Source organism: Leopardus geoffroyi, chromosome A2, assembly GCF_018350155.1.
Source record: "Leopardus geoffroyi isolate Oge1 chromosome A2, O.geoffroyi_Oge1_pat1.0, whole genome shotgun sequence".
Classification (NCBI taxonomy): domain Eukaryota; kingdom Metazoa; phylum Chordata; class Mammalia; order Carnivora; family Felidae; genus Leopardus; species Leopardus geoffroyi.
In genome coordinates this window covers 113,066,133-113,210,311 of record NC_059331.1, presented here as the reverse complement: position 1 = coordinate 113,210,311, position 144,179 = coordinate 113,066,133, and the positions used below count along the sequence as shown (strand labels likewise).

General features: G+C 36.2%; 1 protein-coding gene across 1 annotated transcript; it reads right to left on the bottom strand.

Annotated features, from left to right (window-relative positions):
• Positions 1-45,175: 45,175 nt before the first annotated feature.
• Positions 45,176-131,077, bottom strand: ITGB8 (integrin subunit beta 8). The gene is made up of 14 exons (XM_045495044.1): positions 129,839-131,077; positions 103,585-103,670; positions 97,410-97,581; positions 82,210-82,456; positions 80,713-80,878; positions 79,958-80,116; positions 69,629-69,724; positions 66,280-66,369; positions 61,813-61,947; positions 58,646-59,051; positions 55,952-56,177; positions 53,182-53,288; positions 50,067-50,230; positions 45,176-49,970 (listed from the first exon to the last, which is right to left on the bottom strand). Exons 1-14 carry the CDS (start codon positions 129,963-129,965, stop codon positions 49,848-49,850), a joined length of 2,304 nt encoding a protein of 767 aa, XP_045351000.1. The 5' UTR covers positions 129,966-131,077; the 3' UTR covers positions 45,176-49,847.
• Between the last annotated feature and the right edge of the window lie 13,102 nt (positions 131,078-144,179).

The window sequence follows — 144,179 nt, the reverse complement described above, 5'->3', positions numbered from 1 at the left end:
TATAAAACTTGAATAATGCAAGAATACAACCTTCTGTTACAAGCATGTTAATCATTTCTTAATTTATAACAGGATTATTTAGTTAAAGAAAAGGATTATGATATGTGATATGTATGAAACTAATCCCCTATCTGCTTTAATACCTAGGGACTAAATCATGTAACATAAAATATAAACATTAGATAACCTAGAAGACATTCAGTACTGCAGAAAACCTTCTGTTTAGTGCTATTTCACTTTTTCAACTCTCTAGCCATAAATAATTTTGCTTTTACTCTCAAAATCTGTGAGGGAATTTGTGTATTTCTTATAAAAATCAGATTCTGTATGAAAGTAGACAAGTCCTACAAGGTATAAAATATTTCTTTAACATAAAAATTCTGAAAAGTCTGGTCTAAAGTGGAGCCCATTAATATGAGTATCAAAAAGCATCTCTTTCTAAAACATTTGTATGCCATGTGATGATCATAATTAAGAAGGAAGTTTCCATGTCTTTTGAAAAGATGAAGAATTCCACTGTGGCAAATTGAGGACAGTATTTGCTTAAGCTGCATAAATTTCTTCTTTAACATAAAGGTATAAGCTCATATCAAAATTGTAATTAAATTTAGATAGCCTGAATTTTAGACATACAGATAGCCAAAAGACACATGGAAAGATGCTCAATATCGCTCATCATCTGGGAAATGTAATGAAAACCACAATGAGGTATCACCTTACACTTGTCTGAATGACTAGTATCAAAAAGAAATAACAAGTATTGGCTAGGAATTGGAGAAAAGGGAACCTTCATGCACTATTGGTGGGAATGAAAATTCGTGCAGCCACTGTGGAAAAGTGTGGTGGTTCCACAAAAAATTAAAAATAGAAGTACTTTATTATCCAATAATTCCACTACTTGATATTTACCCAAAGAAAACAAAAACATTAATTTGACAAGGTGTATGTACTCTTAGGTTTCTTGCAGCATTACTTACAATAGCCAAGTTATGGAAGCAACCTAAATGTTCATCCATACATGAATGAATAAAGAAGATGTGGTGAACATATACAATTGAATATTACTCAGCCATAAAAAGAATACCTTGCAATTTATCACAACATCAATAAAGCTAGAGAGTATTATGCTGATTGAAATAAATCAGACTGACAAATACCATGTGACATCACTTATTTGTGGAATCTAAAAAACAAAACAAATGAACAAACAACCAAAGTAGAAACAGACCTGCAAGTGCAGAGGACAAACTGGTGGTTGCCAGAGGTAAGGAGGATGGAGGGATGAGATAAATGGGTGAAGGGGAATGGAAGGTACAGGCTTCCCGTTATGGAATGAGTAAGTCATGGGGGTGAAAGGTACAGCATAGGGAATATAGTTAATGGTATTATAATAGCACTGTTTGGTGATAGATGGTAGCTACACTTGGAGTGAGCATGGCATAACACGTACAGATGTCAAATCACTATGCTGTATACCTGAAACTAACATAAAATTGTATGTAAACTATACCTCAGTAAAAATAAATTTAGATATCCTGTGTTAGCAACCAATAGAGAATACAGGGTAAGTCTTTAATCATGTCCTCATCAGAAAGGAGTATCTATGGGGCACCTGGGTGGCTCAGTCGGTTGAGCATCTGACTTCAGCTCAGGTCATCATCTTGCAGTTTGTGAGTTCAAGCCCCACATTGGGCTCTGTGCTGACAGCTCGAAGCCTAAAGCCTGCTTCACGTTCTGTGTCTCCCTCTGTCTCTGTTCCTCCCCTGCTCACACTATGTCTCTCTCTCTCAAAAATAAAGATTAAAAAAAGAAAGGAGTGTCTGTCTAGTGCCCATCAACGTCTGCCTGAGAAAAAGGATATGTATAGATAATCATTCTTGACATATACAGCTCACCTTGAAGGTAAGCTCCATGAGGTCAGGGGCTTTTATGAACTACTCAATGCTCTATCCCCAGAAACTAGAATAGCATCTGTTCACAAAGTATCTGAACATAAAGAAATATTGAATAAATGAATACATTCAAGGGTCCTATATTGATCCCTGGATAGATCTCACTCCTAGGACAACTATGATCTAGTCTTTTCACTTTTAGTTCCTAAGTGACTCCTAAGAGCTCTCCACAGCTCTTCATATTGACAACTGCCAACTCCAATAGCCTGTCTACTTGTTTTTGCCTCTACTCTGCTTCCCACTGTGGTAGCCAGAGACGAAAGATATCCATGTCCTATGCTCTGTAACTTGTGACTATGTTAGGTTATAAGGCAAAGGAGAATTAAGACTTAAGAAGGAATTATGGTTGCTACAGGAAAAAGTTTGGAAAAACTCCAAATGTGTGGCGGTTAAAGAACACCCTAATAAAGAATGAATGGGTCAACCAGGCAATTAGAGAAGAAATTTTAAAAAATATGGAAATAATTGAAAATGAAAACACAACAATCCAAACCCTTTGGGATGCAGCAAAGGCAGTCTTAAAAGGAAAATACATTGCAATCCAGGCCTATCTCAAGAAACAAGAAAAATCCCAAATACAAAATCTAACAGCAAACCTAAAGGAACTGGAAGCAGAACAACAAAGAAACCCCAAGACCAGCAGAAGAATAAAAATAATAAAGATCAGAGCAGAAATAAATAATATAGAATCCAAAAAACCAGTAGAACAGATCAATGAAACTAAGAGCTAGTTTTTTGAAAAAATAAACGAAGTTGATAAACCCCTAGCCAGATTTCTCAAAAAAAAAAAAAGAGAGAGGACCCAGATAGATAAAATCATGAATGAAAATGGATTTATCACAACCAATCCCTCAGAAATACAAGCATCTGTCAGAGGATACTATCAAAATTTATATGCCAAGAAACTGGACAACATGTAACAAATGGACAAATTCCTAGACACCAACACACTACCAAAAGTCAAATGGGAAGAAATAGAAAATTTGAACAGACCCATAACTAGTGGAGAAATTGAATCCATTATAAAAAATCTCCCAACAAATAAGATTCCTGGGCCAGATGGCTTCCAGGGGGAATTCTAGCAGACATTTAAAGCAGAGTTAATACCTATCCTTCTCAAGCTGTTCCAAAAAGAGAAATGGAAGGAAAACTTCTGGACCTATTCTATGAAGCCAGCATTACCTTGATTTCCAAACCAGACAAAGAGGAGAATTACACAAAAAAGGAGAATTATAGGCCAATATCCCTGAGGAACATGCATGCAAAAATTCTCAACAAGACACTAGCAAATCAAATTCAACAGCATATAAAAAGAATTATTCACCATGATCAAGTTGGATTTGTTCCTGGGCTGCAGGTCTGGTTCAGTATTCGCAAATTGATGTGATACATCACATTAATAAAAGAAAGGATAAGAACCATATGATCTTGTCAATAGATGCAGAAAAAGCATTTTGACAAAATACAACATCCTTTCTTAATAAAAACCCTTAAGAAAGTTGGGATAGAAGAAACATACTTAAACATCATAAAAGCCATTTATGAAAAGCCCAAAGCTAATATCATCCTCAATGGGGAAAATCTGTGAGCTTTCCCCTGAGATCAGGAACACGACAGGGGTGTCCACTGTCACCACTGTTGTTTAACATAGTGATGGAATTCCTAGCATCAGCAGTCAGACAACAAAATGAAATAAAAGGGATCAAAATTGGCAAAGAAGAAGTCAAACTTTCAACTTTTTGCAGATGACATGATACTCTACATGGAAAACCCAAAAGACTCCCAACTAAAGACTGCTAGAACTGATACAGGAATTCAGCAAACTTGCAGGGTACAAAATCAGTGTACAGAAATCAGTTGCATTTCTATACACCAATAATGAATCAACAGGAAGAGAAATCAAGAAACTGATCCCACTTACAGTTGCACCAAGAACCATAAAATACCTAGGAATAAACCTAATAAAATATGTAAAAAAATCTGTATGCTGAAAACTATAGAAAACTTAGGAAGGAAATTAGAGGACACAAAGAAATGGAAAAACATGCCATGCTCACGTATTGGAAGAATAAATATTGTTAGAATGTTAATACTACCCAAAGCAATCTACACATTCAATGCAATCCCAATAAAAATTGCACCGGTATTCTCAAAGCTAGAACAAACAGTCCTAAAATTTGTATGGAGCCACAAAAGACCCCGAATAGCCGAAGTAATATTGAAGAAGAAAGCCAAAGCAGGAGGCCTCTACTACAAAGCTGTAATTATCAAGACAGTATGGTATTTGCACAAAAACAGATGAATAGACCAATGGAATAGAATAGAGAACCCAGAATTGGACCCACAAATGTGTGGCCAACTAATCTTTGACAAAGCAGGAGAGAGTATCCAATGGAAAAAAGACAGTCTCTCTAGCAAATAGTGCTGGGAGAACTGGACAGCAACATGCAAAAGAATGAAACTAGACCACTTTCTTACACCATACACAAAAATAAACTCAAAATGGATGAAAGAACTAAAGGTGAGATAAGAAATCATCAAAACCCTAGAGGAGAAAGCAGGCAACAACCTCTTTGACCTCAGCTGCAGCTATTTCTTGCTGGATACATCTCCAAAGGCAAGGGAATTAAAAGCAAAAGTGAACTATTGGGACCTCATCAAAATAAAAAGCTTCTGCACTGAAAAGGAAATAATCAGCAAAACTAAAAGGCAACTGATGGAATGGGAAAAGATATTCTCAAAAGAAATATCGGATACAGGGTTAATATCCAAAATCTATAAAGAACTTACCAAACTCAACACCTAAAAAACAAATAATCCAGTGAAGAAATGGGCAGAAGACATGAACAGACACTTTTCCAAAGAAGACATCCAGATGGCCAATAGACACATGAAAAGATTCTTAACATCACTCATCATCAGGGAAATACAGAGCAAAGCCACACTGAGATACCACTTCACACCAGTCCGAGTGGCTAAAATTAACAACTCAGGAAACAATAGATGCTGGCAAGGATGTGGAGAAACAGGAATCCTCTTGCATTGTTGATGGGAATGCAAACTGGTGCATCCTCTCTGGAAAACAGGGTGGAGGTTCCTCAAAAAATTAAAAACAGAACTATCAGACCCACAAATGTATGGCCAACTAATCTTTAACAAAGAAGGAAAGAATATCCAATGGAATAAAGACAGTCTCTTCAGCAAGTGGTGCTGGGAAACCTAGACAGCGACATGCAGAAGAATGAACCTGGACCACTTTCTTACACCATACACAAAAATAAACTCAAATGGATGAAAGACCTAAATGTAAGACAGGAAGCCATCAGAATCCTCTAGGAGAAAGCAGGCAAAAACCTCTTTGATCTTGCCCGCAGCAATTTCTTACTCAACACATCTCCAGAGGCAAGGGAAACAAAAGCAAAAATGAACTACTGGGACCTCATCAAAATAAAAAGCTTCTGCACAGTGAAGGAAACAGTCAGCAAAACTAAACTGACAGAATGGGAGAAGATATTTGCAAATGACGTATCAGATAAAGGGTTAGTATCCAAAATCTACAAAGAACTTATCAAAGTCAACACCCAAAAAACAAATAATCCAGAGAAGAAATGGGCAAAAGACATGAATAGACACTTTTCCAAAGAAGACATCCAGATGGCCAAATGACACATGAAAAAATGCTCAACATCACTCATCATCAGGGAAATACATATCAAAACCACAATGAGATACCACCTTACACCTGTCAGAATGGCTAAACAGTAACAACTCAGGTGACAACAGATGTTGGTGAAGATGCGGAGAAAGAGGATCTCTTTTGCACTGCTGGTGGGAATGCAAACTGGTGCAGCTACTCTGGAAAACAGTATAGAGGTTCCTCAAAAAATTAAAAATAGAACTACCCTACGACCCAGCAATTGCACTAGTAGGTATTTATCCAGGGGATATAGGTGTACTGTTTCAAAGGGATACATACACCCCAATGTTTATAGCAGCACTATCAACAATAGCCAAAGTATGGAAAGAACCAAATGTCTATCATATCGATGGATGAATGGATAAAGAAGATGTGGTATATATATATATATATGATGGAGTATTACTTGGCAATCAAAAAGAATGAAATCTTGCCATTTGCAACTATGTGGATGGAACTGGAGGGTATTATGCTATGCGAAATTATTCAGTCAGAGAAGGACAAATATCATATGACTTCACTTCTATGAGGACTTGAAGAGACAAAACAGATGAACATAAGGGAAGGGAAACAAAAATAATATAAAAACAGGGAGGGGGACAAAACAGAAGAGACTCATAAATATGGAGAACAGAGGGTTACTGGAGGGGTTTTTGGAGGGGGGATGGGCTAAATGGATAAGGGGCATTAAGGAATCTACTCCTGAAGTCATTGTTGCACTATATGCTAACTAATTTGGATGTAAATTAAAAAAAATAAAATTAAAAAAATAAAAATAAATTAAAAAAGTAAATAACAAAATGAAAAAAAAAAAACCTATCCTACGACCTAGTGATAGCACTACTAGGAATTTATTCAAAGGATACAGGAGTGCTGATTCATAGGGGCACATGTACCCAATGTTTATAGTAGCACTTTCAACAGTAGCCAAATTATGGAAAGAGCCTAAATGTCCATCAACTGATGAATGGATAAATAAGGTGTGGTTTATATATACAATGAAATACTACTTGGCAATGAAAAAGAATGATATCATGCCATTTGCAGCAACATGGGTGGAAGTAGAAGTTATTATGCTGAGTGAAATAAGTTAGTCAGAGAAAGATATATGTTTTCACTCGTATGTGGATCTTGAGAAACTTAACAGAAGACCATGGGGGAAGGGAAGGGGAAAAAATAGTTACAAAGAGGGAGGGAGAAAAAGCATAAGAGAGTCTTAAATACAGAGAACAAACTGAGGGTTGATGGGGGGGGATGGGAGGAGAGGGGAAAATGAGTGATGGGCATTGAGGAGGGCACTTGTTGGGATGAGAACTGGATGTTTCACATAAGTGATGAACCACAGGAATCTACCCCAAAACCAAGAACACACTTTACACACTGTATGTTAGCCAGTTTGACAATAAATTGTATTAAAAAAATAAAATTGCTAGAACTATTAAAACATGCAAATTAAAAAAAATAAATAAATAGAACAAATTGAGGGTTGCTAGAGGGGAGGTTAGTGGGGGGGAGAGATGGACTAAGTTGGTGATTGGCATTAAGGTGGGCACTTATGATGAGCACTGGGTGTTATATGTAAATGATTAATCACTAAATTCTACTCCTGAAACCAATCTACACTATATGTTAACTAACTTGAATTTAAATAAAATCTTGGGGAAAAAGTGCAAAAAAAAAAAAAAAAAAAAAGGAATTATGGTTGCTAATTAGCTGACCTTGAAATAAAGGAGATTATCTTGCATGATCTGGGTGGGCCCACTGTAATCAAAAGATCTTTAAGTGTGAAAGAGGGATGCACAAGAGTCAGCAACATAGGGCTGTGATGTGAGAAAGACTAACTTTGATAGCTTTGAAGATAGAAGGGGGCGGTGAGCCAAGGAGAGTGGGCAGCTATTCTAGAGGCTTCTAGGCTGGAAAAGACGAAGAAACAGATTCTATCCTAGAACCTTCAGAAAGGAATATACCCTCATCAGCAACTTGGTTTTACCCCAGTGAGACCCGTTATAGACTTCAGAACAACAGAACTTTAAGATAATAAATTTGCATGGTTTAAGTCACTAAATTTGTAGTAATTTGTTTTATCAGCCCTAGAGAACTCCTACATCCTCCAAATGAATCTCAACGGCAGCACCTTTTCACTCAGCGTCTTGTGTAAAACACTTGAATTATTTTCCTATTTGTTTTAAGATGAAGACCATGTTCCTTAAAGTAATCTATAAGGCCTTGCCTGGGCTGGCTTTCCCTAACTCTATGGCCTCATCTTCCAAGTTTGCCCTGAGCATCTGTCTGCATCCTAGCCACACTAGCCTTCTTGGCTTGTGGTCCCTTCTAACACCAGTTCTGCTGCCCCTGTCTGCTTCAGTTGGCAAGCTCTTACTCTCCCTTCAACCCTTAGAAAAATAATTGCTTCCTCAAGAAGTGCCTCTTACCTCTATAACCAGGTCAGTTTCCACTATTAGAAGTTTTGTTAACACTGGAGACTGAGCCTCTGGTGTGCAATGATCAAAAGTATGATTTTGCATTTGTTCATGTGATTCTTTGATTAAATATACAATTTCTGTGAGGTCTACCCTGTCATGTCATAATTTTTCCTTTTTTTTTTAAAGTTTATTTATTTTGAGACAGGGAGAATGAGTGGGGGAGGGGAGAGAGAGAGGGAGAGAGAATCCTAAGCAGGCTTCACACTGTTTGCAGGGCTCAAACTCATGAACTGTGAGATCATGACCTGAGCTTAAACCAAGAGTCGTATGCTTAACTGACTGAGCCACTCAGACACCCCTGTCATAATATTTCTTATGCCTAGCATAATGGCTGGCACCCAGTGGGCATTCAGTATGTATTTGTAGAATAAGGGAATGGATGAATGGATGAGGTTGGACTACCAGAAAACCGGATCCCAGGTTATTTGTGATAACCCCTACAGAATCATTCTAATGGAGAGGTATATTAATATTACCTCTTATCAGGAATACCATTGAAAACAGCTCCATGAAATCTGTTAACTTTGTTTCCTATAGGGCTATTTTTGAGGGATTTTTTCCATCATATTACTCACTTTGCTATAAACCAAGTATGAAAATAGTTTATTTTTCATCCTGTTTTGGAATAACTTTGCTTTGCCAGAGAAAGTAATCTGTTTTCTTTCTTTGATAAGTGAACGGTAGGGGTGCAGCTTAAATGCATGACCTTCAGGATTGCAGCACACATAACAAAGCTCCTAGCTGATGACTTCTAGCAAAGGCCTTTCCCACTCATCCTCAAATGCCCTCTGCTAAAGAGAGCCACTTGGCCCAACATTACTCCACTTCTCAGGGGCTGAGAGGTATAAAGACTCTTTTATCCAATAGGTACAACTCTTCAGAGCTGCCCCAGTTTAAGTGCTCCTCAAATGAAAGATTTTGTTTGATGGCTTCATAGTTCAACTCCTCTCTCTTCCCATTGAATTTTCCCTAATCCCAGGTGCTAATCACAAGAGCCCTCCCCAGTAAACTTCCTGCATACAAATCTTCCTAGAAGTCTCCTGTCTAGAAGCCTGACCCATGAACTTTTCTCTCTCTACAAGGAGAACTGAATGATTTTACTTCACCTGGAAACTCAGAAACCCATCTAAAACAGCTGAAGTTCTTACATAATCTACAGATTAACAGATTTGGCCTATGTTGTCTATTTGCATGCTTGTCTGTCCACTGTCTTTTTATTCATATTATATAATCATTTTTATTATATATACTCTGATTTTAAAGTTTTCAACTTTATTTTTTAATGGTTATTTATTTTGAGAGAGAGAGAGAGCAGGAGTGAGTGTGACTGTGCATGTGAGTGGGGGGAAGGGCAGAGAGAGAGAGGGAGAGAGAGAATCCCAAGCTGGCTCTGGACTATCAGTGCAGAGCCTAGCCGGGGCTCAATCCTAAAAACTGAGCCTAAATCAAGAGTAGGATGCTAACCGACTGAAACATCCAGGTGCCCCTAAAGTGTCCCAACTTTAAAGTGATGAATAATGCAGGATTTCAGTGAATAAACAAACCAAATAAATAGGAATAATATTCTGTTGAGGAGATAAAATAAACACTGAGCACAGAGATTTAGGTTTACCTGGGACATGTTGAATTTCTTGCACTAAGTGGAGATAGCTATGCCCAAATATTGTGCATTTTGATTGTTTTCCTGCCAGTGTTCTTCCATTAGGGTACAGCTATGGCCATTTGAAGTAAAAATTAGCTGGACAGAAAAAGGAGGTGTAAGTATACTTGCCTTTTCCTAAAAATTTAGTTTCTGCCTAAGAAGTAAGCTGGGAGAAAAGAAAATGGGGAATTCAGAAGTCAAATGGTTCCTGGTTCAGCCAACCTTCCACAGTTTTCTCCTTTTAGACAGTTGTCCTTAAATAACCTTTATCATGATGTCTTGATTCTGCACAACTTCAAGCCATTTATCTCCTGGGAAATTAAACAACGTGCAATGTTAAATTTCTCCTATAAAGTGGGTATGACTCTGCTTCTCAGTTCCTCATTTTTCAAACCCTTGTAACCAAAGTTACCAAACACAGAAATAGCGTGAGAATTAAATAACAGAAACATTTCCTGATAGAGTCATTCAATTCACTTACTTGAATCTCATAGGTTCATTGTTTTTAGGAAGTAGAAAGCAAAGCTCTTGGCCTTGTGTTTTGGCTTAGGTAAGTGAACTATGGTGCTCTGCTAACATTCCTGAAAGACTATTCCTTGTACCCATATCAAAGACATTGCATTTTCTGATCCTATTTCCTCAGGGTAAGTTTTTCTGATCTTATTTCCTTATTTGAAATTTATCTCAAAAAACAAAATCAGAAACATGAGTTTCCTTGATAACAGTGGGGAAATGCAAGGCTCTCTTTTTTATCTTCAAGGTCTTCCTTGAGAACACTGAGTCCCTTGACAAAGAAACACTTTACATAACCTAAGGAATACTGAATCTAGTGCATTTCCCATTAAGGGCAAATTACTTCATACAGTCAGGAGTCTGTATAGGATGTTTAATGTAGACCTCAGAGACCATTATAACTTGAATACTAACCTTGGTAATATCTGATTGTCCTAGCAGTGGAAAGAGATGGAGTAATTCTCAAGGTTTATTAGACTATTTGCTAACTTGTTTGTTTACGTTGTGAATACCCATTGAGATCTGCTCATAAAAGTAATAGAAAATGCAACTAAAAATATAGTGAAAACTGTCAGGCAGTTAAAGAATAATTCTTCCTTTAAAATAGAACTAATCTAATAAGCTAGCAGAAGAGTGCTAAGTCATAAGAAAAATCTGCTTTTCAAATCAGTTTATTCTGATAATCATCCTAAGAAATGTGGCTTCTCTTAGGAGTCAAGGCTTTATAAAAAAGAAATAAACTTTTGGGAGATTAAGCTAGTTACCTAGCAAAGTTAAGATGATGGTCAGAAACATGGCTTGGGAAAATGAATCCTGATGTAAGAACAAAATTCCACCCCCTAGGAAGATAACAGGAAAACATGACACTAAAAGTTGTGACCTCCTTAACCTAATTATACTTAAAAAAACACTATCTCAGTCTTACAGTTTGGCTATAAAATCACTAAATGGACTCAGTAATAGAGGATGGAAAGCAAAAAAGAAAAGATTAGAAGAACTTAAAAGAATGTCATTAGAATGTGATGTGACTTCAGTTAAAAAAAGGACTGCAGTAGATTCTGACCCCAACTAGTCCCAACTTCACAGATTAGGAGCACAGGCCTCCAGAAGAGTGCCTTCATTTCAGTCATCAACTGCAAGGAGACCGTCAGCTACCCTCTCTTCTGACCAGCTAGCTACCAATTTAGGGAGTCCCACTACCTCATTAGGTGTGATAATTTGCTAGAATGACTCACAGAACTCAGGAAAATGCAATACTTATGAATATAGTTTTAATTTAGCCAAGGATACAAATCACATCCAATCAAAGGGAGAGACCCATGGGCGAGGTTTAGATGGTCCCAAACACAAAGCTTCAGTTGTCCTCTCTCCATAGTGTCAGGATAGGTTGCCTTCCCAGCACATCAGTGTATGACAGTATATGTGTTGTCAGTCTGGGAGTTCATCCCAGTTTCAGTGTTCAGAGTTTTCCATGGAATTTTGTTATGTGGGCATGATTGATGGAATCATTGTCCATGTAATTAAACTCAATCTCCAGTCCTTCTCTCCTCCTCAGAATTTGAGCTGTTACCATCTTGCTCAAGGCTCCAACCCTCCAATCACATTCTTGATCTCTTGGGCATGGCCAGCCACCATTCTGAATTATCTTGTTAGCATAAATCATCAAAGGGCCTGCTGTGTTCATCTTATTTCAGTCACCTAGTTAGTATAAACTCATGTGTGGTTCCAAAGGCCCACCACGAATAACAAAGACACAGTTATAACTCTGGAAATTCCAAGGGTTTAGAGAATACCAGATAAATTCATTATTAAACAAAAGGGAACCAAAATATTGTATAAGAGTAGCATTATAAAGACAAGAAGATAAAAATTAATTTTTGGATTATTTGTGTAATTGCTATTACATCACTTCTACGGCACAAATGCTATTTGTACTTAATGAGTTCAACTACAAGGTGAAGGTATTGCCAGACATTTACTGCACTTACTGGTAGCAACAAGCATTTTTAAGAGCTCTTTAAGTTTTAAGTACCCAGTGTCCATTTTCATTATGCAAAAAGTGACATGAATTACTGGGACAGCAAAAAATATTGAAGGTGTCAGATGATTTTATGTGAAAGAGAATATAGTAATGTTTTGTTAAACTATACAAAGGCTTTCATTTTGATTTAAAATATGCCTTATTTTGTAAGCTAACCTGACTTAAAAAAATTTTTTTAAATATTTATTTATTTTTGAGAGAGAGAGAGAGAGTGTGAGTGGGAGATGGGCAGATAGAGAGGGAGACACAGAATCAGAGAGATAGGGAGGCCCAGCAAGTTCCAGGCTCTGAGCTGTCATCAGAGCTTGATGCGGGGTTCGAACTCATGAGCCATGAGATCAAGACCTCAGCCAAAGTCAGACACTTAACCGACTGAGCCACCCAGGTGCCCCTAATCTGGCTTTCTAAAAGCAAGTCAAGATTAAACTTCTGATTTATTTTGCATTAATTAACATTTTACATAAAAACCAGGGTTCAAGGGGCCTGGCTGACTCAGTCAGAAGAGTATATGACGCTTGATCTCAAGGTTGTGAGTTCGAGCCGCACGTTGGGTGTAGAAATTACTTTAATAAAAAGTTAAAAACAAAATAAAGAACTACAGTTCATAGAAAATTACTCAAAAATGAATATATTCCAACTTATGATTAAGACTTACTGATATTTATTCACTGAATTTTGTATTTAAATATTTATAATTAAATATTTGTGTAATGCTAATTTATTTATTTTTTCTAATAACCCCATCGTATAAAATGTGAGATTTTAAGGTTTTGACGTTGCTGGATAAGAAAATAACAGATGGTGTTCACTTGGTTCTGATGAACAAATATGTGCTTCTAGTTTTATATTTTAGGATTTGACATTTTCTACTTAATGATTTCCAAAACATTGGACTATGTTAATCTTATTCTATTTACCAAAACTATAATAATGGAAGCTATTCCTGAGTAATTTTTTGAAGTCTTAGCTCACTGGATCTAAAAACAAGTTTGAAATTCAGTCGTTTCACAACCAAAGGTTTTATATTTTCTAAAGGTAATTTTCTTAGGCTTTTCTAATTTTCAGAAAGGTACTTCCATCTGGAGAACCCCCAAAATAATATTTCCTCTAAAGTATTCAGGAAGACAGTTTGTAGAAAGGCCTACAAATTACAGAAAAATAAAATACAGAAATGGCAATGAGATCTGATTCTTTCACTGGACAAATTACTTGAATTTCTAGCTGCAAAAAAGTTTCTTCCTCTTGTTTTTCTGCCCTCCTCCCCTGCCTCCTTTCCTTTCTTCCCTAGAATTTTCAGTCATATGGTGCTTGGTGAGAGAGAGATTTAGAATTTGCAGATACTTTCTTCCTTCCTAGCATATTTAAAATGCTTTTAATATTCTACCCAAGGTTGTCTACTTGTAATGTTAAATTATGGTATTTTTTTAAAAAATCATTAATGTCTTAGGATCCTAGAGTAAAAAGTAATAAACCTCTTTATTTTTGTGTGTATAGTAACATACTTCTACAAACTTAGCAAAATATTTCATAATCCAGCTGTGTAATAATCAAATCCAGAATATTCTACTGTTCATATCCCAAGCATGCAGCCCTAGACAATTCAGAAAATGTGTGGGTATTGAGCCAAACTTCTTGTGAAAGCATTTCTCACTCTGTTCTTTGTTGTCATCGAGTAGAGTGGAAGCAGTAGCTAGAATGAGATCTGGAAAAGGGCCAGGTTGATAAGTGGGAAGGCCACTGGAGATCACGGCCTTCTCTAAGCATTATTGCTGAAGACAGAGCAGTCTTCTTTGGTATTTCCCCAGCCAGGATTAATAACTTTGTTCATATCCTGCCTCCCCAGGCCTAGAAACAATCCCCAGCCCTTTCTTTTTACCAGTATGTTCTCTTTTTCTCTGTTAATAACATTATCTCAACTGAGTATAGAGGATCTGATTGGTGAATTCACACTAAGTTAATAATTGCTAAGAGCCACATATGGTTCTTAGTCTCTTAGAAGGATATTGCACCTTACAGACGACGCTTTGGCTCAAAGGAACAAATGTTTAATGGTAGAATTTTATGAAGTCTTAAGAGATGATGACAATTTTTGCAGATAATTTAATTTTTTTCAACGTTTTTTTTTTATTTATTTTTGGGACAGAGAGAGACAGAGCATGAACGGGGGAGGGGCAGAGAGAGAGGGAGACACAGAATCGGAAACAGGCTCCAGGCTCTGAGCCATCAGCCCAGAGCCCGACACGGGGCTCGAACTCACAGACCGCGAGATCGTGACCTGGCTGAAGTCGGACGCTTAACTGACTGCGCCACCCAGGCGCCCCAATTTTTGCAGATAATTTAGTTATAACCTAACCAGCACAAGAAAATTATGAAAAATACTTAGAAGTAAGAAAAACAGATTGTCTATAATAAGAGAAGTTTATAAAAGTCAGTAACTTTCTTATATGAAATTTACATCTATATAAAAGGTCTAATGAAAAAAGGATATGGGATATTCTTTATTGAATAACAAAAGAGAAAGCCTTATAACGTATCAAGGAATAATCCCCCAAAACATTTGTTTGGCTTATGAATAAAACTATAATAATATACTGAAAGGTATGAAAGAAGAGTTGAATTTGTCCTTTTGTATAGGAATAATGTTTTGGTTTCTAAAGAGGTCAAATCTTTTAAAAAAATTTATTTATTTTGAGAGAGAGAGAGTGTATGGGGGAAGGGAAGAGAGAGAGAGAATCCCAAGCAGGCTGTGTGCTGTCAGTGCAGAGCCCAATGTGGGGCTCAAACCCATGAACCGTGAGGTCATGACCTGAGCTGAAATCAAGAGTCAGTTGCTTTAACTGACTGAGCCACACAGGCGCTCCCTTTTTTAAATTTTTAATTGAAGGAGTTGACATATATGATTATATTAGTTTTAGGTATACAGCCTAGTGATTCAATAATTATATACATTATGAAATGTTCACTCTGATAAGTATAGTCACCATTTGTCATCATACAAAGTTATTATAATCCTTTTGACTATATTCCCTGTGCTATGTTTATCGTCCCTGTGACTTATTTACTGTATAACTAGAAGTTTGTGCCTCTTAATGTCCCTCACCTATTTTGCCCATCCTCATGCCCCTCTCCCCTCTGGCAACCACCAGTTTGTTCCTTGTATTTATTAGTCTGTTTCTATTTTTGTTTTGTTTGTTTTATTTGTTTTGTTTTTAGATTTCACTTGTAAGTAAAATCGTGTGGCATTTGCCTTTCTTTGTCTGACTTATTTCACTTAACATAATACCCTCTAGGTCCATCTATGTTCTCCCAAATGTCAAGATTTCATTCTCTTTAATGACTGACTAATATTCCAGTGTGTGTGTGTGTGTGTACCACATCTTCTTTATACAGTGGTCAATTCTTACTAAATTATTTTTTGAAATCATAATATAATTACTATGGATGTGGGCTTGATGCAAAATTCTGAATTTCATGTGGACAAATGAGATTAGCTAAAAATGTTCTGAAGAAAAATATAAAAAGGAGGGATTTGCTTTGAAATGCATAACTATTGTAATTAAAATATTGCAGTAAAAGATCAGAATAGATAGAATAGATGGATAGACATCCTAGTAAGTATTCAGAATCCATTCACAGTGATCACAAAGGAGTCATGACTGAAGATTTCCCATTTTCTTAAATTTTTTAATGTTTATTTTATTTTTTATTATTTTTTAATATAATTTATTGTCAAATTGACTCACACACGGCACCCAGTGCTCATCCCAACAAGTGCCCTCCTCAGTGCCCATCACCCATTTCCCCTCTCCCCAGCCCCCCATCACCCTCAGTTTGTTCTGTGTAATTAAGACTCTCTTATGGTTTGCCTGCCTCCCTCTCTGTTTGTAACTGGTTTTTTTCCCCCTTCCCTTCCCCCATGGTCTTCTGTTAAGTTTCTCAAGATCCACATATGAGTGAAAATATATGGCATCTGTCTTTCTCTTACTGACTTATTTCACTTAGCATACTACCCTCCAGTTCCATCCACATTGCTGAAAATGGCATGATTTTATTCTTTCTCATTGCCAAGTAGTATTCCATTGTATATATAAACCACATCTTCTGTATCCATTCATCAGTTGATGGACATTTAGGCTCTTTCCATAATTTGGCTATTGTTGAAAGCACTGCTATAAACATTGGGGGTACATGTGCCCCTATGCATCAGTACTCCTGTATCCCTTGGACGAATCGCTAGAAGTGCTATTCTGGGTCGTAGGGTAGTTCTATTTTTAATTTTTTGAGGAACCTCCACACTGTTCTCCAGAGGGGCTGCACCACTTTGCATTCCTACCAACAGTGCAAGAGGGTTCCTGTTCTCCACATCCTTGCCAGCATCTATAGTTTCCTGAGTTGTTAATTTTAGCCACTCTGACAGGTGTGAGGTGGTATCTCAGTGTGGCTTTGATATTTATTTCCCTGATGATGAGTGTGTCTGTTGGCCATCTGGATGTCTTGTTTGGAAAAATGTCTGTTCATGTCTTCTGCTTGTTTCTTCACTGGATTATTTGTTTTCCGGGTGTGGAGTTTAGTGAGTTCTTTATAGATTTTGCATATTAGCCCTTTATCCGATATGTCATTTGCAAATATCTTTTCCCATTCTGTTGGTTGCCTTTTAGTTTCGTTGATTGTTTATTTTTGAGAGAGAGAGAGAGAAAGATTCCAAGTGGGATAAGGGCAGAGAGAGAGGGAGGCACAGAAATTGAAAGAGGTTCCAGGTTCTGAGCATAGAGCCTGATTCGAGGCTTGAACCCATGAACTGTGAGATCATGACCTGAGCCAAAATCAGATGCTTAACCAACTGAGCCACCAATGTGCCCCAAGAGTTCCCTTAATTCAGCAACTTACTCAAGGTGAACCCTGACTAATGACATTTGTTTACCAACTGGAGCAGAAGTCATCAGTCCCCATCCTAATCCTCTGGACCTCCCTATTACAGTACACCACCCAAACTTGTGTCCCCTTATCTGGCCGCTGAAGCCAGGTCTGCCTCCAGAGGGTTCTGGAAATCCTGGAAAATTAGGCCCACAGCTGGTAGCTTTCAACCATAGGCTGACTGGAGTTGCTGCCTAAAATCTCCAGTTCCCTCCTTCCTAGTGTGGACACCTTAGAGGAATGAGGTCTACACTGTCTCAGACATAAGTTCCAGTTGCTCACAGTGGTAAAGAGTTTGATAGGACATTCTTTGTTGGTCATTTTCCATGTCTGTTTCTCTTCCCTATTTCCCTATCAGGATCTTTTCAGATCACCTCCCAAATAAATTATATCCACTTGAATCTTTGGGGGTGGAGGAGGCAGCTTTTGCAGGAGTCCAAATTGACCCACCAGCTAAGATTACAGCTGGCTATAAGGTTTCACAAACCAGAGCTGCACAGACCAAGGGTATAATTTTCTAGAATACACAGTGCTATGCTATAGGTGCCACCATCATATTGCACAACACGGGGAAATGGGTGGTTTATTATTTTTATTACTTTTTTTTTTTAGAATTAGTATATTCCTTTTTTTAATGTTTATTTATTTATTTATTTTGGGGGGTGGAGGGGCAGAGAGAGAGGAAGAGAGAAAATCCCAACAAGGCTTTGTGTGGTCATTGCAGAGCCTTATGAAGGGCTTGATCTCTCATACCTCAAGATCATGATTTGAGCCAAAATCAAGAGTCAGATGCTCAACCAACTGAGCTACCCAGGAGCCCCTTGGAATTAACATATTCTTTTTTTTTTTTTTTTTTTTTTTAATTTTTTTTTTTCAACGTTTATCCATTTTTGGGACAGAGAGAGACAGAGCATGAACGGGGGAGGGGCAGAGAGAGAGGGAGACACAGAATCGGAAACAGGCTCCAGGCTCTGAGCCATCAGCCCAGAGCCTGACGCGGGGCTCGAACTCACGGACCGCGAGATCGTGACCTGGCCGAAGTCGGACGCCCAACCGACTGCGCCACCCAGGCACCCCTGGAATTAACATATTCTTGAGAGATTTTTAATTTAGAGTGAAGGTATTAAATTTTCTGCACAAAAATGATGCTTTACTAACATCATAGTAGAGTATGTTTTCAAATTGCCATAATTTAAATTTATAAGCAAAACTACATCTTCAGTTTGTGTGATTATGATGAATTCACATATTACAAAAGAAATGACAATTAGATAATTATATGGGGAGAGAATCAAGTTATCCCTAACCTCATAATAAAAACAAAAATAGTGGCACTGACAGTCCAGGGCTGGCTTGGAATTCTCTCTCACCCTCTCTCTGCTGTTTTTCTGCTTGCATGTGCATTTGTGCATGCACGTGCTCTCTCAAAATAAATTAGTAAACTTAAAACAAAAACAAAAATAAATACCAAATTCATCAATAAGTTAAATATGTAAATAAAGAAAAAATACTCTAAAACAACTAGAAAGTACTGCAGACTATGTTGTCTTGGGAGTGGGGAATGACTTTCTAACCATAAAAACAGTGAAGGAAACTGCAAAACATTGTTAGATATTACTACATAAAATTGAAATATTTCTGTGTTGTGAGTAATGTAAACGAAACTAAGAAGGAAATTATAGAGTGGAGAGGTATTTTAAGAAGTTTTGGCAAAGGTACTAAAACACAATTTTAACATTATGGACTTCAGAGAGATAGAAATGGATCATTTCACTAGTTTAAGGTTTGGCTATATTTGCTAACTGTGTGATCTTGGGCAAACTAATCATGGTAAGTCTCTATTTTCTTATGTACTAAAAGGAGATAATTGTATATCAAATATATCATAATAATATATCCAAACAACTTAAGGTTGTTTTGACCATTAAATGAGATTATCTAGATAAAGTACTTTGCAGAATGCCTGAAATATGGTAAGAGTTCAATAAAGTCTCATTCTAAGTATTATTGTCTTTAAAACTGGTCTACATTTTTTATAAATAGTGAATACTTACAGTGCTATTCTTTATAAGAGATGAATGTGACAGAAAGAATAAAAAACAACTTACAAAATAAGAGATTGAAATGATTAAGTGCTAGTGATTTATTCTAAGCACTTTACGTGAGTTTGTTATTTTAATACTTACAATAACCCTAGAGGATAGGCACATTTGTTATTTTTTATTTTTATGAGATGAGGAAACTGAGGCACAGGGGGGTTGAGGAACTTGTCAGTGGTCACACATCTAGTATTATATTTATTTCTCAAGGAGTGTCAGTGATTATCAAAAAAATATAGTTTGAAAATTCCTTTACCTAATTCAGAGTTCCAAAGAACTTTTAATTATTTTTATAATTATTTTATTATTAATAATATATTAAATATTTTTCAATGGAAATTGGTTATTTCCTTTTGTCCTTACCAGACTTGGGCAGCTGAAAGTATCTGGTGTTTGTGGAGAAGGGAACTGGGTGTAGGGTAGGAATCAGAGGAACACTCTTAATAATAATACAACATTTTCAAGTAATAGTATAGAGTAGAGAAATTATTCATGATAAAACTAATAAAAGAGAAAAATGACAACCTAAAGGTCAGACAAAAATGAGAGTTTATGTAAAGAAAATTAATCTACTCACAGAAGTCTCAAGTATAGGGAGGCACTTGTTTAGGTGTACATGACAGCAAAAGGTTTTAAGTCTGGGGAGCTCAAAAGCGTTGAGGGCCTTCTGGAATCCTTGGATATCTGTCATTGTTCTTACCAGCCAGGACAGTGAAGCTGAGAGCAACCTTGGAGATGGTTGGTAATGGGGTGTCACATGGAAAATTGCCTTGATATAATGGAAGTCTACAAGTATACAATCAGAGAAGCTTCCCCAAAGGTCACAGAACAGAAACACTCAGAGACTAAACTAAAATTATCAAAGCTCACTATTTATAAAGCAAAGAGTAAGAAGCAAGAGAAAAGAGATGGGGTACATTAACACACTTGGGAAAGGGTAAAGGGGTTAGAAGGACCACATGATGTGACTTCTGTGTTATACAGTGCTTCTCTGTCTTATCCTTCTCTCTAAGTTATCAGCCCCCCACTGTTAGTGTGGTTAAAAGGAATAGTATTGAGAATGAACAAGGAACTCAGCCAATGGAAGGTGCTTGAAGTCAATAAATGCCTGTGCTATGGGAGACACGGGGGCAAATATACCTGACCACAACTATAGCTTGCCCATTGGCTTGTCTTAACAGTTGTAGATTTTAATCTGCATGTCTCAGGCAGAAGACACATGAACCAGAATGGGTGTCACCAAGAGATGGAGGGTAATTAAAAATCTTACGGACATTTATAGGACATTAGTAGAATATTAAGATTTGGTATCTCATGTGCCATACTAGTATTTGATGCCTTTGATCTTTCCATCTCCACCTATGTTTATCACTAGTGGTATTTTTACTTTATGTCTAACGTATTTCACATGTTATTAACTTAGTGTCTTTGCTTAACGTATTATGAGTTTTTCTTGTGTCTCACAAGCTACTTTTATACTTATTATGTTTAATGTTTCTCATGAGTTTTACTGATTCCATTTGCTTTTCCTGTCTTCTATAGGAGATCTGAATATTCTCAAATAATACAGCAAACACACCTTGCAAAGGGGAGGGTGTGAAGAAGGATACAAAGAAGGATCAGAGGGAAGATTTCTGTGTGTCTGTGGAGGTAGTTCGTTGGTATGGTCTGCAGGACCTAGCAAAACGTGAACAAGGTATTCTTCTTCCCTCTGGGTATTTCCTGCATTCCCTCTTAGCTCCAATACACTGGACTGTTTATACAGTTGTCCTCCCTTATCTGTGGTTTTGCTTTACATACTTTCAGTTACCCGTGGTCAACCACAGTCTGGAAGCAGATGATCCTCCTTCTGACTTCTCCTCAGAGTATCAGTAGGACCTAATGCTACATCACAATGTTTACATCATTCACTTCACTTCATCTCATCATGTAGGCATTTTATTACCTGGCTTCATCACAAGAAGAGTGAGCACAGTACAATAAGAGATTTTGACAGAGAGAGAGAGAGACAGAGACCACATTCACATAATTTTTATTAAAATATATTGTTCTATTTTATTAATAATTGTGGTTAATCTATTACTGTGCTAGAATTTTCAAATTAAACTTTATTTTATGTATGTACGTATGTATGTATGTATGTATGTATGTATGTATGTATGTATGTATAGGGAAAACAGTGTATGTACAGGGTTCAGTACTATCTCCTGTTACAGGCATCCACTGGGGGGCTTGGTGACCTGTGGGTAAGGAGGGGGCACTACTGCACTTTTTCACGGATGATTATAAAAAGGCACTGAAGAATACTCTTTATATAGCTTTATACATTGAAAACATTCCTTTTTAAACTGTTTTATGCTGTTTATTCTTCTACCATCACATCTTTACTAAAACTAATAAATTGTTTACTTTAGGCTGACAAGGCTTAACTAGAAAAGCATATCAAAAATCAGAATATCAAAGGATAGAAGAAAGGGGGATACACAGACATTCTCAGGCAGATGGCTCCTAAATTATTCAAGGTAGAGTTAACACTTGCGCACAGAATTTGACTGTGGGTAACATAAAACTGGGATTCATCCAGTATTTTACTCTGTAATTCCTATTGCATTCAACTTGTGTTTGTAGTTCAAGGCATACATTGATTTGACCATTGAGTACTGTAAATTCCAGCTGAATTTTAATTAGCTGAGTTCTAATATAAGGGAGAAAAATCCCCACTGTCATTTACAGTATAAGACTATCTTCTTTGTTTTTCATCTTGGAGCATGGAAATCACCAAAGTTTTACTCTTGTCTCTTAAGATTCTGATCTGAGTGGGGGTGATACTAGTCCAATATTTGGCGATTTCTGTTTTCCCAGGCAATTACTCTGTACTATGTCTGCTATACGAAGACAAATACATTTTAAAAAGGAACATTTAACAACTTGAAATTCCTTACCTAGGTAATTTAATAATCATCTGGATACTGTTATTAAGGCCAAAACTGAAAATGTCCAAATGCATAGGTGGCAAAATACTTCCATGAAAACAGGTGCCAGTTTCATCACAAGAAATCCTGACAGTGCCAAAAGTTGCACTGTTCAGAGCTCCCATACGGTTTTAATTCTGAAACCCAGCTTTAACCACGATGCTTTTCATTTTTGACTTTTAATGAAAACCAGTTGGCTACATTTCAAATGGGTTTTCTATTCAGAGATTATGAGAAAATACTCAAAATGATTTTTAAAAATTAAATGTTATATTTCACAATTGTTTGATAATGGAATTAGTTGTGTAAAACTATTCAAAATAGTGTTAACTTTATGTTAATATTTATGTGACCATATATTTTAGTATTTGTGTATTAAATAGCCCTTTTTCCTTGGGTAGAAGGAAGCTGAGTGTGTGTCTGAAGTGGGGAATTACAAAGAAATAGAGATTTCAGTACAAGAAAGTATAAGTAGATTCAGTATTTTACATGTAATTTAAATTTAGATACGTCAAATAGAGTTTGTTTTTATATCTCCAACAAAGCTTAACACAGTGTTTCACACAAGTTACTGCTGAGGATTTAGTGAGTGAATAAATGTAACATTTTATCTTATTCTTTCATATATATTTTTACAAAGGATTTTCAGAGAAACAGGAGGTTCTTTTTATCTTTGCAGTTCCACCATAAATAAAGGACTACAGTCTTCCAGAATTGTTCCAAGAGCAGTAAGGGTGGGAGGAGGATTATCTATGAGCATAACATTACTGGAATCTCCCCATAACTAGAACAAGAAATTCCCTGTATTATTATAATAGGAGAAAAACACCAATTGTAATACTGAAATATTATGCCACCTTGCCTCATCATTACTCTCCTCCACTGACCCTTGTCTCTATCCCCTGATCCCAAGCAGTTTCTTGCTCTTCTGGACATGGCTTTTGCTGATAAAAAATGGATTGGAAGAGTGCTTACATCCAATGATTAGCCCATGGAAAGGGAATTTAGATAACTGGAGAAAGGATTATGGAGGAGGTGAAATTAAACTTGACCTTGAAAGAAAACAGGGATTCAGATAGGTGAAAAGAAAAGGGCATTGTGGGTCAGAGGGTGAGCATCGTTAAGAAGGTAGTGAGGTACCACAGATTAGGTTTTGTGATTGCACCATGTGCAAAATATGGTAGAATATGTGAGGTTATACTGTGTAGGGTGTTTAAAAGCAGCTGGGTTAGTTCAGCATTGAAAAAAAAATAAATGTAAGTGATATCAACAAAGAAAAAAACAAAGAAAAAAATTGATCATGTCAGTAGATGAAGTAAAAACATTTGGAAAAGTTCAACATCCATCATTAAAGAACTCTCAGCAAATGAGGCACAGAAAGAGATTTCCTCACCTTCATAAAGGGCATAAATATAAAAATCTACAGGTAGTAGTTTACTTAATGATGAAAGACTGTGAATGCCTTCACCCAACAATTGGAGACAATGCAAAGTGTCTGCTCTCATCATTCTTATTTAACATTGTACTGGCAGTCCTAGCTGGTACAGTGGAGTAAGATAAAGAAATAAATGCCATACAGGAATGCCTGGGTGACTCGGTTAAGTGTCCAACTTTGGCTCAGGTCACGATCTCATGGCTGGAGTCCCGAGTTGGGTTCTGTGCTGATAGCTCAGAGCCTGGACCCTGCTTCGGATTTTGTGTCTCCCACTCTCTCTGCCCCTCCTCCCACTGGTGCTCTCTGTCTGTCTCAAAATAAATAAACATTGAAAAAATTTTTAATTAAAAAAATAAATAAATGACATACAGATTACAAAAGAAGAAATAATATTATTTTTATTTATAGGTGACATAATTGTCTAAATAGAAAATCCCTAAAAATCTACAACAAAAGCCACTAAAACTTATTTAAAAAATTTTTTTTATGTTTATTTATTTTTGAGAAAGGGAGAGAGACACAGAATCCAAAGCAGGCTCTAGGCTCTGAGCTGTCAGCACAGAACCTGATGTGGGGCTTGAACCCACAAACAGCAAGATCATAACCTGAGCTGAAGTCAGTCGCTTGACCTACTGAGTCACCCAGGCACCCCAAGATACTAAAATTTATAAGTGAGTTTAAGTAAGGTCACAAGATAAAAGGTCAATACATAAAAATCAACTATATTTGTCTATACTGACAATGGAAAATTAAAATTTGAAATTAATAAACACTGCCATAAATATTGAATCAAAATATAAAATGCATAAGAATAAATCTAACAAAATATGTGTAAGATTTTTATGTTGAGAGTTATGAATTGTTAATGAGAGAAATCAAAGAACATTTCAATAAATGGAGAGAATATATCTTGTTCATGCACCAGAGGAATCAAAACTATTAAAATGTCAATTCTCTCTCTAAATTGATTTATATATTCAATAGAGTCCTAATCAAATGATTTGTTTTACCAAGTGCCAAGCTTATTATAGAGAAAGAATGGTCTTTTTAAGAAATGGTGCTGAAACAATTAGGCTTTCAAAAAATGAACTCATCATATTTTTAAATCGAAAATGAATTATATATCTAAAAGTAAAACCTAAATTTATAAAACTTCTGGAAGGAAAAATGGGAAAAAAATCCTTTGACTTTTCATTAGGTCGAGATTTCTTAGATATGAATCTTTCCAAAAGCATGAATCTCTCCCTCTCTGTCTCTCTCTGTCTCATACACACTCAAATTTAACTTATCAGAATATAAAATCTGTTCTCTTGAAAGATTCTATTAAGAAAATAAAAAAAAATAAGCCAAACTCTGGAAGAAAATACTTGAATAACACCTTATAAACAATTTATGCCAAAGTATATGAAGAACTTTTAACTCAGTAACAAGAAGAGAACCCATTTTTAAAAATAGACTAAAGGTTTGGACAGACATTTTACCAAAGAAAACATATGAATGGTGTGTTAATTATTACTGCTTAACAATTTACTAAACAACTTGCTGGCTTAAAATAATAAACATTTATTACATTTATTACAGTGTTTGTAGGTCAGAAAATAAGAAGCAGCTTAGCTAGGGTTGTTTGTTTGAGTGTCATCTGAAGCCTTACCTAAGGGCTAGAAGATCTGCTTTCAATATGGTTGAGTCACATGGCTGACAAGTTGATATTGGCTGTTATCAGGAGACCTGAATTCTTCACTGTGTGGATCTCTCCCTAGGTATTTTTGAATTCCCTCATTACCTGGCAGCTGGCTTACCTCAAAGTGTGAGCCAAGATACATCAAGGAGGAAGCAGCACTAGCTATCATGATGTAGCCTTAGAAGTTACACACCATCAGTTCCAGAGTATACTACTTGTTACACAGCCTTATTAAATTTAGAAGAGTGCAACATAGAGATGTGAATATCAATATCTCTGGATTATTTGGGGGGCGGACATCAGTAGACACTGACTACTACAGATAGCAAAGAAACACATGAAAAGATGCTCCACATCTTTAGGCATTAAGGAAGTACAAATGAAAACCACAAAGATAGAGCAGTGAGCAGTACACACCTATTAGAATGGCTCTTAGAAACCTAACACTACAAAGTCCTAACAAGGATACAGAGCAACTGGAACACTTGTGTATTGCAGCTGGGAATGTAAAATGGTACAACCACTTTGCAGAATAGTTTCGTGGTTTCTGGTAAAGTTAATCACACATTTACCATTTGCCCTAGAAATTCTCTGTCTAGGTATTTAAATGAGAAATAAAAAATGTATCTGTATGATACATTTTTGAGAATGCAGACAGCAGTGTTATTATAATCACTAAAACCTGGAAATAGTCCAAAGACTTGTAAACTAATGAATGAATGGATGATCAAATTGTGGTACATCCATACAGTGGAATTCAGCAATAAAAGGAATTACTTACACAGGTCAACATGGCTGAATCTCAAAAGCATTATGCTAAGTGAAAAAAAAAAACATACACAAAAGGCTATTGTATGGTATAATTCCATTTATATGACATTCTGGAAAAAGGAGAATATAGGGTTAGGAATCATTAGTGGTTGTTGGGACCTGTGGATACGAAGAGAGAATTGACTATTAAGCCGCATTAGAAACTTTTGGGCATGATGGTAATATTCTGTATCTTGTTTGTTGTAGTGGTTATACAATTATATGCATGTATTTATTAAGATCCATCTGAAAAGAGTGAATTTTTCTATAGGGAAATTATACTATAATGGACCTGACTTTTAAAAAAGCAAAAATAATGTATTTAAATATTATGCTAGCTTCCATACTTTAGTATTGCTATGAGAAGATTGTGTTTGGGTAAATGTCTGGAGAGGGGCTATTAATTCAGAGGAAAACTGCAAGTAAGAAAGTTGTTTGGCTATAAGTGAAATCGGTGATTGCATGAAAGGGGTGTACTGGATTTTCCACAGGAACAGAAATAGGATGGAAATACAACTTTCTCTCTCCAATAGGATGAATATATATTTTATGTTTACATGCATTTGTTTGTTTATTGGAATTGGCTCATGTAATTTTGAGGCTTAGTAAGTCCAAAATCTAATGGAGGAGGCCAGCAAGCCTGAGTCTCAGGAAAGAGTTGCATTTGGAGTCTAACGGCAGTCTTCTGGAGAACCAGGAAGTGCTGATTTGCGGATGAAGTCCAAACTGCTGATTTTGCTCCAAAGGCAGCCTGCTGGAGAGTTCCCTCTCGCTTGAGGGAGGCCAGTCCTTTGTTCTATTCAGTGATAGAACAAGCTGATTCAACTTCCACTTCAGCTAATTGAATGAGGCCCAGTCACATTATGGAGGACAATCTGCTTTACTCAAAGCCCACTAATTTAAATGTAAATTTTACCCCCAAGCACCCTCACAGAAATATCCAGAAAAATGCTTGATCGCATATCTGGACACTTTTTCCCAATTAAGTTGACACTTAAAATTAACCGTCACAGGAGGGATTGATTGACTGGAAAGGGGAATGAAGAACTTTCTGAAATGAGAAATGTTCTATATCTTCATTGAGTTGGTGGTTCCATAGATGTATACATTTGTCAAAACTCATCAAGTTGTAAACTTAAGATCCATGCATTATATTATATGTAAATTATACATAGGAGGAAAACCTCCAAAAGGGGCCTTGGGCAGCTGTATTGTGACTGTTAATACTCATACAGAGTTTATGTATATGAGTGTGTGTATGTGTATATGAGAGTGTGTGTTCGTTGGTGAGGGGAGCTGCCAGATAAGTGATAGAAATTGTTCCTGCTGTGACATTTTGTTCTTCATTTCTCTCCTTTATTTTTGAGCCACCCACACCCATCATAAAGACTCAACTGACACCTTCACTCACCATCATTTTTAAGAATGCATTTACTTTATCCCCAGTTCTTTGGAAGTGTGTAGGTTTCTTCTTCTCTTCTGCTCCTGTTTTCAAATCATTGCTGACTAATTAGGCCCTTATCTATCCATTACCAGAATAGAGAGTTAAGATGTATGCTTATTCTTACTGAATGACTAAGGAGCTAGGAAGAAACTTAAATTGCATATTTATCTTTTATTAATAGAAGAAATTTAAAATGATACATATAGTTACCATTCTAGAAATCCAATTGTGATTCAAAGACATATATATATATATATATATATATATATACACATATATATACACACATACACACACGTACACATATATATTACTTATACACACACACACACACACATATATATATATATATACATATATATATATATGTATATATATATATATATATATATACATGACATATACTTACCCAAATAGACTCCATGTAATCAGGAGACAAGGCAGTGAAATCTTGAAGTTTAATAATTGGTCTTTTCACAATTTATCCAAGGATAAAGGGGAGAACCATGTCGTCGAATACCAGGAAGCTAGGAAATTGCCTAGTGAAAAGTAACCAATACTTGCAAAATCAATCTGCAGATTAAAGTTAATATTTTTTATGCAAATCTCATATATTTTAAATGCATTGAAATATAAACTTTAATTAGTTTATTGAGGTACAGTTGACATGCAATATTATATTAGTTTCAAATGCACAACATCATTATTTGACATTTGTATACATTATGAAATGGCTACCACAGTAAGTCTGGTTGCCATCTGTTACCTTATGAAGTATTAATCAAACATTGGCTATATTCCCCATGCTGTACATTGTATCTCCATGTAATTACATATTTTATAACTGGAAGTTATAAAATTTCTTGCCCACTTCTTGCCCTCAACCTCCCTCCCCTCTGGCAATCACCAATCTGTTCTCTGTGTCTATGAGTCCGCATTTTTGTTTTCTTTGTTTTGATTTTGAGTTTCTACATATAAGTGAAATCATGAGATACTTGCCTTCCTCTGTCTGACTTATTTCACTTAGCATGATACTGTCAAGGTTCATTCATGTCATAGCAGTGACATATAATATATATCTCACTTCTTTTTAATCCATTCATTTTATCCATGCATTCATGCTTAGTTTCTTTCCATATCTTGGCTATTGTAAATAATGCTGCAATGAACTTGGGTTGCATATATCTTTTCCAATTTGTATTTTGTTTTCTTCAGTTTGATAACCAGTAGTGAAATTGCTGGATCACATGATACTTCTTTTTTAAATTTTTTGAGGAACTTCTATAAAATTTTCCATAGTGACTTCACCAACTTATGTTCTCATCAACAGTGCATGAGGGTTCTCTTTTCTCCACATCCTCACCAACATTTGTTTTTTTCTTGTCTTTTGATAATAGCCATTCTGACAGGCATAAGGTGATATCTCATTGTCATTCCAATTTGCATATGCCTAATAATTTCTGAGATTGAGCACCTTTTCATGTGCCTGTTGGTCATGTGTATGTCTTTGTTGGAAAATGTCTATTTAGATACTCTACCCATTTTTTAATCAGCTTGCTTGCCTTTTTGTTATTGAAGCATATGAGTTCTTTATATATTTTGGATATTAATTCCTTACCTTGCAAATACTTTCTCCATTAAGTAGGTTGCCTTTTTGTTTTGTTGATGGCTTCCTTTGCTGTGCAGAAGCTTCTTAATTTGATGCAGTCTCATTTGTTTATTTTTGCCAAGACCAATGTCAAGAAGCTTACCGTCTATGTTTTCTTTTATGGGTTTTATGTTTCAGGTCTTACACTAATGTTTTTAATACATTTTGAGATAATCTTTGTGTAGGATGTAAGATAGTGGTCCAGTTTCATTCTTTTGCAGATAGCTGTACATTTTTCCCAACACCTTTTAATGAAGAGACTGTTGTTTTGCCATTGTATGTTCTTGCCTCCTTTGCTATAAATTAATTGACCATGTATCCATGGGTTTATTTCTGGGCTCTTTGTTCTGTTCCATTTATCCATGTGTCTGTTTCTGTGTTAATAACATACAATAGCTTTGTAGTATAGTTTGAAACCAGGGAGTATGTTGCCTCCAGGTTCATTCCTCTTTCTCAAGATTGTTTTGCCTTTCCAGGGTCTTATGTGGTTCCATACAAATTTTAGAATTATTTGTTTTAGTTCTGTGAAAAATGTCATTGGAAGTTTGATATAGATTGCATTGAATCTGTAAATTGCTTTCAATAGTGTAGACAATGTATGTTTTTCCATTCCATCAGCATGGACTATCTTTCTATTTTTGTCTTCTTCAATTTCATTCATCAACATCTCATAGTTTTCAATGTACAGGTTTTTCATGTTTTTGGTTAAATTAATTCCTAGTTATTTTACTCTTTTTTTTAGATTAAGTAGTCATTTATTGGGTGATTTTGAAGCTCAATGGTAAGTTTAAATTTCCCCCAAATTTATCTACTCCAATTTTGCCTAATTTGAATTTTATTTATTGGTGTCAGCAAATTAGATGTTGTCCTATGTTAAAATACAAATTCATAAAGTTTAATAAAATGTCTGTTAATTTGAATGAATCATTGAGTGCTTTCTTGAGATGGGAATTTTTTTTCATGCATCCAATGTATATACTTCTTTTTTTAATTTACATCCAGATTAGTTAGCATATGGTGCAACAATGATTTCAGGAGTAGATTCCTTAGTGCCCCTTACCCATTTAGCCCATCCCCCTCCCATAACCCCTCCCATAACCCTCAGTTTATTCTCCATTTTTATGAGTCTCTTCTGTTTTGTCCCCCTCCCTGTTTTTATATTATTTTTGTTTCCCTTCCCTTATGTTCGTTTTGTTTCTTAAAGTCCTCATATGAGTGAAGTCATATGATTTTTGTCTTTCTCTGACTAATTTTACTTAGCATAATATCCTCCAGTTCCATCCACGTAGTTGCAAATGGCAAGATTTCATTCTTTTTGATTGCCAAGTAATACTCCATTGTATATATATACACCACATCTTTATCCATTCATCTATTGATGGACATTTGGGCTCTTTCCACACTTTGGCCATTGTTGATAGTGCTGCTATAAACATGGGGGTGCATGTGTCCCTTCGAAACAGCACACCTGTATCCCTTGGATAAGTGCCTAGTAGTGCAATTGCTGGGTCGTAGGGTAGTTCTATATTTAGTTTTTTGAGGAACCTCCATACTGTTTTCCAGAATGGCTGCACCAGTTTGCATTCCCATATTAATCTTTTTGATGTGAATGTATATGAGATTGTTTTCTTGATTTATCTTTCTGATAGTCAATTATTAATGTATAGAAATGCCACAGATATCTGTGTATTAATTTTATATCCTGTAACTTTACTGAATTCACTTATTCTAACAGATTGTGTGTGTGTGTGTGTGTGTGTGTGTGTGTGTGTAGTATTGAGGGTTTTATCACATCATTTGCAAGTAGTGACATTTTTACTTTCTTTTTGCTTTGTATGTCTTTTATTTCTTTTTCTTACCTAATGGCTGTGGCTAGGACTTCCAATACTGTGTTGAATAAAACTGGGACTAGTGGGCATCCTTGCCTTGTTCCTAATCTTAGAGAAAAAGCTTGAAGGTTTTCTCTGCTGAGTATGATTTTCTGTGGGTTTGTTATATGTGGCTTTTATTAGGTTGAGCTACGTTCTTTTTATAACCACTTTGTTGAGAGTTTTTATCATAATTGAATGTTGAATTTTGTCAAATGATTTTTCTACATTTATTGAGATGACCATATCATTTTTATCTTTCATTTTTAGGAGCAAGATTAGATTGCATATTTGGGACCTTTCTTGATTCTTGAGATAGGTCTGAATTGCAATATACTTCCCTCTTAGGATTGCCTTTGCTTCATCCCAAAGTGTTTGGACTGTTGTGTTTTCATTTTCATTGGCTTCCATTATTTTCTTTTATTTCTTCTTTAATTTCCTGGTTAACCCATTCATTATTTAGTAGGATGTTCTTTAACATCCACGTATTTCAGGGCTTTCCAAATTTTTCTTGTGGCTGACTTCAAGTTTCATAGGGTTGTGGTCAGAAAATATGTATGGTATGTTCTTGATCTTTTTGTACTTTGTTGAGGGCTGGTTTGTGACTCAGTATGTGATCTGTTCTGGAGAATGTTACATGTGCACTTGAGAATAATGTGTATTCTGCTGCTTTAGGATGAAATGTTCTGAATATATGTGTTAAGTCCACCCAGTCCAGTGTGTCATTCAAAGCCATATCCTTTGTTTTTGTTTCCCTGTTGATTTTCTGCTTAGATGATCTGTCTGTTGCCCTAAGTGGGGTGTTAAAGTCCTCTACTATTATTGTATTATTATCAGTGAGTTTATGTTTGTTATTAATTGATTTATATATTTGGGTTCTCACAAGTTGGGAGCATAAATATTTACAACTGTTAGATCTTCTTGACAGATAGACCCCTGAACTATGATATAATGTCCTTCTTTATCTCTTATTATAATCTTTGTTTTAAAATCTAGTTTGTCTGGGGGCGCCTGGGTGGCGCAGTCGGTTAAGCGTCCGACTTCAGCCAGGTCATGATCTCGCGGTCCGTGAGTTCGAGCCCCACGTCGGGCTCTGGGCTGATGGCTCAGAGCCTGGAGCCTGTTTCCGATTCTGTGTCTCCCTCTCTCTCTGCCCCTCCCCCGTTCATGCTCTGTCTCTCTCTGTCCCAAAAATAAATAAACGTTGAAAAAAAAAATTAAAAAAAAAAAAATAAATAAAATCTAGTTTGTCTGATATAAGTATGGCTATCTTGTATCTTATATCTAGCTTTCTTTTGACATCCATTAGCACGATAGATGGTTCTCCATCCCCTCACTTTCTTTAAAAAAATTTTTTTTAACGTTTATTTATTTTTGAGAAGAGAGAGACAGAGCATGAGCGGGGGAGGAGAGAGAAAGAGGAAGACACAGAATCTGAAACAGGCTCCAAGCTCTGAGCTGTCAGCGCAGAGCCTGACGCGGGGCTCAAACTCACGGACTGTGAGATCATGACTTGAGCCGAAGTCAGATGCTCAACAGACTGAGCCACCCAGGCACCCCTCTATCCCTTCACTTTCAATCTGAATGTGTCTTTAGGTCTAAAGTGAGTCTCTTGTAGTCAGCATATAGATGGATCTTTTTTTTTAACCATTCTGATACCTTTTGTCTTTTGATTGGAGCTTTTAGTCCATTTCCATTCAGAGTGATTTTTGTAAGATATGAATTTAGTGCCATTGTATTACCTATGGAGTTGGTGTTTCTGGTGATGTTCTCTGGTACTTTCTAGTCTTTGTTGCTTTGGTCTTTTTAAAATGTAGTATGTCATGTTGATTCATTTAGACATGTTGAACCATCCTTGCATCCCCAGAATAAATCCTACTTCATTATGGTATTATTTTAAAATGTATTTTTAAATTCTTTTTGCTAACATTTTGTTGTGAATTTCTGCATCTATGTTCATCAGGGATTTTGGCCTATAATTTTCTTTTTCTGTGATGTCCTTGTCTGGTTTCAGTATCAAGGCCAAGTTGACTTTATAAAGTAAGTTTGGAAGCTTTTTTTTTCTTGAGCATTTTGGAAGAGTTTGATAAGGATCGGTATTAAGTCTTCTTTGAATATTTGGCAGAACACCAATGAAGGTGTCTGGTCCTGGACTTTTGTTTGTTGGGAGGGTTTTGATTACCGACTCAATCTCCTTGTTAGTAATTCTTGTAATCATGTTTTTTTTCCCTTCATGATTCAGCCTTAGAGTATTTTAAATTTCTATGAATGTATCCACTTTTTTCTAGTGGTTCAGTTCACTGGCAATATAATTTTTCATAGTAGTCTTATTTGATCCTTTATATTAATATGGTATCAGTTATAACTGTTATCTTTCATTTCTAATTTTATTTATTTGAGCTCTCTCTCTCTCTCTTTTTCTTTTTTTGGTGGGTCTGGCTGAAGGTTTGTCAGTTTTGTTTGTCTTTCAAAGAACCAACTCTTAGTTTAATTGATCTTTTCTACTGTTATTCTACTCTCTATTTCATTTAGTTTTGCTTTCACCTTTTAATTTTTCCTTCTAACCTTGTGTTTTGTTTGTTCTTTTTCTAGTCATTTATGTGTAAAGTTTATTTGAGATTTCTCTTGTTTCTTGAGGTAGGCCTGCATTACTGTGAGCTTCCCTCTTATAATTGCTTTTGCTGTATCCCATAGATTTTGGTAGGCCATATTTCTGTTTTCATTTGTCTCTAGGTTTTTTTTTTTTAGCTTCCTTTATAACCCAATAGTTTTCAGTAACATATTTTTTAATCTCCACATATTTGTAGTTTTTACAGTTTTATACTTAGAATTGATTTTCAGTTTTAGATTATTATGGTTGGAAAAGATGTTTGATATGATTTCAGTTTTCTTGAACTTACTGAAATTTCTTTTGTGGTCGAACATGTGATCTGTCTTGGACGATGTTCCATATGCTCCTTGAGAAGCATGTTTATTTTGCTGCTTTTGTATAAAATATTCTGTATATATCTGTAAGTCTATTTGGTCTAATATGTTGCTTAAGGTCAGTGTTTCCTTATTGATTTTCTGTCTGGATGATCTATCTGTAGATGTTAAGTGGGGTGTTAAAATCTCCGACTATTGTACTGTTGTTAATTTCTCCCTTTAGATCTGTTAATATTTACTTTATAAATTTTGATGTTCCTATGTTATCATTATGTAGTGCTCCCTTTGTCTTTTATTACATTCCTTGTTTTAAAGTCTATTTTGTCTGAATATAAATATACCAGGTTTCTTTTCATTTTAATTTGCATGGAATATGTTTTTCCATCCCTTCACCTTCAGTGTGTGCGTGTGTGTGTGTGTGTGTGTGTCTTTACTTATAAAATGAGTCTCTTATAGTCAGTTTATATGTGTGTCTTGGTTTTTGTTTGTGTGTTTGGTTTTGGTTTTGGTTTTTAATCTATTTAGCCACTCTATGTCTTTTGATGAGAGAATTTAGCACATTTATATTTATGCTCGAACTCACGGACCGCGAGATCGTGACCTGGCTGAAGTCGGACGCTTAACCGACTGCGCCACCCAGGCGCCCCTATATTTAAAGTAATGATTGATAAGTGTGTATTTACTGCCATGTTGTTAATTGTTTTCTGGCGGCTTTTGTAGTTCCTCTCTATTCCTTTTTTTTCTTTTCTTTTCTCTCTTCCTTTCTGATTTGGTGACTTTCTTTAGTATTATGTTTAGATTGCTTATTTTCTTTTCTGTATTTACCATCATTTTTTGCCCTGTGCTTATCATGCAGTTCACATGTATCATCCTGTGAATATAACAGTATATTTTAAATTGATAACAACTTAAATTTGAACACTTTCCTAAACTCTACATTTTTACTCTACCCACCACATTCTATGTTTTTGATGTCACTTTTCACATTTGTCTATTTTATGTATCCATTAGCTAATTACTATATTTTTAGTTAATTTGTACTACTTTTGACTTTTAGTGTTCTTAGAAGCTTTATAAGGGATTAATCCACGCTTTTACCAAATATTTACCTTTTCCAGTGAGATTTTTACCTTTGTGTATTTTCTTGTTACTAATAATGCCATTTCTTTTCAGGTTAAAGAGGTCCCTGTAATATTTATTGTATGGCCAGTTTAGTAGTGGTGAATACCTTTAGCTCTTGCTTATCTGGTAACTCTATCTCTCCTTCAAACCTGAATGGTCTCCTTACCATGTAGAGTATTCTTGATTGGAAATTTTTTCTTTTTAGCACTTTGAATATGACATGCCACTCTTTTCTGGCTTGCCAAGTTTCTACTGAGAAATATTCTAATAGCCTTTTTGAGTTTCCCTTGTACATAGCAATTTTGTTTTCTTTTGTTGCTTTTAAGATTCTCTCTTGCAGGGTGCCTGAGTGGCTCAGTTGGTTAAGCATCTGACACTTGATTTTGACTCAGGTCATGATCTCATGGTTCCTGAAATTGAATCCTGTGTCAAGCCCCATGTCAGGCTCCATGCTCGGTGTGGAGTCTGCTTATGATTCTCTCTCTTTCTCCTTCTGTCCCTCCTCCCCCATGCACACTCTCTCCCTCTCTTAAAAAAAAAAATTTAAAAAATACAAAATAAAAACAGATTCTCTGTTTACCTTTTTTTTAACTTTTGACATGTTTTTTTTTCTTTTTTTTCCCCAAATTGTTATTTAAATTCAAATAAGTTGGCATACAATATAATATTAGTTCTAGGGGTAGAATTTGGTGACTCATCAACACCCAGTGCTCATTATAACAAATGTCCTTCCTAAAACCCATCACTTGTTTAACCTAACCCCCTGCCCATCTCCCATCCAGTAACCCTCAGTTCTCTATAGTTAAGAATGTGTTTCCTGCATTGCCTCTCCTCCCCCCTTTGCCCCCCCCCCACCCTTCCCCTGGGTTCGCCTATGATCCAGCATTTGCACTACTAGGTATTTAGCAAAAGGATACAAATGTCCTGATTCGAAGAGATACATGAACCTCAATGTTTATAACAATATTACCAACAATGGCTAAATTATGGAAAGAGCCCAAATGTCCATCAACTGATGACTGCGTGAAGAAGACATGGAATATTACTCAACAATAAAAAAGAATGAAACATTTTTGCAGTGTGGATAGAGTTGGAGAGTATTATGCTAAGCAAAATAAGTCCATCAAAGACAAATAACATATGATTTCACTCATACGTGGAATTTAAGAAACAAACCAGATTAACATAACTTTTGATATTTTAATTATAATGTCTTGATGTAGCTCTTTTTGGGTTCATATTATCTAAAACTCTTTGGGATTCCTGGACTTGGATATTTGCTTTTTTTCCTCCTAGGTTGGGGAAGTTTTCAGCCATTATTTCTTCAAATAAATTTTCTGCCCCTCTTCTCTCTCTCTTCTCCTTCTGGGACCCCAATAATGTGAATGTTATTATTCCTCTTGATAGCCTAGATATCCCTTAAATTATCTTAAAAAAATTCTTTTTGTTTTCTTCTTTGTCTGGGTGAATTCCAGTACTTTATCTTACAGCTCACTGATCCATTTTTTTTTTTTTTTACTTCATCCAGTCTGTTGATTCTCTCTAGTGTATTTTTCAGTTCAGTGTTGATATTCTTCAACTTTGTGACTTCTGTTTACTACTTATGTTTGCTATTTCTTTGTTAATGTTCTCTTGTGTTCATCCATTCTTTTCCTGAGTTTAGTAACCATATTTATGACTATTACTTTGAATTCTTTATCAGGTAGAATACTTATCTCCATATCATTAAGGTCCTTTTCTGAGAATTTATCTTATTTTCATTTGGAACATATTTATCCGCTTCCTCACTTCATTTGATTCTCTGTGTTTGTTTCTATGTATTAGGTGAAAGAGCTACCTCTCTCAGTCTTGAAAGAGTGGCCTGGTGTAGGTGATGATCCTTCTTTAACCTTGCCCTAGCTCTTGGTTGTCTTTGGAACCTTTGTGTTTGTCTGAACCACCTGATTTATTCCTGATATGTCCCCATTGTTGAGGGTGTGCCAAGATTTGTTAGTGATCCAAAGGAAGGAATCTCATTTAGCACCTATTTTCATTGCTGCTGATTGGAAGCCAGACCCTTAAGCAGCAGGTTTTAAAGTATGCACACATATACAATTCTGTATGGCTACAATTGTAATCTCTACTGGTCTGCAAACTAGATATGGAGGTGTCCTCTGTGTGACAGTTGTGTATAAGCTATTTCTGGGAAGTCTCCTTGAGCTGTAAGGAGGTCAATGGGTATGCAAAGATGGCTTTTCCCTGTTTATGTTCCTTGGGAGTGAGTGCCTCCTTAGTATCTAGATGTGTGGAAATCCTGAGGCTTATCCCTCAGACTGAAACTCCAGGCTAAATAAATGGGCCTTTTTTACAGGAAGACTGGACTTGTGTTTCAGTCTGCTGTCTGTGCAGTGCCCTGCGTGTGGTGGCCTGCCAAGAACTGTCTTTCCAATTGTTACAGTCCCATGGAGCTCTGGAATGCCAGCCCCCTTGGCCACCAGGGCCAGGCAATCAAGGAATATCCCTTGTGTGGATTGCATGTGCCTGCTGGCTTTTGCAAGGCAGCTGGAGAGTGGGGGATGGGGGTGGGCAAGCTTGCTGGCTTCTGAAAGGCAGGGGAATAATGTCTTGAGTACACCCTTCTGTGGGATTAAGCAGTGCAGCAGGAAGTGCCTTGATTCTACATGCACCAGCTTTAGGCTGAGAGCAAGAGAATGCTCTGAGCTCTCATATTGGCCAGCCCCAGCCAGGGGGGAGGGAGAATGTTGCAATTGGCTGCACTGCAAACTTTAGCTGGGGAGCAGAAGAACTCTGTGATCTGCCCTAGTTAGGAATAGGGGAGTGCTGCAACCACCCACACTCTCTGGCCTCAGCAAATATTATGATTGCTTGTCTCACCTATCCCAGCAAAGTGGCAGGAGGGTGCTCTATCCAAGTTCACCCATCTGTGCTAGCAGGCTGTGTGGAGAATGTAGCAATGGCACCCACCAGAGTTTCCCCCTTCTGGGACTGTCTCAACTGATACAGCCCCTTTAGCTGATGCCCTCAAATCAGGAAGTGAATCTCTTTCTCATATAGTCTAAGTGCTTTTCAAACTGCTATTTTTTCACTGCATCTCAGGATGAGCAAGACTGAATGTGAGTCATCCACGAGGGGGAATTCTGTTTCCTTTAGCACTTTGGGACTTCCAGATATCAGCCCTATTGGTTTTCTAAGCCAGATATCCTGGGGCTGTCTCTCTGGTGCAGATCCTAGGAGTAGGGGTCCCCAGTGTGGGGCACCAACCCCTTGCTCCTCTGAGAGAAGTTCCTCTCAGGTGAGATCCCTTTTTATTGTGTGTCCCTCTATTAGGGGTAGGTGTTTTTTTTTAAATAAGGCTGTGTGTTTGCCTCGCCTACCTCTCTCAGTGTGTTCCTTTGTTCTTTGTTGTACAGAGCAGTTCATCTAGTTTTGAGATCTTTTTTTTCAGAGGAAATTGATCCATTTATAGTTGTAGATTTGGTGTGTCTGTGGGAGGAGACAAGTTCAGGATCTTTCTATGCTGCCATCTTAGACACCTAATTCCTTTTAAAAAACATAATAAACAGTATTTGGGGAAAAATTTTCAATACATGTCATTTGTAGTTTTCAGATTCTGTGGTCAGGGAGAGGGAGTTGTAAATTATATCCAAAATCATTCTTGAGAAGAGTCTGAGATTATTTTTTGATATTTGAAAGGAAGAAAAATGGCACTTACTTATTCTGTTTCAAGTTATATTCTAACCTATAGAATAAGAATAGACAGTTAGAAATAGGTAGACATACCTAGTGCTGGCCATTCATCCTAGGAGAAGATAAGACCCGGAGCATAGCCTTATATGTTATCAGCACCAATCTTGAAGTCTCTCTTTTTTTTTTAATTTTTAAAATGTTTATTTATTTTGAAAGACCAGGAGAGGGGGGAAGGGCAGAGAGAGAAGAGACAGAATCCCAAGCAGGCTCTGCTTTGTCAGAGCAGAGCCCAACGCGGGGCTCAAACCCAGGAACTATGAGATCATGATGTGACCTGAAATCAAGAGTCGGATGCTGAACCGACTGAGCCATGCTGGTGTTCCTGATGGAGCCTTTTTTTCTGGCATGAGCCAGACATCAGACTTCTTTGTCTCCCAGATGCAGGAACACATTTCAGAGCCTCTGGTGGGTCCCTTGAAGTCCCACTAGGCTGGCAGTTAGAGGGAATATGTTTCACCCTATCCCTGGAGAGAGGTGAAATAGAGAGTCAAAGCAGAGATTTATAAAAAAAAAATTTTTTAACCGATCTTTTTATCCCTACCATCTCTGCCCTCTCTATATTTTCCATGGCTCAAAGGATCCAGAGTCCCAGAACCAATTTTCAGTACCATTTTTTTTTTATTTTGGGTCTGTCTGTTAAATACACACACATATGTATTTCTTTTCCATTTTGCTATTCATTGGCAATATAAGCATTGTTTTCCCCTTTTTCAAGCCCACACAAAAGCAGAAATACTACCAAAACAAGTGCAAAATTTAGTGGACTAGAGACAAATGTGGATACATGTCCATAGATCTACTTTTTTTCAAGAGAATATAAACCTAGTGTGGTAGGGTTCCCTCCCTAAGGAGAGAAAAAACAAAACAAAATAAAAAACTGAAGGCAACTTGGCTACACATGTACTTGACAACATCCCTCACAACCTTGTAACAAGAGACACTTAATCAGATGGCATGTTTGTGTGTTACCGTATATGGGAAACAAAGAAATAGAAAATGTGTTTAAAAAACTATGTCACATGACATTCCAGGCTCTGTTTTTCGGGTACAAACCCAATTGAGCAGTGCTGCACGAATTAAGTTGCTTCCTAGAAGAAAAGCCTCGATGTCATGACTCTCTGTGTGAGAATCCTGCTACACTAGGTCTAGGGCAAGGGAGAAAGAAGTGAATTAGACCTGAGAGAAGAGTAAATAGATGTGATTCCTCAAAGTAAGAGGGAACATAAGCATTTTCTACTCCAATGACCAGGGAATAGAATAGAAGGGATGCTGTGCCTAGCTGTCCTTGGTGTGGCCGTCCTCCTTGTATTTCCTGAATACAACAAATAGACCTGGATACTTGTGTCACTAAACAGAGAAGAAGGAGATATGTTGTATACTTTGGTGGGGATGAGGGTGTGAAGAGAAGATTTGATTGAGTCTTCTGACCAGGATGGAATTCCAAAGGCCATGTTAGGAATTCCCCTGTTAATTTGGGTAATGATGGAGATCCTCCACTGTTTACAATGCACACAAATATAAATACATTTAGTTTTTGGAAAAAAACAGAGAGGTTTTCAGTGACAGAAAAATGAGAACTGGCTATAGATAATCAAAATATTTAATGTGGGCCTCTACATGCACTGGAGATGTTAGGTTTCCTATAAAAAGTAATTGAAGTCAACCTTATTTTTAAAAATAACATGCAAGACAATCATTTTATTACTTTGATTTTAACTATAACAAATGACAGGGAAATTTTGAGCACAGGTTTTTCTCAGGGACATGTCTCAGGAGCTCAGAGAAAACAGAACATCACTGACTCTCTCAGCAGTTATTTACTGAGTGCCTGTACTGAATATTGATTATCAGGTACTGATTAGTAAGCATAAGCCATAGCTTATGGTCTGTTGATGCTAGTTTTCACTCTTTATGGAAATGGTTCTTAAACTTTGGCACACATTAGAATTACTTAGAGAGTAGGTTAAAACACAGATCAGTGGGCCCCATTCCAAGTTTCTGGTTCAGAATATTTGGAGTTTCTAGTAAGTTTTCATGTGACATTGATGCTGCTGGTCTGGGGACTGCCCATTGAGAACCATGGACTTGTAGATTATAATTAATAGGGGGAAATATAAAAAATAATTGTTGCTAATGTCAAATTAAGGTTTTCTTATGTGGATAATGATCTTTCATGACCTTAATGATGGTGAGAGTGTAGTTTGTAGTCATAACAATGAAAAAAACAGCACAGAATATGACAAAGCCCAATAAAGGAAGTAAGTGTTTTCCTCTCACTACTATAGTCTGAGGATTTTTTTGAAGCTTAAAGCAATTCACTGGAAGAAGTCTAAACAGTACCAGGTCCTAAGCACTAAATAATGCACCAGTCCAAATAAGAGCTAAAGGACTGCCAAGTTGAAAGCCAAGGTATCATTTATTTTTCTTGTGCAGCCTACCATTACTTCTAATTCTGATCAAATTTTTCGTATACAAACAACTGCTTTAAGGAAATCCTGTCTATCTTGCAGTTAGGCCTATTTTGATGATTTTGAAAACATGATCATTGATATGGTTTAAATATTCACAGCTTTAGTTTTGTCTAGCCAAATATTTTGATGAAGTTAGAATTTAGTCTAAAAGTCATGAATTGGCAAGAACAATGTGGTTTGTGAGACCAGATTGGAAGGTTTATCCAATTTGGATAGAAGTCTGTAGTGACTTTCAGAGTTGGCATTGGAATTCTCTTCGACTAACTTCTTTTCTTATCACTGATTATCTAGCCAGTCTCCAAATTCTCTCAAATATTCTTTGCAATAGTAGCTCATATTCAACTCCCTTTGTACTTTTCTCTAGATTTTTACTTCTTAAAAAATTTTTAAGCTCGTTTCACTGACTCCTCTTTGTCACAGTTTGAAATGCTTCCCTATTATACCCTAGACCAATTCAAACCTTCCCAACATAAACATTTCTCTCTACATTGGTTCCTTCTTCTCTGCCATTATAAATATGCAGATCTCACCCATTCAAAATCAACTTATTTAACCAGTCTCCTCTTGTTGAATACTGAAGTTTTTAACTAAGATTTTATACTTGGTATTATATCCTGCTCATTCTTTACTCAGTGAATATAAGAGATAGTAGCACATTTATGGATGGGATAACATACACTTATTAAAATGATTGTTGAAATATTGACATGGAAAAATACTTGAAATGCTTTGAACAAAAGTATTTTTATACTAGACTATTCGTAGCATATTTCTGTCTTAGGTACAAACAGGTATATCTGTCTGGAAAATATATGGCAATGTTTAATGCTGGGTGGTCAGACCAGGGAAATATTTATTTAAGTTGTAGTGTCTAGGTGTTTTTGGATGTTTTATAATAAATATGCATTATCTGCACAATAGAAGTGATAAAAGTACAGAGAAAAATAAAATGAAAATATGCTTAGATGTGAAAGTGATTGATGTTAGGAAGTTAGAATTAATATTTTTTTCCTGATTTTGTATACTTCCAATTTTTTATATTAGTACTAAATAATATTTAAATTTGGTATAAAAAGCATTTAATACCATTAATAATAATACTTAAAAAGAAACTTTTAATTGAGTATAGTTGACACGTTACATTAGTTTCAGGTGTACAACATAGTGATTCAACATTAATAGAATTGAATATTGACATTTAGTATTAAATGATATGAAATTAATGCTTAATTTAAAAAATATATTTGTTTTATATAAGTATATGCCAAGCTATATATAATTCCAACAACATCACTCTTCTAAAGCTTTAGAGCTTGCTTTTCCCTACCCCAAATTCAAACTTCTAACCCTGGGAATCAAGTTCTCCATAACTTAGCACCTGTAGGCTACTGCCTTTCATTATCTAATGTTGTATCTCAACAAGATTTCAGTGGTATTGCATGGAATTCCCAGTCTTGTCTGCTTTACCATTCCCCTAACTCTCCGTGACATTGCCTTTCTGCATGTCAACACTCATCTTTTCTTCAAAGTCTAGGCCAAATGCTCTCTTCTATAGACCCGCTCCAGTTTAGCTCCAGCATCTGAGTACATTACCAAAATTTTTTTTTCGTTTTTAAAGCCTATTCACTCCTTCCTGTGTAGTACTTTTGCACATACATTAACTCTCCAACTTAATTTATTGCACATTTGGGAGTGGTATGGAGAAATAAATTAGTAAAGCTAATTAAACTAGTAAAATCTATCCTCACAAAACACGATCAGTCACTTATGGAGCGTAAAACAGATCTGGGTATGAATTCTGCCTTGGTAACTTGCTGGCTGTGTGTATGTATACAAAGTCCTTAATATCTCTGTGCCTTGTTTTTCTTATTTGAAAAATTGAGGGAAGTGGTATTAGTATTGCTGAATAATCAGTGAAACAATTATATAAAGCATACATTGTTAGAGTGCAGATTATCTGCTAGAACATCAAATACAGTGGTTTAGCTATAAAGATTGTTTCCCCACCAGGTGTCAGTCTTGAGGTGAGCAGATGATTGAAGGGGCCGCTCTGACAATTTAAGTATAGGGCTTCCTTTGCCAAGACAGCTGCTCCAGTTGTTTCAGATAACAAAAAGAGGGAAAGAGGAAGTGAGATCCAGACAACAAAAAGAGGGAAAGAGGAAGTGAGATCCAGAGTTGCACGTTTCACTGGCATCATTTAGTCCTGTAACACGTTTAGATGCAAAGGAGTCTAGGTAGTTCAGTCTTAGCTGTGTGCTCTACTGAAACTCAGGTCCTATTATCGAAGATAGAAGGGAAAAAATGGGGCCAAATGGCACTCATAACAAAATCATGATTCTGAGACTGAAAGACTAGTCCCAAACCCAACTGGGATGTATCCTCAAAAATAAAGTCCTTGTGGGACCTACTTATAGCTTCCATCTGATCTTTCTAGTGCAACTTCTACTTATAGATGTGCTACATATACATTTTCCTTCAAACTATTAAAATTCCTAATGACAGGCAATCTGTCTACATGTCTTATTTAACTTTTAACTTGTCCCCTCATGTGCTTTACTCTCGGCCCTCAGATCACAACACAACAATCACAATCACAAACACACAAGGGTATTCCATAAATTTCAGTTGTTAAATATGGCTCTCCAGAATGTGTGACTGAAATTTATGAACATGTTACATTTGTATCAAGGTGATGGTAGAAGTCTCTGGCTAGTAAAGAAAGCCTGATTTATCTTTTAGCTAATTTTTCAGTTCTTTGTAATTTGGATATTCTTTCTACTTCCACTGTTGGTTGAGCAGCTATCAAAAGGGAATAGAGAAATTTGGATGGCCCTGCATCTTTCAGTATCATCGGCTTTACAACTTTCTTCAAGTAGCTTTTTGGAATTATGTAATGTCCTCTACCAATGACAATGTATGGATGTTACTACATTTCCTCATGTGAGAATGCTATTGTCTGGCAGCTCCAAGGGTCATGTAACACACAATGGTAAACAAAGAAGCATTTTGTGCATTCTTAGATCTTTACATTTTTATTTTAAAACATAAAATTTCACATTGATTAATATCTATATTAAACAGAATGATGCATTAATTAAATGCCTTGTCATAACTGTTATAAGCTCTGTTAGAAAAATAAACATCTCACAACAAACTACAGTGTCAGCTCTTTAATAAATACATAAAACAGAAGTTAGTAGTCAATTAGAATTACATGAACAGTTTCATAGTATATTTTGTGAAATTATCATATTTCCCAATTTTCTGTGTCATTTAAGGCAATTTAACTTCATGTATAATTTAAAGCCAGAAATAATAAGAAATTTGTTTAATGAGAATTTGTTTTTCTTAAGAGCTATTTTATATTCAAATATTTTAATTTAAAAATACACTCTATATTATTTTTTTTACAAAGGTGGGATTTGTTAAATGAGACAAATAAGGTTTTATTACTGATAATTTAAAAACATTTCTAAATTTTATTTTTGCAGAGGTTTTAAAAAACTTTAATGAAGTAGCTGGTAAATGTAAAATAGTTTTTAAAGTTGTATTAAATATACATAAAATGAATTTCTATATTATGTGCAAATTTATATTTTCTTACAATTTAGAATTACAATATTTCATATTCAATATTCTTAATAAAATTTATGTACCATAAATTTTGTTATTGTGGAGAATTCTTATCAAAATCACATTTATCTGTGGTATAGTGTAAAGTTAGTAAATGTTCTTTACACAAATCACACATTTTCCATCCTTGATAACTGCAGGGTTTTTTTTTTTTTATTGTTGGGTTAAATAATTTTAACTGAAGTAGGCCATAGAGGTTGGAAATCTGAATAATAGAGTTAGCTTATGAAGATAGATTTTATGCAGGAAAGTATGCAGGTAGATAAAAGAGTAGTGTTATTACTCTCAGGTGTTTCATTAACAGCTGCCCAGATAGCTGAACAATTGTTTTACATAATTCAAATAACTTAAATATGCATTTTAATGACAGTCATTACATGGGCTTGAAGGTAAATTTATCAGAGCCAAAGAAAAAATCAAACCAAAAGAAAAAATCAAACCAAAGAGAAATGAGAAAGAATAAAATTGTAGGAGGACTTGAGAGGACAGTTGTTTGTTTGTTTTTTTCCTACAGTACTGATTGGTTGTATCATATTTTTCTTTTGTTATTGACATCAGACAAGATACTACAAAATCTAATTACAATGGTTTCACATATTTTCCAGTTAATTCTGTTTAAAACTGAGATGATCATATGAAAGTATTCTTTAGAAAGGCATAGAGAGATTAAAAATTTGTTAGCAAAATTGGGAGAAACCCACCCATTCTTATTAGTTAAGGTAGGTATGCTGAAATCGTAGCCAGTAGCATAAAGTATAAATAGGAAGATGAAAGAGCTTTTACAACCTAAAGGTTTGCAGGATTTGAGCTCATAATCAGATAGACTCCATGATGAGTTGTATGTGATTCAGTTGTACTGAAAATTGGCTTCACATGTTACCATAAATTGGTTCTGAAATATTTATAAGGAAAGGAATGTCCCTATCCCCATGAACATTTAAAGATGAATTAGTGTAATGTTATATAAGAACAACTTTAAACACTGCATCTAAGATGCCAATGATTGTAAAATATAATCACAATTTTAGAGATGCGAATTGAAAAAGTAGAAATCTTAGAATCAATGAAATACGAATATGTATAATCAGTTACCCATAAAAAAATTGCCATAGAGTAATTATAAAAGAAAAAGGAAATTATCTGAAAGAATGCTAGTTCTATATTTCTCTGAAAATATATCTCAGTTTACATTGCATGAATTGGAGTTCATAAGGTCAATATAAATAAGGATCATCATAAGTTAAATGTTAAGAGTATATAAAACAGAATACAATGTGCACATGATTGAACTCCCAACTAGCTATATTTCACTTGATACTTATATTAAAAGATCTAGATCTCAAATCCTTTAGACCTGAAAGAAGCTCAAATGGTTGTGAAAATTTTAAATTCTTAATTTTAATGGGTGTGTGTTGGCTCAGGTGCATAATGAATTTTGAAATCATTAAGAGATTTTTGGAAATGAAGAACTTCATTATATCATTACATTCAGTTATTTTTCATGATTAGCCTTATTGAGCTTGGAGTTTTAGGCAAGCTCTTAGGAAAAGTGAGTAGGAAAACTAGGAGTAAGGAAAGGAAGGAAAAGTCATTGAGTATAACTTAACTATACCAGGTACCAGAAGGAATATAATTCTATGGAGAAAAATTTTCATAGTTCATCATGATCATATTTCAGTGTCTCATGGATACCTATTGTCATACACAAGAATATCGTTAGTGGAATTAAGTATATGTTTTTTTTTTTAATTTGGAATTTATTCTTTTGTGAAGTTTTGCATCTTTTTCACCCACTAATTTTGAGTTTTGAAAAATTTGCCTCCAAATAAATCTATTCTGATAACCTTAGATTTCCTTTTTATCCTTATAAATCAAAGCTGTATTGAACATTCAGTACATAATCAGATTTTTGGTGAATTTTTGAGTCTTTCAGAGAATGTCTATGACTTCATACATATTAACAAGTTTCAAAAAAAGGTTTCAAATGTTTAGAAATCCATGTACACTGTGGTGTAAAGATGTCCCCAGAGAAACAAAATGCATACAGTTATATTGTAGTGTATATATGGCACATGTCTAAATCATTACATACTTTAGGGCACAAAAATGCTGTCGTACCAAAAGTGTTCAAGTTCTTTGTTAATTATTTAAAATTTCATTACTTGTTTAATATCATGAATCTCAAAAGGCTCCTATGGTCGTATTAGTTGAAAATAGGCTCTATTTACATAAATTATTTAATCTAAGCATACCCTGTTTTCCCTTACCTTTTAATTAATTCTAACTAGTCAAATATTAATTCTCTTCTCAAAGCCATTTTATAGGAAAATATCCATTATTCAAGTAAAATATAAGCTCTAAAATCTTTAAGAATTAGGTCTTTAAGTAAAAAAAGAAAGCACAAGACATCACAAGCATAACTACAATCATCATCAAGCCTTGAACTGCCTATGAGAAAGTCTGTCTTTTCCTATAACAGCGTTGGTCCATTATATTAGTGCAAACTAGTGACAGCATAAAAACAGAAGCCCTCGGTTTTTAAGGGTTTCATTTTATTATGCTCCTTTGGATAACTCATTCTACATGGAGATTAGTATGAACATTATAATGTTAATTTTTAAAATTGTTGGCATTTTAATAAATGGATAATTTCCACTTTTTCCTTTTGCGGAGCTATAGTGTATCCATATTTTTTCTTTTTAAAATGGATGCTATGTGTGACAGGCAGGCTGCAAAATACGGTTTTTATGTTATCCTTGGTGATCAAAGATATCTTACACAAGTGAGTCACAGTACTGAATTATGTCAATGTCCCCAATTTCATTTGGGGAAGGAAATACAGTTCAACTTAGCATCATAATTGCGTGGCTGGAGGGGACATTTAATGGGACTGCTGTGTTTGCTCCAGAACACTTATATGTTTTTAAATCCTCTTTGTGGTAAAATAAGGGGTGGGAGTTAGTCTCATTAAAATGCAAATATCCTGGCATTTCTTCCAGTGCTTGAAGACAGCAAATTTGGGAAGTTAATTATAAGAAAGCATTTTAAATAAATTCCTTTGTTCTCATAGGCAAAGCTCTGTACTACACACAGGACTATTGGACTTCTAGCCAATAAAATCAGACCAAATAAGTCCGTAGGGATATGGTAATTGTGAAGAAGTTTCCACTGGGGAAGACAAAAGCTGATGGCCTCTATATCAAGCTCTCAGGCTGAGCACTACACAACTCACAGGCTGTCGTTTGAATGGACTTCCCTGTACTTAGGCCATGCTGAATTCTCTTAGAAGCTGATTAGCAAGAAAGATTACAAGCCAGTCGTGGAATTCAGTTTGAATTACTCTTTTCTGCTTTCCTTTGAAATTTTCTCATGCTCATATACTTAAGACTTCAGTAAATCACATTTAAAAATACTTGCCAATCAAATATTTTAAAGATTCAAGAGGTAGCATGATATTGTGCAACGAACACTAGCCTGGCAATCCGAAGATAGAATTTCTCTTCAAATGCTGCCACTTAATCACTTGGGTGTTTTTAAGAAATCATTTAAACTTTGTGAGCCTCAGTTCCCTGACTAACTAAGAGGATGAATTAGCTTACTTCTAAGCTATTGTCTATCCTCCTCCCACTGTATACCTTTAAAATTCTGGTGAGTAGGGTTGAGGTGATTCAGGGACAGAATCTCTTAGGCTGTACTGAAATGCAAAAAAGAATAGAGCTTACTATAGCTTTTAATTTGAAAAATGCTTATATCTACTTGGATTTAATATCTGAGAGAGCGCACTAAAAAATGTGGTACTTTGCTTGAGGCAGAGTTTCTAAATACCTTGTGAACTTCAACCTGATGATTAGACAAATGAAATGGTGGAACATCCAGTTTATCAGGTAAGAAGATGTAAGACTCCACGTCTGCACACAACGAAGCTGTTCCGATTTTGATGTGACTTTACAGTGTCCCTTATTAAACATTCAGCTTTTAAAACATCAGTATTCTAATAAAGTGACATTGTATTATTAGGTTTTTATGGCAGTAGTAACTTAGCACTTATTTAATCCAGTCATCTGTGACATAATATAAACTTATCCTGTAAGAAAGAAAAAACATGAAGGCAAAGAGGAGAGAATGTTGGGATTAGTATCTTGTAAAAAGCAGAAAACATAAACAGATGCATAACACTACACAGTTTCGAAAGAAGTTTCCCTCAAGATTAAGGTTTTATCTATTAACCTCTTGAATGAGTGAAACACTAACCATTTATTCATCTAGATGTTCTTGTCTAGTCACTGCCAGTTGTAGAAGTGTTTGGCAACAGTACTATAACTGCCTGTTATTTTTTTCATCCACATGTTCGGTGGAGGGATTACTGTACCCTTGTAGTGACACAGTGCCCAAACTATCTCACAGCATTGTCTCTCTCTGGGAAGCACAGGAATGGCAGGTACCTGTAAAGTGTAATCAGTGCTCTTCAGATGATCTACATTCTATGCTGATCTAAATAAGTTATATATTACAGTAAAGTGCTACAATGACACTAGTCTCAAACAGTAGTAAGACACATTTTTCTCTGAAAAATTCAGCAGCGATGTGAGTCACATGATGATGAGGATGCTTGTCAGTCTTCATTCAAGTGGACAACCAGCAACCAGCATGATCTAGAACAGTTTGTCTCCTCCTGTGACTTCTAACAGTATATTTTCTAGGAGCAATTATTAAAAATCCAGTTTCCCATAAAGTACTTTTTATCTCTTTAGAAGTTGCACCTGAAAGTTTCATGAGCATTTAATTTGCTGATATCCATTTTTATTTCTTCAGGTTTCTCACGTCGGTAGGTTACTGTTCTTGTGCAAACGCTTTGCAGGATCAACTTGTCCTTGATGGAGAAAAAATACTATCGTTAATTAACAGCCTAAATATTGGAAGTGGATAATGACATACTGATAGTAATTCTTTTTCAGAATCCACTGACCTTTTTTGAGGCTGACACCCTGTAATCTGCCGAGGACTTAATTTTATTACTGTTCCATTGTAGTATCACCTGTCTAATGATAAGGACTTTAAGCAACCCAATCAAGAATGTAACTATGAAGATGATGAAAAATATTCTTAAATAGCTTGGGCTAGAGAAACATTCTGTAATGAAGCAAACAAATAAATGGATTAAAACTAGAATGAGTAAATCAAAGGATTCTAACAAGCAAACAATGTTCTCCATCTCAATTAATAGGACCAGAGATATTTTCAAACCTGCATTTTTAAAACAGGAGAATGCCATTACTATTGATTCAAAAATAAACTCCATAATTTCTTTATTACACATTTATTATTAAAATGTTTCCAAGAGACATTCTTTAATTGTATTAACTGGAATGTGTCCAAATCCCTTAAACAAATAAAATTTTACCTGTGGCAGAGAAGAGACAGTTTTTGTGGTGTGTACTGTTGGTCACTAAGTGGGAAACAGGATTTAAAAATTATTTAACAGCTCTGTGTATTAGCATATGTTTCTCTGGTTATGCTTGCTCTTCATTTGTTGCACATCAGTAATGGAAAGTAAAGTAAACAATGCAGAAGCTAAAAGCAGTACTACTCTAATAGATGAATAGCTATTTCCTTTGAAACTGTAGTGTAAATTTCCATTATTATTACAAGTAGCTTCTCCAGGGAGTAGGAGTGTCCAACTCGGGACAATATGCAAATCTCTTTCCTCAATTTTTATTAATTTGGTTTTTACTTGTCCATTAACCAAATCTGTCATATTTTGCTTCTAAAAATTCACTGTGTATTTTTTTCAAGAGCAAATAATGACTAGCTGGCGAAGGAAATGCTGCATTAAGAGGAGGAACATACTAGGTCTCTGTTTTAGTACCAGAACTTTGGCAAACTCTAGTTGGAAAGTCTGCAGGCTCTGTGGATGCCAGAAGTATTACCCTATTTTAAGGGGAACATTGCACAATATGTCAGTATTCCACAGAACTCACCAGCTGCCCCAGATTCACAAAATTACCTCCTGGCTTAAAGAGGCAAGTATTTTCTACCCATTCTCCAGACTTTGGGGACTTCACCTAAATGTATGAAGGTCTCCCTGAGAGGGCCTTTTGAGAGGGGACCTTCCAAGTCTTAGACCTTACCCAAACATGGGTAATTTCTGTCTGAATTCCCAAGGGATGACCAAGCATGCTTTTGAATAAACCAAGAGCTCAGGAACAATGTAAGGGCTCCTCACCAAGTGAGAACACTTCGAGCCCAGTTTTCTTTTGGTCAATGACAAGGGTCCTTGAAAGAAAGGGTAAAGGGAGTCCGGAGGGCTACTAATTGGAATAGAAACACCAAATGAGAGTACAAGTCACCCTTTGTTACTGTTCTCACACACAGAGACAATCCAAGATGCTCTATTCAAAAGTGGTGCCCTTGGAGTCTTCCAGAGTGACCTTCAAGTCTATGACATGCATGCCTTTCATCCTGACAGACTGTCATTTCCTCTGGCTGTCTTAGAACTAGTCCATCAGGCTAAAGCAGATCCTTAAAGGGGACACGTGGCTTGATCCCACTTTTTGGCTTCTTGCCTAGGAGGAGATTAGCCAGAAGACCAAAACACCCTTTAAGTGTGATTGAGTGGATAGATAATAGGGGTGGCTAACAAATGTCCTTTTCCTCTCCTTCCACCATAGTTGTGAAAGGGAGGGGAGCCCCCTAGCTACTGTTACATTTTACAAATATTTCTAATGGGTTAGGATAGAGGACATTTTCAAGGCTCAAGTCTGCATGCATTTTAAAATGTTAGAATATCATTTTGGATAGCCAAACATTTAGCCTTGGCCATGACTCTCATCTTGGTTTAGGTCAAGCAAGGGCTTTTCCTAAGGACCTTTAAGGGAATACTTTTTGTAACCACACTTAGGTCAGAGTAGGTTTGTTTACTTAACATAATAAATGACATGTTGACAGGAAGGGCTCTATTTATTAGAAAAGGCACTTGGCTTTCTGGAGTGATTGCTGCAGCCCCAGCTGGCAGCACATGGACTGTTTTCAAAGCCAAATTTATTATGGACTAAGATCAGTGTGGATGCAAAAGAAGAAGGAAACAAAACTGGAGAAACTTTATTCTTCTGTGCAGTCTCTGTAAGAGCTGGAATTATTTTCATAGGTTGGAGGAGAGACTAGAAATAATAGTAGCAGTAGAAATTCTTTCAAAGAAGACATAATTTAAAGCTTAAGTTCTAATTCATGTGTACTTCAACACCTTAACACCTGAGCAAAGTCAGATACTGGCTTTTGAGTTCTAATGAAGTTTTGTCTTAAAGTGGTCTTTGAACACAGCTTTCACATGTTTCTCCCATTCGTGTGTCATCTTTTAATTTAAATATTTCTGTCATGTTCACTGGCTCATTTGCTGTCATACAATCTTTGAGGTTGGTATTATCATCTCCATTACAGATGAGGAAACTGAGGCTCAGGGAAATTTTGTAAGAGGGCTGGTATTTCTTATTGGTGTCAAGGAACATGCTTTAAGCTTAAAAGTTTTCATGCCCTTTCCATTAGGCTGCCTTTATAATCACTCACCCATAAATTATATTTATATCAGAATGAAAAACACCAGAAAGGGATGGCCCTTTTTAGGACATATATTTTGCAAAAGCATGTAATTGCTACTTTGAATTTTTGGTTCACCTGAAATATAAAGGAGAGTTTTGGTTTTACATGAGGAAGGTTGTAACTGGAAGTAAGCTGGGTTATGAAAGAGAAGAATGTCTCCATAGAGTTTATGTTTAAGGGTGAAATGGACTGTACATAGGAAATTTCCATTCTTGGCTCACTGAATCCTCTGTAGACACTCTGCTTGGTGTGCTTCCATAGCAGGGCCCAGCATGGGCATTTAGCTGGATAATTGAGACAGGAGATCTACTCATTCAGCTGAGCTATGGCAAATATACTCAGCTGCTTTTTATAAAGTACCATCTCTGGAAGACTGAAAACACTGAAGCAGTTTTTCCTTTCTTTAGGATGATTGATTATGGGCTCTTTGGGGGAATATGATTCTCTACAGATACTCTCCAGTGCTTTCATTATAAGCTTTGGTTTACCTGATGTTTGGTCCATATAATGCTGTTCTGTGAGAGCACATGAAGTTTTACAATGATCAAGTATAGCTTGAGATAGATTATGAGGGTGAAGACATTGCACACAATTCCTATAAAGACAAACAGAAATGAAACATTTAATCTTTGAATAGGTTGTATGCTGGAAGCCGAGCTATCCCGGCCTGAGGGGCAGGGCCCGGGCTGTGGAAGGATTGGTGACTGCAGGGCGGCCCACCGACAGTGAAGCTTCTTGGACTCCCGTTTTTAGGTAATTAGGCCTTAACACTACCTGGGGTATTGTCTGTTGGGGAACTGCCCTCGGCAGGCCCCCTGGGAAAAGAACCATTAGGGAAGAAAATAAGGCTCCCCAAGAAATTGTGCAGCCTTAGGTTTAGCCCTTGCCACCCCCTATGGAGACTCCTCTACTTACAGGAAGGATAGCCTCATACCTTTGCCAGCAAAGAGGGCCTGTAAAGGAGAGACATATGGATTTGAAAGCCTCACTCCAGCAACTAACGAGTGTATCTCTGGGCACAGGTGACTTCAACCCCTAGGCCCACCTGGCCCCCCGGAGGCATTCCAGATGATGACTGAACCTAGTCTGTTAAACTACAGAATGGTTCATTGGTTCCTAAGTGCATTGTCTCTCTGAGAATGTATAAGGCATGGGTTTCTAAGGCTTTTTCAGCCCCTTTTTGGCAATTCGGACCAAGGCAAACACATTGTTCTGGCCTCATGTGGTTAGGAGGTCATGTCCCTGTAACTGTTCCACTTGAGGTGTTGAGAAATGGAGGGCCTTTCATGAGAACAGCAAAGCAAATGCTTTGTAGATTACAGATAAACACAGGTGCATAATGGAATAACGTAAGTAATTAATCTATAATCAAAGTGTATGCGGGAAAGTTAGGGTAAAATCACCATGTTATTTCTTAAAGGTCGTTTATACATAGGAACATTTTCAAAATGAGGTAATGTTAGAAAAAACATAGTTGACGTATGCTACAAGGAAATCACTAGTATATATAATGCCACGTTTACTGCAATAAATCGGCCAGTTCAACACACTGCTGTTGTCTGTGTCCATTTTTATTTTAGTTTTTTATTTTAGCTTTTTTATTTCAGTTTTTTATTTTTATTTTTGTTTTAGTTTTGTTTTATTTTCACTTTTTCTCCGATGCTGTTCATCCTTCTGGAACCCCTGGACCTGCTGGAGCTGGACTCCGGCAGTTGTGAGCCCATAGTATTTTTTGCAAGACGTAAAATATCAAAATAGAGTACTGTTTTAGGATAGTAGTCTTGTAAAACTGGGAAAGAAAGCCAAAATATTTATTTGTAATACTGGCTGAATTTAATACCATGCAAAATTATATTCTAATCACTAAAACTATTTTAATAATGTGTACAGTCAAAATCATGATTTTTTTTGTATTGAGAAGAAAATACCCAAGAAATACATAAGAAACTTTTATTACAAATAAAATTAGCAAAAATATTTTAGAAGATAAATGTTATACTACTAGAAAAATTTATCAGTGAATACACAATTCAAGTTTCACTTGGGTTCATTAGGAATAACTCCATCATTATGTTTAAGTACTGCATTTCCAAGAGAGTTACATAAATTCCCATGTATAATTTTAAAAATTTTACTTGAGCTACCAATCTGAGAAAGTGAATGTCTTAAAATTTTTGAATAAAACAAATTAGAAGGCACAATGATGTTTAGAGTAGTGGTCTTTGAACAGGCTCAAGTTGTTACTGGAAAATTAGTTACTGTCACAAAACAATAATGCCATCTTCACTTAACATATCACCTATTACTTATACATCACTTTTTTCCAGGGGTGCTTCATAGCCAGTATCTTTCTTTATTTTTAAAATAATTAAAAAAACTCAAAAATAAAAAAATTAAAAAACCCAATAATAATAGCTAATATTTATTCTAGGATTATTATGCACCAAGTAAAAATGGGTTTTTTTTCACATGAATCATCTAACTTAATTCTGTCACAGAACTATATAGCAAAGTAGTATTATTATAATCATCACTTTCAATATCAAGAAACTGAGGCACAGAGAATTTCGACAACATACCCTAGCTCAAACAGCTAATTGATGGTAAACTGCCATCAATTATCATCATGTTGGATACCTTAAGCCTTGTGTAAGCAAGGCTATATGTCAGTTATATCTCATGAAAGCTGGGTAAAAAACAGTGAGCCCTTATGAACACCAAATCTTATTCTTCAAAACAACAAACCTGTTTCAACAAAGCTAAAGCAAGGGCACCTAGGTGGCTCAGTCGGTTAAGCCTCAGACTCTTGGTTTTGGCTCAGGTCATGATCTCACGTTTCATGAGATCAAGCCCCATGTTGGGATGTGGAGCCCCATGTTGGGGATATCCCCTTGGGGATATCCCCATGTTGGGGATAGCGTGGAGCCTGCTTGGGATTCTATGCCACTCCCCCTGCTTATGTGCTCTCTCTCTCTCTGCTAAAATAAATAAATAAACGTTAAAAAAAAAAAAAAGAGTAAAGGAGTGAATGCCTAGATCAATTCCAATGCTTTCACAGCTATCTAGTGGCCAAAAGTTAGGATCTAAGTTTTCTTGTTCCTAAAGTCCCTATTCAGTTCCTTTTTAGCATGATGATAACAAATTTATCTGGTAGAGAATATCCAGCAACTTCTAAGATTAAGGAAGGCAAAATAAAAGGATGAACATAGCTATGGTGAAGAACTGCTTCATGTATGTTTGGAGTTGGAGAACACATACCAGTTTTCGCTGCAGGCTGTGTGACACGTGGGGCAGTGTTCACAGAAGCGGCCGATGCTCCTGGGATCAGTGCACTGACACTTGCCACATACACATGTGCCTCTTCCACTACACACTTGGCCCTTTGGATTGACACAGTGCTGGGCTGATGCTGATGGGCACTGGCACCGATCTCCTTCCCAGCCACTGAAGCACTGGCATCTGCCCGCTTCACACTCTCCATGCCCTGCAACAGACACTCCAGGACCTAAGTTATTGGAGCCACTGACTTTGTGCAGTGTTTCCAAACATAAATTCCCCTCCCATATCCATGGAAACACACTGACAGTCAACTGAATGGAAACAGCATCATTTTCTATTTGTCTGACATAAACAACGAGAGGTTTTAGGAGTGTCTATTTTTGAAGCTGTTCTGTTGTAGATAAACCCCATGATGCTAATCTCTTGTGCTGACAGTTGTGACATATGCCCCACTGCAGTGGCTGCCTGACTACCTGAAGGTCACTGTGCATTCAGTTTTAAATTAAAAACACACAAATATAAAAAAGCTACAAAGGCTGAAGTAATGTTAATTGTCAGTCTTGAAATCCAAAAACCAGGGGTATTTGATTAATAGCTTCCATAATCATTCTCTTAGTTTCTCATTATTGCTAAGGGCCTGGGATACTTTTGAAGGTCTGTTAAGGCAAACCCTTCTAGTGCTTCAGTTCTGTTAGTGCCAGGTTTAAAGATAAGATCTCTGGTGGAGTTGAACTGATCTCTTCACATCTTGAAGACATTATTTAGCAGGTTAGAGAGGCATGTCCTAAAGTATGCTGTGAGTTGTTATTAGGTGGTAAATGAGAGAAAGCAAGGTGGAGTGTGGGTGTATGTATGTATGTATGTGTGTGTGTGCATGTGTGTGTGTGTGTGCATGTGCATGTATGCACATGCACACCTGTGTGTCGGGGTTGGGGGCATGCATGTAGACAAGTAAGTTGAGGAGAAACATTGGTTATATGTAGTTAAATGGGTTTTAGACTTCAGGAAGCATCCAAAATTTAATATGCCCTTGTGGATTAGAAATCCTCAAGAAGGAGTATATATTACAGGGTTACATAGTGTTTCTCAAGCTTACTTGGCTACAGAGTCTTCTTTCCTTCCTTCCTTTGCTTCCTGGCTTCCTTCCTCCCTCCTTCCCTCTCTCCCCTTATTGCAAGCACCTCACAGGGTAACTGCTCCATAGAGTCTACTGTTGGATCAACTCAATTGCTAAATGTAAAACTAATGAGGTCCAGGCCAAACAAATGCCTGCCAGACCCTGTTCCCTATATGTAGGCTGCACGCCCAATCCTAGCCAGCTGACCTGTGAACATATGTTTTTATTCTCAAAGGAAACTAGTGAAGAAAATGTTTGTCAGCTACATTTTGCACTTATACACAAATAATTCAAAGCAGATTTTCAACTGCCTGTGGGCTGGTAGAATAGTCATACAGAAGAGCTAGTATATTGATTTTTAATAGTTTACTATAAATAGAGACTGAGATTCCCAATGTATTTCAAGCTGCTATCCCAATATCTGTGGGATATCAGAATTCTTCCTCTTCCCTGTTCCAAATAGGATTAGTTCTAAATATTAGAAGATAATTGCTAGCTTGTTCTTATCTATAATCCATTCTACCAATGATACAAGATATAGCAGGATACATGTTTGGCATATAAAATATTTTGTGTATATAACAGAATAAAAAGTCAATTTTTCATTGCATATTTATGTGATATATGGCAAATTTATAGCTGACACAAGAATAGAAAATTCATTTTGTATAGGCTTGTTACTTTCCATATGGTTATGATAATGAAATATTTTAGTTCATTAATAATTTAATTAATATTTGCTTACCAAAATGCAAAAATTTTTAAAATGGTGTTGTAACAGTAAGTGGATTTAGCACACTGTCATAGAAAAATTAATTCATTTAAAAACAGTATTTTGTATTAAATTTCAAATGTTGCATATATTTTCTAGAATCTAACCTCTAGGTGGCAGTAAACTGAATTAGCCAAAAAGTACTTTTGATATTTTTATTTTAAATTATTTCATTTTTAAACGTGGTCTGTGTGTGGCCTCTGGTACTAATCTTCTAGATTACTTACAAAACCCGTATTCTCTTGAAGAATGCTGTTCTCTGATAATTCTGTTGCTTGCATTGTTCCAAAAATAAACTGGATAGGTTTAAATTATTACAAATTTATAATACCATCTATAATAATGCATTAAGAACTTTCCAATGAATGGAAACTGTGTTTTGAAAGCTCACTATCCTTTGAGAAAGCTAGAGGGAGTGACTACTTATGAGAATGAATCAAGTCTTTTCTAGAAGAATGCTCTGATTATAGACAACCTGCCAGACATCAGAAATTTCCTTTTCTGATATTTATCTTTATAAAATCAAGGCATGGTTGAGAATAACACTTAATTTTTGGTTTTTATTTTCAATTATTTTCTGTAAAAAATAATTTAAAATATAAAGAGCAGAATCATGTGCCATAAATGCATTGCCATGGCCTAATTTCATAGACTTTGAAATTTTGAATATTAAATTCAGATTCAGGGTTGGTAATTAAAAGATGTGACTTAAAGAGACTTTGATATATATGCTAGTTTAATAGTAACTAGTAAAAACTACATGTATATATTTACTTATACTTACCAGCACACAGATTTCCATGGTGATATGGACAAGAAAAGTCATCCTTTTCACAATATTTTCCATACACTTTCCCAAGCTTAATTTTGTGACATAAACATTTCCCACAAACACAAACTCCTCGGCCACTGCAAACAGGTTGATCTTTATGTGACTTGCAACTCTCAGAAGGAAACTGATCTTCATCAAAATGACATTTATTCTCATTACACTGGAAACATTTGGCATCTAGAAAAATTTCATCTATACACTTTCGTTTAGGTCCTCTGCTGTCCTCACACTGACAGCTGCAGTTTCTGTGTATATGAATTTTAGTGGTTTCATTGAAACCAATAGGTTTGATGATTGCATAGCTTTTTCCTCCTGTGACATCACATTTTTTCATTGTAACTGTGACATTGAAAAGAACCTAAATGGAGGGAGAGAAAGAAAATATATTTATATGTCTTGATTATTTTTATCACTACTCTTTATGTGTGAATGATTTTTTGAATCAATAATATACCATCTTATAGAAATTTATAACACTTGTAAATTACACAGGCACTCTTTCATATATAGATGTAACATCCCTTTTCCATTTCATTTATTTCCTAATTAATGAACCAGAGAGTCAAAAGAAGCAATGACTGCTACTTGTCTCTATTGTACCATTAAATGGACATGGGTTTAAGTCTATTTGAAACGTCTACTCCACTTCCAATGACTAACTGATGTTCTCAATTGATTTCTTAGCAAACGAGAGAGAATAGACCATTTTCTGAATTAAGTACTTAAAATGTGGGGTTAACGAATATTTGGCACAAGGGAGAGATCAAATAAACTAAAGGACTACTGCTCTACTGGTTTAAACCTTGAGATAGGATGTTCAGATGAACAATTTTTATTTGTAATATATAAATATATAAATATGTAACATAAATATTAATATATAAACAATATATAATGTATACATAAATTTATTTATAATAAATTATTTTTAATTATAATAATATATAATATATATAAACCCCAAGTAAAGATTCAGGGTTAAATTTTAGTTTATACATGGTGTTAATGAAGGAAAACATGAGGCTTTCTCTGATGCTACTTAAGGGAATAAGATTTAGGACTCTCTCAGATCTTAAGATCTCAATACAGGGTCCTACATTTGTCTCAGTGGAGACATGAGTGTACAACTAAAGATCTGGGTTGGCAGGAGTTTGTTTCCTTTGTGAAACAACAGATCCTGCCAAGTTTTCCTTTCTCTCTATTTTTTTCTTTTTGCACAACATGATTGGTTTAATGTGCCTTTTTTGGATTTGTTAGCCTACCTTATAATTTTCAGGTACTTTGGCAAATAAGCTTGTATGTTTTTTTTTTCCATCTTAGATTAAGATCCATTACAACTTAAAAAATTTGTGGTAGCCTTTTTTGTTGGGATGAATATATGTGGGTGGGGATATATCCATATATATAAATTCACTCTGACCAAAAAGCCTAGCAAAAATACACACACACACACACACACACACACACACACACACAAGGTATGAAAGATCTAAGTTTAGGCTTTTATATTACATATATGCATCAGAAATTAACATCAGTTTCATAATATTAAAATTAATGCAGTTGGTATTTTACTTGAAATGTTTTTTTGTCTTAAAGAATGTTAAGGATTAACAGATGTGTAGGATAATGTGGCCATTGCCAATATTAATAAAGCAAAATTTGGGGTTTATGTAATTAAGAGGTCATATGACTCTTTCTGAGAGTCAAACTGTTTATACTACTTAGTTGAAAGTGAGGGTGAAAAAGGGATTATAGACAAAGTAAAAGAAAAAAAAAGTAAGAAGGAAAACCTTTCTGCCAAAACTGATTTTGAAAGAAAGAACTACTTCTAAAAGGCTAACCCTTTCTCAGAAACTTTTGCTAGCACAAAGTTTTTCTATATTTAATGGAAATCAAATATATATTTATATATTATATGAAAATTATATGTTATAATTGTATATTTTATAAACCAAATATATATTTTTTATATAATGTCTTTTTAACAAAATCCAAAAAGTGATTATGCAGGGACCTACAGAATTAGAAACTAGCCATAATTGATTTCAACGTTTATTTATTTTTGGGACAGAGAGAGACAGAGCATGAACGGGGGAGGGGCAGAGAGAGAGGGAGACACAGAATCGAAACCGGCTCCAGGCTCTGAGCCATCAGCCCAGAGCCTGACGCGGGGCTCGAACTCACAGACCGCGAGATCGTGACCTGGCTGAAGTCGGACGCTTAACCGACTGCGCCACCCAGGCGCCCCCATAATTGATTTCAAATAGCCAGCTTGTTGGAGCAACCATACTACCATACTTCTGAACTACAGCATGACACTAAAATAACAACATCATAGAACTTTAGAGATGAAAGGAAAAGGGATTCTAAATTTTGTAATCTGTTCATTTAAAAATTAGGCAACTGATGCCTCAAGGTGGCTCACTGAAAATCACTTCATCTAACAAGAATTCCCTTGAAGAGCATATTTCTGTGTGTTTACCCTCTATTGTGCTGACACTGGGAGAATTCCTATCACCCCTGGTCCTATTTCTTAACACTGCAATAATCTGGACCCTCTGTTTTCCAGGTTATCCCTTTTTAATTAAATGACACTTCTTTTTTAGTGTTCTTAATAAATGTCCCCACTTCGTCCTAGATCATTGTGAGTACTGGGACAACAGCACAGTGAAAGATTTTGGAATTCATAGCCTTTATCAGTTGCTCCATCACTCTCATTCTTTTTGTGGCTTATTACCTTCAATTTCAAATTTATTCTGAGATTTGCAACCAAAAAGGTAGGTATCATCATCATCATAAGTGTAAACACTACTTGTTTGAAAAGATGTGCTTTACTGATATATACTGGCTGTGACACAGAAGTTTAAAGTTATTATCATTAAATAAGTATTTAATATAATATATATTTACTTAATTTGAGAGTTTAAGACAAATAAATGGAGTTAAAACAAGTAGGAACTTTATAAAGGGACAATAAAAATTACTTTGAACTATATAAATATGATCCTTGGAGTCAGTAGTAAATAAAGTTTTCCAGAATGGTTTGATTTTTCTGTGAGAAAACTTGCCAAACAACTTAGTTTATTTTAAAATGGGAAAAATGCACACCCACATACTTCGTCATTGCTTGTCACATTTCCACATCCGTCTGTGCCTGCTTTTCGGGTCCCATCTGGACAGATGGCAGTAATATTAAAATAGACGCCTTTTACCTGGTTTTCCACCTGAACTTTCACTTCTGAAATGAGTTTCTGCAGAGACATCATTTTTAAATTGTATATCATAGAAATTTCAAATGTAAACAACTAAACAGAGTCAAGCTTATTAAATGATTCTAGATTTAATTTTTAACTAAATCAAAGAGTCTGTCCCTATGAAAGGATGAATAAATATACTGTTTCCACATAATGACCCAATTATATTTGATATACATAAGAAATACTGAAGGATTAGACCATATGCATTTAAATTGTTCTATTTTTTTCACATATTTCCATGACTATGCATTTCGATCACTTTGGAGATATTTCTCCTTCAGCCTGTGTTACAGAAATAATCATTTTAAATCCAATAATGTTTATATTTTGTGACCAAATTTGAATAAAACATTGAGAACACATATATCATCACAGAGGGTAAATCTTAACAGCTTAAAATCTGAAACACACTCCTGACATTTATGTTATATATAAATAAATATTTCAGTTTCAAACACTTTAGGCTATCATGAAACCTAAAACACCTTACTGATAGAGAATTCAAAGGTAAATTTTGGGGAGAGCATTTCTGTACTGTAGGCCTAAGAATTACCTGCCAGATATGTCCTGTAAATTCTCCAAGCATGCCCTAGGAATTTTGCCAAGTCCCTGGGGCTTACTTGTGTTAATCAAATTTGTTCTAATCCTTGATACTGAAGTGGGACAGTGGGAACATTTACTAGACAGGAAAACCATTCACTCATTTATTCACTCATTTATATAATTATTCAAAAATGTTTATGTAATGCTTATCATGTATCAAGCACACACTAATTTCTTCCGTCACAAATCTTTGGTTACAAACATTTCTAGCTGCATTAAATAAGTACTGAAGATCTGTGTGTATTTGATCTCATAAAACAGTCTACCACATGCAAAAGTCCTTAACTTTATACTTGTAAACAAAAGGAAGGAGAAAAGATGAAATATATACCTAAGGAAAGATGAATAGCAAGATATGAAGACAGACAATTTTTCCAAAGGCTTCTAATTTTTTACTTGAGTAAATTTTAATTTTCAACTGTATAATCAATAAAGAGATGTATGCTTACTAATAGTTGGCCACAGTGGTAAATCTAGAACAAGATACTTTTTCAAATTAGTAAATTTTATTTGGATTAGAGAAGACTGTGTCAGCCAAATTTTTAAATCTCCCAGAGAGCTCATCCATTGTAATCACTTACTTGGACACTCTTAGCAAACTAACTGCGACTTCTAATGGTATACAAATGGTGTTGATATGGTGATGGTTTGACAGATCAGAAGGACATTCCTAATATAATGAGTGTTCTCAGTTTGCTCTTCTGAAATTCTTTCTGTTAAAAAGTTAAGCTTGTTACACTAATGTTTTTCACTTAAGCAAGGTGTGAAGACAAGTATCTAAAATTTTGCCCAGTTTTGAGATTTAGAAATTAGGTTCCAAACATAATATCAAGATTCTTTTTAATATCTAATAGATACAGAGGCAGAATTTATTTTTCAATATTCAATTCTGTTTGTATTAAATATAACTTATTTTTAATATCTTAATTTCAGTTTAAGTTATTATCGTCATGATTTTTATTTAATCTTAATTCTAATGGCAGTGCTATTGTAAAGGATAAAATTAAAATGCGGTCACATTCACCATACACTAAATTTGTATGTAAATTTTATAAAATTCTTACAAAGGAAATGCAAAAACTTAAAAGTTAGAGTGAAGTATCTTTATTCTTCAATGCATTGTGAATTATTTCTGTTGGACTGTGAAGACAAAATAAAACTTCAGAAGAATTTTGAAAATTATAAAAATGTATAAAATAATAATAGAATCCTAACATAAAGGAGATTAGTTAGCCAGAGTGAGTCTCGTTGGATTTGCTAGTATTTTCCCATTGTTTAAGGTCAGTCAGAACTGCAGTTTGCTAAGGCATTGGATACCTAACCTTGGTAAATAAAGAATATAAAACCAAATGCTGCTGTTTCCCTTTCTATTGGCATAGTCTGACACACAGGCAAGTTTGTCAATTTGTATTTCTTGTTTGGACTAGTAAATGCGTTCATACTATAAAAACTGGGGTGATTTCTAACACTGTAAATCCCTTCCTTATTTTGATTATTCCTGGGAACAAACTGCAGATGGGAATGAATTGTATATGTTTGATTTTCCTTGATGAGAAGTTTCCCCAGACTTAATGTTCTTTTGTAATAGTGAGAAATAAAAATAATTAAAGATGGTCTTCCTTATTTCATCCAATGTATTTTTGAGGCATAGAACAATTCCTTGGCAAAAAAAAAAAAAAAAAAAAGTCTTACAAGATTTATTTTTCTTTTTTTTTAATTAAAAAAATTTTTTTAACGTTTATTTATTTTTGAGACAGAGAGAGACAAAGCATGGACGGGGGAGGGTCAGAGAGAGAGAGACACAGAATCTGAAATAGGCTCCAGGCTCTGAGCTGCCAGCACAGAGCCCGACGGGGGCTCGAACTCATGGACCGTGAGATCATGACCTGGGCCGAAGTCGGCTGCTTAACCGACTGAGCCACCCAGGCGCACCTATTTTTCTTTTAAAAGAATAAAGTTGAGGGTCACATGGGTGGCTCAGTCAGTTAAGAATCTGACTTGGGCTCAGGTCATGACCTCATGGTTTGTGGGTTTGAGCCTTGCATCAGGCTCTCTGCTGTCAGTGAGGAGCCCAGTTTGGATCCTCTGTCTCCCTTTCTCTGCCCCTCCCTGCTCGTGTGCTCTCTCTCTCTCTCTCTCTGTCTCTCCTTTCTCACAAAAATGAACATTTAAAAACATTTTTTTTTTTAATTTTTTTTTCAACGTTTATTCATTTTTTTGGGACAGAGAGAGACAGAGCATGAACGGGGGAGGGGCAGAAAGAGAGGGAGACACAGAATCAGAAACAGGCTCCAGGCTCTGAGCCATCAGCCCAGAGCCTGACGCAGGGCTCGAACTCACGGACCGCGAGATCGTGACCTGGCTGAAGCCGGACGCTTAACCGACTGCGCCACCCAGGCGCCCCTAAAAACATTTTTAAAAGAAAAAAGTTTAAACAAGTCATTTTCTATCATGTGCCTGCTTCCTGACTTTACCTTTTGTGCTCAAGTTGAAGACAGATGCTTCATGGAGAAAATGAGAAGCCTGAGATTTCTTATAATGCTTGAGCTACTATTAACATTATTCATCTCTATGTGTCAGGAAGAGAATCAGAGAATTTGGGAAGTGAGACTTTATCAATGCCCCATAAATCCAAGATAGAATAAGCCTATCTTTGGATAGTTTGGAAAAAAGAGAAAGAAAACAAGAAAGCAAGAAAGCAAGAAAGCAAGGAAGGAAGGAAGAAAGAAAGAAAGAGAAAAGAAAAGAGGGAGGAAGGAAGGAAGGAAGGAAGGAAGAGAAAGAAAGAAAGACAGAAAAAGAAAAGAGGGAGGAAGGAAGGAAGAAAGAAAAACAGGTGGTATCACACAGAAGGAAGCACCTGGCAACTAGAATTAAGGAAGACCTGGGTTCTGATCCTGCTTCTCCTGCTTGTTTCACCTTTGGTTAGCTTGCTTCCCTTCTTTGAGGTTCTATAAATACATAATGGGAGTACAACATCTCGCTTATGGATCAGTTGTCTGGATTAAATGAGGTCATGTATGGAAAGTATCTGATTCTCAGTGGTATTAAAGTAACAATCAAAATTATTACAACATCTTAACAATGATTATTGTATCCAGTAATGACCTGTGTTGAGAGCAGATGTTTCTGTAAAACTTTACATTTGGTACTCACTCTTCGTTAGACTGGGAAGAGCATACAACTATAATTCAATAAAATAGTATACCTCTTAAGGTGATTCTTTTAATCAAATTAGTTTGATAAAACTGCTAAAATAACTGATTAAACAATCAAGTGATTGACCTAGGAAACCCCAACAGAGTCCTCTCAGTCATCTCTATATCCCAGATTGTTCAACCTGACAGGTTGCTGCTTTAAATAGTGTGGATTTCTTGACCTTTACAACATAGGAAATTGTGACATTTATGGTAATAAAGTATATTCTATAGCCGTGATTTAGTGACTTACTTAACATTTGATTTGGAAGGAAATTTAGATAGGCTCTAGCCTGACCCGCATTTACTGTCAATGAGACAGTGAGGTACAGAAAGCTGAACTGACTTTCCCAAGGTTTCATGACTAGTTAATAGTAGAGCCAGGGCTAAATTAAAATTCCTAACTTTTAACCTAATTTTCTGTCCACCATTCCTCTCAAGATGATAAGGCCTTAATTTGTATCCTGCCACAGAAATTGGGGTTAAAAGTTTACATGAAAAAAAATAGTGTTTAATATATACGTACCTGATAGGCTTCTACTACCAAATTATTGAGGTTTGCAGCCTTTGATTCTATTTCACCAGCAATGGTGCCAGGCAAGAGGGGTAGAAGGTCCTAGAAAACATACCAATAGCATTTACATGACAGTGGTATATGGTGGTTCAGCAATCAACAAATATTAAACATTTTTATAGTTATTAGTGGAAGTTGAGCCATTACATGAATGAAACAAAATATAAGATACAAGAAAAATGTGAGCAACCAAGTAGGGCAGCCAAAACACATACATCTGAAATGGGAGTGTGTGTATGTGTATATGCATGAGACTGTATGCATGCACAAATTACATGTTGATCTAAAAACCCAATCAAATACAGACCAGCATTTCCCAAATTATTTCTCATGTTCCATGGAACATAGTTATCAAAAGGGTTTTGAGGGCAAGTAAATTTGGAAAGTTCTCCATATGGTTTCTTCCCTTTAAGTACTCAAAATGCACACCTGCAAAGTAAAGGTTCAGAGAAGTCCTGCAATTTGGTAATAATTTAGCAGCATTTGTTGCAGCGTTTCCAACATTTTTAAATCACAAAACTTTTTCTCATGTAACACATATAAATATTTTGCAGAACTACTATTTTGTGGAGTGACCTATAGGACATGTTGGCCCAGACTGGAGAAAAAATCATTGTCACAAGTGGAGCCTTCATGGAGTGGGTATTCTTGATGGATGGCATTTAACAATTATGGAGAAATCTCTAGGTATTCCTAGTGAGAAAGTGAGAATTAGTGAAGGCTTAAAGGTTTACCTGGTTTAGATGAAGTAAGAAAAGAGAAGAAACCAGTCTGACTGGAGTGAAGGCTGCATATTTATAAGGAATCAGATTATAGAAAGACTTGAAATCCATTTATACACTCATTTTACCATTCACAAATATCATTAAGTTCCTGCCATATGCCAGCCACTACTTGGACATTAACAATTTGTTATCTTAGGTAATAGGGAAAATTTATCACTTATAGATTTTTAAAAGCCAATTATTTAACCTTTATTGTATACCTATTAGGTACCACTTTGGAGTTTCCATCCTTAAGGATTTCATAGGTATATAAATGACAACTTCAAAAAACGATGTACACATGAAGTAATAGAGATATGCAGAGACCTGAAGGAGAGGGATACCCAGCAAGTATTTGAGGGCTGCAAAAGTTGTCAGGGATTGTTACCTGGAGGCGGTGACTCATGAGCTGTATCTTAAAGGATGACTAAGAATGAGCCAAGTAATGAGGGAAAGAGACTTCCAGGCATGGGGGATACATAACAAGAACAAAGGCACAAAGGAAAGAAAGAGCCTGGTGAGTGGGTGAGTGTATGTGCACAGAGGCAAGCAGGAACGAGATGAGCTCATATGCCACATTAAAGACTTGATCCTTTAAATCAGAATGAACCACTGGAATATTTTGCTGTAGGGAGAACTGTGGTCACAATTGTGATTTAATAGATCATTTTGCAGCCAAGTGGAGGATGAATGTGGGACATGGATTAGGAGGCTGTTACAACCCAGATGGAGGTGACTGATAAAAATATGTCTGGGCAGCCAAAGTAGGTGACTCCAAGGGTAGACACAGGCCTCCTCACAGGACTCGTCCGGCTTCTGGAGCCTGTTGATTCCTACTTTGCACAGATCCTACTTTGCACAGAATTCAATTAATAATAAACCTGGTTTTATGGTTTTATCAGTCAATGAAAATTTGTTTAAAGGAGTAGGGAGAAACTGCTAAAGCCAATAAGAGAAGCAAGTATTAAGTAATCCGTAGCAAAGCAGGAAGACGCTAGAGCAGTAACAAGCTACACGATAATTTGAAATTCAACTATGAAACTTAGAGTTTAAGAACACAGGATTTGAGCTGTTAGGAAAGTTTGGGCAAGTATGTAACCTCTCTGAATGTGTTTCCTCAACTTTAAAATGGGCTTTAAATTAGTAATACTTCCCTCGTTGTTAGGAGTATTATATGAATTCATGTTAATAAACTCAGTGCCATACCATAGTAAGAACTCAGTAAGTGGAATCTGTTACTATTGTTAATAAAGTAGTTTGGGCGTTTAATTTGGAATAGAGCCTTACTTCTGTGACTATTAATAATTGTCACATTAAAAAGGGGTTCCATGGTGTATCAGCTTGGGAAAACAGGGAACTGTTTAAAGTTTCACTGTAGATTTCTAAGGGAAGAAGTGGCATGATTAAAGTAGTGCTTTCAGATGATACATATAAGTGGTCAGGTATTGGGGAAATTGGTGGAGGGAATACCAGCTTTGTGGCTAATGCAAATTGATTCAAGCATTTATTGAAACCGAAGGATATTTAGTTTTTCTGAAGTATTGAAAGAAATAAGTAGGGGTGCCTGGGTGGCTCAGTCAGTTGAGTGTCCGACTTTGGCTCAGGTCATGATCTTGTGGTCCGTGAGTTCGAGCCCCACGTTGGGCTCTGTGCTGCCAGCTCAGAGCCTGGAGCCTTCTTTGGATTCTGTTTCTCCCTCTCTCTCTGCCCTTCCCCTACTCATGCTCTCTCTCAAAAAAACTAAACATTAATTTTTTTTTAAAAAAAGAAATAAGTAAAGGATAGTGAGAGTGGAAAGAAGAGGCAGAGATAACAAAGGAGATGGAGATCCAGTGAACAGACACGTGCAATGAAAATCAAGGAGTCACATCATGAAAATGAAGAAAAGAGAGTTTTCTGGAAAAAAGAACCTAAAAGACTGTGAAAAGAATATGACAGCAGGGTCACAGAAGCAATTTTTTGTTGGGGGTGGGTCCCACAATGCTGCCAGAGTGACATGGTTTTGCCAAACATATGTTCTGTTTGTGGGTCTCATCTGGCCTGAAGGATTGTGGACAAAACCAAGATTCGTCTTCCATAGGAAAGCTCTAACTGGATCAGCCACTTCAGTGACTCCTCTTGTTCCTTTGTTGGAGGCCTAGACCAAATCTAGGTATGTTGTTACCAGTGAAAACTGAGCTGATGTTCCCCAACCTAATCTGTTATAAGAATATGCCCAGGGATTGAATAGAAGCAGGAATCCACACGTGAAAGGTGCAGTTGGAATGTGAACCACTTTTTACCCGATAAAAGTCTTCTCCATTAATGTCACAGTACCACACTAAGTATCAGTGCCCACACTTGGTTCTAAGTGTTATAAACAAGGAATTTATACATAAATGTTTACTTAAGACACTGTGTAGTATACATTAGCTACTACTTTATAAAATTCAGGTAGTAAAAAGTATAATAACTCCAGACTCCTTACCTGGGGACCCAAGAAGTATTCTAACTACCAATGCAAACATTTTAGTTTTTATATTTTGGAATTCACGCACCTTATACCAATGAAACTGTTTTCCTTGAACGGCAAAGATGACATTAATGTTGTTGTCTATTAACTTCTCAGAAAGTTGGCCTAGTGAGGGATGTTCCTGAAAAAGATAATGAAAAAAAGAAGGGATTGAAATTTATTAGCTCAATCCCATACATACCCAAACATCTATTATGAGGAAAACCATATGACTGACATAAAAATATATTGTGTTGGGAAGGATTAAGATTTTATTAGAGACATTTAAATTTAAAAAAATAAGATCAATATCAACATATTAAGGATATTTTCTAGATAAAAGCCCTATATAAACCTGTAAGTCAGAAAAATGAGGAAGGTTAAATCAACATTATGCAAAGTGTGTTCAGCACCTCTTTAGATTAACTTTGGTCTCACAGTGTTATCACTAAAAGATAATGTACTATTCAGAAATAGAGACACATTAGTGACAGTCGCATTCTGAAATTTAGTAACAAGTGCTGAAATACAAATATATGCATGTATAAACATAAATACATGTATAATTGATATATAACATGATATAGTACAAAAGCAGAAAACCTTGCACTCAAATCCCAGGTTGTCACTTTATGGTAAAAATTCTATCTCAAGTCCATCCTCTGTAACATGTCAGTGGTTTCTGCCTTCCATGATTGCAAGCAAGATTAAAAAGATACCAATTGCATGTGATCTATTTAGTTCAGCTTCTTACATATGATAGGTACTCAAAACTAATAGCAGTTATGATTTTTATTTCCAGCAGCTCGTACAAGAGGTATTCAGATCTCTCAGCTTATCAGTACACTTAACCTTTTCGTCATGTGATATATGATAAATCTGTTTTACTTTGATAAATAAAACTTGTGCTGAGCTATACTTATTCTTGTGTTAGTGAGAAAGCTAGGGAAGAGTAGGAGAAAGGGTATACAATTTAGTAAATATGAGAAATCTGCCAACTATCGAATGGTATCTAAAGTTATATAGTTAGACATAGTACTTTATTTTTTCTTTATATAAATGGTCTTCCAGAAATTAAAGTGATGATCTCAAATAACAACTTCATAACTAGACAGTTCTCAGAGGGATGATGTCAAACTTCACCTGCAGTGGTCCTCACCTGTTCGTTGGTACTTAGTTGCATTAGCTAAGTTGCAACTAAGGATCATGTGGCTGAACCTAATACATATCATGTGATTCAAGTTCAAATTCCTCTGTAGTTTTTACTCCTCCTTTCACCTTCCAGTGCTAATTGTGTTTTCTTTAAGAGGAGATTTTGCTAAACCATCTTGGTTAACATTTCTGTGTTTTGGCAAACTATGTGAACTTAGTAAAAGAATTAATTTGACTAGTTTCTCTTATAGCCTAAGCTGATACCCACATATTAAACTTACATACATAGATATAACAGCCTTGTTGTTAAAAATACTATCACTAACATGCTATGATCTGAATATTTGTGTCCTCCTCTCCAAATTCATACATTGAAATCCTAACCCCTAAGGTGAAAGTGTTAAGAAGTGGGCCTTTGGGAGATGATTGGATCATGAAGGTGGTGGAGTCCTCATGAATGGGATTAGTGCTATTATAAAAGAGGGCCATAGGATGCCTGGGGGACTCAGTCTTTTGGGCATCTGACTCGTGATTTTGGCTCAGGTCATGATCTCATGGTTGTGAGACAGAGCATGGCACTCGCTTAGGATTCTCTTTGTTCCCCTCTAGACTTCCCCAGCTCACACATGTGCCCTCTCTCTCAAAATAAATAAACTTAAAAAAAAAAAAGAAAAAGAGGGTCAGTGGAGACCCTTCCTGAGGTGGTGAAAACATTACAGCTAGAAGGTGTCATGTATGAACTAGGAAAGGGTCTCTCACCAGATCCCAGAATCTGCCAGTGCCTTGATCTTAGATCCCAACCTCTAGAACTGTGAGGAATAAATTTTTATTGTTTACAAGTCACCCAGTTTATGGTGTTTTGTTACAGCAGACAGAATGGACTAAGATAATAACCATAACAAATACATCTCATTTCTATATAACTTATTATTGTGGTAAAAAAACAAATCAAATTTACATGAACTTCATTTAAATGTGATATGAAACTAATTTATGAAGAGGTTTAAGAAGTATTACCACATGGATTTGCATCAGAAAAAATTCTTCCCAGAGCAATTCTTAAGAATATAATTGTAAACTAATAGAAAAACAATTCCCAAGATACAAGTTCTGCTAGATAAATTCTTATGCCTTGTTGATACTATGTATACTCTTAAAATACATTTCTGCCAATTTCCATAATGCTAGTGAATTAAAGAGAACAAGTCCAGGAAGGAAACAACAAATCTATTTGTATTGGGAATATATTTTTTAATGGTAACAACTACTTTTGAAATAGTTTCACTTTGACAAAAAATAATCACAGTTTGCCAAGCATTCCCCCTTAATTTTTAAAACCATTCATATTTTAAGGATAATTTAATCCATATGTTTTTAACCAGTTTATACTTAACTCACATAAAATCAATATTTAAAGAACAGTTCCAAATGTAAGCAGCTTTTGGAGCCTTCTTAATCTTTTTTCCCTTTTCAAAAACAGGAAGTCACATTGACCAAAAGTACACAAAATTTAAATCTAGAAGGTTCTAGTTTGGTCAGAAGCTCATTAAGAGGTCAGTTGGATTTTAAGTTTAAAAGACACATTTTTTTGAACCCTACAAAGAAATCTGTTCTAAGAGAAAATTCCAGCTACTTTGAGGTAGATTTGTTAAAATTACAAATGTTTAACAGATGTTTAAATAAACCACTGTTGACAGGAGAGCTGTGGATTAATGGCCGTTTTTGAAGCCCCTTCCCCTTTCCTCCATGCAGCATATTATCTTTTAAATATTTTATCTTTTCTGTCTTGTATTTCACTAGCAGAACACTCCCTCTCAGCCAGCTGTCCAATTCTGGTGACGTCAGTGCTCCTCATCTCTAACTCCCCCTCTGTCCAACCCATTACATATTGTTTCTCTAAACTCTGAAAATAATTAATAGAGATAACAGGCATTTCAGGGGCAAAAGGGAAAAGGGAAAGCAATGTGCCAAGACAGCTGCTAAGTAATTAAGGGCAAAAGGATTCCTTTCACATTTTTCTTCTTCACCAACACCTTCGCTGTGACTTGTGGGAAATAACTTATAAATGTCAGAAGGAAAGAGGAGGTAAGAAAGATTCATTGGGAGCAATTCCAGTTAAAGAGATAGTTGTGTAGAAGTGTATGGGAGAATTTTAATAATGTGCATAAATAGTGACGAAAAAGAGAAGTGTTTAAGATTCTTTTCATAAAACTGAACTTGATGGCAAAAATTTTTATAAGCTAATAGAGAATTTACAGTAGTGAATATCATCATAAGATGAAAAAAGACCAATGTCTTGTTAAATAAAGTACGCAATTATCTGGATTATATTTTTACAGTTCACGTTTTAGAAAAAGAGATAAAATGAAAGTACTCTGATAGCAGAGATTTATTTAGAGATAAAGACTTTAAATTATGTGTTGTCAATCTCCATTTCTGGCAATAGCCTATTTTCCATTTGCATAGTTGCACAGTAGTAATCACATAGACCAGGGTTTCTTATCAGTGGCTCTATTGACATTTTGGGCTATGTATTCTGTGTTGTGGGTGTACTGGTGTCCTGTGTACTGTGGGTATTTATCCACATCCCTGGCCTCTACCTACTAGATGTCAGTATCTCCTGCCTTCCCCAGTTGTTTGTAACAACCAAAATGTCTCTGGAGATTGACATGTCCTCTGGAGGGCAAAATCACTCCACTTGAGAACCGTACCAAGAGCAGGGGCTCTGGAAACAGACCACCTGGGCTTTAATTCCTGGTTCTGCTTTTACTAGCTATGTGATGCTGGATAACTGTTGTAACTTTTCTGTGATCCAGTTTCCATATCTATGAAACAGGTATAAATATTAGTACCTACCCTTCATAGTTACAGTGGGGATTACGTGAGTTAATGTGTACAAAGGCTTTTACTCACCATTCTGTAATTATTAAATCCAGATTAATGGTGAATAGGAACTCATGTCCTGATGTGACACTTCATGGCATTTACTGTAGGCACTACTATATATAAGGCTGTGTGACCACAGACTAATTCCTGATCCCTATAGTGCCCCCATTTTCTTATTTATAAAATGGAGGCACTAGCAATATCTATCTCACTATGATGTTGGGTGATGTTATATAACGTAATGTGACAAGTACCATAGGACTTAATAAAAGATAGCTTTCAAGAAAATACTGCTTAGTAAAAGCCATTTGGAGGACATTACTAAAGGTTAGATATTGGGCTATGCTTGGATAAGCTATGCTTCATTTGCTTCATTGGTTTTGCCTTTGTACCTGGCCCCTCAAATGTTTGAATTTGTGGCTCCTGGCAAACACACTATCATTGTAATCATGCTATCCCAGTTACTGAAGGAGGGGGACGGACTGATAACTTTTGTAAGCTTTTCAATGAAGAGTGGTAATAAAAATTTTCTGCTTAAATATGATTGAACTGAAACATATCATTTAATTGGAACATTCTATTTCATAAATATTTTCATCACATTTTATTTTTATTGTGCCACTTTTGCAAACCATTATATTTTTCAGAGCTCATTTTCAAAGCCATTATAAAAGCAGTGCCAGACTACTCTAAGCCTAACCCAGGTGTTTCTGTGTGCAGCCTTTGCTTTCAATTTAAAAGAAAAAAAAAACTAAATATTGTTTGCAGAGATCATTCTCTGGCTATTTTTCTTTGAGCATGAGAAACATTCAGATTAGATCTATTCTAAAGTTATTATTGAAGTCATTATTGTTCTTATGGCATTTATAATTTAAAAGTTAAGAGAGCAGTAAGCTGAACAGAGGCATTTTGTTAGTTTTAAAAGTTTTAACACTATTTAAAAAAAAAAACTCAACTGCACGTGGACTTAAAACAGGATATAAAATTTTCTAGGTGCATTCTGCCCAGGTGACATTTCCTTTACTTTCCTGATTGTGCATATTCATAAAGCCCAAAGGTGCTAAAAAACTTTAAACTGGTCTTATCTCTTTAATTAATTTTAGAAGTTATAGTTTTAAGTAGTTTTAAACAGAGAGAAAAAAGTAAGAAATAAGGTGAAAATTATTATTACATGCTTTAGTGGAGCCATATTAGAATTACTGTTATTATTATTCCCATAATTACAAATCGGTAATTTCCCTGTGACTAAATAAATACTAATGCTCTTAAAAGGATGGTTTTGGTTTAGACAGTCTCTCCATTTTACTTTAAATAGTTATTGTGCTGTTATGCCTCAGTCTGTGACAAAAGGTAGAAGATTAGGGGTTATTCTAGATTTATTTTTCATTAGAAACAGCATTCAGTATCATGCAAAATTAGGACTATTGTATAAACTTAGGCTTGGAAAGTATATTTTTAGGTGTTCAAAACATTTAGAATAATTATTTTGGGAAGACTTCAGGGTTGAATATGCTTAAAACTATTTTTTAAATGACTCCTAATTTAGCTTTCTTTCAGTGTCACCAAAATCACTCGCATTCATTGGTCTTCTGAAAAGCAGTCATTACTCAGTATGAAGACTATGGTATAGGGGGCAAGCTAGAGATCTGAGAATCAAGTACCCAGAGTAAGGTATTTGCCCTCCCTCTCCACTTCATTGTGGATGGGTATATGATGCTTACTCTGTTGGGTTGATTCGGAGATTTAATGAGCTAAGGTATGTGGAGGGTCCAGCAGATAGATCATAGAGCTTAGGGTTGGGGGTAATAAATGGAGGCAGTCAGCATAAGCACAGCAATGGATTCTGGTATTAGACAGCATAGGTGTGGATCTTGACTGATCTTTGTAGTACCTCAGTGACCTTGCATAAATTAACTTGAGGTCTCTAAGTTTCAGCTTCCTTGTTTATAAAACGGGTTGAAGAGATATGAATGAGATAGCATAAACAATGTGCTCAACAATGTGCCAGCATAAAATAAGTGCTCAATGAATTAGCATTTTTATTGATATGTCTGAGACAAAGAAGATGAGCAGCAGAAAAAGGGAAACATTTAACACTTTCTGAGGTTATTTCTAAGTTACTTCTTAGTCACAGAGCAGCAAAAATAAGTAAAGTCTCTTTACTAAAAGATTAATATTGTCTCCTTACATGGAATGCTATATAATAGCATTAATTATAAATGACGCTCTCAGACATTTGAAAATGTCAGAAATAGCCCTGTCAGAAAAATAGGAACACAAATAAATATAATAACTTTAACTTTTGTTAACTCAGCAAAGTTATAGATTAAATTAGTCAAGCATCTTGTCAGGCTCCCTATCTTCAGCGGCAGCTCTGGAAAAACTGAATATAATTCCAAGTAGTTGAGATACATGGAGGAAAAAAAAAAAAGCCTTCCTAACTGGCTTACTATAAGTGAATAACATGTTAAATAAAGTTACATGAGAAGTCACTAGCAGAATATTGACCGTTTTCACCCATAAAGAAGCAAAACTCTTTAGTAATGCCTAATATGCCTTCTGCAGTTCAGCTTCTGTCCTCTAAGATGGTGACCAGTTCAGCGGTGAGTATATCCAATTGAGGCTTCAGGGGAGGGAATGAACTATGAATCCCAAAGCAAGGGGATTCTGAGGAGTTATGTGATAGGAAAGATGAAGAATCCCTGAACCATAATATGATGAGACAAAAAAAGAAAAAAAAAAAGGCTGGATAGAAAAAGAAACACCAAATCTAAGCTACTAAATACATTTAGGACTGTGGTAGGATTTTGCCAATTTGCATATCTCCATCCAGAACAGACAGTCATAACAACCTTTAAAAATCCACGAATAAGGAAGGGTTCATTGCATGGCTGGTGTGCCTCTTCCAACTTTTGCTCCTCAGCTCCCTTTCACTGTTACTGTAGACCTTGGTGTTATTCTTGGCCACTGCCAAGCATGGGGTGAATACTGTAAGGAAGTCTCTGAGGGAGGCTGAGAATCATCCTGGAGGAGCTGGGTGGAGAAACAGGTTGAAATTCTAGACCCAGTATTAATAACTTTCTTCTATACCATTAATGATTTTTATACTAATACCTACTATTGTAGAAAGAATGCCATATTTTAAACAGCCATTATTACTGGATAAGTTATAAAACTATATTACTCAAGTTTTCATTCTGGAATTAGAGAAAAAGCAGTGGAAAATGTAATTTATTCAATAGTATAATATTATTTTCCAAAAGCCATATACTAATTTTAATAATGTGTAAATAGAAACTATTTTTAATTCTATCTTCTTTATTCATGTAAGCCAAATTATGTGCTTTATGTCTTTCATAAGTAAGACTGCAACCAGGAAATTAGATCAGAAATTACACCAAGGACTTCACTGCTGTATTTCTTGTACTTTTCCCTTGAGACACTGTGGCAAAGAATACAGATTTTAATTTAAGATTGAACTGGACTGAGCTACTTGAGCCCCACCTCTGCTACATATTAAAACTTCTTAGCTGTCTGTCCTTAGTCAACTTACTTAAGTACTTCTACCCTCAGTTTTTCTGTTTGTTAAAAAAAAAAAGGCTAATTATGACTACTCTACAGTTGCTGTAAAGATAAATTCGATGCTGTATGCAGTGTTTGCTATAGTGGTTTCAGTTAATAAATACCCCAAACATGGTAGTTATTGTTATTTTGGAAGTCACATTGACCCTCATGAAAGAGCTATATGTACAAGTAGCAGAACTCTGGCCCATGTTATTTAGTCATATAAAAGGTCTTTTATCAGTTATTTCCTTTTATAAGTAAAACAACCAGAGTCTTAGACCAAGAAGCCCAGATACCATTCAACATTGCTGGTGTTGGCCGCTGGAGGTAGAGCCAGTAAGTGAAGTGTTTAATTGCTTGTCTAACTTATACCTTTTTAATTTCCTCTATAATGGCCAAATAGGAGAGAGATGGAGATCATTTTAAAATAAGCAGGTAAATCTGCTTAAAGTCAGGTTCAGGGTAGCTTTGGATATAGGAAGGTTCAGAGCAGTAGCACATCTTGCAGATATAAATGCATAGTCGAGGGATCAATCAATATGCTTCAACTTCTTTTGTTTTAGGGCAGTGTCCCTGGAAACGAAGGGAATGAGAATTCTTAGGAAGAAGATCCCTTAAAACAAAGACCTGGGATAAATGAGATAAATATATTCTTCTAAGGTATTAACAAACACACTGCTCCTTGGTTTACTCAATACACATCAGTGACATGTGGAAGTTTCATTCTGTTAAGTAGGTGGAACAAAGTTCAAGAAGGCAAATGCAGTTGATGACAGATTATCCAAATTCCTGATGTAATAAGAGCCCAAACACAGTGCAAAATTCCACCAGAATTATAATTAATTTCCATAAGGTTATATGGCATGGTATATGTCTAAAATTATGAGAGCATTTCTTTGCCTTAAGGAATCTTTCCAAGATGGACAGCAGCACCCTTTAAATATAATTATAAAGACATGACTTCAGTGACTTGGCAAAAATTCAAAAGGATAATGCAATGCAATTTGAGAATAATGTGATTATTATTTTTTCTTTAAAAAAATGCTTCTCCTTGGCTCACAATAGAATAGTTACTCTTGTCTCCTCCTCCACTCCCTGGTAAATAATTAGAACTCTACCTCAGATTTAAAAAGGTTAAATAGAAGGAAGGAAAGATAAGAAATGACTAAATTAAAATGGGTGGGTCTACCAAAGTGAAATGTGACTGAATAGAAGAGAATTAGAAAAGGGAAAGACATTATTGGAATAATTCCAAATCCCCAATTTTAAAATTCAAACTCTAGTTACCTTTTAAAATCTTTAAATTTTGAGGCTGCTATCGAGGGCTAAACCAACCAAGGGATGAACTTATTCTATGCAGTAATACTTGCTCCTCTAGATATTTAGTAAGTCTGGTAAGATGCTCCAGATTAACTAAATTTAAACTATTTAAATTTAACTCATGGGAACCACACAAATTTCTACATAACTTATATGCTTCTAATATTGAAATTCCCAAAGTATGTTTGAGGATGAGGTGCCTTGGAGCACTACGGTACACTTACCAGAGCGCCTTGGAATATCTTTAAATTTCAAGGTGATAATTTGACATCTGTCAGGTAGCCATGAACTACTAGCTGGATGTAGTTTGTGTTTTTAAGATTACATTTGGCTTTGTTCCTTTAGATGATATCATATCTTCCAAAACTGGGCAGCATGAAAATCAATGTGGAACAGGAAATGAGGGTGGTGATGTCTAGTCTGATTCTGAGGCTTGGCAAATTTCTATTCTTAAGTTCATTACTACGAATGACATAAATATACACACATGTATTTTTTGATGATTCATGTATATTATTTTTAATTGGCTACTATGTTCTTAGGACATAAATAGTTAAGTTTTTTGGATCTAACTACTTAATGAACAGAACTGTTGGATTTCTTTTCCTATAAAACCAGGGGAAAAAATATGTAGACACTGGGATACCAAGATCTGAGTAGGTTGGAAGCTTTGTTCTAACATTGTGTATAAATAAGTTTGCGTCAGAAATAAATGATGCTTCATACAGTTGATTTTCCACATGCAGAGTAGCTAATGCTGGGAAAGATGTGGTTCTAGGAGATTGTATTAAGTATATGATTCAGAGCTGAAGCTAATCCTCAGGAAGCAATCCAGTTATCCACTGATTTAAAAAAAAGGTCCCCTAAATATAGATAAGCTTCAGAGGGAAGGTGTGAGGTCCAGAATATTGAAAGCCAACCTTGTTTTACTCCTTTTTTTCTTAGTTTGTATTTAGTTCTCCCTATTATACTGTGAGGATTCTTCAGGCCAAAACACTTTTCTTACCAATCCTTAATATTGTTTTTAGATACCAACTATGCAGATCCAGTTGTTTTTAATATAAAGCAAAAAGTGTATACATATATATGTATATATACATATATATATATATATACACACACACACATACATATACACACATATGTTTCCTTTTAATGTTCTTTAATTCCATACACAGTAAGCTCCTATATCACTTTCATTTTTGCAAATTATACAGTGCTTTTTAGCATATCAGAGAGTCAGCTACTAGACGTTGTTAAAGTGTTTTAGTCTTAATATATCAATCAGCATTTACCGATTGCATTATTACATAACTTTTCTCTCATGGTGTATCCCAACTCGGGATCATGCCCATTCAGATAATTTCTTGGTACAAGAACAGGTGAATTGTCAGTTTAAACCTATATCTTGGCCAAAAGAATCATAACTACTAAGGATCTATTGCTATGTTACCATGCTTGTAGATCTGACGTAGATGTTGTTTTTCAGATGGCAGTTTCCGTCATTTGGCACCACTATGCCTGCCAATTTGCTATCAAGAGCAAGATGAGATGTCTGATCTGTCATCACCAGCAGCAATCTTTTAGCTTCTTTTCGCCATCCAATATGACTCTTAAAATAAACATGTAATTAGATCTTGCACCATACCATAGATCTGTACTGTGGTCTCGATCTCAAGAAATGTAAAGTTGGGAATTTAACAAACATTATGTCAGGCTAGAATGATGTGTGTAAATACAGTGCTGTTTCCTAAATAGCACTAACTTTTATTTGTATACCCTCTATTTTACCATAGCCATTTGACTGCACATCTCACAGCTAGAGATTTCTGGCCCTCCCCCAGAGGAAGAACAAGCCAGGGCTACAAAGTGCAGAGCACCAACACAATGTGAGTAGGAAAAGGCTATTTCGGGCTCTTCTTTGGAAAGTGGTAAGTGAAAAAGAGTAGCCCTTTTGGAAAGGATTTTCCAAGTGCGTAAGTTATTCTTTCCCTTTTATATTTTCCTATTTATTCCCTATTATTCCCTCTCCCAATTTAGCCCCTCTGTCCTGAACACATACCAAAATGAATAACACTGGTGACAAGTAAGAGTCCGAAGAATGTATTCTTCTATATTATGTTTTGACTCTATACACCAAAGAGGAAAAAAAAATCTTAAATTCTTGGGGGATTTTGTATCTGAGCAAAATGATGTGAAACTTCTTACCTCACAGACAGCTGCCTGAAGCATGGCATCAAAACCTCCTTCAGGTGTATCTATATTTCCGGAGATCTTTTGTCTGTGAACTGCTTTTTCAAACTCAGTAATGTTCTCTGTCAAAGATAGCACATGGATGTATCCATGGGGAGGCATACAGTCTAAATTGTAGTCGCTGTGTAAAAAAAGAAGAAATGCAAATTCTATTTTGCTATGCTTCATTCAAAGATCCAAAATACTACTCACAGTAAAATTGTGTGGTTTGGTGTAAAAAAAGAACATAGAATAATTTTTTTTGCCAAGGAACTTTTATTAGAGAAAAGCAGTACTTTATAAAATCACAGAAAAGTTCAATACTGTTGGATGTTTCTTTGCAAGTAGGAAATAGGAATATAATGGTTTGGTATCCAAAACGTAAAGACTAAACGTGTTCGATATAGGACACCTACAGAGCTTTTGTTATGCTAACATGCATGGCTAGTTTTTAAGAGGAAATAAGAATTTGCAGTGCTTTCCTATCATATTTGACCATGAAATAGTTGAAAAACACTTTTTGGGAAATGTTTTTTAGGAACTTAGTGAAAACATTATACCATTGTTTGATATTTAAAATATTATGCTAGTTTTTAAAGTGATAATTGGGGTGAAAGTATCAATGAATCATGAAAGTTTATTAAAATTGTTTTGAGAATCCCATGATGTCCCCAAAAGTGCGAACAATTTCTCAGGCACATGCACATTCAGGAGAAGGTGCACACAGCTCCATGAGGAGATGCATCCATTACAACAGTTAGCAGAGTTGTTTGGGCAGATTAGAGTGTACACTCTAAAGTGATCTGGGCAGATTATGGAAATAGGAAAGATGTTAAAATGAAATGTTATATTAACGAAGAACTGAACACATTTCTCTCTCAGAACTCGACAGGATAATTGGGATACTGTGTGAGAAACTTTTATTTTTAAGGTTAGTTCTTGTTTCATAGTGGAGCATATGCTATTTAGAATCAGAGTTTCAAAATGATAAGAAAAGAGGCTCTTTCAGCAGAGCTTTCTTTGAAGTCACATCTTAAACAACAAAATTACAAACCTAGTCACAACACAGTAAAGGAAAGACAGTTGCAGTACTGGCAATATAAGCACTTTAAATTTGACCAACCTTCATTTAACAAATTTGGAGCAATCAAAAAGGACAAAAACAGAATTCTCAAACAGGTATTGCTATGCATAGTAGCCTGAATATTGGGGTTTTGTCTAAAATTACTAATGTTATTTGTAGGGGTTTTTTTTGTGATAAAACTGAATCATATTTGAAAAAACATGAAACAAGAAGTCCAAGTTATAAGCTCATAAGTTTTCAGATAAAAACATACTTTCTCTCCAAATATTTTCATTTCTCACTTAATAAAACAAATATAAAATTTAGTAAGTCATTTATATAAAAACAAATAGATTTTCTAAGAAAAAAATTAATTTGGCATTGTGAAATTCACATCAACCTCTAGATACCTGCATTGATTATGAATCCTTTCTGGGTGGATGCTAATGTATGGTGAAACTGTTTTATCAACATATGAGCCAAATCCAAGGCGGAAGTCACGGGAGAAATATGACATTTTTCTAGATAAATCATTTCCAACGGAATTTAATTTTTCAATATTATTGTGCATTGATGCTGAGACATCAACCAGGTAATAAAGATCCACAGGGTATTTCTTCAGAGGATGAATTTTCAGCATAAAATTAGCTTCCGCTTCTAGTTGAAAGAAACACAAACGTCATATAATATTCATTTTAAACATTTCAGGATACGCTCTCAATGAATCGGTTATATTTTATATACAGAACAACTACCACACATTTGTACATAATGAATGAAGTTAGGAACATCCTGGAATAATTTTAAAGCAGTTTGAAAACCTCATCAATTTATTTGTTTCCAGCTTCTACAATGGATTTGTCACAATTCTGTAGTGCAGAGATAATAACATATGGGCCAGTATAAATGCAATAGGAAATATATTGCCACATGAACCTGTGTTTCCCTTAGTATCTAGGAAAGCATAGCACAGTACAGCAAGTAGCATTCTATCTCAAGAGTAGGTGGCTGTATTGGTTTGAAAGTGCCTTTTGGTTTGAGGAAAACTAGAAAGGCATCTTAAGAAAAGTTACCTCTCACTGGATACAGATGCAAATTTATCCCTTTGGGTTAAGGCATATTTACGTATGAGATGTGAAAACTCTAGTACTGAGCAGTATGTTAACCTATTCAAAATAAGTAGTATGTCATTATGAATTAGATAATGAGATTCTTCCCGACAGTTAATCGTGAGACGGAAAGAGACAGTGATCTAAAGAATGGTACCCAGCAGTGCCCCACTGGGCACCTGGGCAATGTAGGGAACACAATTTGTCTAATGCAGAGTGGATACTTGATAAACATGCTGAGGAGGGATCATGGAGGCCAAGCAACTAGATGAGAGGAGAGGGTCACCATGAGGAGAAATGTGGGAGCTTCCCAACAACTGTCTGCAGTGCAATTTTATTTAATTCTCTATCCATTATCATTTGCTACAAGGACCTGTATCATTGTATATAAGGATATAGTACTCTATGGAGTTGGTAGTTCTGTAATTATTTTTAACTTATTTTTATTTATTATTTACTTATTTTATTTGAGTATAGTTGACACACAATGTTAGTTTTAGGTGTACAACTTAGTGATTTGTCAAGTTTTTATGTTATGCTGTGTAGCTACCATCGGTACTGTTATATTGTTATTACAGTATTGACTGTATTCTTTATGCTGTGCCTTTTATTCCCATGACTTATTCATTCCATAATTGGAAGCCTGTAAGTATATGGTAAAAAGTCGTCAATTTAAATATAGGTAATTTGTGAATTTACATTTTTAAACAATAAAGTAAGTGTTTTGTAAGTCATTAAGTATCAGTGGAGAATAATTTGAGCAGAAAAATTTTTTAATAAACACCAATTTGTAAATACAATAGGTAGCCTGATCTACCTATCAAAAGAATCCTCTAATTTATCAAATCATATTTTCAGAAGTAGCAATAATCTCTTGCAAATTATTTTATAAGTCAGATGTTTTCAAGTCAGTTACAGAATGTATTCAATATAATAAGGTTTTTCTGGCATGTAATAATAATGATGGGAGAAATTACTCATTACTAATTTGCCTGTATGTGCTGGAAATCCCTTTACTGTAACACTCTTATTTTGTGTCCAAGCTTTTGGGAGGAGAATTTGGCATGTGAAGGCCACCCATCCCACTCCCTCACTCCTTCCCTTTAGGAGCTGGGCTGCCTCCAAAGAGCGTATATTCAGCTCTGCTTTCCCAGTATCTAGCGAGAATGCCTGTCCCTGTGGAAATGTCTTGCTATTTGGATGGAGAGGTTCAATTCAGGAGAATGTCAGAAATCTAGACAGAGCCAAGTTGATAAGAAATAGAAATGGAACATAATTGGGGAGTGTGGTTCATGTGGTTTAATGTGTGGATCAGCTTCTTCCTTTTTTTTTTTTTTTAATTTTTACCAGTTGTGTAATTGTTTTTTAACTGTTGACTTGGGTATAAGCTGAAGACCTTAGGCACTGACCACATGGTATTTTCATCTTGGTGATCATTACAGTTTATTGTGTCTCTGTCTAAAGATGAAAGGCTGTGTGTTTTCATGGAGTTATTGAATAATGCCCTAGATATTTAGTGTATTATGCAGGTTGTTATAAAGTTGGTTCGTTATCTTAGCCAACAGAATCTGCAAAGGCATAGTTCCTTAGAGGACTAAGATATTAGGGGAGGTCCAACCAAATGTTAGCCATACAAGAGCTCTCAGCATACAGTAGCTGCTCTTAGCCTTGCAAGCAAATCGTGGTCTCACTGGCCTCAGAGAAGATGGCTGTATAGAAGCCTTGCCAAATGGTCAGGGCTGGAGGGTTTAGGCTGCTCTAGCTTGATTTTGAAGCTTGGGCTGAGGCCTCAGTAAGACAAGTTTCTTTTTTTTTTTTTTTTTTTTTTTTTTTAAATTTTTTTTTTCAACGTTTATTTATTTTTGGGACAGAGAGAGACAGAGCATGAACGGGGGAGGGTCAGAGAGAGAGGGAGACACAGAATCAGAAACAGGCTCCAGGCTCTGAGCCATCAGCCCAGAGCCCGACGCGGGGCTCGAACTCACGGACCGCGAGATCGTGACCTGGCTGAAGTCGGACGCTTAACCGACTGCGCCACCCAGGCGCCCCGACAAGTTTCTAATAAAGGGGAAAAGAGACTCTTCCCATGCACAGGCTTTTTAGTCATTGCTGGAGAAAACAAACATTACCGCTTTTCAACTGCAAGGCATTTGAGGTTCCTGTAAGGTTCTAGTTGTCAGCTCAAGTAGGCAGCCCTAGATAGACTAATCCCAAATTCCACTTTGCTTGTTAAGGAGGAGACTGAAGGGGCCATGCTTGGATTATTGTTTTTCCCATGAGCTTGAGATATTTCCATATATGCTTTCTAGCTGGGTTTTGGCTTCATTTATACAGGAGGAAGAAACATTCTCTTGGAGGTAGTAGAAATACCTTTTCATGGGGACATGGATACTGTGTCCCCATATAAAATCTCCACTCAGTTCATACTGGGGTGCCACCAACACAGGTCTCAAAAGACAGATGACATTAGAAATTTTGAATATAATGGATGAGAAAGAAACACATGTAAAAATAAGATTTGGTATCTGTGATCATCATTGCTTTGAGGTTATCAATGTAGGCAGTAATGTCATAAATGCTACTCTGAGAGAGGTGGGTTCTTTTAGTGGCTAAGAGATACTAAGTAACATAATCTATGTAAAAAATTTACTGCAGTATTTGGTACACTGTAAATATATATATATATACATACACACACACATTAGTAATTATCATTATTACTATTACTAACTTATAAGCCTCATTAGGGTAAAAACTATTCATTTATCTCTGAAGCCTCTGGATTTGGTACATGCATAGGCACTCATAGATGTGTTTAACTAAACTACACTGAAGCACATTTTGATACAGCATTTCAAAAGGTCCACATATTTACCTTCCTGAGATGCTAATATCTATGACTTCTTTCCCACAGAGGAGGAAAGAATATCATCTGGCTCCAAATGTTTATGCTACTACTTATATTATTTCCAAGAAAGTTTCATTCTTATACCTTTGGAGATTCTAAAAGCTCAGATCCTTTCTTCTGTCAATTAACTTCAAAGGGAAGAAGTGAGTCTGTGACATAGAATAAGAAATAGGACTTGGGGGAAAGCTGAGACCTACTTAGAGCTATTGTCAGTACTGGTGTTAATAGCTCAAAGAATGAAAAGTAGTGAGAATGAGTTTTAAATCACTCAAATAATGGTGTTAACATCTTGGAAGATTTGGCTGAAACAACCATGATGGGACATTAAGAAAAGATAACTAAAAACGTTCTACATAAGATGAAATTGAAAAACTATAAGAAACTGCGGAAAACTAGTAGGAAGAAAGAAGAGCCAATTTCTTGTACTTGGGTGGGGGAAGAAGGCCCCAGAATGAGATGGGTTTGAAACATCAAGGCACAGACTCCAGCACGTTTCTGACTTTCTGTGGGGGATAAAATAAGGGATTGTGCCAAGGGGTAGAGGGGAAAAGAATGAATGACTTCTATATATTTTATGGTTATTTTTTTTTAATTTAAGAAGAATACCTGAAAAATCTTATATTTTAAATTAAGCTACACTAAATTAAAGGGATTTTTTTTACAATACAAAAATGAATTAATGTTGAAACATTTTCTTAAGTTAGTGAGGTATAGATTATACTTATCTTTATCATATACATTATATTACTTCTGAAGTAGAATTAGAGGATTTCTTTCTCTCTCCTACCTTCCTAAAGATTTCATTTCAGTGTTCTTAGGGAACATCAAGTAGGATCAGTAGCTTCTGTTACTATTTTTCCATAAGATTGATAGGTAAAAATAAGAAAAAAAAGTATAGTTTAAGAAGTAAAAAGTAAAAGAAAGTGTCACTTTTAAATTTTTAAAATTTTAAAGATTCAATAATATATATTACATATATTAAATATACAATAGAAACCTACCAACATTGTTTAAAAAGTTTAGTTAGTATATGATCTAATAGAAGTATTCATGAAAAAATTTTTAGATTCTTAATAGATGCTACATTGAACATAATGAATTTTATAAGATAAGAATAAGTGATTATAAATAAATCAAATCAATATTAGGGGATAAATTCATTTTACACTTAGGTATGCATTATATGTGTCATGGTAGAGAGGACTTTCATATCATGAGGAGTGATGTTTCTATATATCTGGAGTTGGTAAAGTGTAGCTTTATATGTTATGCTTCAAAGCTGGCATGTCAGGGTGCATGGGTGGCTCAGTCAGTTAAGCATCCAACTCTTGATTTTGGCTCAGGTCATGATACCAGAGACACGGGATTGAGCCCTGAGTTGGGTCTGCGCTGACAGCACAGAGCCTACTTGGGATTCTCTTTCCCACTCCCTCTGCTTCTCCCCTGAACTGTCTCTCTCCCAAAATAAATAAATGAACTTAAAACAAAACAAAACAAAACAAAACAGAACAACTGGTGCCATGTGCATTTATTTTAAAGGTTATTTCTGCACTGTCAGCGCACAGCCCAATGTGGGACTCAATCTCATGAACTGTGAGATCATGACCTAAGCTGAAATCAAGAGTCTGATGTTTAACTGACTAAAGCACCCAGGTGCCCCATCATATGCATTTTTTAGATGAACTTATTAAATGTAATTTAATAACTACTTGTTGTGTATGTATATTATAATATAGAGTTCTGTCATAGCTATGTTGGAAAGATGGCTTACACCCATTAGACAATTACGCTAATTTGCATACAGAAATCCAAATAGTAGTGGGAAACTAAATAGAATCAAGCCCCATAGTGATTGACATAGACATTAAGCATTTCTCTTTTCACTCTTCTACTCCCCATACTGCCTTCAGTGACCTTAGTTAAGAACTCACATTGAGGTCTCCCACATCTTTATCCAACCTGTACCTCCTGCTGAACTTCAGCTTCAAATACAGTAAGTCACTACCTCAAATTAAGATGTCTCAGTTTGAACTCAGTACCAACCTTCCACAGTAGGCAGCCATACCTCTCACCTTGTTACTTAAGCCACAGCTCCAGTGTCTCCTTGCTCATCAATCACCAACCCCTGGGGATGCTAATGAGAGACATCTCTCATGCCTGTCCATTTTTCTCCTGCCTCATCACCATTACTATTATTGCTTATCTATAGCACTGAAACTGTTACCCACCTTCTGAACTGTTAATTTTTAGTCTCAGGAAGAATCAACCACCATTATATATACAAAAAGGAACAAACTAAATTTAAATTCATTTAAATGTATATATTTAAGTGTAACACAATAATAGAAAAAAAATTCACCTTATAATTTTCAAATCCCGAGTATTTAAAACAGAGAAAAACATTTTGAGAGGATATAGTCATATTTATTTGAGGCAAATAATATATGATAAGCTTCATGTATAAGCTACTAAAAATTAGTGTTCAGTTAGAAAAACAGGAAAATTTGTATGAAAGGCAAATCACACACACACAAAAAGAACTAAAGATGGTTAAAGTAAGCTTAGGAAAAATGTTGCAGCTTTTTAATTCTAGGATAAAGGGAAAAGAAAACAGCTAACAGACGAGTTATATGTAAAAACTTAAGAGATTAAAAAGAATGAAAAGGCAAGGTTGACTCTGAAAGCCTTAACTGGACATCCATTTTTCTTATAAATAACCTGATAATATACATTGGGAACCTAAATAAATTTATATATATTTGACCTAGTAAATCTATTTATAAGAATTTATCCTATATGAATATTCTATTTTATACAAAGATACATGCATAATGAGTATCACTGAAGATTTGCTTTAAAAACCTTCATTCAAATTGGATTGGGATTGTCTTATTTATTGATTCATTTGGATTTGTTACATTTATAGAGTATGTTTATAGAAAACTGCCATTGCTGTAATATTGTCTTCCTTTTTTTTAATTTAAATTTTAGTTAACTTACGGGGCAATATTACTTTGAGAAGTAGAATGCAGTGCACCCAGTGCTCATCACAAGTGCCCTCCTTAGTAGCCATCACCCATCTAGCCCATCTCCCAGCCACTTCCCTCCATGAAACCACAGTTTGTTCTCTATCATTAGGAGTCTCTTGTGGTTTGTTTCCCTCTATTCTCTCTGCCCCCCATATGTTCATCTGTTTGTTTCTTAAATTCCACATAGGAATGAAATCATATGGAATTTGTCCTTCTTGATTGACTTATTTCGTTTAGCATAACACATTCTAGCTCTATCCACATCCTTGCAAATGGGAAGATTTTATTCTTTTTGATGGCTGAGTAATATTCCTCCCTCTCTCTCTCTCCCTTTCTCTCTCTCTATATCTATTTACCACCACATCTTCTTTATCCATTCATCAGTCAATGGACATTTGGGTTTTCTCCATAGTTTGGTTATTGTTGATAATGTTGCTATAAACATTGGGGTTTGAGTACTGCTTCAAATCTATATTTTTGTATTCTTTGGGTAAATACCTAATAGTGCAATTGCTAGACTGTAAGGTTGTTCTATATGTTGTTTTTTGAGGAACCTCCATACTGCTCTCCAGAGTGGCTGTACCACTTTGCATTCCTACCAACAGTGTAAGTGGGTTCCCCTTTCTCCACATCCTCCCAACACCTGTTGTTTCTTGTGTTAATTTTAGCCTTTCTGAAAGGTGTAGATAGTATCTCATTGTGATTTTGATTTGTATTTCTCTGATGATGAGTGATGTTAAGCATCTTTTCATGTATCTATTGGCCATTTCTTTGGAAAAGTGTCTATTCATGTCTTCTGCACAGTTCTTAACTGGATTATTTATTTTTTGGGTGTTGAGTTTGTTAAGTTCTTTATAGATTTTGGATGCAAACCCTTTTTCAGACATATCATTTGCAAATATCTTCTCCCATTCAATAGGCTTCCTTTTAGTTTTGTTCACTGTTTCCTTCGCTGTGCAGAATTTTTTTTTCTTGCTTAAGTCCCAATAGTTCATGTTTGCTTTTGTTTCCCTTGCCTTCAGCAATGTGTCTAATAAGAAGTAGCTCTGGCAGATGTCAAAGTGGTTGCTGCCTCTGTTCTCCTGTAAGATTTTTATGGCTTCTTGTCTCACATTTAAGTCTTTCATTGATCTGAGTTAATTTTTGAGTATGGTGTAAGAAAGTGATCCAATTTCATTCTGCTGCATGTTGCCCTCTAGTTTTCCCAACACCATTTGTTGAAGAGACTCTTTTTTCCATTGGATATTCTTTCCTGCTTTGATGAAGATGAGTTGACCATGTAGTTGTGGGTCCACTTCTGGGTTTTCTTCTTTGTTCCATTGATCTATGTATCTGTTTTTGTGCCAGTACTATACTATTTTGATGACTATTACTTTGTATTATAGCTTGAAATCTGGAATAGTGATGCCTCCAGTTTTGTTTTGCTTTTTTAGGATTGCTTTGGTTATTCAGGGTCTTTTGTGGTTCCATACAAATTTTAGGATTGTTTGTTCTAGCTCTGTGAAAAATGCTGCTGGTGTTTTGATAGTGATTGTATTTAATGTGTAGATTGATTTGAGTAGTACAGACATTTTAACAATGTTTGTTCTTCCAATCCATGAGCATGAAATGCTTTCCATTTCTTTATGTACTCTTCAATTTCTTTCATAAGTGTTCTTATAGTTTTCAGAGTACAAATCTTTTACCTTTTTAGTTAGGTTTATTTCTGGGTATCTTATTGTTTTTGGTACATTTGCAAATGGGATCTATTCCTTGATTTCTTTTTCTGCTGCTTCTTTATTGGTGTATAGAAATGCAACAGGTTTCTGCATGTTGATTTTATATCCTGCAGCTTTGCTCAATTCATGTATTAGTTCTAGCAAATTTTTGGTTTCAGGTTTGCTACATAGAGTATCATGTCATCTGCAAATAGTGAAAGTTTGACTTTTCCCTGGTGGATTTGGATATTTTTATTTCTTTTTGTTGTCTGATTGCAAAGGCTACAACTTCCAGTACTATATTAAATAGTAGTGGTGAGAGTGGACATCCCTGTCTTGTTCCTGACCATAGGGGAAAGGATCTGTTTTTCCCATTGTGGATGATATTAGCTGTGGGTCTTTAGTATATGGCCTTTATGATGTTGAGGTATGTTTCATCTATCCCTACTTTGTTTAGGGTTTATATCAAGAACAATTACTATATTTTGTCAAATACTTTTTCTGCATCTATTGACAGGATCATATGGTTCTTATCCTTTCTTTTATTAATGTGATGTATCACCTTGAGTGATTTGTGAATATTGAACTAGTCCTGCAGCCCAGGAATAAATCCCTCTTGATCATGGTGAATAATTATTTTAATGTACTGTTGAATTCAATTTGCTAGTATCTTGTTGAGAATTTTTGCATCCTTATTCATTTTGGCTTGTAAGTCTCCTTTTTAGTGGAGTCTTTGTCTGGTTTTGGAATCAAGGTAATGGTGGCTTCACAGAATGGGTTTGGAGGTTTCCCTTCTATTTCTATCTTTTGAAACACTATGAGAAGAATAGGTATTAACTCTTCTTTAAATGTCTGGTAGAATTCCCTTGGGAAGCCATTTGGCCCTGGACTCTTGTTTGTTGAGAGATTTTTTTATTACTGAATCATTCTCATTTTTTGGTTATGGTTCTGTTCAAGTTTTTCTACTTCTTCCAGTTTTCATTTTTGGTAGTTTTTGAGTGTTTAGGAATTTGTTCATTTCTTCTACATTTCCCAGTTTGTTGGCATATAATTTTTCAAAGTATTCTAATTGTATTTCTGTGGTGTTAGTTGTGATCTCTCCTCTTTCATTTGTGATTTTATCTATTTGGGTCCTTTCTCTTTCATTTTGATAAGTCTTTCCAGGGGTTTATTAATTTTGTTTATTTTTTCAAAGAACCAGCTCTTAGTTTCATTGATCTGTTCTGTTTTTTTTTTTCCTTCTATATCATTTATTTCTGCTCTGATCTTTATTATTCCCCTTCCTCTGCTGGCTTTCTACTTTATTTGATAGTTTTTTGTTTTTATTTTTGTCTGTTTTTCTAGTTTTACATAGCCTAAGGTTAGGCTATGTATTTGGGACATTTCTGGAAAATTTTTGGTTTCAGGTTTTCTACATAGAGTATCATGTCATCTGAATTGCAATATACTTCCCTCTTAGGACTGCCTTTGCTGCATTCCAAAGGGTTTAGACTGTTGTATTTTCATTTTCATTGGCTTCCATGTATTTTTTTTATTTCTTCTTTAATTTCCTGGTTAACCCATTCATTCTTTAGTAGATGTTCTTTAACCTCATATATTTGGGGGCTTTCCAAATTTTTCTGGTGGTCGACTTCAAATTTTATAGTGCTGTGATCTGAAAACATGCATGGTATGATCTCTGTCTTTTTGTACTTGTTGAGGGTTGATTTATGACACAGTATGCGATCTATTCTGGAGAATGTTCCATGTGCACTCAAGAAGAATGTGTATTCTGCTTTAGATGAAATGTTCTGAAATATATTCGTTAAGTCCATTCGTTAAGTCCAGTGTGTAATTCAAAGCCATTGCTTCCTTGTTGATTTTCTACTTCAATGATCTATCCATTGCTGTGAGTGGGGTGTTAAAGTCCCACACTATTATTGGATTATTATCAGTATGTTTATGTTTGTTATTAATTGATTTATATATTTGGTTTCCTTCAAGTTGGGGGCATAAATATTTACAACTGTTAGATCTTCTTGATGAATAGACCGTGAATTACAATATAATGCCTTTCTTCGTCTCTTGTTACAGTCTTTTGTTTTAAAATCTAGTTTGTCTGATATAAGTATGGCTACTCCAGCTTTCTATTGATGTCCATTAGCATGACAGATGGTTCTCCATCCCCTCACTTTGAATCTGCAGGTGTCTTTAGGTCTAAAATGAGTCTCTTACAGGCAGCATATAGACAGATCTTCTTTTTTTAACTATTCTGATACCCTGTGTCTTTTGATTGGAGCATTTAATCCATTTTCATTCAGAGTAAGTATTGAAATATATGAATTTAGTACCATTGTGTTACCTATGGAGTTGATATTTCTGGTGATGCTCTATGGTCCTTTCTAGTCTTTGTTGCTTTTTTTTTTCCTCCACTCAGAGTTCCCCTTAAAATTTATCGTAGTTCTGGTTTAGTGGTCACAAACTCTTTTAGTTTTTGTTTGTCTAGGACCTTTTTATTTCTCCTTCTCTTCTGAATGATGGCCTTGCTGGATAGAGTGTTCTTGGCTGCATATTTTTTCACATTCTGCACACTGAATATCTTTTGCAACTCCTTTCTGGCCTGCCATGTTTCTGTGGACAGATCTGTTGCAAACCTGATCTGTCTTTCCCTGTAGGTTAAGGGCTTTTTTTTTTTTTTCCCTTGCTGCTTTCAGGATTCTTTCCTTGTCTGTGTATTTTGTGAATTTGACTATGATATGTATTAGAGATAATGAGCTTTTGTTGCATTTAATGAGAGTTCTCTGTGCTTCTTGAATTTTGATGTCTGTCACCCTCCCCAAATTACAGAAGTTTTCAGCAATAATTTACTCACATAAACTTTTGCCCCTTTTTCTCTCTTTTTGTCTTCTGGGATTCCTGTGATACAAATGTTATTACATTTTAATAAATCACTGAGTTTCCTAAGTCTGTCTTCATGATCCCTGATCTTTGCTTCCCTCTTGTTTCAGCTTCATTATTTTGCATAATTTTATCTTCTGTATTGTTCTTTCACTCCTCTGCCTTATCCATCCTCATTTTTATGGCCTCCATTTGGGTTTGCATCTTGGTTATAGTATTTTTAATTTTGGCCTGACTAGATTTTAGTTCTTTTATCTCTGCAGGAAGTGACTCTCTGGTGTCTTCTATGCCTTTTTCAACCCCAGCTACTATCCTTAAAATCATTGTTTTAAATTCTGGTTCCGACACCTTACTTACATCTGCATTGATTAAATCTCTGGTCATAATTTCTTCCTGTTCTTTCTTTTGAGGGGAATTCCTCCATCTTGTCATTTTGGTGGAAGAAACAACAACAGTAATAATAGAATGAAATAAAAATTAAAAAATTAAAAATAATTCTTTAGGTCCTAGATCCTAGGTGTGTTTTGGTTTGCTTGTTAAGAGAAGCTGCCACGTTCTTTCTCTCAAATTAGGAAGATTGTTCTGTTAATCCTCAGATCAATTTCCTAGGTATCCAAAATGGTTTGATGTTGACCTAGCTATGTTCAAGAGAAGAGAGAAGCCCAGGATCCCCTTACTACTCTGGCATCTTAACTCTTTCTGCCATAATATTGTCTTCCTAATCAGCAACATAAAATTCTTCTGCATTTATTCATATCTTCTAGGTAGCACAATGGATCTTATACATTTTCTTTTTAAAGTTTATCCCTAGACAGTTTGTGTTTTAGGTTGCTGCTATATCCCTTTTTAAATTATATTTAATATTATGTAAGAAATCCATTGATTTGAATATTTTAAAAAACCTGCCACTTAATTAATTAATTAATTAATTTATGTGCATATTTATATATTTATTTTAATACGCATACCTTATTTATATAACAAAGGCTGAGGTATTTTTTTTTATTCATTTTTTTTTTTTTAAGTAAACTCTAGGTCCAAGGTGGAGCTCAAACTCATGGCCCTGATCAAGAGTTGAATGCTTTGTGGACTGAGCCAGCTAGGTGCCCCTATTTTTTGTTTTCTATTTTAAAAATTATTTTTGGTTGATTTGCTTGGATTTATGAGATAGACATATGATGATAATTTTGCTTTATCTTCTAAAAATATTTATAACTCATATTTGGTTTTCTTGTCTAACTGCTTTTACATAAAACTTCCAGAAGGATTTTAATATATATTAAGGAACTATTCTTAAATTTTTATTTTGGCAGAATAGACACTAAATTTTATTGTATAGTTTTTCAGCATCTGTTGAGATAACAAACATATATTTTTTTCCTTTTGGCATTGTTTTTCTTATCACATATGGTTTAATGTGATTTCCTAATATGTTAAGGGTTTAATACTAGGGTTATGCTAACCTTGTACAAACTGAGTAGCTTCTAGGGCTTTTCTAAAACTAATGGAAGAGTTTATGTAGTACAGGTATAATGCATTTCCTAATGTTTGGGTGAACATTAAATCATTTATTCTGAAGAAAACATTTAGACCTAATGTGAGTATTTTATAATTTTATAATGTTATTAATTTCTTTGATCTTTATTAGGTTTCTTAGGGCTCACTCTCTTCTTGAGTCAATATTAGTCATGCATATGTTCCTTAAAATTACCTATATTATTAAGATTTATACATTTTACCATAGATTTTTGTGATTAATTTTTTCTTAATGGCTTTTTTCCCTTAATATTTGTTTCTCTGGCTATAATCTATATAACTGGGTTATTTACTTCTTTTCTTCTTTTCTTAATTAGCTATGCCAGCAATTTGTCTATTTATTGGACTTTAAAAAGAACTAGCTCTTGGATTTATTCATTCATTTTCCTTTTTTATTTCTCTTTTTCATTTTGTTAATTTTTTTTCTTAACTTATTAATTCCTTCCCCTTGTTTTCCTTATGGCCTTTTTTTTACTCCTATATCTTAATTTGGATGCTTAATTTTTGTTCCTTCTTCTTTAATAATAAAAGTATTTAAAGATCTTAATTTTTCTGGGAGCAACTTCATTCACATCCCATGTATTTTTTTTTTATTTTTTTTTACACTTATTTTTGAGAGACAGAGAGAGACAGAGCACAAGTGGGGGAGGGGCAGAGAGAGAAGGAGACACAGAATTGGAAGCAGGCTCCAGGCTCTGAGCTGACAGCATAGAGCCTGACGTGGGGCTCGAACTCACAAACTGTGAGATCATGACCTGAGCCGAAGTTGGATGCTTAACCGACTGAGCCACCTAGGTGCCCGACATCCCATGTATTTTGCTGTCAGTTGTTGTTATTGTTATTATTAAATGGTCTATGACTAGAGTTTTGATTTATTCTTGGAGACAGACTTTATTTAGGAGAAACTTTTCTTTGTTATTTAATATTTGTTTACTCTCTTATACTGACTTCAAATATTATAGCACAATGTACACACATATTGACCTATAAAAATATTTTTTTGCTTTTTGGAATTAAATATTCTTGTCTAAAATATGACTAATATCTAAAATTACTCCATGGCCTTTGAAAATGTTATTTTATATATCAGGAGCTATGGACCAAATTGTGTTCCCTCCAAATTTACATGTTGAATCCCTAAACCATAATGTGATGTTGTTTGGAGATGGAGCCTTTGGAGATAATTGGGTTTAGATGAGGTAATGAGGGTGGGGCCCTCGTAATGAGATTAGTGCCCTTTTGGGAAGAGACATCAGAGACCTCCATCTCCATCTTCTTCTCTCTGTGTGTCTCTTTTTCTCCCTCCCCAGGAACAAAATCAGCCAGTACCTTGATCTTGTACTTTCTAACTTCCAGGACTGCGAGAAAATAAATTTCTGTCGTTTAAGTCCCCTAGTGTACACAATTTTGTTATGGTAGCAATAGAAGATGGTGAATGGCATAATCTTACCAACCTAATTACCTTCATTTTTGTGTATCCCTTTCCAACTGTTACTTGTATATGTCCATACTGGGCTGTATAATTGTTTTATATGGTGAAGAGCATAGTTTTAATTGGAAGCTGGGAATATGCCTGATGCCAAGAAAGAAATAGACTTTGTTTTTCTGGTAATTGAAGAATCTGGAGAAATAGCTCAGCTTTGGAAAAGGGAGGTCATGTGTCAATAATGGTTATTTAAAAATTTAATGCCAGGACAAGACCACCCAGAATGAAATAATGAAGACTTAAAGGCAATTGCATACTGCTTAAATCTAAATGCATCTAATTAACTGATGCATACCTATGTACCTGAAATTATCTTGTCATAGGTAGCTTGTACACTGGGATTTTCTAGCAGTGGAAGAAAATGAATAATTTCCGGTGGCCTACTACAGGTGCCAAACTGTGTAATACAATGTGATGAAATGGCAAGTATAAGAGAGGTATAGGAGGAGAACTATGTGTTACTCTCAGGAACCATCACAAAGCAGCTCAATTATGATAATTATGAATTGTAGTTTTGTGTTTAAAAGTTTATCGCAAAGGCTCTAAGGACTTAGCTTAATTTACATCTCTTACTAATTAATTAATCAACTAATCAAGTCAACATATACTTACGGAGTGCTTACTAAAAGCCAGCACTCTGTGAGGCTTTGGAGAAAAAGGGGAATAAAACATGTTCTCTTTCTTCAAGAGCTGGCAATGGAATTGGAACACAATTACACTACAATGTGATCAAGTCTGGAAACACATAATTATAATATAATGTGGTCAGGTTTGCAGAGTGTCCGAGGCCACACAGCTAGCTAGCTGTAGGCACACAAAAAAGATCAGAATTCTGATTTCTTTATTCTGAGCCCACTGTTATTTCTACTACAATAATATTGCCTTTCACAAAATATTAAATATAAGCAAATAAAGCTAAATGTAATTTAAATTCTGAATCATCAAGATTTATTTGAAAATCACCAAACCTGGACGCAGCTGGATCAACACTTCTCCTGGTGTCACCTGCGTATTCATTTCATTTTCACTTGGTATTACATGCACAGATGGGTATTCTATCGAATCAATTGAGCAGCCTTTGCTTATTAAATTGGAAATAATATCACAACGTTCACTTCTTGATCCACCTGAAATGAAATCCTGTTTAAAAGAAGGAAAATCACTGATGTTTTTAGTGCATACTGTCTCAATTATAACCAAAGAAAACCACACAGCAAATATTGTAAAGAAGCCATCTTCCAATGTCACAAAACTTATGCAACTATTCAAAATATCTGCTTGTTTCCAAAAAGAATACTAAAAAAAATTTGTCTTAAATAAAGCTTTAATTCCTAAATCTTATCTAAAAAGAAGAAAATTAAAGAGGAGATTTAAACCAAGTACTTTAAATATTGTTAACTGATCACTGTAAAATCATTCCAACTTAATTCTTTCTAAATATTTTACATTGGAAAGACTACTTCAAAAGAAAATTTATCCAAAATAGACCATTCATTCATTCCAAATGTAAGTCTCAGTTCTCAAATAACCCAATTGGTGTATGCATTATAAATTTTTATGTTTGGAATATGAGAGAGGGTCCTCAGGAGTCACATGCCCAATGTAAGGTACTGAAAATTCACAAAAGGATGAACTGGAGATGTATATTTCTTAGACCACGAAATCCCCCATCTTAGACACACAATAGCCTATAAATAATTTAATAAACCAAGAAAGATGTTCATAATGAGGCTGGAAGATAGAAAATTTGAGCTAAAATTATACTGGATTTGCAAGTGAATCTAGAACTTTTATTACCATTCAGCATTGGTTAGTTGATCTTTATTCAATAGCCATCCAAGAAACTTGGAATTAGTGGAACAAGCTTAAAATTTAACTTATCCTGAGAAAAAAATTGATATTTTTATTTTTCATGTAACCATTCATGTTTTCCCCTAAGAACAGGAAATGTATTAAAAAGTATAGAAATAGGGGCGCCTGGGTGGCGCAGTCGGTTAAGCGTCCGACTTCAGCCAGGTCACGATCTCGCGGTCCGTGAGTTTGAGCCCCGCGTCGGGCTCTGGGCTGATGGCTCAGAGCCTGGAGCCTGTTTCCGATTCTGTGTCTCCCGCTCTCTCTGCCCCTCCCCCGTTCATGCTCTGTCTCTCTCTCTGTCCCAAAAATAAATAAATGTTGAAAAAAAAATTAAAATAAAAGTATAGAAATATATTTTATTATATATAATGTTGGCCTGAATTATTTGGAACATTTGCTTACACAGTAGCTAGATTATTTGCTCAGTGATTTTACTGGCAGTGGCTATTATGATCTGACATTCATTCATTCCTCCTTTAGTTCAGCTGATCCAGGGAATTGGGTTTCCAATTAATCATTCAATCAAAGAATACAGATTGAATACTTACACAGGGTCAGTAGTTTTTAGGTGCTGAGGATACAGAATGGAACAAGACAGAGACCTTGTCAAAGAGTCAAGGTCATTGGTGAATCCAGCCATTAAACAAGTAAATGTAATTATTATATGCATTAGATTTAGGGGAAGCATAGAGTTTCAAAGGGTTATGGAAGAAGGAAATTATCAAGTTCAATATTAATTGAATATTAGATCACTAATTATGAATAGTAACATCTGTGTCACTGGTATAGATAGGATCGTGGTAGGCAATATAAAAACATTCACACAAAGATTTTAATTCCTCTCTTAATTTAGAACAGGGGTTCAAAAACTAGGCCTGGTGGTACAAATACAATAATCCATGCCCTGTTTTTGTATTGCTTGAGTGCTAAAACAGCCTTTTAAAAATGCTGTTAAGGGGCGCCTGGGTGGCGCAGTCGGTTAAGCGTCCGACTTCAGCCAGGTCACGATCTCGCGGTCCGTGAGTTCGAGCCCCGCGTCAGGCTCTGGGCTGATGGCTCAGAGCCTGGAGCCTGTTTCCGATTCTGTGTCTCCCTCTCTCTCTGCCCCTCCCCCATTCATGCTCTGTCTCTCTCTGTCCCCAAAAAAAAAAAAAAAAAAAAAAATGCTGTTAAGTGATTAAAAAAGAACATACAAGAGAAACAGTATGTGGCTCATAAAAATTAAAAAAAATTTGCTGTACTGATATTTACAGTACTGATCCTGAATTAGAGTGTGAAGCACCCTTGTAATATAAATATATTAAGAGGATATATTAAGAGGATATATTCTTTTCAATCAAGATTTCCAGCTGTCATTTGGTAAATGACTTCATGGGAATAGAAAAATTCAATTTGCTTTGCTATTGACCATACACCCAGATTTTTATCATGATGTTTAAAAATCTCCAAAGCCTTAATTTCTTGTATCCAAATTTATTCTGTCCATTGATAAAACTTACAGGTACTCAATATAAGATTTAGCTCAAAGAACGATGGCATATATTGCTAACATATGTATCACGTTCCTTCAGAAAGCTCCAAGATAGATGAGAGGATCCTTCCTGTCCTAGAGTTTGAGCAATATTGAGGGTACTTAAGACTTGGTACCTCTATGTTCATGACAGTCCACAGACAAAGGGCTACATGCATTTACTAGATGGAAAAACACCAAGACTTCAAATCAAGAAAAGAAATAAAATACAAGTAATTCTGATTTTTCTTTTCATCTAGGGATTCTGTTATTTGTGTACACAGAAATGGAAAAGAAGGGAGTACGGTTAATTCACTGCAACTATACATCACGCTATGCCATTTGACCTTTAAATGTCAAATCATTTTGCTGAAATAGGCAAAATAGTCTCAATTATTTTGCAGTGTCTGAATCAGCATGGCTGTTTTTACTCTGCTGTAAAAACTGAGTTAGAAAAGCACTGCCAATTTGACAATTAGGTTTGAGAAGGGAAGAAAAGACCGTGACATCAAAATAAAGAATGGAATGCTGCCCCTGCCCACTGCGGCCTACTTTCCACTTTGTATAAAAGAAAAGAATTTGAAACCACACCCTTTTAATTTGTGGTGTTTTGTGTCATTTTAATTTCTTCTAATGCTTGTGTTTTATTTTTTCTACACGAAATACACAAGCAAAACCATACTCCTTCTGCATCTAAATCCCATTTGTAAATGAAAAGCCCAGGTTTGAAGTTACCTCAGGTAGCTTTTCATCATTTGTTACTTTTATCCATTCAATATAATTATTTGTGGAAAAAATAAGAAAAGCTTTTTCTTCTTATTTCTGAGTCTTTCTGATTTCCAAACATGGCAATCTGCACGGAAATGAAAGAACTCTATCATGTTCCTTTTGACGGTGAATACCTTTGTGTTGTATTTTAGTATAATTACGTTCGAAGGCTGCCCTCTGAACTTCTGACTATGTGATCACAATCTGTGTATGACATAGCATGCAGGAGAAAAAGAGAATTCTTCAAAACTCATCAAGTCTTTTACATATGTTAAAAAGGAGCTTGATGCGTTAAACTAGGCAATACTGATAAGGTCTTTTTCATCCTAATTATTTTACAATTATTTTTATGTAACATGGAGAGAAAGAGCAGGCAAAACATCTAGAACATCAGGTTAACATGCTATACAAGAATGTAGGCAAATTGAATATACCCTGTCCAAATTTTCTAGTGATCTTTTACTTTTGACCAGCCTTGAAAATTATACAAACCAAGCTTAATTTGTTAGTTTTAACTATTCTGATCATGAACACAGAAAAAAAAAAAACTAAACAAAACAAAAGCCTATTCTTTCCCCATACCTCCACTCTCGTTGGTTAAGAAATAAAAGACATCAGTTGCATATGTGTCTAATGGTGGGTAATCTTTCAAAATTAATCATTGTATTCTTCTCAAGGATGTCAGCCTGCAGGGAGTGGACAGCTCCTTCTGTTAATGATGTGCTAATAGCTGAGTCCTAACACTGGTTGCTTCCCCCTAAATTGTGTTCTTAACACAGTCCTCTTGGTTTCCTAAACCTGAATGAGTTGCTTTGGAGTCTCACTCAAGTTCTTTTAGTAACAACTCCATTTCTTAAGCAATGCCTGTGTCAAATTCTTGTCACATACGGTTTCATTTAATCCTCACAACAGTATGTCATAGGTACAATTTTTATTTCCATTTTAGAGCTAAGGAAAACTGAGGTTCAGAGTAGTTAGAGTAATGTATGCAAGTTTATATGGTTAGAAACTGATGGTCCTGGGATTTGAACCCAAGTTGGCCTCATTTCAGAGCCTGCATTTTCAACACATGAATTAGATGACCCTGTACTACACAGAAGGATATTCTGGAACACAAACAGCCAAGTGATTTCCAAATGTTTTCTGAGATCCTCTTCTGAAACATTTGATCAACAGCAGACATGGGTTTGCCTCCTGTGCTCTGGCAGCCACCTCACATTTCTCCTTGGATTACCTCTTGCCATTTGGCCACCAATTTCTCTGAATACTCAAAATCTTTCCTTTTGTGGCGGGACTGACATTTGCTATTCCCATAACTGAGCCTCTCCAGATTTTCTGTGCCAGCGGCGATATCAGATAAAGGGGTCTCTCTGGAACTTGGAATTTTATATGGCTGGCATGTTACATTTGGCTGACAGCTGGGTTTCTTAATCATCTTTTGAGAGTTCCTCTAAGCTACACTTACTAAAGTTCTGAGCAGCTGACATCAAGTTGACACAAACTTCATGGCTTCCTTAGTGAAAATCTAAAATGGAGTATTGGCCTAGGGTCAGGAAATATAAAGCCATGAAACACTCTTGACAGAAAAACCTAGAAGTAAATTCCAAACTCAGGGTTATAGAAATGAGGAAAGGAAGGCTCAGAGAATAGAGTGAGTTCTGTCTGGTCATTTGGCTCATAGGAGGTGATGGGACTTGTCATAGAAATTCTGGAATTGTCCTCTCTCTGACATTGCCTCATTCCATGGGTTCTGGTGAAGCACTGCCTAGTTTCGAGTGACATCTGATTTCCTCACTGGTAAAGGCTAGAGTATATCCAAGAAGCCTTTGGGTTGTCAGTAGGAGACACTTTCAGACATGGCTAAGACTACTTTGTGAACCCCTCCTCTGTCTCTTTACTGACTTGCTTTAGAAGAAAGTAATGTCTACCGTCCTTTGCTACTTTTTAGCTTTCTTTTTCCTTCTGGGAGATGCATAAGTTATAGGCAAGTAGTAACAGGAGAGGTTGGAAAGATGATGGTAGGTGCAGTTTTTGAGCAAAATCAGAGAAGGCAAAAGCTAGAGATCTTCATAGCAAGCAAAAGGTCATTAAATATCTCTTTGTTCCAATTCCCAAGAGCTACATAAACAAATGTAAAGTTATCTCCGTAATTTCACAAAAGAACCCCAGATTATAGATGGCTTCTTCATTGCAACTTATTATGTAAAGTAGTTCTGATGGAAAAATATCAACAAAAGAAAAAATTCACAAAACAACTTCACAGCCAGGAAAGAAGGAATGCATTATATTTGTTTTACTAAGAAGTTTGTTATTGGGGTACGTTTCTCTTGTTAGAATATAAAAACACTCATTTTGAACAATAAAAGATTTCTGATTTTTTCTCCATTCCGCAGAATTTAAATGTACACAGTATCACACGAATGGGGTCACATGTCAAAGGAAAAGCATCCCATTTTTCATAAGTAACTAATGAATTGATATACAATGTTATGAAATGGAGTAAATAACTTAAGTATTTCAAATAAAAACAAATGAAACAGCCCTATAAACTAACTTGCTTTTCTTTAATAAGCAAGTACAAGACTACAATCCAACTAGGATATATAACCTAATGCCCCAAGCTGTAGCAAGAATTTCACACAAAACCTACTGACCTATCAAAAGTCACTATCTGTGTTTGCCAATTCTCTCTATAGGACAGATGGAAAACATAAAATGGCTTGCACTTCATTTCAAAATTACCATAATTTTCCTAATGAAAAGGTTATACTTTATTTTATAGTTAGCCAGATATGCTGTTTCTAAGCATACAACCAAATAAAATTTTCCTGATGCTCAGCAGTGTCTTTCTTTTTCCTGATGCACCTTCAAAGCACAAAATATTAGGGCAATAAAATCATGCCTAGAGAAGTCAACTGTGAAGAACAGGGAAAGAGAAAAGAAGAGAAAAGAGAAGAGAAGAGAAGAGAAAGGAAGAAAGAAGAAAGAAAATAAGAAAGAAAAAGGCACACCTCTTGAGCACACCATCCACATTCCGGACCCAGAGCAAGGCACTTGGTGCAGGAAGCTGCATTCGAGGATGTACATCTATTGTCTTCTGTAATGGAGGATAAAATGAGGTGTTACTCTCATATTGAGAAGTATATACAATTCTAAACCAAAATGTATTTTGAAAACCGAAATAAGCTGACCAATAGTTTTAAGTACATGACACTAAAAAATACATAATTTCTTTGGGAAGGGGTAAGGTTAACTACATAACAATTAACAGATACATTTCCTGGATAGTTATTATTTGGTTTTATAAGGTTGGAAAAAAGTAGGGTGATTAAAATGTAATTTAGGTAGGTTTGGGGTTTGGCTTGAATTCTACTACAATAGTAAAAGACGATCCACATTTTTTTAGTGTGCTAAAGTTTCACTATATTTCATATTATCTGAACTAATGAGGCATTTTTGGATCTAGAATTTTCCCTGTAAAAATAGTCATACACTGACCCCAATCTGAACATGTCAATCCATGTTGGGTTATAGTGAATTAACTTTCTGAAAAATGATCTTGATTTCTTGAGAAATGATGACATATAGAATAAATGGGGATTCTGATTGTGTTAATATTGATTATTTTGGCTTGATGGATATCAGAACCAAATGTAGCAGCATGATTCAGCATTTTAGATACAAAGTAACTGAATGAGTTTAGTTTACCCAATGTAATTTTTCTTACTAGATCACTTCCAGATTGTGACCAATTCACTTGTCCATAGATTCCCACTTGGCTGTGACATTTTAGTAACGTGGCTGTGCCTGGAAACTATTTACCTTTATCCCTAGCCACTAAGTACTTGTATCATTATAAGGAGGCTCATCATTATGAACTTAAACACATAAAATATAATAAAGCATGAGTCATAAATTATTTTACCATGAGTTTTTAGTGGAATAATCACATACTTCCTACAGTCCATCCTTTACTATGAAATCAGTGGACACTGGAAATCACAGCATTTTAGTCATCTCACCCACAGGCATACAGTAAATAACACAGACATTCTAGCTGTAAGTAGTTCACAGTCTGGGTGAGGAGATAACTATATAGGCAAACAATAAAATACAATGTGATAAGCACAACGAGAGATATCACCAAGGCACTATGGGCACACAGTTAGGGGCTTCTCTGCTCTGGAGGGAAGGATAGGGGTTGGGGGGAGAGGGTATGTTTAAGGATGACTCCATAAAGGCAGTGATATCTAGTATGTCTCTTTGACATTTTACTTTTTTTCTTCTAATCTGTGTTTATCTTTTTAAAAAATGTAATGAAAGAGGGCCATGTGTGTTTGTGTGTGTATATACAATCACACAGGGATGTGGTAGTTTGAAAAGGGAGGGAACCCACAAAAATTCTGGTTGTCCCCATCCAATCAGTTTTTCTTTTTCTTCTCTCTCAACTTGCCCCAACATTCTACAATACAGGATTAAAGCTGCTGTGACCTAGAGGTGGCATGTGGTGGGCTTTGGCAGTGGGAAGATAAAAAGAGAAACTCTAAGAGAGTAAATATAGCAGAGAGGTACTAAGTGGGGTAATAGTGAGCACCCTTCCTCTATATTTCCCCAGACAACCAACAGGTTAAGCCAAAACTATCCTTCCTGAACACTTAACAGTAGTTCCATTATCTCCTCTCTGTGTCCCCTTGCAGCCTTTGTCCTTGGCTTTATACCAGCTTTTGATAAACATTATCTAGAACTTCTTTACTGATCTGTCCCATCCTGGCCTAGCTAAAATAACTGATGTTTGGGCTGCCTTTACTACTAGGGTGGCCACCTAACTATGAAAACTCCATAGCCTAAAATCCTTCCATCTGGCTTAGCCTGCCAACCTATAAAAGGTGCTTATTTCTGAAGTATTCAGAGGAGAGAGTAACCTTCTTAGTTTTGTTCTCAGAAAGAAATCAAGCACATTTGCAGACCTAACTTAGCCTTCACTAACTCTTAAACTTGACCTGACTGGAATGTGGAATTAAGTCTATTTCAGTTCAGACTTGACTAGCTCTTTCACTCAATAGGTAGGACTTTGGCAGTTAAGATTGCACTCTGTTGGAAAGGAAGCTGAAGCTTCTATGACTATAGTCTTTGTTTCTAATAGTTATTAGACTGTGTCCTAAGTTAACCCAGATTCAAGGTCAGGTCAGTCTCCTACTTCCAAGACACAAGTTGTAAATAACGAGTTTACAAGCAAAAATCTGTTTTCTTTACAGTCTGCCTTCTGACCATTTGTTTAAAAAAGTTCTAGTGCCAACTTCTGTTCTCAAACTTCAGATACCTAAGAATGATGACCAACAGGGCTACAAACTTTGGTCCTGTCAATACTTCTCAGGTTCCAGGGTTGACATTTCTCAGTCTACATAATTATAGGTAAAATGATCCCATAAATGGATATGGATGGCATAGGCCTTATGATTCTGCAGAACTGGAGGAGGGCCATAAATTGAACTCCATGGGAATAATGTCAAATGTTAACTGCCGGAAAGTGTCATGGTGAGACTTTAGAGAAGACAAACCAGACACACTCTGCTAAGCAGAATCTTAAGGATTTTTCTTTTTAATTTTAAATACACATTAAGGGAATACCTAACATGCAAATATCACACCAATTAAAGCAGTTCTTTACACTGAATGGACATGCTACTAGGGAGGCAGTTAGTCAATGTGTGCTAAAGGGGTGTGTGTGTGTGTGTGTGTGTGTGTCTGCCAGGCACTTTCATGTAAGTAGAAATATTACACTGAACACACATCGATGCATGAGTGCTGTTTACAGACACAAGCAGTTTGTCATCAGCCTCTAGGTCTACTCAGTCCATTCGCTGCCCCATTACGGATGCACCATCACAGGAGGCTGCTTTCCAGTGGAGGTTTCCTAGCAGTCCTCAGCACTGACACCTTATTAGAGGGTGTGCTTGAGTGGTTCTTCTTCCCACTCTATGAGAGTGGTAGCTGCCCATCCAGTGATGTGGCATAGCGCTGTATTCTTTAGCATTGTGTTTTTATTAAAGACACTTATTTTTGTGGATCCTAATGGAAATTAGGAAAGACAATAGAAGCAGAATCATATTTTATACCATGTATCTTCAGAACCCTCTTTTGTGCTCATTTGCCTTATTCCTAACTGCCTCACAAACCCCATGTAATTAAAAAGTGTGCTACCAAAACAGAAATTAGTAAAGAATTTAATGTCATGTAAGTGTGTACATTCTGAAAATTTCTATTCCTTGATCTCTGAGCATAGGCTGAGAGTCTTACTTTTACTCATGTTACAACTAGAGGTAACAGATGTGATGAGGTACCATTGCTAAATAGTCACTAGAAATAAAGTTCCCAATTTCCATAGCACTGTGACTCAACAGCGATGTGTTCTTAGGCTAGTTACCTAAATTCTGATGCTTCATTTCCTCCACTGTAATGTAGAGCTAATTATACCTATATCAAAATACTGATATGAGATGAAATGAGCAAGCATAAGCATGCCACGCATAGTGTGTAGGATATAATAGACACTCAGCAAAGGGATTATTGCAATGTCATTATAATTAGTGTTATAATAACTTACATGTGTAAGTTATTATATGCGTATACATATATTGTATGCATATTTAGATCCAGCTTCAAAGTAAAGGGAGGTGTTATATGTCTTTAAATTTGTCATAAATGTAATTAATCATCTTTCAAATGAAAGTCCTTTGGGTCATGAACACATTTTTATTTACTTATTTTTAAATTTTTCTTAGTGTTTATTTTCGAGAGAGAGAGAGTGAGACAGAGCATGAGCAGGGGAGGGGCAGAGAGAGAGAGAGTGAAACACAGAATCTGAAGCAGGCTCCAGACTCTGAGCTGTCAGCACAGAACCCAATGTGGGGCTCAAACCCACAAACCATGAGATCATGACCTGAGCCAAAGGCAGATGCTTATCTGACTGAGTCACCCAGGTGCCCCTTTAACAGTTTTAAAAATATAGCTAATATATAAAAATAAAAAGCTACTGCTTTTATTTTAGTTATTTAAGATGATTCTTAAAAGCCAATTTAGTCAAATATACACACATCAATCCAATCTGTTACAAATACAATTTTGGCATAACTATACTCGGTTACTGAAAATCTCTTACAACACCTTCATTTTGTTCACATTCTTCAAAGGGTACCTTGACTGGATCTGAATATTTTTCTAATTATTTCCCAGAATTAAATATTTCTGACGCATGTGAAATGACCTTTATAACAGTCTGTCATAAAGTGTAATAAATATCCATCAACAACAGGATAAAGTACACAAAAATCAGGAAACTACATATTTGTGACTGTCACTTAAGTATTCTTTGTTTTGGATGATACGTTTATTCATATTATTTTGAGAATGTTTAATCTATAGAAGTAAGAAGAGAAGGGAAATGGACCAAAAAAGTAACTAAAAAAGAACATAAGGTTCAATGTTTACATTGGGATCTTTCCGTAAGTCAAGTGATCAGAGAAAGTGAAAGTTTTAGGAAACATTTCTAATGTTTTTCTGCTCTACAGTCTACACCACAAAATTTCAACAAAATTTAAAGGATGCCCAAAGTTGTCTGGAAGAACCAACAATTAAAACTGATACAGATTTTAGTATTTTAAATTCAGAATCAATTATTCTAGATTCTCCTATTAGGAATAGACAGAATGATTTGTGAAGAATGTAGAAATGCATTTTTTTCCAGGCAGTATCCTTTTCTTAATTGCATTTACTATACAAATTAAATTAAACTTGGATGATTATTTAAAGCTACTTCCTTAAAAAAAATAAACACTGTTACAATGAATACATACTCTACTTTGATAGCAGTCAAAACCAGACAAATTGAGCACACATAGAATAAAGTTTGGAATAGAACTTTGGAGTTTGCTTATTCTAGATGTATATCATGGCCATGTAATTGTTACAGATGTCTTCAAAATATATTACCTGATTATTGAAAGTTCTCTTTTGCACAGAAATTTAGCACGCTATCATTTGATGTAAAAATAAAAATGAAGCAATAGATTAGTGTTTGAATCACTTGCTGTTACCTAGTTATTCCAAGTTTTGACTGAGATGCTGTTTCTTAAATGACCTATGTACAAAAATATAGGGAGGGAAGAGGTGGTTAAGACTACTTCTTTGAAAATCAGGCACAGGAAACAAAACCAAAGTCAGTTTAATTTTAAGAGAGATTAGGTAAAGGGGCATGGAAGAAAAGGCAGAAGCATGGGAAGCTCTTGGTAGATCTGAGTAAGGAAGCTCTGAAGAGCTAGAGATGTATCATGAGGAAGCTAGTGACTAAGGGAGTATTGCAAAACAGAGGGAGCAAGGAAATAGTACAAGTACTTGTATTTTTCTTTTTGGTTTTTTTTCCCTTGGATTTCATGTAAACATAATACAAAACCACATTATTTATTAACATTTTGCATTTGTTCTTTAACTTAGCATTTAGGCTATATGAAACATAACTTTACTGTTGAATAGACAAAGAACCAGATATAATTAAAAATTAAAATAATGCATCTGTGCCAGAACTTCAGCTTACTACAATAATTTTTATGCAACAAATGCATAGTTCATAGTTCTGCACTCATATAGAATTGGTAGAAAAATTCACTTTAACCTTTGTAATTTGGTACTAAATTATACATTCAGAAAATACTACTATTGTCTAGCAGCAATAATACCCAACCTAGAGCATTTTTCTCTCCCCTTTGCCTTTACCATATTGTTTGTTTCAAACTTGTAGCAAACAAGCATTCAAGCCATGGAAATGAAAATGAGTATCTTTATGGGAAAAACCATTTTGTCTAAATAATTTTGCTTCTACTTGCAATTAAAAAATATACCCATATTTTTGTTTGGTGAAAATCAGCTTGGATTCCTTTCTTTCTTGACTTCACTGTTAGCTGTTCCAGTGATTAGGTTTGATAGTCTCAAAATATATTTGGAGGAAAAGGTCGTGGTATGTTCAATATGTTCAATAATGTTCAATATGTATGTTGTGACTCAAGAGAAAAGGTGAGGAAATGAGGACATTATAAGAGAAAAATAATTGTCTTAGCTCCCCAAAGAAAGAACCTGAGCTAGAGATTCTTGGAAAGTGATTTATTGAGAAGGGAAGTAAGGTAAGGTCAGGAAGGCCAGGCACAAAGATACTGCTGCAGTCAAATTCTGGTCTTAGCCTGATTCCACCCAGAACTTGGAGCACAAATGATACCCCAAAGTTGTCCCACTTTGAGGTAAGGAGTGGGTCTGGCTTTTATACCCTCCCATAAGTCAGTCATTGATTGATGTCAGTCCAGAGAGGGCTGAGACTTGGGGTGGCTTAACCTTTACACATTGCTGGGATGTGGCTCTCTTTGATGGAGGGAAGCCAGTTTTCCACCAACGTGGCAACTGTGAACTGTTAACAGGCCAGAACTCAGAGCAGCTGGGCATGGTGCCCCAGTCTTATAAAAGGATGTCTAGACTAGCAGCAGCCATCTTGAGCCCTGAGGGAACCCTCCTACTGGAAGCCAAGGGTAAGAAAGGCAAAGGTAGGGGCGTCTGGGTGGCTCAGTCACTTAAGTGTCTGACTTTGGCTCAGGTAGTGATCTCATGATTCAGGAGTTTGAGCCCTGTGTCAGGCTCTGTGCTGGCAGCTCGAAACCTGGGGCCTGCTTCAGATTCTGTCTCTCTCTCTTTCTCTGCCCCTCCCCGACTCGTGCTCTGTCTCTCTCAAAAATAAATTAAAAAAAATTAAAATAATTAAAAAAAAATTTTTAAATGGCAAAGGTAAAGAGGGCCCAGCCCCTCACAGCACCATGGAGTTGCTGCCCCCATTCTGGGTTGTCTCTCAGAGCTGTTTCTGAAGTAAGAGGAAAATTCACCTGGGTTTGAAAGATAATAGAAGAAAGACTTGAGCAGGATTAATGTAAATGCTTTTTTAGAAATGTTAGGCATAACATTACTTTACATGACATAGACCATCCACTCTGAAGAGATACATTTTGTTTTCCCTTGGAAAAGTAAGACTACTAGACTGTAGAGGGCAGGTGCTTACATATATTTTCTTTCTATCCCCAAAATCCAAGTATAGCATCTGATACACACTCAGTAAATGTGTGATGAATAAATGCTAGTCTAAGTGGAGGTTGATCTGGTAGTTTAATTTCTGAGGCTTTTATAGCTCTTGATTATTTACATTAAAGAAATCTTCATTTCTAAAACCTATTTATTATAAAAGGCAATATAATTATACTTACTTAATGATACATATCTGGATGAACTCATCTTGATGTTTTCAAATGTGAAAAAAAATGAACCTACATATAGGGGCAAATTTTTTACATCTAATTTTCTGATAATGTACAGTTCTACTAATTTATGTTAATGCAAGGGTAGTTTCTAAGAGAATTCTGAATATGTCAAGGGAATGATACTGAATTGAAGTCACATTTTTATTGCTACCATTATCAGATGCAAAACCACCAGATTCGCTTGATGTTTCATTATGGCTCAGATCTAAATCAAGTTTCAATTAGGCAAACGTTCTTTGCCCCTGTAAAGTTGAGTATTTTTTTACTGAGCAGAATTTCCTTGTAATGCCAATGTTATGAAATAGCACTAATCTTTTCTTCTTGTTAACCAGGTTTATTAGGTTTTTATTGTAATCTTTATGTTTCAAGGACAAGTTTCAACCTCCCTCATTACACAGAAAAAATTCATGTGACCTCAATAGGGTTTTATGCTAGCATAAAGACTTTTGGAGAACAAAAGTGGGGAGAAAGCCATGTTCAATGCCAGGCAGGTTAAGAAATGTTAGGGCAATACTACACATTCCATTTGTCTGCCCTGCCCTGTTTGGGGCAATCCCATCATGAGTCAGAATTTAAAGTGGGCTGGGATGGCATAAATCAAAATGCTAGTTCATGATGGAATTTACAAGAAGAACCATCATGAAGCCACTGATGGCACTCATTTGTGTTGAAATGGGCCATCACAAGAAGGGTGGTCTGGTGAGGTCATATCACCGATGTTTCATTGTGATTCATATACACACACTTCAGTCAACTTAGCTTTGAAAAAATTACTGCAGCTTACAGTGGGTGATCGTATAAATTATGCTCTACATCAGAACACTTTTTAACACAAAAGAGGCCAACGGGTATAAATTGGAACTTCTCAGGTAAGCTGAAGTCTAAGGTCATCCTAAATGTACTTGAGTTTGGTGGTGCAGAACAAGAAATAAAAACAATATACAAGGAAATCTATGCTAAGGTGACAGAAAATGTCAGGAGAAAGAGAATGCCATGAGTTAGTGATGAAGTAATCTCTTCACATTAAGGAGGACCAGACAGGTGCAATGCAGCAATCTTGTTGAAATTTGTGATTGTTTTTAGATTGTGTGTACACACACACACACACACATGTTTATATGCTTATGTGTATATAAACATATATGTTTATATTTTATATTTCATGTATTTTGACACAATCTTAGATGTGGGAAAGAGATGAAAGAATATGAAGAATACTTGTTTGCACTTGAAAATGACTTTGCAGTTCATATTATTTTCTTGACAGGAAGTTTCTCTTGGTGGTCCAAGCAGGTTTTCAATGTGTAACAAGAATTTTTCCCGAAGAGGATCAAATTCACTTTTGCAATTGCTCTCTTACCTGAGCACATCAGTTTGTCTTCTGACACTTATTCATCTGGGGGAAATTTGCGAGGAAGTAAGAGACACTCAGTCAAGAAGAAAGATAGGGGTCAGGGCACAGCATCTCTCAGTATAGTTTTCCTTCTTCAGACTTGGAACTTGAGCAAGGATCAAAAATCTCAAGATTCAGGGAGGGCTCCAGAGGCCCCTCTGAGGCATATTCTGGTTAAAGCTGCATTTGTCTAACTTGGAAAAGCAATATTAGTCATGTGCTTTGTGCCTTGTTTTAACTGGAACTTTTCCATACATTCCAACTGTCCTGTTTATGAGGCACACTCCCTTTTTATAAAAGCCAAAATATTCACCGGTTTCCCACTCTGTTCCTCTAAATAATGTTTTTAATCTAACACACTAGAGTTCCAGGGGCTCTTCCTATTTTCCTCTCCAAGGTATGAATTTCCTTTCTCCCACTTAAAAAAAAAATCACACTGCTATTCACATCAAAACCTCAAATGCCATACTTAAGTGTGTAAAAGAAATGCCCCAGGATAGTAGGAATGCATTTTATACCTTATTTTTTTTTAACCTGAAGTCACATTGCAGGTATGCCCTTGATTAGAACAGCAAAGAAACACTTTATATCATGAACAATTTTGTTCTAAATAAAAAAAAATAAAGCCCAAAGTGAAATTTAGTTCATTTAGCATTTGGTTTTCCTGCAATTACATTTCAAAGACCAAAAAGGTATTTATATTTTACTCTGTCACTTAAAAAAGCAAACCTATATATGCAACTGTATAAATTAGGGAAAATAAAAAAAAGAATAAATATTTATTAAGTGATTACTGTTTTAGGTCCTCTACCAGTTGGTGTTCTTCTATGTAACAATACCAAAAATAGGTGTATGATTTCATTGAAACTTTAGAAAAATCCTATGAGGAAATCATTAATATGCCTATTTTACAGATGGGGAACTATAACTTAGGGAAAAATCTCATCCTAAAGTCACACAGCTAGTGAGTACACAGACCAAGTTTGAACCCTGTTCTGATTATAGAGGCTTTTCTCTTAAATAATTTCCTATATGGAATAGAGAATAACATAAAGACAGTTATACCAAATTATGACTTAAAACTCTCACTAATTGAACTATTATTAGTCCTTAAGTGATGACTCAGTAATAATTCCTATGTACCTCAAGATGGTTCTTTCATAGAAGTAAGTATGTCATTATTTTTCCTATTATTATTCCCACTCTCGGGATGAGGATGTTAGATTCCCCCAGCAGGATTATTTTCTGTCCTCAGTATCAAAGACCTCCCTAAATACTACAGTGCTCTTTTCAAAGTTCATTTTATTTCCACGCACAAGGAGACTTTGAGTTTTAATACCAAAGCTCCAGCCTGAACATCTCACTGAGTGCTGAGTGCCTAAATTAGATTGGTTGGCACTTTTTCAGCACAAGGGAGAACTTCTTTTACAACCGTGTTTCCCCAACCTCTTGCCAGGGGACAGCTCTGGGCTGCATGCTAATTAGGCAGAAGCACTTGAGATGGTGTTTGCAGTTGCTATTTCCATTTGTGAATTTCCAGTTCTGCCCTGGAAGCCAAATCTGGAACAGGGAAGCCGGCAACTTGTTCTTGTCCTAACTGCCTATTCTCTGACCTTGGCTTGATAATTTAACTTTGCTGGGGTTTTGTTTCCTTGCTGATGAAGTAGAAAAAATCCTCCTCCTTTTTATGTGCTCTAAAAACACTTCAAAATGTAGAGTCTGGGTTAAAATGACATGATTGGATAGAGGACATTTGCTTTATAACATGCACAGTCCTGTTAATTTATGGGAATATTTTAAGATACAATTTATAATATGGGAAGACTTATTTAAAAATTTTTTAACATTTACTCATTTTTGAGAGACATAGTGTGAGTGGGGGAAGGGCAGAGAGAGAGAGAGAGAGAGAGAGAGAGAGAGAGAGACAGGATCTGAAGCAGGTTCCAGGCTCTGAGCTGTCAGCACAGAGCCCGACGCAGGGCTCGAACTCATGGACCATGAGATCATGACCTGAGCTGAAGTCAGATGCTCAACCACCTGAGCCACCCAGGTACTCCTGGAAGATTTATTTTAAAAAAGCCACCCAAACCCTGTATGTTAGGTATATCCGGTTGCCCATCAGTAATCTGGTAATAGAGAATCATTCACCACTTTGAACACAGGCACATGCAAACTTCTTGAAGGATAGAAATGTTCCTTATGCAGATTGTAGCAGTAGTTCCACAGGCCTATACATCTGTCAAAACTCACTGACACTTTAAAGAAATGCAGCTTATTGATGTAAATTATGCCAATACATCGTATTTAAAATTAGCATTGTAAATTAACTTTGACAGAGTATTTTTTGTTAGCTAAAGGACAATCAGTGCACAGTGAGGAAATATATTCCTTTCCTGATAGTATATACAAAAATAGTAAATTATGTGGTTTTTAAAAAGTAAGCCAATGACATATTACATAAATCCTTTGACTTACAGATACTTACAGGTCCATTACTGGGTAACTAAAGTCATTTATCCCTACTGTACTTATCTGATTTGCATGATTTTTACTCAGATCAAGGGGTATATTATTTTAATATTCTTTCAAATGGACTGATCCCCAGTTGTCAGGTGATAAAATTATTTTTCCAATTCAAAAATGAGTTTTTATATTCTACTGGGAACTTCTTATAAGTCCTCATCAGTATGAAAAGTTGAAAGGAGTATGTATTAATACCAAATGTAAAATTGAGTATCTTAGTAATTCATACTATTATCACTAATAATACCAATACAGCATGAAGTACACATTAATATATTTTATTTTTTTTAAGTTTATTTATTTATTTTTGATAGAGCAGAGGAGGGGCAGAGAGAGAGGGAGAGAGACAGGATCCCAAGCAGGCTCCACACTGTCAGCACAGCGCCCACTGTGGGGCTCAAAATCACAAACCTTGAGATCATGACCTGAACTGAAATCAAGAGTTAATTTCACCCAGGGCCACCCAGACACCCCTAATAATATATTTTATATTCTATTCTCTAAAGTTTCTTCTGTGCTCAGTGCCAAAGATGATCCTCAATACTTGAGTGTCTTTTATAAAATTCATCTTACTTTTGGGCTCACACAAAGAAAATTCTGAATTATAATGAGAAAATTTTCACCTGCCCTATAGAATAGAAATTTAATCTTCTATAATACTTCAATTACCTTAAACTATTTCAATTAATAATTGCCTAGTTTAACTTCATTTCCTGGAAGTTGACTAAGTACATCTTTATACATGTATGTCAAATGACAAGGCTTTACCTCATAGTTTTTGTGTATACTTCTTTTTTTTTAAGTTTGTTTATTTATTTTGGGAGAGAGACACCACAAGCAGGGGAGGGGCAGAGAGAGAAAGAGAGAGAGAATCCCACACAGGCTCTGCACCATCACCGCAGAGCCCGATGCCGGGCTCAAAGCCACAAACTGTGAGATCATGACCTGAGCCAAAATCAAGAGTTGGATGCTTAATCAACTGAGCCACCCAGGCGCCCCGTAAAAACCACCATAGGGTGGTGAATTCAGGACATTTAATAGTGATACTATATAACTAACTAATTTATTGTCTGTATTGTCCTATGAAATTCTTGTTCCATATTCTCCATATGTACCCAAATGGCCCAGCTATTACTTCTCCCTCATCAAAACTCAGCTTTATCAGAGTTCATCTTTCTTTGGGTAAATCTTCAACCAATGCTTTGATGTTCTCATTTTCACTGCCTGCTTATAGGGCTCTCCCCTAACTCCCTACCTCCTCATCTCCCAAAAATATCAACCTCTGTTCTTTCGAAGTCCAAAGCTTTTATTCAATATGACTCTCCTCATCTTTGTTATTACCAGATGCTTTCCTAAATTTTACAATGTATTCAACCCCTTGCTTTTGGGTTTTGGCCTCATCTGATCCCATGTAATCACCCAAATCACTCACATATCTCACTACCCCTACTTTGGGCAGAACCATTAGTGATCCCTGGGGCCAGGGACCGTGGCAAGGAATTCTCATGAGGTATATTCTCATGAGAGGCCATTGGATCATGAAATCATGAAAGTAATATCTGACTTTTCATAACACCTGGAAGTCAATTTCTGCCCCACATGTCTATCACCAGATAATCTAGTCTGTGGCCCTGTTCTCAGAAAGCATTGAACTCTGGCATCAATGCTATGCTGACCTCCAAGAGTAGCCAACCATTGGTCCTGGACCAATACCATATGCACCCTGACAGAGAACACTAGGCCTCATTCTCCAGCTGGGCTATGCTTCCTTCAGCAGGGTACAGGACATGCTGAGGAACCCACTCCCCTCTCTCATCCTATCATAGTCCCATGAAATGTCATCATGCATTGTGCGCCTTTGGATTCTTCAAGAGGCATCAAACAAACTACATCCTCTAAACTAGAAACTGGTACTAATAATCATTTAGTCCTTGTGTTTCCATTACCAACCTCAGAGGTTAGGCAATGTGGTTATATTACATTGGCCCTCACATTAAGGCTCTGGTTCTAGATAGTTTTGGTTGAAACACTCACCAAAAGGGATCTTTTTAATCAAAATTCAGAATGCCTGAAACTTTCTCTCTTCTTCAGTGTTTTTATCCATGTTACTATCTTCCAAATGAATTCCCTTGGAACTTGAGCCCCATCTATCATTTCTAGAGAGTTTCTTTTGCCAATTACAATCCACTCTTCTTCAACTCAACAAATTCAATAAAAGTTCAAACCAAAATGCACAAAAAGACAATACAGCAACACCTTGGGAGGTATGCCTTATACTAAAAAAGAGACCAGCTAGGTCATTTTTTCCTTTTTTTTTTTTTTTTTGGCCAATAATACAGTTCTGCTATAATGAGTTCTTTGTTTCCAACTAGAACAGCCAGTTCTACAGCAATCCCTACACATCTCAAAACTTGCTTGCATTCTTTGTTCTACTGCAGTCAAATAATACCTTACACCAACCACTCCGCATAGCCAGTCCAGCCTCCTAGCAAGCTGGCAATGAGGAAAGACATTTCCTAGTTTGGCATTACTTAAGGCACCTTCTGTCAGCCTAATCTTGTAGAATTTTGAAATTTTCTTTTAATTTTTTTTCTTTGTTCAGCCTCAAAATATTCTAAATCTGTTTTGGAGCATAGCAATAATCCCTCATTCCATAAGGATGAAGCTTTCCACCCAGTTTCTTGCTCTACTCAGTATCTATAACAGTTACTAGGGAATTGTACTAAATATATGCTCCTGGGGAGCAGGAAAAGGGCTTGTATCTGGGAAAATGTGTTCAATTCCTAGGATAGGACCCTGGTACCATATGTATATGTGGAACAAACAGTATCTCAACTGTAGCTGCATTTTACCACTGGCATATCTTGAAATACCAACTTTTTCCATTGTAAAAGGAAGTGGATCCTAAACCATGCAAAACATCAAAATATCTTGGGCCAAAAGCCACTGCCCACATCACACACCTAATAAGACATCTTTGGTCCATTTCTTTAGAGCTGACATTTCTTGTCTTTTATCCTCCTGTCTTCATTACTAGACTTTCCCTCCATTTCTAAACTTGGTTTCTCCCATCAACTTTGATTTGAACTAGTCCTTGGCAGCTACTCTGATTCCTTACTCCATACAACCTGGGGACTGTGATTTGTGGGTGGTGGGGGGGGGGCAGTTCTCTAAATGAAACTGTACCAGTGCTGATCTGGAATGACAACAGACTCTGTCTTGGACAAATGTAACAGTGTTTGCTGATTAAAACAAAACAAAGTAAAACAAAATAACAAAAATACCTGGGAATGAGAGAGAACACATCTCCAAACCATTATGATAATGATGGTTGGCTCATAGGTAAGGTTATCATGAAAAGGACACTTTTTAAGACCGCATAAGCTGTTTTAAAATATGAACATTTATTACTTTGAATAACTGCACTCAAAAACATTTTTAAAAATCATCTTGAGTATATATCCAGTAATGTCACTTATAATTTAACACTACAATTCTAACTTAATGATCATATTCTTATCTCCTAAACTAATTTTTAATTGGGAGCTTTTAAAAATAAGTTAGGGAAGGCAATTCTGATAAATCTGTTTAATATTAGTAGTTTTGGAGCAAGAATTGATCCCAGTACTTTTGTTAATTCAATTATAAAATCCCAATGGAAACCATTTTGACTTTCATTACATTTTTCTCTGATATGTAAATTAAGCTAATTTACTTACTCTGAAAATAGAAAGGAGGTCACATTAAGACTTATTTTTAAAATGAAAAATAGTTCTTTTAGTCCATGAAAGTAGTATGGAAATGTTTATTTTACCTATTCATTCACTTACAGATATTAAATATATGCCAGCTGACTAATTCAACAAAGTTTGGCTAATTCATGTCAGTAAAATGTTCTTTTCTGTGACATATTTTAAATTAATAAGGGGAAATAAAAAGTAAAACTAAAAACATGCATACACTTGACTCTTACTATAATGCTCTTGGCAAGAAAATAGAATTCAGTGTAATCTCTTCACATCTTTGAGTTTACCAAAAGGCATTTAGTTACTAACAAAGAAAAGCACCTTGTCATGAGTTAGTTTTCCTTATGCAATAATCACTGGTGTTTTCATTGTTTGTTTGTTACTTTTCCATAGTAATATATAAATTACTAGACAAGTCTGTCCTTAACTTCATTAGCGTGAAAAGCAAGAGTGAAAATAGTGGTGGGCATAACATGACCAAATAACAGTTACAACCCAGACTAAGAAATCATTAAGTAAAGTTCTATTTTCCTATCTTGATAAATATGCATTGATAATGCTCTACAAGGCTGGATCTGAATTTAGAAATTCTGACTCTTTAGATTTCTGTTTGGGAACTGGCAGTGTGTAAAGTGTTGTCCCCTCCAGCCCTTGATCTGCTCCTCTTCTCTCTTACTCCTAGTTTTATTCTACGTTGCCAAATAGCCTATCACTTACCAACATGGACACTCCCAACATACATTTCCAAGCTCTGTTTGCTCCCCCTCTCCTGGAGTTTGGAATACAGTCTACCCACAGGATGGCCCTGAAAGTAATTTGGGGCTGTTTGGGCAGAGAATTCTGGAGACGATCTAAAAGGGGATTGAAGACTGAATAGTCATATAGCCTGGATAACTTGCCTTTGGGGAGGGCCAGAAGAGGGACTCTTCTCACCTCCTGAAAGATAGTCTGTAATGATGATCGAGAGTATAGAGTCAGTCCACTCAGGTGTGAATTCTGGTCCCATTACTTATTTATTAGTTAAGAGATCTTGAAGAAGTTATTCAATATCTCTTTAATTTGTTTAACTATAAAATGGGAATGATCAGTGTACATACCTCAGAGGACTGTGGACATTAAAGGATATGTTGTGTTTTTTTTTTTATGTTTATTTATTTTTGAGAGGAGGGAGGGGAGGCAGAGAGAGGGGGAGCCAGAGAATCTAAGCAGGCTCTGCATTGTCAGTGCAGAGCCCAAAGCAGGGCTTGATCCCACAAACCATGGGATCATTACTTAGGCCGAAATCAAGAGTTGGACACTTAACCAACTGAGTCACCCAGGTGCCCCAAGGACATATTTTTATTCTGTATGTACAGAAGGGTATCTGGCATACAGAAAATACTTCACAAATGTTAACTATTATTATTTTAACTTTAGAACCCAGAACCGTACCTGACACAAAGTTGTAGATGCTTTAAGAAAATCTGAATGAGTAATGATTAAATGGACTAGAATAGTCCCCCTTCAAATCTTTTTTGGTATTTTGTGAAATGATTATAAATTCCAGTTTGTATAATCTAAATAGAAATCAGTTTTAAAATACACACTGAGGATAAAGGATCAGGATTACTTTTTAGACTTAATTATCAGCAGTGAAAATAATTATCACAGAAATTGAAAAGGAAAACAACTTTGTAAAAAGTAGATTAAAAAATACCAAGTCTCTGGGGCGCCTGGGTGGCGCAGTCGGTTAAGTGTCCGACTTCAGCCAGGTCACGATCTCGCAGTCCGTGAGTTCGAGCCCCGCGTCGGGCTCTGGGCTGATGGCTCAGAGCCTGGAGCCTGTTTCCGATTCTGTGTCTCCCTCTCTCTCTGCCCCTCCCCCGTTCATGCTCTGTCTCTCTCTGTCCCAAAAATAAATAAAACGTTGAAAAAAAAAATACCAAGTCTCTATTTTGATCTTTGCTAAAGATTTGCCTATAAAACCAAGAGACTGCTTTCTGGAGTGGACTGAGAAAGCAGACACAAGTGTATTTTATGGCATTAAAGCTTTTATAATAGAACTCCCTTTTAAATGAAAACTATATTTCCTAAAGTTCAAATTCTAATGAGGATTAGAGATACAGATACCCAATTTTAAACTAATCTTATTTGCTTAGATACCCAATTTAAACTAATCACTATTGTCCTCACCTCATTGAGTCCTTTACTTCAAATAGTTTATTAGGACCTACTGAGTGCCAAGCATTGGAGACACAGAACCAACAGGCAGTTTCTCTCCTAAGGAGGTACCAGGTGGGTGTGCAAATGGGACATGAACAAGGATCCAGAGGGTTAGGCATGGGATGCTCTGGAAAGGGTTTGTCTGCCATATGGAAGAGCCTGAAGGCAGTGGGAGCCATAGAAGATTCAGAGTAGAAAGGTAAAATGTGGACAAAGATTTGAAATGATGGAGACTGATTAGGAAGCTCATAGAATGAAGGATATTTCAGGCTTTCTCCACTCTAGTGGCATTGTCTTAAAAGGAGGGGATAGATTGGAGATACCATTATGGACAAAGAGTTGATGTTAAAAAACAAACAAAGAGTTGTTTGTTTTTAACAAAACAAATAAGTTGATGTTAAAAAACAAGCAAAAGAGTTGTTTGTAACAAAGAGTTGATGTTAAAAAAAAAAAAACCATTTTCCTTTAAGCATCTCACTAGTCTCACCCACTTATTTATCATCTTGTCACCCCTCCACTACCTTACAACACTTTTCTTCCTAGCTGTACGTGAGACTTAGATAACCTTTAATAGCAAAGGAGAAAAAAATTCCTATTACTGTTATCCACTTGGAAGTCCTAAGCTGTCTCCCCCCACCTTTTTAGAGGATCTAAACCATAGAAAAGATTGTGAAATGCCTTAAGTGGATGTACAAAGAAAACATAATAAGTTTAATGTCATCTTATTAAAATGGCCTGCTGTGACTCTCATATATGATAACAGCCTGTCCTGGTCTCTCTCAGGACAATTTCTCACTCTGCTTTCTTCTTCTTTTTATCATGTGTGTATATATATCATAACGTATTATCATAACATACATGTATGATAAAATACATGTGTCATGTAATGAGATCTATATAACATATCAATCATACATATATGTTTATATATACATATAAGCACATGCATACATATATATTTGTCTTCATCAATTAGAATGTAAGCATCATGAGGACAGGGATTTTGTTTTGCTCTCTGCTGTCTTCCTAGTGGCTTAGGCACAGCCTTTGATATCTCATCAAACTTCTGCCTGAAGAGATACAGTCCCTTGTGCTCCTTGGATGGCTTCCTCAAAGAAGAGTAACAAGAAGAAGGGCTGTTCTGCCCTTAATGAGATGATACACAGGGAATACCCCAAGGGCATTCACAAGTGCATCCATGGAGTGGGCTTTAAGAACCTCAGGCACTCAAAAGAGTGCCTGGAAATTTGCCATCAAGGAGAAGGGAACTCCAGATGTGTGCAACGACACCAGGCTCAACAGAGCTTTCTCGGTCAAAGGAATAAGGAATGTCCTACAGAGTATCTGTATTTGGTTGTCCAGAACACATGAGGATGAAGATTCACTAAACAAGCGCTCTACGTACATTATCTATGTACCTGTCACAGCTTTCAAAAATCTATAGACAGTAAATATGGATGAAAACTAACTGCTGATTGTCAAAGTCATAAAACTGCAATAAACAAAACAAAACAAAACAACAGCAAAAACTTCTGCCTGAAGAAAGCATATTATTATATACCTTTAGCCTAGTATATATTGGAAATCCTCTCATTAACCAATACTGCTAGACATGGCTAATCATCACAAATATTTAACAACTGAAGGCCTACTTACTTCAGTAAAAATTCATGGAGAAAAAGTAATATGAATATATTAAACAATATAGAGCATCAAGCTATAATAGAGTAGCTCCAAGCAGCTAGGAATGTCAAAGCCCTATGATAATCAACAGTCTGACTCATATACCATGATTTTGTCCCTTTGAACACTTTTGGCTGAACAGGTAACCAGCTATTTAGTAGATTAGTCTCTTTTTCGTTCTCTCTCATAACCACAAGTCATACACATCTGTAACACATTGGAGATCCTGTAGAAGGCAGAGTTACATTCCAGGTTACTCTCATAAAGCCACATTCTTCTCTTCATTCTCACTATGATAAGAAACTAACCATTGTAAGGTATATTTAAGATGACTTGAGAGTGTTTGGGGGCTTCCACAGGAGGTATGCTTTGACCCTGCGCCAGTTCGCAAATCAGTATCCTCTCATCTGTAGTTACTCTGTGCTAGTAACATTGTTACAGGGCAGGACCCAGGAATCCCCATAGAAGGAGTATGTGAAAGTCCTCTTTCATGTGATAGTCACACTGAATGTATAACTTAGAGCAACATCCAGAAGCTTTTGAAGAAGGTATGAGGCGACATAACAGAGTTCAAATCTCATCTCTTCTACTTACTAGCTAAGTGATTTGGAGAAAATTATTTATCTCTCTTGTGCTTCAGTTTCCTCATTTCTAAAACAAGGATAATAATTCTACCTCTCTCATAGTATTAGTATGAAGATTAAATTAATATGGCGAATCATTTAGATGAGTGCATGATATAGAGTAAGAGCTACCCAACAGTTTGTTAAATTATGTGAGTTCTTTCCACTACATATAGAAGCCACACTTACATGAATTCTTTAGGATATAATTGGGAAAGTGACATTTTTAGAGATTAACGATTAGGTCACCTACTTAAGCTCAGTATTTAATTGTTCAATGTAATAAAATGCAAAATGAATCATCAGAAATTTTTTTTCCTATGGCATCTTTTATAATCAATATACAGCTTACAGAATATATTTCATCTATAATTAGAGAAGATACATAGAGCTCAGCATTTTCATGCTGGCAAAACTCTAAATTTATAGACTTGGGCTGCAACAGGGACTAATTTTGAGGACCAAGAAGGACTAATCATATACAATACACAGTTGGTTATGGATGTTGTTAGGTTATTTGAAGAACATGTAAACAGACTATTTCCTTAGATAAGGTAAGATTCAGTAATATCATAATACCATTTTTATACCAGTTACTCAACGAGACTTACGAAACCAGCACAAAGACATCATTTAAATGACAGAATACTATACAATAGGTATTATCAAGGGGGGATACTTTGAGCATCTGAACTTATTAAATACAAACAGGAGAAAGGCTACATAACAAGACAAACAGTTTATTACTTTTCAAAAAAACTGATAGTCCAAGGATTGGCTCCTATTTATTAACATCTAAAGAAGCTGAGATCAAAACAATACCCTCTGACATCCAGCTAGTGAACAGTAAAATGACTGCGGGGAGCTGGTGCTGATGAACAAAATGAGGAATTTAACACCCAGCTATTTCACAGGTGGGCAGAAAAGGCTCTAAACTGTTGAACAACAAAGACTGGGTTATCTCAAATACTTTATTTGCTTTGAGGAAGGTTCTTTCAAATGGCGAACAGGAAAATTGAAAAGGCAATATAGTGTTGCTATATCATGATATTTCTCATGCCTCATAAAAAAATCAAACTGGAATGGAAAACTGATTATCATATTTATCTTCTTATTACCTATATTAAAACCTATTCAAATATATCCCTTACTTGCCTAAATAATATCTCCTGATTCCCTTAATACTTTATTAAAATTAAAATAATTCCCAAATAATTCATTAAAATATCTCCTGACTCCCCTTAATAATTCATTAAAATTATTAACTAATTTTTTCAGTCTAATCAAGGCTTAATTAGCTTACCAGTTGTATATGTTCATGAATAAATAATTTACCTTTAAACCTTAAACATACATTGGGAAAAATTATCAGCTGGCAGAAATATTCTGAGATAATTTTTTTATACATGGTCAGTCCTATTTTTTAGAGTCCTATATAAATGGTTCTACTTGAAGAGATGGTATACTTCAAACAAAAAAAAAGAGGTTACAATATTAAGTCAACTTTATCAAATGTGAATGGACACACACAAAAAAAATCACAGCCAAATTGGCTCATTGGGCAATTTTTTCATGTTTATACTAAATATAGAAGTACCTTTATTTTTCTTCTGGAAGAAGATTCTGTTATTGTCTCGTAAATGTAGTAGAACTTGATTATTCAGTTCATCTTTTTTTTGCAAAGATTAGAGATTGATAGGAAAAAAATGAAGCCTTGTCTTAGACTGAACAAGATAATCAATCTGATGAAAAAATTAAGAAGAATTTACTTATTCATTCTTTCATTCACTCAACAAATATGTAACTAGCACCCTGTACGTAGCTGGCATTTCCATAAGTAAAATAAGAACAAAGTACCTTCCTCATAAGCTTTAATGTAGTTGCTAGGTTGGGAAAAGGGTAAAGACAGTAAAACAAACAAATACATAAAAAATCAGGGTGCTAAAATATATAAAAGAAAAAAGATGCAGGGTAAGGAACTAAATGGTGTTGATAAGAAGGGCAGGGAAGGTCTTTTTAAGATGATATTTGAATAGACATCTGAAAGAACTGAGAGAGAGGGAATCAGAAATATATCTCATGGAAGCACATTCCAGGCACAGGACAATGAGTTCAGGATTGGAGGTAGGATCATGTTTGGTACATCCAAGCTATAGCAAGAAGCAAGCAAGCGTTATTGTAACAAAGTGAGAGAGGAAAAGAGGATTAGGAGGTAAAGTCAGGAAGTCATCAGAATCTTGGAAGCCATGTAAAACAAAGATGTGGCCTTCAATTTGAGATAGATGAAAAACATGCAGAGTTCTGAGGGGAGGAGTGATAGAACCCGAGGCACATTTTTAAAAAGTGAGCCTGGCTACACTTTGAGGTAGAGAAGCCAGTTTAAGAGCCATTCAAGAGTTCAAGCAAAAAATGGCGTGGACCACTCCATGGCAGTGGAGGTGGTAAACTGACTTGTGGAATGTGAGAGAAACAGAAATCAAGGATGCCACCAAAGTGTGACCCTGGACTACTGGAAGTATGGCTGATCACAAAGTGAGATGAGGAAGAGTATTAAAGAAGCAAGTTTGAGGGAGAAAAGTGGACATTTGGTTTTGAATACATTAGGGTTTTGCCTTTAAACATACAGTGGATATGCCAAAGAGGCAGTCTGCTCTGTTCTCTGGAGATCAGGGAAGAGGTCAGGACTGCAATTGTTAGCATACAAGTGGTATTTAAGACCCAAGACTGCATTAGTCCAGTATATATATATATATATATATATATATATATATATATATATATATATAAAAGAAAGTTCAGGTATAACTTGTTTTGAGTTTCAGTTTTAAGGGTTGTTCCTCCTGTCTCTTCAGTTGACAGTTTTTCTCCTCTCTACTGGACCATTGCATGTGCATATCCATACATGTTGTGATACCTCTTGTCTTCTATTTCTCATTCTCCTTTATAGCAAAAATCCTTGTAAGAGTTGTCCATTCTTTCTGTCTGCAATACTCCTCACTTGTGATTCCACTGTGATAAAATAATTGATGTTTGTCTGGGGAAGTAGATGTACTCATGCTGTTTTTTTTCTTTTTCATATACATGCATACCAAAAAGCTGTTACATAGGCATAGTTTTAAGAGAACTATTTTTAATGCAGCCATAACAGACTCACTGAAAAGTAAATGGTTCAAACTCTCTTTATCTTTGCTTCTTCCCTCACTTCTGCATTTCTTCCCTTAAACATAGTAAACATTTCTATAGCCTGAAATTTCAGTTAAAAAAAATCATGCTGTGGAACAAATGATAGTGTTTCTCCTCCAGTAGTACTTTGATTTACTGAAATATTTTGGGATAAAATGATATGAAGTTTGCTTCAAAATAATCTTATTGGAGGAAGGAGATGAACTGAGTAGGAGAAGAGATGAAAGAAGGAAGCTGGCCCTGAGTTGATTGTTGATGAAGCCTGGTGATAGGCATATGGGCATTCCTTATACCATTCTCTCTGCTTCTGTATGTGTTTGAAAATTTCCAAATATGAAGTGTGAAATGAAAAGAAACCTACTGTCAGTACTGCACTTAATCCAAAGAAATCCATTACAATGGTGAAATTTTAGATCATTTGTTAACAGGTGATGGAGCTATTTGGGAGCACAGGAATTTTCCCAAGTCATAATCAGGTTTTTTTGTTTGTTTCTTATACAGCATAAAAACTTTTCATAGACAGCACAAGCTTTTTTTTTCCTCAGAAAGTGTCTTAGTTGCATTAAGATAGAATTAATTTGGATGTTTATTGTGCAAATAATTTGGAAGACTAGACTTTTAAAAATGAAGCCTTGATTCTTTTTGTTTCTATTTTATTTTATTTATTTTAATTTTATTTTTTATGTTTTATTTTGTTAAATTTATATCCAAATTAGCATATAGTGCAACAATCTTAAATATCCTCTTACTTTAGGTAAGCATAAAGAAATTTAAGAACACCTGTGATATGAAATATGTTCTAAGGTAAAATAATATTACAGTTACAAAATAATGCTAATCCAGTTGATTGTTATTTAAAAGAATAGTTGATTATGCACCGAAGGTAAAATTTCATTGCAATAATAGTTAACACCTTTTTTTTTTTAAGAAAATACTTTCTGAAATTTGTCACTCATATTGCCATATAAAAATTTAGGCAAAATAGGTTTTTAACCTTGCGAAGTGAGCAAATGTAGAAACAACAGTGTTGCTACATTAACTCTTCAAATATTAACTACTAAGTATTCTTTAGTGTTTTCCAGTTACTCATTAACCATTTTATTCTGTTATTGTTTCTCCAATTGTCGGTGATTTCCACCAGGGAAAGTTGAAAAACATTTTTGTAGATTAGAAAAATGGTCAGGTTTTATTAACAACATCCCCTTGCTCACCATATAGTCATTATTAAAAGTCCACTATGTATTTGGGGCCTATAAACCCCACTTCAAAAATTAAACCCAAAGTTATGTTGTTGTGCAGTTTATGGTTCCTAGCGTATGCCTTTATTGCCCTAAACATTTCCTTGGTGTAAACTACTGAACAAGGGAACAAGATTTCTTTTGTAACTGATACCTAAATTTCTATTCTGCTTTAAGCATCTAATTTGCACTGTGAAGACATATAATTTGAGACTTGTATCTCTATCATGGAAGTACAACAGTTTATGCTGATCTCTAATTTTCTGAGTTGTACTGGCTATAATTTAAATGTTTTGCATGATTTTAACTGCAATGCCAACCAGTATACATCAGAAACCTTTGTATATTGACAGAGACTGGGAAAAGGATGTCTTGTTCTGATTTCAGATAAGCATTCCCTTTTCACAACTGCAGGTGCAAGGGAGCCCATTCATAGCATTTGCTTCAAACCAGTTATAGTCACTGGATGAAAATACAATGCTATTACATGAGATCTTGACTGATCTTTACAAGCACATGAAAAAAAAGTTAATGTTTATTCATTTTTGAGAGACAGAGACAGAGTGCAAGCGGGGGAAGAGCAGAGAGAGAGAGGGACAAAGAATCTGAAGAAAACTCCAGGCTTTGAGCTGTCAGCACAGAGGCGGATGCGAGGCTCGAACCCAGGAACCATGAGATCATGACCCGAGTCGAAGTCGGACACTTAGCCGACTGAGCTACCCAGGCGCCCATGAATATTTTTAAAGTATTGTTATTAGTAGTAAATTCTAGAGGCAAGTAGCACTTTTTTCTTTGTCAATGTATTTGGGACAAAATATACTCTGTTGACACAATCTTGGTCATTTTACTATTGAGTGTGTGTGTGTGTGTGTGTGTGTGTGTGTGTGTGTGTGTGTGTTTACTAAATCTAGAAAAATACTTTGTCACTTATTAACAGAAGATGGAATTATACTTGGTGGAAAATCTGTTGCAGTTAATGGATGTTCCACTGAAGAGATAATTGACAATGTTACTATTTCCTTTGCTTTAAATTTCACTTATTTTGAAATAAACATATAAACCAAAATATAACTACAAGATAAAAATTTACTCTAATTACTCTCATTCACATAACTGGGTAAATCTCTTTTTGAAACAAATATTGGACAATGATATGTGCAACAAATGAGTGAAACTAGCTGGATGTTTCCATTATAAACTCTAACGTATAAGGTTATGACTTGATCGTTTTTATAAGCTTCAGGTGGAAACATGGCACAGCAATTCAAAGTATAAAAGAAAATTTTAGTCTACAAAACAATTACAACCCTACTTTAACAGCAGAGGTCAGAGAAAGGCTCTAACAGAATTTAAAGGCTTGATGACCAAAAGTGTTTGGCCTATATTTAAAACCAAGAAGAACTCATCCCAAATTGATGATTAGTACTATTACTTACTGTATGTTTTACTGTTTGCCAACAGTCCAGTACAGCCACCTTAAATTTGCATGTAATTCAAAAGTGCCACACCTTTTCATACACTATTTGACTTGAGCATTCCTTGTGATTTAGGGAGGGAGGTACTGTCCTCACTTGTAAAATAAGGACAATATACTTTATAAAGAAGTATCCTTTCCAAATCAAGACAATTCTGATAGAGGTGGCTTGCCTGGATTAAATGGTGTCAATCCTGGTTTAAATTTCTGTCTCTGTGTTTCAGTCTCAGGGGCTGATCTCACTGAGGGATCAATCAGCTAGGACTTTTTTTGTTTGTTTGTTTAAGCTGAAAAAAAAATGGTGACTTAAAGAATATTGGTAGTGTATTTAATTCATTCAGGCTGAGCACTATGATAGAAGCAACTTGTATGCAGCCATCTTCTCATGGACTCAAAACCAGAAAACTCACTCCCATTATACCAATGTATCCTCAGCCTTGAATCAAATGCAAGTTAGTGATTAGTGGATCCACATGCAGAAATATGGGGGGCATCTTCAAAGATGACTTAAAGAAGAATGCCTTCAAGGATGGAGCAGAACCCCTAAAGTGACTTATGTAAATATGGCCTTCCACTCGTCCAAACTTACATTCTATTACTGCTTGCCCCAAACCCGGAGCAACACACAGAGTCTCCTCGTGTAATTAGTTATTGCTGTCACTCCGGGGCGGAAACACTTCCCACCTGGCCTCCCTCAGGCCGCCTGAAGGGAGGACGCTGCCACACACCCGCCCTTCTGAAGTTCTTAGGGCAAGGAGGCTGACACTGGGCCACTTACCTGGCCGGGATATGCTTCGTCACAGCCCAAGACCTTTGGGAAAGAGAAGAAAACAAAAGAAAACAAAACAACTTACCACTTTGGCCCAGTCCAAGAACAACTAAAAACATCCAGGCCGCCCGAAGGAATGGGGCAGGACCTGGCCGGCAGTTTTGCAGGCAGACAAATGCGGCAGTAAAGAAAGCCAGGGCGGAGCGGCACATAATGCAAAGCAGCCCGCACAGCGCCCGCCGCCTGGCTGCTATCCGGATGCGCGCTGGCGACTCACGGGCGCACCTCGGGGCCCGCCGGCCAAGTGTCGCTAAGACGTTTCCCGAAGGCCCAGCAGGCGGACCCCGCGGCTCGTAGCAAGCGGTGCAGGTATGCTGGCCCCGGCACCGCTTGGCATCTCAGGGCCCCCCGGCCCTGCCAGCTCTGCTCCGCGGTCCCGCGATCTCCGCGAGAAGCACCTCCTCTGACGGTCAGTGGCCCGGGGCGGCGACGCGAGCGAAGGCTCCGCAGCCCGCTCTGGGACAAAGAAAAGAGCTTTTGTTTCTCTCCAGCCGATGGGGCTTCTGCTGCATAAATCAGCTTAGTGAACAGCCAAACAGAATCAAACCCAAACAAAGCCCGAAGCCGGGGGGGAAAAACCAGCCTAAAGTACTATCACTGGGTGATGCTGCATCTGTGGGAGGGGACGCCGGCGAGGCCGAGGGGGAAAAAAGTCGATGGCGCATCAATCAGCGCGAGCTTCTTCCACAGGTGGGCAGGGAGGCCAACTCCACTTAGTTACAGCTTTGCAGCCTCGTCAGCTGAGCAGCGGGCAAAGTCAGAACGGCAGCGTCCGGGCTGGCGAGGGAGGAAGCTCGGGGTGCCAGTAGCTGGGGGAGCCGACTCCGGCAGCACCCTAGAAGCCCCCGCCGGCGCCCGCGGACACAGAGCGAGGCATAGCAGCTCCCCGCTTCGCCGGGAGTGGAGCGCACGGCCTCTAGCACAGGAGAGATGGTTCCGCGAGGGTGCAGTAGCCTAGCCTTGCGGGGCGGGAGCTTCGTACCCTCGTCCTTCTGGCCCCGGTGTGCGGTTCAGGCGTCCCACCGTCCAGAACCCGGGCAGCTGGCGCGCTCCGGGGTACACCCCGCGAGCAGGCGAGGGAAGCGAGGCTGGCGAGGGGCGGGGGAGCAGTGGTCCCGCTCCGGCCCCCGGGTTGGGGGGGGCTCCCGAAGTGCTGATAGCTGGGCGCGCTCGGGGCCGCGAGTTGCTAGGAAACCGCCCCACGCTACCCGGCGCCTCGCCCCGGCCGCCTGCAGGCGCAGCGGCGGCTCCGGCGGCAGCAGCAGCAACAGCTCCGAGCAGCGTGGGCGGGACATTGGTGAGGCATGAAGTCACCGCGGCCCACACTCGCTCTTTGTTTTGCTCACTCCAGCTCTTTTTCTCCCCCTTGGCTCTGATAGTTGCCATTCCCATCGTTCACCAGAGCTCCTGATGCGTAGCTGCGCAACGGGAATCGCTGCCCTTTTTCCTCTCCCTCTCCTCGCCGAATGCCTACACCCCAACGCTCCCCTAGCCGGCGTGGAGACTTGATAAGTACTAATGGCAGCTGCGCGCAGATCCCAGCCTCTCTCACCCGGGCACTCTGCGCTTCTTTGTTCCGAAATACTCACTGCCCGGCAGCTGCAGCGTACCAAGTGGAACATAGGGGCCTCTCCCCGCCCCCAACACCCTCTGTTCCGCGGGTGCGCACTGCCAACTTTGCTTGCAGATTTAGGAGCTCACTATTCACCCCACCCCAAGACCATCCGGCATCTTCCCAACACTTCGAATTGGGCCAGTCCGCAGAGGCTGTACCCGGAGCTGCTAGCTGAAATTTCTCGCTCCTTCTCGCGGAGCCTCAGTCCTTAGCTGTCCAGCCTTGCTCTTCCCAGGGTCTGGTGGTGGCTCTGGGTTTTTGCTAGTTACAGTGAGTTTTTTGACCTTAAGCGTCACCTTTCAAATAAACGGAACAAAGAAATTATGAAGTGCGGCGAACGAAGCAGGAGAGAGAAGCTAAAGAGATGGTGAGAGAGGGCATTTCTGCCTGCTTGAAGTTGAGAAATTTAGGTGCAAAAAGGGAGCGGGTATTAAGCTGGGCAACTGTCAGAGAAGCCGCGCGCCTCCTCGGATCTTGTCACTACCACTCTAGACCGAGGGAGGGAACCCAGTCCCCCCGGATTGAAAACAAGGCACTGTTCGCATTCTGAGACACAGAGAGATGGTTTTCTTTTTCCTCTAGGGGCAGGAGTGGTTCCCTGTGGTAAAGTCTGACCTCTCATTTTTCCACTAGCAGCCTGCGCGACGTCTTTCATAGAGCACCCGCCTCGTACAGACATCAGACCAGTCTAGCCAGGTCAAGGTGAAATATGTGGGAGTTTCCCCTCCTTCTTATTTGTTTAATAGTTTCCATCTCCATATTTGGAGTAAAAAAACAAGTAGGAGGTTTTCTCTCTTTCTCTCTCTCTTTTTTTTTTTTCTGTTTTCTAATTGTTAACCGAGTGAATGGAAAGTACCTGGTTAATAAGCCACAGCATTGAAAACTCCCCCTTTTCAGGTGTGGACTGCACATTGGGACCCACAGAATTAGCTAAGCAAACCAAGAACCCAGCTGGAAAATTACAATTGCCCTAGATCTACAAAGAGGGTCCTTTTGAGAGCCCAAATGAATGAATGATCCAAACCTGAAAAAAATGATCCTTGTAAACACAATTTACCATAGGCAATGCAGTCTAAATAGATAGAATTAAATCTAGCCCAGCTTCATAACTTATTTTCTTTCTTTAGTTACAAGTTCGAACAGCTCTGGTTTTGCTTTAGGTGATCTTAAAGGAAAGGCCTGGAAACTGGCTGGGATGGTGTGAAGACGTTAAATTTGAACACAAAAGGAGCATATTCTAACTCCCATGAATCATTCTTCAGTGGGGGAGCATGTGTATTTTCCAGAGAGTATTTCACAGTCCCAAGGAATGTAGCCACCATTGAGACCGTGTAGTGCTATAATGACGAGAAAAAGTCAGTTCGTAACCCCTGTAAGGAAGTGTGTATAGGTGCACTCTACACTGTAAAGTGACTATCACATCAGCGTTATATGACATATTTAATAATCTAATTCTTTGTGTTGGAAATGTAAATGGAAATTAGAATATTAAATGAAATAGAAACGTATGTAAATAATGGGTATAGTTTTGTGACATTAAAGAGGTATGCACTAAGTTGTAACTCTCTCTCTATATCTTCTTTAATGTATGGTGGGGTTACATGCTCATAAATCCATAATAAGTTGAAACTACTGTGAGTTGGAAATGCATCAATACACCTAACCTGAATGTCACAGCTTGGCCTAGCCTACCTTAATTAAACAGGCTCGGAACTTGTACGATTCGCCTGCAGTTGTGCGATACCATGTGACACAAAGCCTGTTTTATAATAAAGTGTGGAACATCTCATCCAACCTATTGAATACTGTATTGAGAGTGAGAAGAATGGTCATATGGGTACAGAATGGTGGTAGGTATATTGGCTGTTTACCGTTGTGGTTGTGTGGCTGACTGGGAACAGCAGCCCGCTGGTGCTGCTGGCATGAGAGGTAGGTATCCTACCACATGTCACTAGCCTGGGAAAAGATCTGAATACGGTTTCTACTGAACTCATATCACTTTTGCACTATTGTAAGGCCAGAAAATTTTAAGTCAAACCATCGTTAAGTCAGGGACTGCCGATATTGTTAGATGTGTAGATATTTTATATGCTAGGCCAAAAGAACTGTGTAGCAAGAGGAACAAAATAAAGTTTGTAAATTTGTTGCAGGAGATTTTGAAGTCATTTAAAAAGAAAGACTTTCATGTTTTGTTATATGAAACCCATGCAAATATATATCAGGATGTCAGTTTTATGGAGTTGTTGAAGAGTAATATCAGTGCCATTTATCAACACTTCCTATTTGTAAAGAGGTTATAATTCTGGTTATCAAAATAAAATAAAACAGTATCCCAGCTGAGACCGGGATCCTAGCAGGTTATTTACAAACAAGTTAAATGTACATTCTGGGCTATACATATATAAGTGAATTCTCCTGAGTCCTGCAAATCACTTGTAGGGTTTTCTTTCAATAAGAATAATTAGGGCCCAGGCACAAATTTTGCTTATTTCCAATAAGTACCATTGGTCAACCACAACTTAATCCTTTTTTTTCTATAATAAAATATACAAGATACTGTGAAGAAGTAGAATATTGTTACCTTTATCATGTTACCTGAAGGCTTCTAACAGAGGAAAAAAAGTTCCAGAAGATAGTCAGTTGATTAATTCCTGTTTCTAGCATGTTCTGCTGTCTTGCTTTGAAATTTATGACGGCTAATTTTTCATCATTTGTGGTAATGAAAGCAAATGAAATTCACAGATAGTCTAAAAATATCATTTTAGCTATTCATTCCAGTCTTCCTATCATCAGATTCTTTTAGTTGCTAAAAGTCATAAAATTAGATGAATTCAGTTTCTTCCCTGCTCCTTTGATTTCTAGCAATGAATAGGCTATGGATGGATAGCAACAGCGAGAGACCTAGGAGAGACTGCTTCTTTTGTCATGTGTTCCACCTTTGACTAGATTTTGTCCAAGTTATTGACCTCATGGTTACAGTTAAACCATATACATATTTTAATATTATATCTTTCTGAAGTTAGGGTCAGATGTTCAGTATGTTTTAAGCAGAAGTTCACAAGTTATCTATGAGCTTGCTTCATCTACAGCTCTTAGGAGATGATGAATGATCCAGTAAGTGGGTTGTATTGTTGTAACCATGTCTTCTAGCGTCTTCCAATGATAAAGAACATAAGCTACTGCAAGACAGTTTTCACTGAAATATTCCATAAGGTAGTGTTACTCATACTGAGAACTGAAGACTGCCTACAACATGATTACCTACCAAGTGATTCCTTAGTTCTATTCCAGGAGATTCTGAATTCACAGATCTGGTGTGGTATCCAGCAGTATTTATTATTATAAGATCCTCAAATGATTCTTCATGCAATGAGGTTTAAGAACCTCTGCCATAATGCATTAATACAGAAACTCCTCAAAGGCCTCACATGTGCTTATAGACAAACTCCAGTGTCAGAGGCAAAGCCAAAGACACAAGAATTTCTGGCGCCAATGACTCTTCTCAAGGTATTCTATGGATGATTAACTCTATGAGATGTTAGTGTTTTCAGAAACAGACTTACATGACTAAGTTTGGGAAATGCTGAGTTAAAGTTAAATCCTTTATGGGAAGATTTTCTGGGAACTTATACAGGCTAAAATGCAACTGGATTATTCAAAAGAAGAACACTTTATTCAGAGAACATTTCACAGACTAATTTTCCATAAAGCACACTGCTGAATGAATCCTATCTTATAAATGTGGAAACTAAGAACCATATTGGTGAGGAGACCGACCTTCTTGAAGAGAATTATTGACCAGACATAATCAGAGCCCTGGGTCTTGTCCACCACCTCATATCAGTGATTACTTTTTGTTTCAAGTAACAGACTCAGACTGTGACTGCCATAAGTGAAAAGGGAAGTTATTGGAAGGAATTTGAGAGCTCACAGAATCAGCAGGAGGCTGAGTGACCAGGACTGAACAAGGTCAAAAACTAAGGGAGGCATAAGCAATGGAAGTAAGGGTCCAGCAAACAAGAATGCTTTTCTAAGCACTCCTTCATCTTTATACAACTTGCACATTCAGAATCGTGGTTGGGAATGTCTAATTTTCAGAATTTTAGTCACATGCCAGTCCCCTGGCCTTCTGGGGGTAGAGGGCAGTGGGGAGGATATTTGGCCTTTGGCTTCCTCAGGGGAAAATATAATACCATTTCCCATCAAAATGACATGAAGCCGCCTTATGTTGATGAAGGGAGCCCTGTAAAGTGACAAATGCTCATCACTCACATATCCTGGCTTCCACAGGCAACTGCTTTGCATTACAGATGGATTTTGGGTAATGATGCAGCTTTAATTTAACTACCTTGCCTACTAACTAATGCTTTGGTTAGTGGTATTAGTTATCTTCATGAGTACTTGTGAATGAAACATTTTATATGTGCACAGTCTAATCCTAGCTTTCTGTTACCTTTCTTTAGCATATGCAGCAAACTAATGCTTATTCAGCCTTTAACTCCTCAGAATCATTATGGAGATATGATGATGTTTGAATTAATTTTTGAGCTGTGTGAAATTCTTTATTGGTCAAGTCAATAGCAGATCCTATTGTTGACCTTTCTGTGTCCTTCCAGCCACACTACTTCATTCCACATGGCCAGAAGTGCTGCGGACTGAACACTCATGGCCCCTGTCTCTACCAAGGACTGACCTAATAGGAATGGAGAAATAAATATTCTAGCTTCCTTGCTCTTTGTATGGAATCACTTTGGGACTTGTGTTCTATACTAGTGCTTCTCACACTGGTTTTGGACCAGTTTTGAAATTTGCAATCCATTATTGATTAGTACTTTAAACAATAAAACATAATGAATTACTAGAAAAATAGATGCCACCCAAATGTCAAATTTTTATAAAAGTTCCTCAATACAAACTTTTATTTTTTTATACGTGTTTTATCCTGGAGCAGTCTGGGAAGGTGCAGACATTGGTACCATCACACACCACATTCTGAGCAATATTGAGCACCATTTTCCCAGGTTCCCCTATAGAAGTAAGCCACAGATGTCCACAGAGATAACTGTATTCAGACATATTCTTCATTGGCTACTTTTTCCTCCCTCATTTCTCCACTGTTCCCTAGTATTTCTTTGTCTCAGGATCCTCTTCTGGAGGAACCTAAACTAAGAAAAATAATAAATGAGCCTGAAAAACCACTCTCTGGACTCCTCCATGTATGAATTTGAATTTTATTCTTGTCTAGCTATAAGGCAACCCACAGAAGAAAAAGTACAGGAGCTTTGAGGTCTGAAAAATCTAAATTTGAATCTGTTACTTTGTAGCTGTGGAACCATGAGCAATTAATTAATTAATTTACCTTCTCTGAGCCTTGATTTATTCACTTATGCACAACGAAATTAAGATAACTACAAGAATTGCAAATTAAAACAATGAGACCCCACTGTACTTCTAGTGGAATGTCTAAAATCCAGAACACTGACAACTGGCAAAGATATGGGGCAATAGGAACCCTCATTCGTTGTTGGCATGACATGCAAAATGGTAGAGCCACTTTGAGAGAGTTTCATGATTTCTTACAAAACTAAGGCACCTCTTACCATATAATTCAGCAATTGCACTCCTTGGTATTTACCCAAAGAAGTTGAAAATTTATGTCTACACAAAAACCTGCACGTGGAAGTATATTGCAGTTCTATTCATAATAGCCAAAACTTGCAAGCAATCAAGATGCTCTTCCATAGGTGAATGAATAAATAAACTGTGGCTATATCCAAACAACAGAATATTATTCAGTGCTAAAAAGAAATGAGCTATCAAGCCATGAAAAGATATGAAGGAGCTTTAAAGGCATATTGCTAAATAAAGTAAGCCAATGTGAAAAGTCTACATAATGTCTGACTTTTAACTATATGACATTCTGGAAAGGCAAAAGTGTAGAAATAGTAGAAAGATGGTTGCTAGCCTAAGGGGGAAGGGAAGGATAAATCGATGGTACACAGGGTATTTTTATGGCAGTGAACCTATTCCATATAATACTACAATGGTGGATATATGTCATAGTACGTTTGTCAAAACCTGTAGAATATACAACAACAAGAGTGAATCCTAATGTTAACTATGGACTTTGGGTGATAATGATGTGTCAGTATAGTTCAGCCATTGTTTCAAGTGTACCGCTGTGATACGGGATTTTGACAGTGGGGAAGGCTGTGTGTATCAGGGAGCTAGGAGGCATATGGGAACTCTCTGTATTTTCCATTCATTTTTGCAGTGAAACTAAAAATACTCAAGTTTACATAACGCGCGGGCGCGCGCGCGCGCACACACACACACACACACACCTGCCAAATAAGATTATTATGAGAATCAAAGGAGAGGTCACAAATGAAACATGTTAGAATTCACCATATATTATCTCAAGGGTTTTTGCAGTAGCAATTTAGATTATTTAAACTTCACAATATAAACAACATTGAAAATACATACATACTTATTTCAAGACTTGGATCTTATTGTAAAAATATCACCCAAAATTTTGATTTTGCTGAATACATAACTCTTTTCTGGTAACTATACAATTCTTTACGTACATCAGTGGATGTAGTGAGCATGTTTTTATATAGACACCTGTATTCCTAGCATTCTTTACGATGGTCTAGTTTTTTTTTTTAATTTTTTTAATGTTTATTTATTTTTGAGAGAGAGAGAAATAGAGAGAGAGAGAGACAGAGCTCGAGAGGGGAAGGGCCAGAGAGGGAGACACAGAATCTGAAGCAGGCTCCAGGCTCCAAGCTGTCAGCACAGAGCCCGATGCGGGGCTCAAACTCACAAACCACGAGATCATGACCTGAGCCGAAGTTGGACGTTTAACCGACTGAGCCACCCAGGCGCCCCATATGATGGTCTCGTTTTAAGTCTCCTTAATCAAACAAAATTGTTCTGCAGTCTTTCAGCCTGAAGTCATCCTTGTGCAGTTTGACATAAGACTATATGAAAGCTTCATTCATTTGTACAGAACAGGGGCAATATACTTAATATGGCCTTTTATTTAAAATCCAACATGTTTAAACTTATATGTGGTCAGGAGGGTAATATGTATATGTAGTATATTTTAAATGTTATTCCTTTATTGCTCAGTACTCTAAATGTATAGCAATGTTAAGGATCCACAGCTGGTTTTCCCAAATAAAGGTATCAGCAGATATTAAAAAGACAACATGTCACCACTGACATTGTTCATCTGTTGAGCCTTGATGGTATGTGGACTGATTTGCACGTCATTACACAGCTAAAGGCCTTTCTGAACTTCAATAACTCAGAGTAAGCCCACTACTAACATTTTCTCTCTCAGCGTTTTCTCATGATCACATAGCCTCTGGAGAATGAAGTCACTACAAAATTTAAATTATTCTAATCAGATTCACATGGCATTTTTATACTTGGAATGCTTCCATTCTTGTCCCCCTTCTCCAATTTCAGAATTACTTCATGCTTCACCTTGAAGAATGTGACCTTTTCACATAGTAAGGAAATTCTTTGTAAATTAGGCACAGGATATTCAATTTCAACATTCATTTAATAAATATGTGAATATTTATTGAACATTTGCTATGTGTAAAGTGATAGATCCTATCATTTTCTCAAAGATATTAATTAATCTGATTTGGAAATAATATGTAATAATAAAAAAAGGTGACTGAGTTGGTAAATAGGATAGGTCAGAAGTAGACCTTAACATCAATAAAAACTTAATACAATGCAAAATATCCTTTGAAAATTGATGGAGAAGGAATAAATAATTTAATGAATGGTATCAGGATCATTTTTGCTATTTGGGAAAAAACAATATTAATTTAGAAACTTACTTTATACCAGAATAAATTCAGGATGGATTAAAGGGCTTAGTGTAAAACTACAAGACTATATATTTCTTTTTTTTTCTGATATTGACAATAAAATTTCTTTCTAAACTGTAAAGATTATTTATCCAATTTCAAAAGAGCAAATCAACAAATTTGATGATGATTTCTTTAAAACCTAAGTGTTTATACTTACTTTATAAAAGGGTAAAAAAAATACACCATAGCATGTGTTCATACAAATCAATAAGAAAATATTTAGTTTACAATAGATATATGTGCAACACTAATTTCATGTCTGGGAAGTTAGTCCTGTAAATATGCAGAAATATAGGAACATTGTTTATAAAGATGCACATTTCAGTATAATATACAATAACAACAAAAAATGCAAATGATATTTTTGGCCATGTGAACCCTTTTCAAGCTAAATTAATGAGAAGATTATCAAGTTTTTCAGTGTGCCCTAGGTATTATTATTCTCTCTCAGAGATGTATGATACATAACACCTGTCTTTCATTAGTTAACAAATTATATTAATCTCACTTTAGTGAAATGTCCATAATCTTTTCCTTCCTATTTAATGCTTTTACTGCTGCCTCAGCTCAGGCTTTCTAATCCTTCTCTTGAACACCAAGCCTTCTCATCCCCACAATGCCATAGGAGTTTTCCTTCTGAAATACGAATCTAAACTTGTTATTATTTTCTTAAACCTTTCTATGGTTCATCTTATGCTATTCCCCATCCTTTCTCTAAGACATGAAAGAGACCTTAACTTAATTGTTGAGAATCATTTCTAATGCCACTTCTACAAAATCTTTCAGAATTTCTTTTGGCATAATCTACAATATCTTTCATTTTTAGTAATCTGTAAAAAATTTTTCATTAAAAAAGTAGCATGTTTTTATTTTAGAAAATTTGAAGAATATATTGCATTTTCATGGTGAATTTTATTTGCTTTTTTTATGTGGCTTTGTTCATACTGGATCTACCATTTTTGTTTTTAATATGCATTCTTCATGAATGTCTTTCTATGTTATATATTATTCCCTAGTGAGTTTGTTATTCAGTTTACTTAAATATGCTCCTTGATTCTACCAGATTCTTGGCAGGGAAACAGATAGCTTACTCAAACTGGATAATTTGAGGAGAATTTGTTAATAAAGGGACTATTTATAAACATGGGGATAGAGTGTCAGTGATAATGCTGTATTACTTGAGTTAGAAACAGTGAGGAGATGCATCACTATCCTTAGGATTCAAAGAGTAAAAGAAGGGTGCATTACTAAACCCCAGAGGTATTGAGTGTGTGGATATCACGTGACAAGTTCTGTTACCTTCATTCAAGAGTCACAGCCAGCCTGAGGTCATCTGCATAGAAGGGACAGGAAGAATAATTGCCCCCACTTCATTCTTTTTCTCTTCTCCGGTGTCCTATAAGACATACCATGGGCGAAGCCTATCCCTTAGGATAGAAGGATAGAAGAGGATAGTGGAGCCATAGCCAGGGTCCAGGCAGGCTGGCCCCTTATGGCAGACAACATAGTGGAGTGGAAAGCTGGTGGGGCAAGCAAAAGATACCTGGCATACCCTTAGGATGGGATGTAGGTCGTTTATGGTTTTTGACCATTTTAATAATAAACATATTTGCATAAATATTTATTTAAATTATTAAATATTTAAAGATTCTTTTCTTAGGAAAATTCAAGGTGAAGGTTACTGGGTCAAAGATTAGATACATTCTTGAGGCTCTTGATACTTCCTGCCCAATAGCTTTGCTTTTCCAAAGGACCCAGAAGAATAAGAATGAAAGGACTTGAGAAATTTTGCCCAGTGAAGAGCCCAACCCTGGGAAATCATTGTGTCTTTGGAAATGGCATCTTAAGGGAGGCTCCCAGCAGGAAATGGAAAGCACAGGTAAGCTGGATAATTGAAACCTAAAGGCAGGTTTTATGGAAGGGAACAAGTAATAATGTGGTCTTCTGGGGCTGATAGCAGTGAGGAATTTTTAGCACCTTTGGCTTGTAGGGTTAAGAAGAGGTGTTATTTCAAGGAACACACACAAAGGGCATGAAGGAACTGTATAAAGAAAGCCTCCAGACTGGAAGAAAGGAACCAACCAGTTAGTAAGCCAGCAGGGCAAAAGAAGGGCAAATAAAGACCTTGATATCAATTCCTACTGTCCAAACTCCTGACCGTGCCTCAGAGGGACCAAACCCAATGAAAACCAGAATTAAAGTAGCCCTTTAATGCAATCTACACTGGCCAGTTTCCTGGGAGACAAAAAGGGTAGAGAGGGAACTGGATAGGTAAATGGAAAATATCCAATGTGTTTAACTTCAAAGGCAATCAAATGGCCAAAGGAAAGGAGATTGGCTTTATTAAGATTGCCATAAACTATGTTGGCAAGATTAGCAAAAGAAACATGAAAATTGCCCTTTACATTTCACATCTCTGCCTAATTATTACGTGTTTTTATTGCTGCTAGAAAAAGTCAATTTCCTCTCAGATACACCCCTAATTATTTGTTTGAGTTCACTGGATCTTCTTGATTCACTGTGAAACACAGTTTCAGAATCAAATGTGAACACATGTTTTGTTTGGCCCTCATACTATCTGCCTATAGAGTGATTTAATTGTTTAAAAAATTTTTTTTTTGCCAAATGCTATAAAGCCAGGAGATCTCAAAAATCCTACTTTTAGCTTCTCTTGACCAGTCAGACTATTGAACACAACTGGACCTACATTTCTCCAAGGCACTGAGCTGGAGCTGTATATCTGCTACCACCTAAGAAGGAGCTGCCAGGCGCTTCACTTTGCCACAGTCCTCACCACTCCTGCTCTGTTTATGATAGTCAGTTATCATTTTGCAACGTGATCATGTTACTGCTTCTCATATACCTGGGCTGGGTTTGTTCGTATATGTTCCATGCCCAAGTCCTATAGTCATTGGAGTTTGCAGTCCCTGCACTAGTGACTCATGGACAAAGGAGGCAGTGCCCAGCCTCCTATTTCTTTATTTTCTTAGGATCAAATGACCATTTCAGCCTCTGGTTCTTTATTTTCTTAGGATCAAATGTCCATTTAATCTCAATGCAGCAGGGACTACATTATCACCAGTGGAATGTGGCATAAGTAAAATTACTGGCAATGTTTCCACAATTCCTTTTACCAAATAGTGATTGCCTGTTACCTGTTGTGTGTCCTCGACCTCACCACTTTCCATTATGCTTCTTCTCTCTGAGTTTTACCTGACCTGCAGGAAGTGGGTTGGAATTATAATAGCTTTTCTCTCATTAAAACAGATTTATTTTTGTGAAATTAGACACTTCTCAGATGGTTTTAAGTCCTGAAACTAAATAATAGTATGACTCTTCATTATGGACACTGAAGATGCTATTGGAGCGATGTTCAGGCAAAAGTATACATACAACTGAACAATATCGAATTTTGTTATTTGCATAAAATATTTAGTAGGACTTTAGGCCCAGAACTATTTGTCAACACTCCTTAGATTATTAGGAAGGTTAAAAGATAACAAGAGTTTGAAGAACTTAAAGATTTATTTTAAATATTTTACCCTAATAGCAAACAAATGTGTCTAAAGAAGGAAGAGAAATAACAACTAGAGGCACAATGGCCACATGACTTTACTTGAGAAGATCAACAGAGCTTGAAAAATCAGTCCAACAACCTTACTCTGTCTTCATTTTCTCTTATCTATTTTAGACCCCAGTACAGAAGATTCAGAGACATGTTGGAAAACATATATCTTTATGTTTTGAGGAAGGTGGAAAATAATTTTTGCTGACAGGGAACCAGATTCTTAAGACTAAGAAGGATTCAAAGAGATAAACTTCTTGGTAGGACATATTAGATTAAGTAAGTGACTAAAGCCCTTTGAGCATAACATAAGAAGTTCTCTCAAGGCTCAGTCATCCTGAGATGGAAAAGAACCTAGAGCAGTTGAGTGAACAGGGTCAGGAAGATTAGAGGTGGTACCTCAGTGCAGGTAAGAGATAAAAAGCCAGGTATGAATGAAAAGTTTAAGGACAAATTAAAAGTAAGAGCTTTGGAAAAATGGATAAGGTCTGAGAGTCTAATGTAAAACATGGTAACTATAATTGATAACACTGTATTGTATAACTGAAATTTGCTAAGGGGGTAGAAAAATATTCTCATACAAAAAGATAAATATGTAGGGTGACTGATGTGTTAATTACCTAGATGGGGGAATTCTTTCACAATGTATACCTACATAAGATCACCATGATGTATACACTTTAAATATGTTATAATTTTGTATGCCAATTAACTCAATGAGGCTGAAATTTTTTCGCAAGTAAGATTTTAACCTTAATACAATATTTATCTTAGGTTTTTATTATTATACATTTTATACCGAGTAAATCACTAGTGAACCAATTTATATCTCTATTCTATTACTAAATCAAGAAACATTATAGAGCTCTGGTGTACATCTATCTTTCTTCTAAATTCTAGGATACAATAATGAATAAGACATAGTATTTATGTCCTAGGACTTCATGGTACACTGAGGGTGATAGTCATTTAAAATATGACTACGGGGGCACCTGGGTGGCTCAGTCAGATAAGCCTCCAACTCTTGATTTCAGCTCATATCATGATCTCAGGGTTGTGAGTTTGAACCCCACATTGAGCTCTGTGCCGTCAGCTTGGGATTCTCCCTGTCTGTCTCTCTCTCTCTCTGCCCCTCCTGTCTACCATCTCTCTCAAAGTAAATAGATAAACTTAAAAAATTAAAATATAACTACAATATAATCCTATATTGATTATAAAAGCAATATGTTTGGAATATATAGAGTAGTATAGGGAAGTGAAAAGTTTACTCCATCGGAGAATTGGG

What these genes read in the sequence shown, in the direction of transcription:
- ITGB8 (XM_045495044.1), bottom strand. Translation starts at nt 129,965, where the DNA reads ATGTGCCGCTCCGCCCTGGCTTTCTTTACTGCCGCATTTGTCTGCCTG. An exon ending in TCTTGGACTGGGCCAAAGTG is followed by an intron (nt 103,671 to 129,838) that starts GTAAGTTGTTTT and finishes CCTCCATTACAG; the next exon opens with AAGACAATAGATGTACATCC. An exon ending in TTATATGGACCAAACATCAG is followed by an intron (nt 50,231 to 53,181) that starts GTAAACCAAAGC and finishes GCTTCATTACAG; the next exon opens with AATGTTTCTCTAGCCCAAGC.